This window comes from Nansenia antarctica (assembly GCF_963989245.1).
Source record: "Nansenia antarctica genome assembly, chromosome: 1".
In the NCBI taxonomy this organism is placed as follows: domain Eukaryota; kingdom Metazoa; phylum Chordata; class Actinopteri; order Argentiniformes; family Microstomatidae; genus Nansenia; species Nansenia antarctica.
In genome coordinates, this window is record NC_137674.1 from 90912319 (window position 1) to 91052141 (window position 139823).

At 42.4% G+C, this 139823-nt stretch overlaps 4 protein-coding genes across 4 annotated transcripts in view; 1 reads left to right on the top strand and 3 right to left on the bottom strand.

The window, feature by feature from the left end:
* The first annotated feature begins 57031 nt into the window (after positions 1-57031).
* Positions 57032-69339, top strand: fbxl5 (F-box and leucine-rich repeat protein 5). The gene is made up of 11 exons (XM_080539087.1): positions 57032-57165; positions 58157-58372; positions 60067-60162; positions 61055-61250; positions 61637-61819; positions 61965-62090; positions 62230-62378; positions 64669-64751; positions 64959-65675; positions 66001-66149; positions 67574-69339. The coding sequence occupies exons 1-11, from the start codon at positions 57082-57084 to the stop codon at positions 67648-67650; spliced, it is 2076 nt and encodes a 691-aa protein (XP_080395213.1). The 5' UTR covers positions 57032-57081; the 3' UTR covers positions 67651-69339.
* A 246-nt stretch (positions 69340-69585) lies between these two features.
* On the bottom strand, positions 69586-113691 carry cc2d2a (coiled-coil and C2 domain containing 2A). The gene is made up of 39 exons (XM_080540021.1): positions 113607-113691; positions 113243-113369; positions 112991-113105; positions 112505-112558; positions 111882-111959; positions 110695-110836; positions 110512-110603; positions 110121-110222; positions 109809-109907; positions 109478-109681; positions 105628-105787; positions 104732-104868; positions 104443-104574; positions 97974-98183; positions 97683-97789; positions 97411-97551; positions 93799-93955; positions 92480-92739; positions 91747-91924; positions 91430-91583; positions 88610-88757; positions 88325-88463; positions 87838-88041; positions 87667-87759; positions 87480-87571; positions 85924-86091; positions 85635-85740; positions 82762-82871; positions 82570-82666; positions 82355-82441; positions 81774-81950; positions 79521-79724; positions 76398-76487; positions 75556-75669; positions 75045-75179; positions 74835-74957; positions 74651-74709; positions 73606-73783; positions 69586-70413 (listed from the first exon to the last, which is right to left on the bottom strand). Exons 2-39 carry the CDS (start codon positions 113254-113256, stop codon positions 70225-70227), a joined length of 5049 nt encoding a protein of 1682 aa, XP_080396147.1. The 5' UTR covers positions 113257-113369; positions 113607-113691; the 3' UTR covers positions 69586-70224.
* A 2858-nt stretch (positions 113692-116549) lies between these two features.
* c1qtnf7 (C1q and TNF related 7) lies at positions 116550-119529 on the bottom strand (the record flags this gene model as incomplete). The annotated part of the gene is made up of 2 exons (XM_080550501.1): positions 116550-117178; positions 119298-119529. The coding sequence occupies 2 exons, from the start codon at positions 119527-119529 to the stop codon at positions 116550-116552; spliced, it is 861 nt and encodes a 286-aa protein (XP_080406627.1).
* Positions 119530-129974: 10445 nt separating this feature from the next.
* cpeb2 (cytoplasmic polyadenylation element binding protein 2) overlaps positions 129975-139823 on the bottom strand; it is a gene marked incomplete at both ends in the record, with an annotated part of 19745 nt that continues 9896 nt past the window's right edge. The window contains 9 exons of the mRNA XM_080548239.1: positions 129975-130202; positions 130862-131043; positions 131396-131510; positions 132014-132132; positions 132481-132570; positions 132882-133046; positions 134250-134273; positions 136651-136701; positions 139218-139308. Coding sequence (XP_080404365.1) covers positions 129975-130202; positions 130862-131043; positions 131396-131510; positions 132014-132132; positions 132481-132570; positions 132882-133046; positions 134250-134273; positions 136651-136701; positions 139218-139308 — 1065 coding nt within the window. The remainder of the gene's footprint in view (positions 130203-130861; positions 131044-131395; positions 131511-132013; positions 132133-132480; positions 132571-132881; positions 133047-134249; positions 134274-136650; positions 136702-139217; positions 139309-139823) is intronic.

Here is a 139823-nt window from a genome sequence, read left to right on the forward strand (position 1 = left end):
CGTGTGACGCTGCACACCGTTGATTGGTCAATGGAAATCGTCACAACATCGTCATCGTTTGTGTTCACTGTACACCTCTAACCGCCATTTTTAAATCTCACAACAGCGTTGAACATCAGAGACTACAAGTTCTTAACTGTTCTTACTGTTTCTACTATTCTTGTTAATTATGGAATCGTCTTCGAGTTGGGCAGTAAACGAGGTCCAGGCCCTCGTCTGTATTTGGTCTGAAGACCAAATCCAGCTAGATCTGGACTCTAGCGTTCGTAATCAGAAGATCTTCCAGGCAATCTCTCGCCGTTTGCTGGACATGGGAGTTCACAGGACACCCAAGCAGTGCAGAGAGAAACTGAAGAAACTCAAACAGGATTACAGGAAAATCAAGGACCACAACAACTGCAGTGGAGTTGATCGCCGAACCTCGCGTTGGTACGACGCTATAGATGCGGTGATCGGACTCCGACCGGCAAACTGCGGGAGCACAGGAACGACGGGGTCGGGGGGCTCGGCAGTGTCGTTGCTGGAGGCAGTGGAGGACTGGCCACCGGGCAAGCCTGGCAAATGCCAGGAGGGCCGCGAGACTCTGGGCCGCTCAGAATGTATTATATAAAATATATATATATATATTTGTAATTTTGTCTCTGGTGATTTTCATTGAAAATAACTTATTTCAGCAGACCACGGCCCAAAACATTTTATATCGGCCGGGCCATCCACGCAGTTCTGCATCGCGGATGCCCAGGGCCCTAAACCAATAGGAGCAGAGCTCCCCTATGGGGCGGAGCTCCACGATGTAGAACTGGAGTATGTAAACCAATAGGAGCAGAGCTTTAGGTAGCAGGGTAAACCAATAGGAGCAGAGCTTTAGGTAGCGGGGTAAACCAATAGGAGCAGAGCTCCCCTATGGGGCGGAGCTCCACGATGTAGAACTGGAGTATATCTCCATAACTATCGTAGTCAGTTCTATATCGCCAGTGGACACGCACCTCATGTCATCATTCTGTTTATAACAGCAGTTAACGTTACACTGCTTTCATTTTCAGAATGGGGGAATTTGATGAGAGCGATGCAGTTAATGTGCAACAACTGGATGCAGGGAGCAAGTGTAGTTGGAAGTAGGAATGCACCGAAATTCGCATGTATTGGGCCGAAAATAGCACAAAAAAGTACATTCGGTGTGAAAAGGCTATTGAAAGAGATATTGACTGATGACTGCCTACTGATAATACATATAATTACAGCAAACATGTCGGTAGTTTGGTATCTGTCCTCTGACTTTTTATGTTAACAATCCGTGTTGCGTGTTGCGTTTGGAAATAGGGCTGTTGTGTCGCAAATGCCAGGGCTGTTTTTTGATCCCAGTCCGCCCCTGGCTGGAGGCCACCATGGCCGATACTATCCAGGAGGAGCAAGGTATGATATGATACAATAGACGTATGATACCAATCTACTACTAACTAGCTACTATCCTAACTGTATTGGTTGTAGCTGCTAGCTAGCTAACAACAGCAGCCATTGTTTGTCTACGTCCTTGCTGCTAGCTAGCTAACAACAAACATTGTTTGTCTACGTTCTAGCTGCTAGCTAGAAGCGCGTTGTTGTCTAGCTCCATGTAAGTCATTGTTTGGCTAGCAGCTCGTCTTAACTCTATTTGTCCTGCTTAACGGGATGTTTTATTAATCAGTGTTGATATAATGTGCTTTTCAGAGGACATACAGATGGAGACGGACGACGAGTGCATCCCGAATACGCCGGGTACCTCCACCACTCGTATTCCGAGTACCCCCGGGCCCAGCACTCCTATCCCGAGAACCCCCAGGCCCAGCACCCCCTGCCCTGTGACCCCCAATCGCCCAGGTAGAAAACGTGTGATGTTGTCGGGGAGTTTTGTGGTTCATTCATATAAACCTTGACTGAGTTCTATTTTCTGTGGACTTGAGCTATGGACTTGAGTGTTTCGTTGTGCTGCTTCATGTATTACTTGTTAACTTGAATGTACTTCTTATTTTAGCCAAAAGGAAAAGGGACCAGGCATCTGAACACCTGGCCTTCATGAAGGAGTCGGAGCAGTGCCACAGGCAGCATCTCACTGCGCTGATGGAGGACGCAGTCCGTTCCAGGGAGAGGGAGGATGCCAAGGAGCAGGCCGCCCAGCAGAGGGACGATGCCAAGGAGCAGGCCACCCAGCGGAGGGACGATGCCAAAGAGCAGGCCACCCAGGAGAGGCAGGAGCAGGCCGCCCGGGCGAGGGAGCAGAGGCAGGATGTCATCTTGGCGAGGCAGGAAGCTGCAACTGATGCCTTCAACCGCGGTTTTTGGGCCGTCTTTGGAGAGCTTGCCAAGGCCCTGGCAGGACGCCCAAGGGAGTAGAAAGACTGTCTGCTCTTTTGCAGTTCTGTGTATATAGTGTGTGCACTTCGATTTTATGTTTGACAAATATTTGTATATAGTTTGAGAGTGACTTTGCACGTTTGCAGTGTTTTAATTGTATTTCACTACACTTTGCACCTTAATAAATACAAGCACCGTGATCTAATCTCCATTTAATTCTGTGTGCAAAATAACAGCAGTCGCATAATAATGCTAAAGTACTAGCCACCTGATATGCTGGACATAACAATGCTGCTAAAGTACTAGCCACCTGATATGCTGAACATAACAATGATGCTCAAGTACTAGCCACTTGATATGCTGAACATAACAATGATGCTCAAGTACTAGCCACTTGATATGCTGAACATAACAATGATGCTCAAGTACTAGCCACCTGCGTGAGGTGCGTGAGACAAGATGGCCGCAGCGTGATATCCTCTCTCGCAAGCCCCGAAAAATAATGATTAAAACTCAGAAATAGTAGACCAAACAAGAATGTGAAATAATAGCCTCACAAGGAATGAATCTACGCTCTGGAGAAACAACAAAACCTGACAATCTACTGCTTAAAAAGAATAAACACAGAGCGAACGCCGAATCCACCATGAACACCATGAACAAAGAGGAGATGCAGAAATTATTTACCGATCTGAAAGAATCATTATCTAAAGAGATCCAGGAGTTCAGAGACGACTCCAAAACCTTGTCTAAAGAGATCCAGGAGTTCAGAGACGACTCCAAAACCTTGTCTAAAGAGATCCAGGAGTTCAGAGACGACTCCAAAACCTTTCAACAACGCACGGAAAAAGACATTAAAACAATTATGGACCAAACAGCAGATCTGCGTGAGGACGTGGAGAAAACAGGAAAACGTGTGGATTGGACCTGGACGATGCCGAGGCAGCAGCCCAGAAGCAGCTGAAGCAGACAAAGGATCGAATTGATGAGCTTTCAGATCAGGTGGATTATTTAGAAAATAAATCCAGACAGAACAATATGTGTATATATAATGTCAAGGAAACAAACGGAGCTAGCAATATGATAGAGTTTCTAAAAAAGCTAATTGCAGAGACTCTGGAGGTGCCAGGTGATATCAATCTAATCAGAGCGCACCGCATGGGCAACCAACAAACACACTCCACTCGACCGATTATTGCAGCCTTCTTTGACACAAAGAAAAGGGTGCTTAAAGCAGCCTGGGATAAGAAGCAAGTGCTGCTTGACGGAGAGCGCATCTTTTTTGATCAGGACTACACATACAAAACAAGAAAACAGAGAGCCCTCTACAAACCGATCCGGGACTACCTGAGAAATCAAAGGAACATCAAGACGCACATCCTTGCGCCAGCAAAACTGAAAGTTTTCAACCTGGATGGAACATTTACAACCTACTCAAACCCAACAGAGGCAGCCACAGACCTGGAGAAGAGAGGATTGTTCAAAGCAGGAGTATATGGAAAGGACAAACACTCAGCTACAGGCCTGGAGAAGCCATGAGAGGAAGATTGGATCATAAACAGACATTAAACCAAGGTACCAAGACTTTCAAACACTAACATTCTAGTTGCTGTGAACACTATAGGCTATTGTTTCGTAATTAGGTATTTAATTTAAATTTAAGGTATATATATATATTTCTCTTTACTTTTCTTTTTCTTTAAACCGTTTATTTAAATTGAAATTACTTTGCCTTTTTGTTTTCCCCGAACATACGTGTGTGTGTGTTCTGATGTGTGTGTGTGTGTGGTGTCTGTGTATGTGTATGTGTATGTGTGTGTGTGTGTGTGTATGTGTATGTGTGTGTGTGTGTGGGTGTGTGTGTGCGCGTGGGTGCATGTGTGGGGGGGGTAACTGTGCGCCTGGGGATATGTATGAATGAGGGTGGGATGGGAGGAAGTGGGTGGGCAGCTGGTGTGGGAGGGATGGGGTGTAAAAGTTGTCTTCGTCCTATTGTGATGATAAATGTTATTATGATTACCATTACATTATTATTGTATGTGTGTGTGTGTGTGTGTGAGTGCGTGTGCATGTGCATGTTGAGTTGGGGTGCGCGTGCGTGGGGGTATCTGTATGTTTGAGGGTATTTTGGTGTCTGGGGCGTGTATGATTTTGTGTGTGAGGGTGGGATGGGGAGGAAGGCGAGGTGGTTACCTTATTGGGAGGGATGGAGGTGTAAAAACTGTCTTTGCGCTATTGTGGTGATAAATGCTAATATGATTATTATTGAGTAGAGATGAGGCTTGTAATATATAACACCCCCCCCCCCTCTATTATTTTGACTGTGCCCATACTTTTTTGCTAAATTAAACATTAAATTACTAATTATAGATTGGAGCTGTTTTGAATAAGGTATTACTTTATTTCGTTTATTATCATTATGATTATAATTACCAATACTGTTTTATCTTTTATTTACTTCTTCAATGTTATAAAAACGGAAAGTTTACTTTAAAGCTTGGTGCAGCAGGATTACACCCCCCCCCCCCCCCCCTATTACTTTAATTTTGTCCACACTTTTTTGATAAATGAAACCTTAAATTACAAATATGACTTGGAGCTATTTTGAATAATTAAGAGAAAATAAGTAGGGGAATAGAGAGACTGTTACGTTGATGCCAATGCAAAGTTTGCTGAGTAACTATATTTTGGCGGCCGACACAGACCGCCCCAAGGACCACTTTGGCTCCTCCAATAAAGGTCACTGATACTTACTACCTGATTAAGGTGGTACAATTGAACCTGTCAATGTACTCTTTCTTTTGTCTTTTTCTTCTCTTTTTCTTCTTTTTACTTTTCTTTTCTTCTTGTTCTTGTTCCTCTTCCTCTTTCCCTCTGTCTCCTTTCCCTACTGTCCTTCCTCCTCCTACTGTTTTCCTAGTCCCGATAATATGCCTACTCCATTAAATACTTGTAATGTTAGTTTAAAATGAAGCCCTTAAACGGAGATATGAAAAAGTTGAAAATAATATAATTAAATGTTAATGGCTTGAATAACATAATTAAGAGGAAAAAGATTATCCTCCAACTGAGGAGAGCTGGAGGAGATGTCCTCTTTTTACAAGAAACCCATTTAAAGAAAAAAGAACATGACCAATTGAGTAGGGGACAAATTTACTCCAGTTCATATGGAACACAGAAGAGGGGTGTTGCTATAATTATACAACCACACATACCATTTAAAGAAGAACAACATATATACGACAAAGAGGGCAGGTTTGTTTTAGTAATTGGTCAAATAGAGTCAATTACTGTCTCATTCTTAAATGTATACTATCCACCGGAATTAGGCCCAGAATTCATGTCAGAAATAATTGAAATGTTAATGACAAAATGTAAAGGAATCACCCTAATGGGAGGAGATATGAATCTTACAATAAATTCTAGGCTAGATTCCTCAAATAATAAACCACACAGAGCTGATAAAACATCATCAATTTTAAGAAGTGCAATGTCAGAATTTGGATTAGTAGACATATGGAGGATGCTAAATCCAACTAAAAAAACATATACATATTATTCTGGACGATTTTCAACTTCCAATAGACTGGATTATTTCTTCATGTTTAAAAAAGACGTAGAGAGGCTGGAAACATGCACAATAGGCACAAGGGACTTATCAGATCATGCTACGCTATCTATAACTATACATTTGGATATAAAGCAGGGAGAAAAAATATGGAGATTAAACAATTCACTTCTTCAAGATAAGATCTTTGTTGAAAAAATCAATAAAGCCATAAAAGAATATGTAGAGATAAATGACAATGGAGATACTAATCCAACTATTATATGGGAGGGCCTTAAAGCGGTACTACGGGGACAGATAATAGCATATTGTGCATTTAAGAAAAGACAAACACAACAAAAACAGAAAATGCTTGAACAACAAATACAACACTTGGAAGACAAATTAAAAAATACAAATGAAATAATAGTAAAAAATGAATTAAAAAAGAAGTATAAGGAGTTGGATAAAATTCGTACAGAGGAAGTGGAGAAATTAATGACATACACCAAACAGAAATATTACGATGGAGGACCTAAGTCTTTAAAACTCCTAGCATATCGACTTAAGACACAGACTAAAAAAGCACACATTTCGAAATTGAAGACTGTAGAAGGCTCTGGAAAAATAACGGAAAAGGATAAAATAGCTGAAGAATTTGTAAAATATTATGAGAACCTCTATAAAAACACAGAAAATATTGACCTGGGACTAATGAAAGATTTCTTACATAAGTTCAACTTAAAGCAGGTAACAAGATCAAAAAATGAACAGCTCATTAAGGACATCACAGTAAATGAAATACAACAACAAATAAATAACCTTAAAATGGGGAAAACACCAGGTGATGATGGATATACTAATGAATTTTATAAAACTTTTAAAAAACAATTGATACCACTACTTTTACAAGCATATAAGTATGTATTACAAACGGGAAATTGGGCAACTACTTGGAATTCATCTATAATAACGGTTATACATAAAGAAGGTAAGGACGCTACTGAATGTTCGTCTTACAGGCCAATATCGCTACTGAATACGGACCATAAAATAGTAACAGCTATTATTGCCAATAGGTTAAAGGACATCGTGCCAGATATAATAGACAGCGACCAATGTGGTTTTATACCAGGTAGGCTGCTGTCAGATAATATAAGGAGGACGTTAAATATAATGGACTATGCACAAAATAATGGTGCAAACCTTCTACTCTTGACACTGGATGCAGAAAAAGCATTTGACAGAGTGCTATGGCCATTCATGTTTGAAATTGTAAGAAGCTTTGGATTTCATGAGAATTTTAATAAATGGCTTCAAGGAATGTATAAAAATCCAGTGTCAAGAGTAAAAGTAAATGGCACAATATCCAGAAGATTTCCAATCTATAAAGGTACAAGACAAGGAGACCCACTCTCAGCAGTTATATTTGCTATATGCATGGAAGGACTAGCAGAAAGTGTAAGGAAAAATAATACCATCAAAGGCATAACGATAAAAGAGGAACAGCATAAACTGGCATTATATGCAGATGACGTGGTCGTTTATTTAACATCACCAACCCAATCCTTACCAAGCCTAATGGAAGCAATTACAGAATATAGTAAACACTCTGGTTATAAACTAAATGAAAGTAAGTGTGAATTATTAACAATTGGAGAACAGATAGATTCGGAAATTAAGGAAAAATACAAGTTGAAATGGGATGCAAAGAAAATCAAATATTTAGGAATCTACCTCACCGGAGATATAACAACATTATACACTGACAACTATCAAGCCCTTGAAAATAAAATACGAGAAGATCTTAATAGATGGAAGATAACACCTGAATCCTTAATGAGTAGAGTAGAAAGCGTCAAAATGATGATCCTCCCACAGTTTCTGTTTTTATTTCAAACATTACCAGTTCCCATTCCACATGGTAGCTTCAAAAAATGGAATACAATGCTCTCAAATTTCATTTGGAACTACAAAAGTAAACGGAAAAAACTTAGTATACTAACTCAAACCAGAGAAAAAGGAGGGTTTAATTTCCCTGATCTAAAGTCCTATTTCCATGCAACTCAAATAGATACAATAATGAAATGGATGAATAACTCGGTTCAAACCAAATGGAAAGACATAGAAAAAGTATATCAATATCAATAGGAACACTACCTTTTCTGAGTCTAAAGGATATTCAAAAATATAGTGGAAATAACAGATGCATAGAAAATACCCTCATAAATTGGAAAACTATTCGTAAAATGTATAAATGTGATGACAAATGTATTTATTTGAGAGAGATAGCCAGTGATCCAGACTTTTTACCTAATAAAACAGACAACATATTAGAAGAATGGGCTAGGAAGGGACTACAGGTGTACTCACAGATGGTTACAAATGACATGATAGACTCATTTGAAACCTTAGTTAATAAATTTCATATAAGTAATAGCCATTTCTTTAAGTACTTACAAATTAGAAGCTACCTTATAACACAACAGAGGAGACAGGAACAAAGATCACATATACTGATGGAATATCTGAGCAAAAATAGAAACAGCGAAAAGACAAAAATCTCAAAACTTTACAAAATCATGCAAGAAATCAAGATGCAAGAAGATAACACTAAAGAAAAATGGGAAAACGAATTAGCAATAACAATTACGGAAGAAGATTGGAAAGAAGCATGCAAAAGAATATTTAAGACAACACAATCAAAATTCTGGAAAGAATTTGCTTGGAAAAGAAATATGAAGATCTTCCTAACACCGAAAATGTTGTCAAAATATAGGCCAACAGGCAATGCAGAATGCTGGAGGAAATGTACGGAACAAGAAGCCAATCACACACACATTTTTTATACATGCCCTAAATTGAAAAGGTTTTGGGAGGCAGTTCAAGTAAAAATAAAAAATACATTTACCTTACAAAATCCTATACATCCAGTCAATATTATACTCGGTCTTATTCCATTAGATATACACAGGGAGGGAGATAAATATTTTTACACTATATTACGTATTGCAGCTTTAAAGCAAATTACACGTAAATGGTTGGACTTAAACCGACCATCTGTTAATAATTGGAAAAAACTGTTGAAGAGATAAAAGAAATGGAAACTGGAGTAAATGGACCGAATGAATGAGTAGGAAGAACCCCCCCCCCCCCTCACCGATCCCACCCCTCCAACCCCCTCCTTTTATCTCTTACTTTTCTCTATCCTTATAATATACTTTTATCTCTATCCTTATAATATCTCTCTTCTTTTTTATGGTTTCTCTCCTGTGTGTATTCTCTGATGAATCTTCAGACTTCCTGATTGATTGAAACTCTTCCCACACTGGGAGCAGTGGTATGGTTTCTCTCCTGTGTGTATTCTCTGATGAATCTTCAGGCTTCCTCCTTCACTAAAACTCTTCCGACACTGGGAGCAGTGGTATGGTTTCTCTCCTGTGTGTATTCTCTGATGCTTCTTCAGGTCTCCTGCTCCACTAAAACTCTTCCGACACTGGGAGCAGTGGTATGGTTTCTCTCCAGTGTGTATTCTCTGATGCTTCTTCAGGACTCCTGCTTCACTAAAACTCTTCCCACACTGGGAGCAGTGGTATGGTTTCTCTCCTGTGTGTGTTCTCTGATGCCTCTTTAGATGTCCTGCTATATTGAAACTCTTCCCACACTGGGAGCAGAGGTATGGTTTCTCTCCGGTGTGTATTCTCTGATGAAACTTTAGATTTCCTGCTGTATTGAACCTCTTCCCACACTGGGAGCAGAGGTATGGTTTCTCTCCTGTGTGTATTCTCTGGTGAATCTTTAGATGTCCTGCTGTACTGAACCTCTTATCACATTGGGAGCAGTGGTATGGTTTCTCTCCCGTATGTGTTCTCTGGTGAATCTTTAGACTTCCTGCTTCATTAAAACTCTTCCCACACTGGGAGCAGTGGTATGGTTTCTCTCCTGTGTGTATTCTCTGATGAGTCTTTAGATGTCCTGCTTTACTGAAACTCTTATCACACTGGGAGCAGTGGTATGGTTTCTCTCCGGTGTGTATTCTCTGGTGAATCTTTAGATGTCCTGCTTGACTGAAACTCTTCCCACATTGGGAGCAGCGGTATGGTTTCTCTCCTGTGTGTGTTCTCTGATGCTTCTTTAGGGATTCTGCTGTATTGAACCTCTTCCCACACTGGGAGCAGTGGTATGGTTTCTCTCCGGTGTGTATTCTCTGGTGATACTTTAGATGTCCTGCTGTACTGAAACTCTTATCACATTGGGAGCAGTGGTATGGTTTCTCCCCGGTGTGTATTCTCTGGTGAATCTTTAGATGTCCTGCTTGACTGAAACTCTTCCCACACTGGGAGCAGCGGTATGGTTTCTCTCCGGTGTGTAGTCTCTGGTGATACTTTAGATGTCCTGCTGTACTGAAACTCTTATCACATTGGGAGCAGTGGTATGGTTTCTCCCCGGTGTGTATTCTCTGATGCTTCTTTAGACTTCCTGCTTCACTAAAACTCTTCCCACACTGGGAGCAGTGGTATGGTTTCTCTCCGGTGTGTGTTCTCTGATGCCTCTTTAGATGTCCTGGTATATTGAAACTCTTCCCACACTGGGAGCAGTGGTATGGTTTCTCTCCGGTGTGTATTCTCTGGTGATACTTTAGATGTCCTGCTGTACTGAAACTCTTATCACATTGGGAGCAGTGGTATGGTTTCTCCCCGGTGTGTATTCTCTGATGCTTCTTTAGGGATTCTGCTGTATTGAACCTCTTCCCACACTGGGAGCAGTGGTATGGTTTCTCTCCGGTGTGTATTCTCTGGTGATACTTTAGATGTCCTGCTGTACTGAAACTCTTATCACACTGGGAGCAGTGGTATGGTTTCTCCCCGGTGTGTATTCTCTGATGCTTCTTTAGACTTCCTGCTTCACTAAAACTCTTCCCACACTGGGAGCAGTGGTATGGTTTCTCTCCGGTGTGTGTTCTCTGATGCCTCTTTAGATGTCCTGATATATTGAAACTCTTCCCACACTGGGAGCAGTGGTATGGTTTCTCTCCTGTGTGTATTCTCTGATGAATCTTTAGATTTCCTGCTGTATTGAACCTCTTCCCACACTGGGAGCAGTGGTATGGTTTCTCTCCTGTGTGTATTCTCTGATGAATCTTTACATTTCCTGGTGTATTGAACCTCTTCCCACACTGGGAGCAGTGGTATGGTTTCTCTCCCGTATGTGTTCTCTGGTGAATCTTTAGACTTCCTGCTTCACTAAAACACTTCCCACACTGGGAGCAGTGGTATGGTTTCTCTCCTGTGTGTATTCTCTGATGAGTCTTTAGATGTCCTGCTTTACTGAAACTCTTATCACACTGGGAGCAGTGGTATGGTTTCTCTCCGGTGTGTATTCTCTGATGCTTCTTCAGGGCTCCTGCTTCACTAAAACTCTTCCCACACAGTGGGCAGCGGTAGGTCTTCTCTCCGGTGTAAGTCTGTGGGTGTGTTTTAAGGTGATTCTTCCGCCTCGAGCTCCTGTGTTGTTGATGGTTTCCTGGTGTGGTGGAGCTGGGCTCGCTGTCTGAACCTGGGTTGGAGCTCTGCTGGTCTGTAAGAATAGGAACATATACAGGGTTACATAGGCAAGTTTATTTGTATAGCACATTTGATACAACAAGGGCAATTCAAAGTGCTTTACATACAGCATTAGGATTAGGGATGCACGATATTATCGGCACCAATATTTATCGGCCCGATAATGGGAAATTAATGTTATTAAATATTTATCGGTTTTATTAAATTTTTGCCGATATAGAGCCGATAATATGAGGCCGGAAATATTTCTGTTTCCGGTTGACGCGCTCATGCTGCTGCGCCTGCTTACAGCCATGCAGTGTAGAGGAAAGTTTGGAGAGGAGGGCAAAGGTCTACGAGTTACAACACAACGAATCTCATAAGTCACCTTAAGATTCACCATTGCAAGCACGCTGTATGGAAGGAATATCAAGCACTAATAGCAGAAGGTAGCCTAGCAACGAAAAGAAAAGCTGCTGTGCCTATTGAACACGCATTTGAAAACTGCAGGAAGTTTACTCGAGACAGCTCAAAGGCTCAAGCAATCAATGACAAAATAATGGAGTTTATGGCCCTCGACGACCAGCCTTTCTCTGTAGTAGAAGATAAAGGATTTCGCCAGCTAATTTCACATTTAGAGCCCCGGTATACACTCCCAAGCCACCGCTATTTTGCAGACGTGTGCCTGCCTGCTCTGTATAATACAGTCACCACACACATCCATAGTCTGATCGATACTAGCGTAAGCCAGATAAGTTTTACCACGGACATATGGACTTCTGACGTTAGTCCAGTCAGTATGCTTAGTTTGACGGCCCAGTGGCTGGATGAGGACTTCAATATGAAGAAGACACTGCTGCATGCGCAGGAGTTCTCCGGTTCGCATACTGCGACAGCCATCCGCGGGGCTTTTGAAACCATGTTTGGACAGTGGAAGATAACTAAGGAGCGGGTGCACGTTGTGCTGAGGGACAATGCGCGCAATATGGCCACGGCTTGTGTGGAATGTGAAGTTGCAAGCTTGGGCTGTATGGCACACAGTTTACAGCTTGCCGTTAATGAGGCTGTACTGAGCCAGAGAAGTATATCCGACTGTGTTGCGATCGGGAGGAAGATGGTAGGACATTTTAAGCACTCCCAACTCGCCTCCTCCCGTTTGAAAGATTTACAGACACAACTGGGAATGAAAACCACACGGCTCCAACAAGACGTACCAACGCGATGGAACAGCATGTTTTATATGCTTAGGAGTTTGTTGGAGCAGAAACGAGCGCTCGCAGCATATGGAGTAGATTACGCGTTACCTGCGTCTCTAAACGCATACCAATGGGCGCTAGTTGAAAACATGTTGACCATCCTCGATCCGTGCGAACAGGTGACTAGAGATATTAGTTCAGCTACGGCCACAGCAGCAGACGTGATCCCCTCCGTCGAAGGGTTAAAACGTCTGTTAAACAAGGCCGTTGCAACAGACCAGGGAGTGAAAACTTCCAAGAGCACCCTGTTACAAGCAGTAGACCAGCGATTCGGTCACATCCATGAAGAGCCCCTGTATTATCTTGCAACAATCTTGGACCCTAGATACAAGGACCGCTTCTTCAAGCTTGGAACAAAAGTGCAAGCAGCAGACATGTTGCTAGAGAAGATGATCAGCTGTGCAACAGCTGACAAGCCAGCCGAGCCGCAAGCAAAGAAGACAAGGACAGACGGTAACCATTCTTTGCTGGAAATGTACGACGAAATCTTGGAAGAAAACACTGAACCCACAGAAGAGCAGGCGAGGACTCAAACGGAAGTGCAGGTAATTTATTCAATTTAATGTTTAGCTTTCAACTTGTTAAAAAATACACCACATCACGATAATGTGACATGTGCGCTGCTATGTAGGGTGTTACGTAAGGAGGGGCGGATGTTTATGAGGAAGTGGAGAGCTTGGCTAATCTAGCGACATCTGTACTTGCAGTATATTGTGATTTTGTTGTCCTTTTAGATGTACCTCTCACAGTCAACGATTCCCAGGACTCAGAACCCAATGGAATACTGGAGAAGCAACAAATCCCGTTTCCCGACTCTGGCCCTGCTTGCAAGGAAGTACCTGTCAGCCCCTTGCACTAGCGTCGACAGCGAACGTTTATTTTCTGCAGCTGCTCATGTGATCGATGAAAAAAGAAACAGACTCGGATGCGAGAGAGCAGAGATGCTTCTTTTTATGAAGAAAAATATTCACCTGATGCCCGCAAAGTAGCCTCAGAGTGGTAGGCCAAGGCCAAATGTAGGCCTACATTGCAAAGGTTCTATGAGGTAGGAATTGTATTCAGTTTGTATATTAGGGAACACCAATGGAAAACGTGTCTATTATTTAGGTGAGAATGTGAATGTAGGCTATACAAGACAGTTGTTTACAAGGAAAACATGCACTTTTTGTTTTTCCATGTCAGTGCAATTTATTTTGAATTCTATATTTATATATATATATTCTATATATGTTCTCATATCGGTTCTCATATCGGTTATCGGCCACGAGAAGCGGGTAAACATCGGTATCGGTAGGGAAAAAATGCATATTGTGCATCCCTAATTAGGATATTAAGAAAAAAATATATATAGAGAAATTAAATATCAACATTTGTTTATCTATCTAAGTATGTCTCTCAGAGAGATAAACCTCTGCACCTCCTACAAGCATCGTACCACCATACAGGATGGTCAGAAAGGAAGGTCAGATTATCACGGGGAGTGGCTGCACGGATGATGCAGAAGAGGTTGATTATCATTATTAAAAAAAATATATATATATGCCAACATTTGAAAATGTATATACATTATATACTGTATCATAAATACACTCTATACACATTATATACTGTATCATAAATAAAATTGTATTTGTTCCATGTTGTTCCATGAAAATCCGTTGAGGATGACAGACATAATCAAATGTAGGCTACTGCAAGTACTTTGCTGCGATAGCTATAGCGAGACCTACTGTACAGTTTATCATTCATAACTGTCTGTACATAGACATATAATATCCTATCACTACTGCGTATGTAACTGGGGTAAACCCTGTTATAGAAATAGCTTTATACGAGGTAGATTTAGAACATGTCAGGATACTGGGTGGTAGAACGCACTTATCTCGGAAAAGTCATGAAAGGAGGGTCCTGAAATGTGATCGACTTCAAAGGTAGAATTTATTTTTACTCACTAGGTCAAATGACAGTTCTAGTGTTAATGACCCCACCCATGGCTGTTCTAGTGTTAATGACCCCACCCATGGCTGTTCTAGTGTTAATGACCCCACCCATGGCTGTTCTAGTGTTAATGACCCAACCCATGGCTGTTCTGGTGTTAATGACCCCACCCGTGGCTGTTCTAGTGTTAATGACCCCACCCATGGCTGTTCTAGTGTTAATGACCCCACCCATGGCTGTTCGGGTGTTAATAATCTCGTTCAAAGCTCTGAATAATTGTGTGACAGTAGAGTGCAGTAGAGTGCAGTAGAGGGCAGTAGAGGGCAGTAGAGAGCAGTAGAGGGCAGTAGGGGGCAGTAGAGAGCAGTAGAGGGCAGTAGAGGGCAGTAGAGAGCAGTAGAGGACAGCAGTGGTCAGTAGAGAGCAGTAGAAGGCAGTAGAGAGCAGTAGAGGGCAGTAGAGAGCAGTAGAGAGCAGTAGAGGGCAGTAGAGAGCAGTAGAAGGCAGTAGAGAGCAGTAGAGGGCAGTAGAGGGCAGTAGAGAGCAGTAGAGGGCAGTAGAAGGCAGTATAGAGCAGTAGAGGGCAGTAGAGAACAGCAGGGGGCAGTAGAGTGTAGTAGTGCAGTAGAGGACAGTAGAGGACAGTAGAGGGCAGTAGGGGGCAGTAGAGAGCAGTAGAGGACAGTAGAGGGCAGTAGAGAGCAGTAGAGGGCAGTAGAGGGCAGTAGAGAGCAGTAGAAGGCAGTAGAGAGCAGTAGAGGGCAGTAGAGAACAGCAGGGGGCAGTAGAGTGTAGTAGTGCAGTAGAGGACAGTAGAGGGCAGTAGGGGGCAGTAGAGAGCAGTAGAGGGCAGTAGAGAGCAGTAGAGAGCAGTAGAGAGCAGTAGAGGAGAGGAGAGAGCAGTAGAGTGCAGTAGAGGACAGTAGAGGGCAGTAGAGAGCAGTAGAGAGCAGTAGAGACAGTGTTTCCTCTATATGCATTTATTCGTGGCGGGCCGCCACAAAAGAATTTCCTCCGCCACCATTCAGATTTCTCAACAAAAAAAAAGAAGATTTAGGCCGCTTTTCAGACCTTCACAGCGCTAGACACACCCACAAGCGCGAAGCGACGCGCTTGCAAAACTGTTTTGTGACTGGTCGAATACATCTAGGCTGCGTCTAGTCTACAAGCTACTTCAAATGTTACAATCCATTACAGATTGATTAGCAACACTGCATCAGCACGACGGTGGGTTATTGCATTCTATGGTTCGTGTTCTTATACCAGTGCTCAGAATAAAAGTATTTTAAATGAACATTCGTAATGTAGTCTGATGTTCATGGTCAACTAAATCAGGCTATTTTGTGAAACAATTATGTTTCCGCTACCTTAGAACTACTTAAAGTAATTGCCAGCAATGTTAGCTAGCAATGTTAGCTAGTATTTCAAACGAAAAGTACCAGAAGATGAGGAAGATGGTCAGGTAACCACACATAGTGAAAAATATGATGATAAATACGATGTAATAATATGATGAGACGGTATGATATGGCACGTGTGTGGTGGTCTTGCGGCCTGTCTCGTTCCAGCGAGTCAACTCGTATTACGAGTGCTTACCATCACCAAGTACGCTCACCAACTAAAGCACTTGATTACGTTGATATAAACATACTAAGAACTTGGTAATAAGCATAATACGAGTTGACTACTATAATTAGACATTGTGCGCTCTGCGCTGCGGGCTAACAATCTTGTAACTTCGCAAACAATAGCAGCATTTAAAATGTTTTTTTAAAAAGTTTAGTTTATGTTCAACTGGAAAAGGTAGTGAGCACAGAATTTCGTGTTTTGAATCTGCTAAAATTGCCTTTTAAAAAAGCCTGGAGCAGGAGAGAAGAGTGGAGCAGCAGAGAAAAGAGTAGCAGGAGAGAAGAGTGGAGGAGAGAAGAGTGGAGGAGAGAAGGGTGGAGGAGAGAAGAGTGGAGGAGAGAAGAGTGGAGCAGCAGAGAAGAGTGGAGGAGAGAAGAGAGGAGGAGAGAAGAGTGGAGCAGCACAGAAGAGTGGAGGAGAGAAGAGTGGAGCAGCAGAGAAGAGTGGAGGAGAGAAGAGTGGAGCAGCAGAGAAGAGAGGAGGAGAGAAGAGTGGAGCAGCAGAGAAGCAGGGAGACAAAGGAAAACACAGACTCTCAGGCTGGGACCCTAAATGGGCAGAGAACAGGAAGTTCCCATGGCTGTACAACAGTAACCATGGTGAGTATACTATTTACACCATAGCATGCACTTCAGAATATTTCAGTGCAATATGACCAATAATGCCAATTTACTCTGTCCTTACAGGAATGTTTTGCCGCTTATGTCGGCAACATAAACAGACCCCAAAGGGAGGACAAGCAGGAGCCAATCGGCCATTTATAGAGACAGGCAGCCAACAATATAGGCTTGATCAATTGGACAGGCATGCGAGGACAGAGCACCACAAACAAAGTGTGATGTGTCATGCTTCAGTGGCACAAGGTGAACTTTCTTCTTTAGATATAGGAAGCTATTTTAATTGATAAAGGACTATCAGGTATAACCAGCTTTTGTTGCAATAACCATTTGTACCTGCTTTGTATAGGTTCTTCAGTTGTGACTGCATTCAACCCAGTCATCAATTTAGAGCATGAGGCCATCATTGGGGGGTTTAAATGCCTCTATTACCTCACCAAGCGAGAGCAGGCACACCACACCAATTATCCTGCTCTCATTGAACTTGCCGAGTTGCTGGGGTGTGACTACTTCAAAAAGCTGAAGGTAAACAATGATCATGCTTGCTATGTTGTTCTTGTTCTTGTTCGTTGTTCTTGTTCTTGTTCGCAAATTATCTTCAAAATGTAATATTCCAACTATAATCAAATGTATTTTTAGATAGGGAAACAGACCACCTACCGGTCCCATGTCATCATAGATGAAATGTTGGAGATTTTGGCTAAAGTGGTCATGGAGCCAATCCTCCAAAACATCCACTCGTCCTTGGCTATTGGGCTGGAGGTGGATGAGAGCACAGACGTCTCTGTGCAGAAGCAGCTGGATATACACATCAGGTACTATTCAAATCAAAGTACACTGATTGTGTCTGAGTAATACATATATGTTGAGGATGTCTTTTTGTGCTTTTCAGATATATGGACAATGAAGGCCAGCTCCACAGCCAGTTCCTCGATCTGGTGTCAGTGCCTGACGGAAAGGCAGCTACTATAGTGGCTGCCATAAAGGATGTGCTGCACAAAAACAAGGTTCCAACCGAAAGGTTATTTGGATTGGGAACAGATGGAGCTGCTGTAATGACCGGTATGAGACACAACATGAGCAAGTGGAATTACTGTAAATGGGTTTTTATTTTTACTGCATGTTTTAGTTGCTCAGACACTGACCATGAAATGGTATCTGCATGTCTTGATTCGATTATATTTATTTTCCTGTAACAGGGCGGGTGAATGGTGTGGCCAAGCAGCTGCAGGACGACTTCCCCTGGATGCTGCCAGTGGCGTGTGCTGCCCATCGCCTCGCCCTGGCATGTAGGGATGCCTCATCTGCGGTCCCCTACATGGCTACCTTCAGGGACCACTTGCAGCAGCTCCATCTATACTTTCATAACAGCGCCAACAGAACGGCCGTTATGAAAGCTGCAGCACAGACCTTGGGCCTCACTGACTTAAAAATGAAGGTGAGATCACAGAAAAACATAATAAAATACTTTTAACTTTTAACAGTAATGTTGGCCATGATTGTGTACTTCAGATGCACTTCCTGTGTTCTGAATGTCTTCTCTCATGACGGAAATATGTTTCAGCAAGTGAAGGACACACGCTGGCTGTCCCAGCACCTGGCAGTAATGAATTTGCAGCGGAACCTCAGTGCAGTCCTGGGTGCCTTGGCTGAAGAGACAGAGTACCATAAGTGCCCAGTAGCCAAGGGCCTGTATGGGTTCTGCTGCACCTACCGCTTCGTTGCAGCGGTCTATCTGCAGGCGGATGTTCTGCCACATCTGGCTCGGCTGTCCAAGATGTTCCAGAAAGAAAATGTCAACTTCTTGGCCATCAAAGAGCAGGTATTTCCTAAAGGCAAATCCCTTTTAACATGTTGCTCTAGAACTCAATAGAACTAATCATAGCCTTACTGGAAAAAAATTAAGCCTGGCCCTTGTGTGACTACCTTTATGAGGTCCCAGTGACGATGGCGTGCCTGAGGACCATCAGAGATGCAGGAGATGCACAGCCCCCTGGCTCATTCTTGGCCCAGCTCAATAATGAGCTTGATAACCCTGCAGGATTAGGGGGGTTTAATATCACCCATGAGGAGGAGAGGGAGAGGAGAGGCAGAGGCCAGCTGGAGCAGACTAGGGAGGCGCTCTGGTCCCGGTTCAGGACGCAGGTACATTTGTTTTGGATGTTACATGTTGATCTAGTCTAGTACTATAAGTGTTAATCTAGTAAGTACTATAATAAGTCTGAGGAAATTAAACAAAATACCAGATAGGCACTAAGGTAGCCATCCCAGTTGTGTTTTGGAGGAAACAACATGACATTCAGTTTTCATTGCAAAACCACTAAAGCTATCCAAACTCCAAAGCTATCCAAACTTGCAGTCTTCCACTAGTATTGTATGTTTATCCTCTATACAGGGCATTTCTGTAAAAGACTCCCAGCACTCAAACTAGTCTGTAATTTGTGCCATGTTTAGGTAATGGAGCCCTATCTGGATGGCCTCCAGGATAGCCTGGACAGAAGGTTCCAGAACCTGGACATCATGGGGGCATTTCATGTTCTGGGACCCCAAGCAGCCAAGGAGGATGATGCCGTCAACATTGCACATCTTACCTCCCTGTCTGCAAAATTCCTGCAGCAGTCTGGAGGAAAAGTACCGGTACTGCAAGAATGGCCTTCTTATAAGCAGCATGTGCTGATTGGAGCATTCAAGGTAAAATCTGAAAGTCACAATTAATAGTTCTGCAGAAAGATAATTGAGGACCTCAGAATAATGTTGTCTCACTGTGTTATGTGTTTCAGAACATGGACTAGCTCACTATGATGGGTAAACTGTCATCCCAGCACGATGAATGGGGACAGCTCTACCCATGTCTGAGTCAGCTGGCTGCCATTGCCCTCACAGTTCCCATCTCCAGTGTGAACTGTGAGAGGGACTTTTCCACAATGAATAGGGTAATTTACTAAGTAATCTAAATCTGATATCTGATAATCACCTTCCCACATACCACTTATTTTTGTCATTGTTTCTATTTGCAGGTGAAGACTGACCTGAGAAACAGACTGCAGGGGGACCATCTGGCCGCCTGCATGATACTGAGCATCAACGGGCCGCCAATAACCGAGTTCCCTTATGACAGAGCCTTAGAGCTCTTCTTCGAAAAGAAAAGAAAAATAAAGTGCTCTCAGCCAGGCTGCACACCTTGCCACTAAGGCCCCCCCCCCTCCAAAAAAAGCATGACCCTCCCCTGTTTTTCCACCTAAGAAAAATCCACCTCTACCAGAAAACTGCATTACTTACTTTACTCATGTACTTATTATTGTGATTATGTACCTTGCTGCAATGCTAATGTTGAAAACATTAGGACACAGGAATTGCACACTACCTGACTACTTGAGAAATACCTGAACACTTTCATTTTCATCTTGTTGAACTTTGCACAGCATGTTACACTATTGATTGCACTTTAATTCTGCTGTAGTGCGACTACCATCACTTATCACTTTATTCCTTATCATTACTTAATTTACTTATTTACTTGTGATTATTGTGATGATGGTATTGTTGTGATTATGTACCTTGCTGCAAAGCTAATGTTGAAGAACCACAGCCAAAGATTTGTATTATTGTGTACTGTAAAATAAATTCAGATTCTGATTCAAGATTTTTTTGTATCATTAAAATAATAATAGTTACAACAACCATAAAGCCTCCATAATGATAAGCTGGCTAATTAGCTTAGGGTACCACCACCACCAGCTACAACTACAACTACAGCGGGAGAGCCATCAGCATCGGCTAGCTGTGTTGGTGTATCAGCAGACATTAGCAAGTCAAAAAACGATTCTTATGTGCCGTCACTTTAGCAACGACACAGTATTGTCAAGGGGAAAAGAAGAGGAGACGATTTTTTTATTGACAACGGAATTACATGCTGGAAAAACATGCAGACACAGACAATAAGAGACACACGGGAGAAGTACGGGAAAACAGGGCTGATGTGGGTGTCATCAAAGGTAAGAGTTTGTTTTCTTTAACTCAGCTGATACTCAGCTGTTTACCGAATGCTCCATCTGACTGTGATTTTACTTCTGTAATGTGGTGGGTTGACATAATTCACGCACGGAACTATAGGTTGAGACTATTGTTCCGTCCGTAGTACCCAAGTTGTTTAGACTGTTCTATTTACTGCTTGAGTGTGTTGTTGACAATCGTTCATATCCTTCATTAAACATTTAGCTTTGTCATTTGATACGCCGCCTACGACTACCATCTCTCTGCACTACAGTAAACAGTTAATCAGTAACGTTAGCCGCTTTTGTGCTCATGTAGGCCTACTTCGTATTATATTATAGCTGATGATCTTTGTGTGTGTGTATGTGACTGTCAGTCACAAGTTTATATTCTGTATATTCATATATTTTTTTGGGGCCATCCTCGAGTTTTGGCTGAAATTACGTCGTTGTTTTGAGCGCGCGTGCGCGCGAAAAAAAAATCGGGTCAGGGCTACCCGCCACCAATGTAAAAATTCCTGGAGGAAACATTGAGAGAGCAGTAGAGAGATGTAGAGAGCGGTAGAGGAGAGAGCAGTAGAGGGCAGTAGAGAGCAGTAGAGAGCAGTAGAGAGCAGTAGAGAGCAGTAGAGAGCAGTCGAGGAGAGAGCAGTAGAGGGCAGTAGAGGGCAGTAGAGAGCAGTAGAGAGCAGTAGAGGGCAGTAGAGAGCAGTAGAGGGCAGTAGAGGGCAGTAGAGGGCAGTAGAGGGCAGTAGAGGGCAGTAGAGAGCAGTAGGGGGCAGTAGAGAGCAGTAGAGAGCAGTAGGGGGCAGTAGAGAGCAGTAGAGAGCAGTAGAGGGCAGTAGAGAGCAGTAGAGGGCAGTAGAGTGCAGTTGCTATTCCTAAAATGGATTTTCTATCATATTTCTCTCTTGTCTGTTTTTATTATGTTTTATTCCCCAATTTTCTAAACTGATTCACTTACTTTAGACAAATGTAGTAAGTCACTTTGGATAAAAGTGTTTACATGTGGCTGTCCTGTAGTCCATGACTGGTTTAGATTGGGGAACTAGCCCTGATATATCAACCCCACACAGCGGGAGAGAGCAGGACTGTCAGACGATGCAGGTACTGACTGACTCACACTGCACTGGCAGCATTGGTTTTACAACAGTGCAATGACACTCACCAATAACAAAGACTTACCATCCATCTCACTGTCTTTCATCTCCACTCTTCCTCTGTCCTCTTGATTCACCATCACTCCCTCCTCCCTCCTTTGGTCTCCTCCATCCTCTTCTTTCACCATCACACCATTCTCCTCTACATCCTCTTCCTCCAGCTTCACTGCCACCATCTCTGGACCCCACTGTGGGCTTTTCAGGGCTGGAGAGAGCAGTAGAGGACAGCAGTGGTCAGTAGAGAGCAGTAGAAAGCAGTAGAGGGCAGTAGAGGGCAGTAGAGGGCAGTAGAGGGCAGTAGAGAGCAGTAGAGGGCAGTAGAGGGCAGTAGAGAGCAGTAGAAGGCAGTATAGAGCAGTAGAGGGCAGTAGAGGGCAGTAGAGAGCAGTAGAGGGCAGTAGAGGGCAGTAGAGAGCAGTAGAAGGCAGTAGAGAGCAGTAGAGGGCAGCAGAGGGCAGTAGAGGGCAGTAGAGAGCAGTAGAGAGCAGTAGAGGGCAGTAGAGAGCAGTAGAAGGCAGTATAGAGCAGTAGAGGGCAGTAGAGAACAGCAGGGGGCAGTAGAGTGTAGTAGTGCAGTAGAGAGCAGTAGAGGACAGTAGAGGGCAGTAGGGGGCAGTAGGGGGCAGTAGAGGACAGTAGAGGGCAGTAGAGAGCAGTAGAGAGCAGTAGAGGGCAGTAGAGAGCAGTAGAAGGCAGTAGAGAGCAGTAGAGGGCAGTAGAGAACAGCAGGGGGCAGTAGAGGGCAGTAGAGGGCAGTAGAGAGCAGTAGAGAGCAGTAGAGGGCAGTAGAGGGCAGTAGAGGGCAGTAGAGAGCAGTAGAGAGCAGTAGAGGAGAGGAGAGAGCAGTAGAGTGCAGTAGAGGACAGTAGAGGGCAGTAGAGAGCAGTAGAGGGCAGTAGAGGGCAGTAGAGAGCAGTAGAGAGCAGTAGAGAGATGTAGAGAGCGGTAGAGGAGAGAGCAGTAGAGGGCAGTAGAGGGCAGTAGAGAGCAGTAGAGAGCAGTAGAGGAGAGGAGAGAGCAGTAGAGGGCAGTAGAGGGCAGTAGAGAGCAGTAGAGAGCAGTAGAGGGCAGTAGAGGGCAGTAGAGGGCAGTAGAGAGCAGTAGAGGGCAGTAGAGAGCAGTAGAGGGCAGTAGAGAGCAGTAGAGCAGTAGGGGGCAGTAGAGAGCAGTAGAGAGCAGTAGAGGGCAGTAGAGAGCAGTAGAGGGCAGTAGAGTGCAGTAGAGAGCAGTAGAGTGCAGTTGCTATTTCTAAAATTGATTTTCTATCATATTTCTCTCTTGTCTGTTTTTATTATGTTTTATTCCCCAATTTTTAAAACTGATTCACTTACTTAGACAAATGTAGTAAGTCACTTTGGATAAAAGTGTTTACATGTGGCTGTCCTGTAGTCCAGGACTGGGTTAGATTGGGGAACTAGCCCTGATATATCAACCCCACACAGCGGGAGAGAGCAGGACTGTCAGACGATGCAGGTACTGACTGACTCACACTGCACTGGCAGCATTGGTTTTACAACAGTGCAATGACACTAGTGCTGTCCCAAACGACTATTTTTCTAACGATTAATCTAGCGATTATTTTATCGATTATTCGATTAGTCTAACGACTAATTTGGCGATAAGTCTAACGATAATTTTTGTACTGTAAAAAAAAAAAAAAAAAAAAAGTATTTGTCTCCACCTCACTGCTATGTTTAGCCAACTTGAATGCCAACATGGCCATTTAGAAGTCTGTCCATCACCACAACACATAGCTAGCTAACGTTACTCTCGCTGCTATGTTATGATTAGCTAAATTGATGCTAACGTAGCATGCGAGCTACGAGCTAGATAACGTACAGTAGGTGCTCGCACCACAATGACAATAGGCTACCGTAGCTAGCCAGCTACATAGCTAACGTTACTAACACCAGAAGACAAGACATACGAACTGTGGTGAGCTACATTGCTTGTGTAACATTAGCTAGTAGCTATCCATTTTTCACTCATACACTTAATTGTCTCGCCTGGTAAAATAAAGGTAAAAAAAAAAAAAAATTGTTTATTTACGACTAACCGACGCACATTACGCTAACCGACGTATTGACGTAGTCGGTGACGTCGACGACGTCGAATAATCGTAACAGCCCTAAATGACACTCACCAATAACAAAGACTTACCATCCATCTCACTGTCTTTCATCTCCACTCTTCCTCTGTCCTCTTGATTCACCATCACTCCCTCCTCCCTCCTTTGGTCTCCTCCATCCTCTTCTTTCAACATCACACCATTCTCCTCTACATCCTCTTCCTCCAGCTTCACTGCCACCATCTCTGGACCCCACTGTGGGCTTTTCAGGGCTGGAGAACCACAGCCAGATCCAGGGGACTCGGTGCATTCTGGTCCATACATGGTTACCATGGTTACATGAGCTGAAGAGGACCTGCGGCTGGAAACACTGGAGGCAGAAACAACGCAGGTCGATTAGACATGACAGACAGTTCACTGAACTCCCATCTAGACTGACAGGACACATCCTGCAAATGCAATAATAATATTACTGATTGCATTTGCTGTAATTAAAGGGTCTGGAAAAATTGTTCCAAATGTATTTTGTGTCCAGGGAAATTTTTAACACATAATAAACTATGTAAATAATCTTCTAGTTAGGCTCTACTTCCTGGTCAGACAGTTCTGAGGCTGTGTGGGCGTGGCCTTTGCACGCTTGACTGGCAGCTCCCTTCCAAGCCAGCTTGCTGCCTTATCATACATGACATTCATCTGTTAGACGTGCTTATAGTTCTGCCCTTTAACTACCAACTGTTTAATTACTAACTGCCCTTTAATTACCTACTGTTTAATTACCAACTGTTTAATTACCTACTGCCCTTTAACTACCAACTGTTTAATTACCTACTGTTTAATTACCAACTGTTTAATTACCAACTGTTTAATTACCTACTGCCCTTTAACTACCAACTGTTTAATTACCAACTGCCCTTTAATAACTGCTAAGCTGCTGTTGAAATGTGTAAATACTGAGCTAATACAATTACAAATGGACTTATGCACCTGATAAAAATGTCTTTTTCCAGAATTGGAAAACAGTAGCCAAGCTACAGTTAGGTCCATTTGGACTCTTTGACAGAACTGTTGTTATTTTAGTTGTTTACCAAAACATATTCAAGTTATAGTCATAGAGTGAATATGGCCTTAAAGTGCAGACTGTCAAACACCCTCTTTAATTTGAGGGTATCCAGATCCAAGTTGGAGGAAGGGTTTAGATGTTACAGCTCTTTAATACGTGGCACCCTCCTTTTCAAGGGACCAAAAGCAACTGGCCCAATGATGTGACGTGATGTCCAAACCCCTTTATGAAGTGAAAATAAGGACACAAATTTTTTTTTTTATTTAATCTATTAATCTCTGTTGATATGAAAATGTTTTGAGGGTGTAGCATTGCCTTACAAAGGTCAAGAGCTATTAGACTCTTTACTCACAACATGTCATACCGGATAACTGGCATGGGGAAATGTTAGAAATGAAATAAAACCTAAAACCTCTCTAACCCTAACCCATATATTTAAATATAACAAACAACATGACGTCATAATAATATGATTGTTATGCTTTGAAGCATTCTAAACTGGCAGTCAGCCAATGTCATCCGGGATAACAAGCAGTCTGGAGCAATTTGATGACATGTTATCAGACAGGACCAGTGTTTCCTCCAGGAATTTGTTACAATGCAATTTTTTCGCGTGCACGCGCATGAAACGTAGCCAAAACTCGAGGATGGCCCAAAAAAATAAAATGTTTTCCTGTACTTCTCCCGTGTGTCTCTTATTGTCTGTGTCTGCATGTTTTTCCAGCATGTAATTCCGTTGTCAATAAAAAAATCGTCTCCCACGACTCTTTCCGGACACGTTGGAATTTTTACCGTAACCCCCGGAGAACCAAAGTTATTAAGCCGCAAAGGGTGCCTCATTTACCGCTGCTGGAGGAAAGTACCGCTTACCGCTGACAGCGGGGAGAGGAAATATTTCTACCCGGGAATTCGCTCCTTGCTGTGTCCACGGTGATAGGAGTGGAGGATCGACTCCATTCAAAAACTTTTCGATTCCATGGCTTGTCCTCTTTCCGGACACATTGGAATTTTTACCGTAACCCCCGGAGAACCAAAGTTATTAAGCCGCAAAGGGTGCCTCATTTACCGCTGCTGGAGGAAAGTACCGCTTACCGCTGACAGCGGGGAGAGGAAATATTTCTACCCGGGAATTCGCTCCTTGCTGTGTCCACGGTGATAGGAGTGGAGGATCGTAGTTTGTAGACTAGACGCAGCCTAGATGTATTCGACCAATCACAAAACAGTTTTGCAAGCGCGTCGCTTCGCGCTTGTGGGTGTGTCTAGCGCTGTGAAGGTCTGAAAAGCGGCCAAATTTTTTTTTTTTTTGGAGAAATCTGAATGGTGGCGGAGGAAATTCCATCGTGGCGGCCTGCCACGATGAAATGCATGTAGAGGAAACACTGAGGACGTTACACAATGATGACATGTTATCAGACAGGACGTTACACAATGATGACATGTTATCAGACAGGACGTTACACAATGATGACATGTTCGTCTTGCGAATCAAGACAAACCAGGTTCACTTTATTTCCTTTATGGTGTTGTTACCTTGTTAACTTGTTTGGAACAGATCACCAGTAGAACCTCTGAGTTCTCAGACTATTTATCAAACAAAGGAACAGTTACAAGAACAGCTGCTGCTGGTGGTGAGGGGCTGGCTGAGGTGAAGAGAGCCTCACCCCCTGGCTCCACTCCCCTGTTTGTAAACAATGATGTGTAAATACAGTTTCAAATAATATCCCATCACCTTTACTGTAGAAAAGCCCAAGGTGCGAAAACTAGGATGATCCACTTGATGTCATTAGGTTATAGGTCACATGATGTCATTTCAGGTTTTGGTCACATGATGTCACTTCAGGTTATAGGTCAGGGGGTAGGGCTCAGAACACAAGAAGCCATTTTGAGATGACCACATGGCTTTAACAAAGGGTCGTAAACCCTACCCTCCCCTCCCCCCCATAGTCAGGAGGGTCGTAAACCCTACCCTCCCCTCCCCTAGCCCCCATAGTCAGGAGGGTCCTTATAGCAAAAGGCAAACTATACAGTTTATACGGTTTATGTGTGCATGTGTGCCAAAATCTACTACAATGGCGCTACGCGTGGACACGGGATTTCTAGACGTTATTTGCGTTGATGGCCTTCCATAGTGGAGAAGCGCCATCAGTACCTCCGTGTGCTCGTCCAGACCAGGCGACACGGACATAAACTGATAACAAGTTCCGCCAACATTATATAGTGTTATATATATATAACAACATTATATAGTGTTATGTATATAACAACATTGTATAGTGTTATATATATAACAACATTCTATAGCAGTGGTCTTCAACCGGGGGTCCGCGAAGAGGTACTGCAGGGGGTCCGCCAAATTTTTTCAGAATAATTAACAATTTTCACCAAAATAATTTGTGACAATTAAAAAATATAACAAAAGTTATATTGAGTAAACTACAAGCATTAATAGGCAATAATAAGCTACTTTTGACAAAAAAATATTTACAATAAAAATTTACTATTTACTACCGTATTTTCCGGACTATAAGTCGCACCCGAGTATAAGTCGCAGCAGGCCAAAAATGGGTCATGAAGAGGAAAAACCCACATATAAGTCGCACTGGACTATAAGTCGCATGGTTCAAGGGAACGGGCTTGGCGGAATCAGCGGGGAAAGAAGACCCTATTGAGCTTGACTCTAGTCTGGCACTGTGAAGAGACATGAGAGGATTTGTAAGCCCAGGAAGGACATAATTCACGTTGAAACTTCTTCTGAAAGGTTAAGGAATACTTGTATTATCGAGTGTAAAGTCCGCTAGCTAGCGCGGGGCTAACAACATGGCGTCGCGGAGGAAAAATGAAACTTTGAACAGCCTCTAAAAGGTAATAAATGACTTAACATCGTGTATAACGTTCATAATAGCGTGTATAACGTTGATAATATAGTGCTTAATGTCCACATTGTCGAGTGTAACGACTATTTATCGTGTATGAGGCCATGACAAAGATAGCTTGGTGAAAACGAAAGTAGTCAGGATGCTACAAACAATGCAACATTGAACAGCCTCTAAAAGGTAATAAATGACTTTAATATCGTGTATAACATTCATAATAGGATTTGTAAACCCAGGAAGGACATAATTCACGTTAAAACTTTTTTCTGAAAGGTTAAGGAATACTTGTATTATCGAGTGTAAAGTCCGCTAGCTAGCGCGGGGCTAGCGGAGGCTAGCAACATGGCGTCGCGAGAGAAAATGAAACTTTGAACAGCCTCTAAAAGGTAATAAATGACTTTAATATCGTGTATAACGTTGATAATATAGTGCTTAATGTCCACATTGTCGAGTGTAACGACTATTTATCGTGTATAAGGCCATGACAAAGATAGCTTTGTGAAAACGAAAGTAGTCAGGATGCTACAAACAATGCAACATTGAACAGCCTCTGAAAGGTAATAAATGACTTTAATATCGTTTATAACGTCCATAACATTGTGTATAAGGTCCATAACATCATGTTTAATGTCCACATTGTCGTGTTTAATGTCCACATTGTCAAGTATAATGGCTATTCTATCGTGTATGAGGCGCTAGCGGAAGTTACTCCTTGGTTCATGTCAGTCAGAGATTACCGTATGTCAGTTCATGTCAGTCAGAGATTATGAATTATTGATATATAAGTCGCACCTGACTATAAGTCGCAGGACCAGCCAAAGTATGAAAAAAACCGCGACTTATAGTCCGGAAAATACGGTATTTGCATTATGGGTAATGACCCGAGGCACTGTTGAAGCCGAGTGTTGATTAAACTGGTTGAGTTAAACGTGCGCAAGTTGTCCGAGTCCAATAATGATATTATAACTTCACATTATTAGTTACTACTATTAATTAGTGAAGCAGGATGGATACATTTGTAACAGTAACGAGACCTCGAGCTCGAGATCCAACGGCTGGGCCTACTCCTTCCACCTCGGCCCCAGCAGCGCCTGCCCCAGGGGCAGATAAACGCAAAAGAGAAAAGTCCCGAAAATATTCAGAAGTGTACCTAAAGTTTGGATTTACTTTCATAGAAACCGAAGGAGTGGAATTGCCGGTGTGTGTTGTTTGTGCGGCGACGCTCTCAAACGAAAGCATGAAGCCATCAAAGCTGCAACGACACTTTGAGACTAATCATGGCCACTTACAAGATAAAGCACTGGACTACTTTCAGGCTCGTCTGCACTCTCTCCAAGGCCAACAGACAATGATAAGAAAATCTGCGAAAGTCGGTGAGCTTGCTTTGAAAGCCTCATATCAAGTTGCTCTTCGCGTTGCCCAGTGTAAAAAGCCATACACAATTGCAGAAGATTTGATATTGCCTGCGGCCACTGATATGTGCAAGACCATGTTTGGGAATGATGGATATGGATATGCAGAAAAGTTGAAGACTATCCCATTGTCAGACACAACAATTGCTCGGCGAATTGGTGAAATGGCATCGGATGTGAGGGTGCAGTTAATTAAGAAATTACAAACGGCGGAGGCATTTGCACTCCAATTGGATGAATCAGTGGACATGTCCAAAGACGCACAGCTCTTGGCATTTGTGCGCTTTGTTGACCAAGACGAAATGTGTGAAGAGTTCTTGTTTTGTAAGAAGCTTCCTGAACGCACAACAAGTGCTGAAATGTTCAAAGTGATTGATGACTTTTTCGGTGAAAATGACGTACGTTGGGCAAAGTGTGTCGCGGTGTGTACCGACGGTGCGCGCTATGACTGGGCAAAAGAGTGGACTGATGGCGCTCGTCAGAAAAGTCGCCCCCAAAGTGATGTGGACTCACTGCATGCTGCACAGAGATGCATGCTGCACAGAGAATCCCTCGCCGCTAAAGAAATGAGTGCTGAGTTTGCCGATGTTATGGACACTGTTGTAAAGGCTGTGACATTTTATTAAGAAGAGTGCCCTACAAACTCGCCTCTTCGCTTCTTTATGCGCCGCTACAGGAGAGGAACACACAGTGCTCCTTTACCATTCAGAAGTCAGATGGCTTTCCCGTGGATCCGTATTGGCACGAGTATTTGAATTACGCACAGCTATCCACGAATTTCTAATTGGCCAAAACCGCGCGGAGCTGGCTGCGCATTTCATCGACAATGCCTGGATCTTTAAACTGGCATATCTGGCGGACGTTTTCGCAGAGTTGAACCGGCTGAACAGTTCTATGCAGGGCCGCAATACACACGCCATTCAGCTGTATGATAAGATGGAAGGCTTCCTGAAAAAAACGAAAAGATGGAGAGCACGTCAGGGGAGATAACATCTCCATGTTTCCATCAGTGGAGGAGTTGGCGGATTCCGCGGTGATCTCGCCTGACGTGAAACGCGCAATTGGTAATCACTTGGAGGCACTTGAATGGCAATTCGAAAAATATTTTTCTGAGACGGAGTCCTGGAGAAAGGACAAGACCTGGATACAGTTTCCTTTCAAAGAGAATGCACCCGACGGCTCAAATCTGACAGCCGCTGAGGAAGATCAGCTGATCGACCTGTCCACAGATAGTACCGTATTTTCCGGACTATAAGTCGCACCCGAGTATAAGTCGCAGCAGGCCAAAAATGGGTCATGAAGAGGAAAAAACCACATATAAGTCGCACTGGACTATAAGTCGCATGGTTCAAGGGAACGGGCTTGGCGGAATCAGCGGGGAAAGAAGACCCTGTTGAGCTTGACTCTAGTCTGGCACTGTGAAGAGACATGAGAGGATTTGTAAGCCCAGGAAGGACATAATTCACGTTAAAACTTCTTCTGAAAGGTTAGAAATACTTAAATTATCGAGTGTAAAGCCAGGGCTAGCTAGCGCGTTGCTAACGAAGGTTAGCAAAATGGCGTCGCGGGAGCAAGCAAACAGGATGGAACAGCCTCTGAAAGGTAATAAATGACTTTAATATCGTGTATAACGTTCATAATAGCGTGTATAACGTTCATAATATAGTGCTTAATGTCCACATTGTCGAGTGTAACGACTATTTATCGTGTATAAGGCCATGACAAAGATAGCTTGGTGAAAAACGGAAGTAGTTAGGATGAAGGGCGGCCTACAAACAATGCAACATTGAACAGCCTCTGAAAGGTAATAAATGACTTTAATATCGTGTATAACGTTCATAATATCGTGTATAAGGTCCATAATATCATGTTTAATGTCCACATTGTCGTGTGTAATGTCCACATTGCCGAGTATAATGGCTATTCTATCGCGTATGTGGCGCTAGCGGAAGTAGCAAAATAGCCTCGCGGGGGTAACTTAGCAACATAGAACAGTCTCTGGAAGGAATAAATGACTTTAATATCGTTTATAACGTCCATAACATTGTGTATAAGGTCCATAACATCATGTTTAATGTCCACATTGTCGTGTTTAATGTCCACATTGTCAAGTATAATGGCTATTCTATCGTGTATGAGGCGCTAGCGGAAGTTACTCCTTGGTTCATGTCAGTCAGAGATTACCGTATGTCAGTTCATGTCAGTCAGAGATTATGAATTATTGATATATAAGTCGCACCTGACTATAAGTCGCAGGACCAGCCAAAGTATGAAAAAAACCGCGACTTATAGTCCGGAAAATACGGTACACACAAGCATGTGTACGAGTCAAAGCCACTGATCCAGTTCTGGATCCATTGCCAAAAATTCTTCCCACAACTGACAGCAAAGGCCATGGTGAGCCTCTTGCCTTTTGCAACCACATATCTTTGCGAAAGTGGATTCTCCTCCCTCACCCACCTGAAGAGCAAATACCGTTCAAGACTGCAGCCTGAGGATGACATGATGCTCTGCCTGACAACCTCCATCTCCCCCAGAATAGACAAGCTGTGTACCACCCAGCAGGGCCAGTTATCTCACTGAGGTAAGCATACCTGACTTCCTGAAGCTAAATGTTTAATTGTTGAATAATAATAATAATAATAATAGAAAATATAAGCCTCATCAACAATAATAATAATAATAATAACCAATAATAATTATGCATGAACGTTTTATCAATCATAAACACATATAGGTTAATAACCCAGTAATTAGCCTGTTACTTATTAATTTTCCCTTGTGACCTGACCCCCTGCCTGTCTGCCGACTACTCCTCCTGTCTGACCCCCTGCCTGTCTGCCGACTACTCCACCTGCCTGCCGACCATTCTTCCTGCTTGATTCCCCACCTGTCTGCCGACCCTTCCTCCTGCCTGACCTCCCGCCTGCCTGACGACCCACCTGCCTATTCCCATCAGCCTTGTTACTAGAAATAAACCTTTATTATTTAACTCTTACCTGTTCACCTGTGTCTGCGTTTGGGTCCTACCTCTGGTCGTGACAAAATAGGTTAATAAGGTGAATAAAGTTATTATAGGCCTTAAAATGTGACATTTAAAATTGTTTATTACATGTGGGGGTCCCTGTTCTGGTTGTCTCTCGTCCAAGGGGTCCTTGGGCTGAAAAGGTTGAAGACCCCTGTTCTATAGTGTTATATATATAACAACATTCTATAGTGTTATATATAACAACATTCTATAGTGTTATATATATATAACAACATTCTATAGTGTTATATATATATAACAACATTATATAGTGTTATATATATATAAGGGTCAATGACGTGACGCCTACTTTTTCTGTCCAACTGAATTTTTTACCTTAAAAAAAACATCAAAATACATAAAAAGATCAAATGTATGTCTAATACCTTCCCCATATACATACCCACTCTAACTTCTCCAAACATTTTAGTTATTGGTAATTTTTATTTTTTTCTGAAGTGTCAAAAAATCATCTGGGGCGACCGTCCAGCCTTGACTTATATTTGGACAACCGGTTTAAAATCACTTAAAATCAATTTAAATATATCCCTCGCCCTATTTGGCATAATTTCAAACATGTTTTACATTTATTGACAAAACTATGAAGCATTTGCACATATATTTCCATCATAATATACAAACGAATGTTGTCCGAATATGTTCATTTTATGAAATATCATCTCGGGCGACTATCAAGAAAACACAATTGTGGGACTTTTATTTTGAAACCACCTCAAGGACAGATGTTGCATCCGCCAGCCACATGTGAGGGACCCAGAGAAACAACTGGCAGGTTAGTAAGTCTCTCTCATATTTGCAAATAAATCTCTTTTTTAACTGCTGTCATGTACTTGCCACTTTTGGATATCATGTGGGACGACCCCCCCAAAACTGTGAATAATAAGTTTTATCTGCAAATCTATATTTTGATAGTGGCGATCAAATCTATAAATTTGATAGTGACATGTGGTAAGAAGTAGCTAGTTTGGTTTCTGTAGCTAACTGTTAGCCTGTAATATTTGACTGAACTTGAAAACATCATCTGGGGTGACCTAGTATCATGTGGGGCGACCACTGCTGAGTGTCTTACATGATAGATATACGTCCTGTATTTGTAGTTTCTGTATATTTATATTTTATTAATGATTTATATACATACAGTTCTTTGTTTTAGCATAACTCTTTGTATACTTTATGAATGAATGAATGAATGAATGAATGAATGAATGGTCTTTATTGTCATTGCTATAGTACAGGTACCAAACAACGACATTTGGGAGGGGTGGCTCCCCTGGTGCTAGGAAAGAAAAAAAAAGAAAAAAACCAAGAAGAGAAAGGAGCTGGTTTACATAAATAAAGGCTATGTACACTATCCACTATACTATACTGTACAGATAAAACGACTAGGGTTGTCATATTGCACATAGTGTTATTGCACATTCATTTAAAGTGTCGCAGTTTGCAGGCTTGAAATGTACACATTTGTGCCTCAGCACTACACCTGATTTTTCAATCCAGCAGCTGCCATCAATCCGTCCAGACTGTCCAGGGCCCAGAACCTAGGTCTTTGCTGTGTTCAGGGCCTGGATGGCCCTGGGGTAGAAGCTGAGCTTCAGTCTGTTTGTCCTTGCGGCCATGGTCCTGTACCGCCTTTTCGAGGGCAGCCGGGCAAAGTGTTCGTACCCAGGGTGGGATGGGTCTCTGGAGATCTTGGAGGCCTTCCTGAGGCAGCGTGTGTTGTACAGCTCTTCCAGAGAGGGGAGGGGGGCGCCAGTGATCTTCTGGGCTGTTCTCACGACTCTCTGTAGCGCATTTCTCTCTGCGGCTGTGCAGCTGGAGAACCAGTTGCAGATGCAGTAGGTGAGGATGCTCTCCACTGCGCAGCGGTAGAAGGCCACCAGTATCTCCTGCTTGTTGTGGTCCTTCCTGAGGACTCTCAGGAAGTAGAGCCGCTGTTGTGCCTTTTTGATGATGGCTGCTGTGTTGTTCTTCCAGGACAGGTCATCCTGTATGTGCACCCCCAGGAATCGGAGGGTTGAGACTCTCACCACGCTCCGTCGATGAGCAGGGGCTGGACCTCAGATTTTTTCCTCCTGAAGTCCACGATGATTTCCTGGGTCTTTGACTGGTTCAGCAGCAGGTTGTTAACCTTGCACAGCTTGCTCAGCTGCTCTACCTCATCCCTGTACGCCGCCTCGTCCCCCCCCGAGATGCAGCCCACCACGGTGGTGTCGTCTGCAAACTTTACGATGGAGTTGCTGGGGTGGACGGGGGTGAAGTCGTAGGTGTAGAGGTTGTAGAGGATGGGGCTTAGCACGCAGCCCTGGGGGGACCCAGTGCTGAGTCTGAGGGCTGTGGAGGTGTGGGAGCCCACCCGCACCCTCTGGGGGCGGTCGGACAGGAAGTCCTTGATCCATGCACATATAGAGTGTGATAGTCCCAGGTCTAGTAGTTTGGTCACTAGCCTGTCTGGAAGGACACATATTTGTCTACATTTCTGTCATTTTCCATTCCTATTTAGTTTCTTTTTGATTATTGTGCAATCTTATGAAAGAAATGTAAAAATTGTATAGCATGACATTCCATTTAGGTAATTGTAGATGTATTAGTTATGTTTAACTAGTTTAACCTATTTTCTAGATGGCACCACAAACAAGCAAACAGAAGACTGCTCGATACAGGCAGCGGGTCAACGCAGACCCTGCAGCAAGAGCCGACTATCTTGCCAGGAAAAAAGAAAGGTAAAAAACTATAGGTAACATGCAGTAGGCTATATCTTTCTCTGGTGTATTTGAAACTGTCATGTTAGTAGGATTAGGAATGACCTTTTCTGTAATATCTTGAACTTAACTCATTGACTGCCAAAGACGCCAATTGGCGTCTTATAGAATAGTAACGTTGACTGCCAAAGACGCCAATTGGCGTCTTATAGAAAAAAAAAAATTTCCGCGGGGATCGCGTTATTGACATGTTCTACACCTAGCGATTGAATTTCAGACTTGGGTGTAATGTATTTCGGTCCCAGATGGGGGCAGTAGTTCGATAAAAGCCTGGAGAAGGAAGTGGCTTGCTGTGGGTTATAGTAATGGCGAAACGGATCAGGGTATGTGCCAAACACGGCGCGGAGCATTGCGGCGCGGAGCATTGCGGAGCATCGCGGAGCATCGCGGCCATCGCGCGACTCTTCAAACAGTTCAGAGTCGGATGATACAGAAAAAGTGCAGCAAAAAAAAAAAAAAAAAAAAGTTCTGCAGAAAAAGCTCGTCTTCTCTGTTTATTGGTCAAAATCAGGTGTTTTTGCTGAAACCACCCTATGTTCTACGGCCGATTTCTAAACACTCAAAGAGGCTAGAAACAAACTTTCTTTTTCTGATGAAAGAAGAGAGTCTAAAGTTTTGGTAGATATGTTCAATGTTTATGTAGTCCGAAAAGTCAATATTTGGTGGGTCTTCAAAGTTCAGCGAAAATGCCCCAAAAGTCTGGCAGTGTGGAGCTCTCCGCTCTGAACATGGCTGGCAGTCAAAGAGTTAAGTTTGTATGTAATTTAGGCCACCAGAATGCTTCTCGCGTCTCGAAGCTGACTTGCCAAGACTGGGTAAAGTCCAGAAATGCCTGGGGGCTCATTAATACAAATTTACTTGAACGTCATCTTTAACTTGCACGTAAGCAAATTTTTCTAAATGGACGTAAGCATTATTTATAAAACGGGCTGTGCTTGTTTAAAATTGCGTACGTCTGTCGTACGTACTTCCGTCTATAAATTAGTGTTGTTCCGATACCGATACTAGTATCGGCATGGCCACCGATACGCACAAAAATGCTGGTATCGGTATCGGCGAGTACTAACAAATAATAACACCCGATACCAAACTCTTGTTCAAACGCAGCACGTTGCGCAGCACGAAGCCTGACACAGCCTTCCTAACACAGACATGCCCAGACATGCCCCTTTGCTGGAACGCTATTGGCCCAGAGCAGCTGCTCTCAACCAATGGCGTGGCAGCTTTTCACTATCGCGGAAAAACAAACACGCATGGAGATATTTCAAGGTGGATAGTCCGGTGTGTACAACGGCTAAATGCACAATTTGCGGTCTCAATGTGTCGAGGGGTGGCACTAAAGCTGCCAGTTTCAATACTAGCAACTTAATTAAGCATTTAAAGGCAAAACATATTAAAGAGCACGAAGAGTTTCTGTCATCTACTGCAGCTGCGACAGCAAGCAAGAGAACGGATGGACCAAAACAACAAACGCTGAGTAGCTCATTCCATAAAAAGGACCAGTGGGATGCGACGAGTGAAATGGCAAGAAAGATGACTGAGAAAATGTCTGAAATGATTGTGCTCTGTGACCTGCCCCTCTCCTTTGTTGACAATGTTGGATTCCGCTTTTTTATGGCTCACGCTGTACCTAAATACAAAATACCAGGTCGCAAATACATCACGGAGACGGCCGTCCCTGCCCTCAATAAGGTGACTGAGCATGTTACAGATAAGCTAGGAAAGGTGCAGGCCATCAGCTTCACTACGGATATTTGGACCAGCGACGTCTCCCCACTGTCCCTGCTTAGTTTAACTGCTCACTGGGTGGACTCCGAATCATACAACCGGGAAAGCGTTGTGCTGCATGCAAACGAGTTCAAGGGGTCCCACACTGGTGAAGCAATTGCAGAAGCAATTGAGAGTATGCTGCTTAACTGGAACATCTTCAGGTTTTGAGCAGTGCCAGACTAAGTGTTAGCAATAATTTTACATCGAGGTGAGTATGCGGCTCAAAAAACATGTTTTTTTGTTTTGTTTTTTCAAACGCCGTGGTATCGGATCGGTACTCGGTATCGGCAATTACTGCACGGTCAGGTATCGGGATCAAAAAATGGTATCGGAACAACACTACTATAAATAACAAATATACTTGAAATTGAACGCAGGTGAATGAGCTTTGTATTTACTCCCTGTGATAGCGGCTCAATTATAGAGGCTGAATTAAGCCACGTAAACCAGCACCTTTGAGGAGTTCACACGATGGTAGACAAACAAAAGAAGAGAAACTTTACTGAGGAGGAGATCGACTGTCTTATCAGAAATAGACGCACGGTCGCAAACGCACGCCCCCGAATTCCCCCGATCACATCAGGCAGGATGCGGCTGAAGGAGGGCTGGGATATACCCGACTGCCTTTATCACGCCTCAATTTAGAATGATTACACAGGGTTGCCACGCTTGCCTTGAAATAATTTTCCATACCACCTCTTGATTTTCCAGGTACCATGTTTTGTGATGATATCTAGACCGTTAAAACTTCCAGCCTAGAACACCACTGGGCTGAAAAACTTGGTTCCCTAAAACGTATAGGTGATGGTGGTGATTCCAATTCATCAGAGCAGTCATACGTCATCTCCCTGTCATCAGAACGATCACGCCCCCTTTTGGGTGGTAGAATTGAAAGAAGTTTGACTTGCGGTCAATGCAAATTTATGGTCTTTGCTACTTTTATACGTTAAAATAAGAAAACAGTATTGCTTTTTAGCTATTAGGAGCCCAAATCCGATGGCCAGTCAGGCAAACAATTTTATAGTGTCGTTTCCGATCAATGATCTAAGTCGTTATATATTTTTAAAATCATGAAATAGAGGTTGATGTGTGTCCTTTCAGTCTGCCTCCATCTATGTGGCTGAACGACCCGACGGCCTGAGATGTCATAACCCTAACCTGACATATACAATTACCTTATTGAATCTCCAGATAATGTATTTCTGACATCTATCACTTGCTGAAGTTAAGATACTTTATTTTTCTGTTTTGGTAGTCTGTCCAATGTGACACTTGCCCTCCTCCACCGGCCCTAGTTTTGGATCTAGCTTGCTGTTCATTATTTTGATAATAAATCCTAGCTAGCTAGCTATAACATCTTCATATAAATATATATACACATACATATACTATATATACCATACAGGCTAAATACTGATCACTTGGCAAATGCATCATCTATTAAAGTAGCAAAAATCACACATTTACATGGATCGCCAGTCAAACTTCTACCACTTCCTGAGTAAATCCAACGTTCCAGGCTGAGATATGACCGTTTTAACTTACGCCCTCTACTCACGGATATCAGGAAGTATTAGCGCTATAGCGCTATTCATTAGAGCAATTGCGCGTCATCGCAATGATCACGCCCCTTTTTGGGTGATAGAAGTGGAGCAGTTTGACTGGCGGTCAATGGGAATTTCTGGTCTTCGCTACTTTAATCCGATAAAATAAGAAAACTGTAGTGCTTTTTAGATATTAGGAGCCCAAATCCGATGGCCAGTTAGGCAAACTATTATATAGTGTCGTTGCCGATCAATGATCGACGTCGTTATATAGAGAAAATTTATGAAATATGGGTTGATTCATCAGAGCAGTCATACGTCATCTCCCTGTCATCGGGGATTTGTAGTTCTTCATTTGATTTGCCGTGTAAATCCCCAGACTGCCCAAATCCGATTGCCAGTCAGGCAAACAATTATATAGTGTCGTTGTCGATCAATGATCGACGTCGTTATATGGAGAACATTTATGAAATAGGCAATGAATGTGTCCTTTCAGTCTGCCTCCTTGAACCACCCGACCCAAAGGCCTGAGGTGTTGTAGGAGGCATGAATATGATTTAGGGGGTATTTAGTATAACAGGCTAATGGGTTTATTGTGAGTTTACTTTGTTTGTTTATTGCCTTGATCACCGTATTGAGAAGTCATATGGTTATGGGGGGTGATATTGCAAGGTAATTTAAGCACCTGCGCACCTTGCATGGCGGTAGTAGAGAGAGGGGAGCGATGTATTTTTGTTGACCGCATTATACGCATATTCTATACGCATAGTTTGTTATTTTTCTGGTTTTGATCGCTTATGGATTATTTTTATACGTCGCCGAGTTTGATTGTTCTATTCAATAGATGCTCTAAAACAGTGGTCACCAACCTTTTTAAGCCCAAGATCCCTGACCTCGGCCTTGGTGAAGGCAAGATCTACCTATTGAAGCGTTGAGAGAAAAAGACAGCCAAGATAGTACTTTAAACTTAATGACGTTTATTTGCCTGTATTTTAATTAGATGCAATACATGCATACATGGTACATAACTGAAATTCAATTCAAAGTTTGATTATGTCATTTCATTACAACACAAAAAAATAAAGGCATGGAATGATGGAATGGAGGAATGTATGATAAAATAATTGTGTTCATAGTAACGTTAGCTGACATTCTTGACATTTTGACACTTGACTGACTTAATTATTATTCTTACTTATTAACATTGACAAACATATTTACAATTAGCATTTTATAAAGTAGAACTGTAATGTGTACTTTCTCAGTCAGTGCTAAGTGCAGTCATCTTATGCAGCATCACTTTTCACATCAAAACAAAAGTAAAACTAATGTGTACTTTCTCATATTATTAACATTGACAAACATATTTACAAGTATAGCATTTTATAAAGTAGAACTGTAATGTGTACTTGTGTCTCAGTCAGTGCTAAGTGCAGTCATCTTATGCAGCATTACTTTTCACATCGAAACAGTCATGTTACTCACTCAAGTCAGTGTGATGGTTGTGACTGGATACTGTCTACAAGTGCTTTGTAGTTTGGCTCATAGCTACTGACTGCCAGTCTGAGACAGTCTGTGAGGTGTCTGTCAGTAAGGCGGCTCCTGTACTTTGATTTGATTATTTTCATCTGTGAAAATGACATTTCACAGAGATATGTGGATCCAAAGTAGGCACTCACTCTTAGTGCACATGCAGTGAGAAGAGGAAACTTCTCTCTGCTGACAAGTCCCCAAAAGTCACTGTCCCTTGACCTGGCTTTCAGCTCTGTCATTTTGTAAATCAACCATCTCCATGTCAACTCCACTTGGCAAAGTAAATACTTGCTGGAATTTGGCTGCTACCTGCTCTATATCAATGGGCACAAATGGGTTTGAGACAAATGCAGCAATATCTCCCATGACATCTAACTCACCAAAACGCCGATTGAACTCTGTTGCCAGTTTGTCCAGGGGAGCACAGTACTGCTCAGGGTGAAAAGCATCATTGTCTTCCAAGGCCTGTGCCATTTTCTCCAGGTTGGGAAAGTGTGTCAGCCTCCCATTCTTTAGGTGTGTGTGGTCCAAACACCGAGCTTGGCCTTGAACCCATTTACTGTGCTTATCATGTGGGGAAGGTGTCGGTCTTTTCCCTGCAGCTCGTAGTTGAGTGTGTTCAGTTTTGCGGTTATGTCTGTCAGGAACCCCAGGTCCAGTAGCCACGCATCGTCTGCCAGTTCCTTGTGCTCCTCGTTCCTTGTAAGTAAGTAGGCCTAAGTAAGTAAAGCTTTATTTATATAGCACCTTTCATACAAGAAATGCAGCTCAAAGTGCTTTACAACAGGAATAAGAACATAAAGTGAATAAAAACATATATAAAAACATATACATGCATAGAATGAATATAAAAGCAGGGGGAAACAGTAAAAAGAAAAGGTAAAGATCTGACTTTCCACACCAATTTAAGTCCTTTGCCTATGAAAATATTTACTACCACTTGCCTTGTCGACAGGAACGTCTTGATCTCGGGCAGCAAGTCGACAAATCGCTGCAGCACTTTGCCGCGACTCAACCACCGCACATCAGCATGGAGAAGCAGGTCTCCGTAAGCAGCGTCGAGCTCGTCCAATAATGCTTTGAATAAGCGGTGCTGAAGCGCTTTCGCTCGAATCGAGTTGACTAGTTTCACCACCAGTGTCATTACATGGGAAAAGTCCAACACCTTACCAGCCAAGGCCTGCTGATGGATCACACAGTGATAATTGACGAAGGAGGGAAAATCAGGGTCATTACGACACAGTCCAATAAATCCATTGCGCGCACCGCGCATTGCTGGGGCCCCGTCAGTAGTAATCGCCACTAGTTTATGAATGGGTATGTCATTTTCACCGACATATTTTTTTAACTCATTGTAAATATCCACACCCCTCGTTTTCTCCTTTAAGTGCAAAAGAGTGAAGAAATCCACCTTTGTTGTAGAATCCTGGAAAACCATTTTGACAAATGTTTTTTTTGCGAGTCACGTAGCAGTACTCTTATCTGATTGGTCACTTTCATGCAGCATTTGCGACACAACAGTTTGCTAGAGAGAGAGAGAGAGAGAGAGAGAGAGAGAGAGAGAGAGAGAGAGAGAGAGAGAGAGAGAGAGAGAGAGAGAGAGAGAGAGAGAGAGAGAGAGGCACGTGCAAAACAGTTTTGGTGACCACTACTCTAAAACATCGTTTCTCAACGGGGCGGTACCGCCCCCCAGGGGGCGTTCAGACAACACCGGGGGGCGCTGGAACAGACATTTTTAAAAAGGGGGGCGTTGAGGTGTTCTTGGGGGGTGTTCACGCATTAAGTATTTTTCTCATGAAAAACAGCTGTCAGCAGTGTTATTACGGGTACGTTCGTAAATGCACGAACGGTCATTTCGCTCGGACAAACCTTCTTTTCAGTCAGAGCCCCCATCTCTGAGCGCTCCCAGAGCGCAGTGTTCTGAACTTGGCCGGGCTCTGTGAAGTAGACACACGTAGTGTAGCGCCCAAAAAATTAAAGTGAGAGTGTCATCAAGAAGATGGAGAAGCTAAAAACTCGGCTAGCAAAGGCAGAGCTTTTGATAGTTTCCAATGTGTCTGGGTAAGCTGCATTGTAGAAGAATCTTGACAGTTCATGTACAGTGCAGAAATTGCAATACTATGCTAGTCTACGATAGAAAGAACCCCGGTTCATCCCATCTGTAACGTATTGTTGACCATGGATGCACCATAGCTAATGCTAGCACAAGCCAACTTTCAATGCCCAACTTCTATGAGTGTTTTCCTTGTAGGCTATGCTTGAGTGACATATGTTTCAGTTTGTGGGCTCATTGTAATTGTTGGCTATAAGCGAAACATTTATTATTTTAGTTTTGATACTAAAGTCCATGTCCCCGCCGGTGACGTAAGCCTGTCGTGCCAAATACTCACTCCCCGCGTATACACACTACCCTCTGCGCTTACGCATTCACTTTGTTCGCTTCCTTTCAATACAGCTTATTTAATTTAGTTACAATTAGTGCTAATACCATACCACCATACCAGAACATCACAGCAGGAACAACCTATCTCAAAAAAGCGATCGTAGTCCGGAAAGGGCTCTCTCGCTTACCAATAATCGAACCTAGAGAAATCAGCTACGAATGTCCCCTCCCCTCGCAGGTTCATCACAGTATATTACATAAATATATTACTGTTAAGTGTTGTTGTGGATGTTATCCCTAGTGCCATTCTGAGGTTAGCATTGCGATGTGTTCGTCTTAACGTTTACAAACTAAAATATACGATCGCTTTTTGTGATATGTTGCTCCTCATGTGATGTCCTGGAAACGAACACATAAGCACTCCGAACAGCTGCAGCGTCTTTTGTTGCTATAGGAAACCACTACTCTGCTTGCGATTGATCAGCTGTCAGCAGTGTTATTACGGGTACGTTCGTAAATGCACGAACGGTCAGTTCGCTCGGGCAAAACCGTGTTTTCAGTCAGAGCGCCCATCTCTGAGAGCTCCCAGAGCGCAGAGCTCTGAACTTTGGAACTTTGTTAAGTTTTGATATGTTTTGATATGAGAAATTCGAACTAAGTGGTCAGTTTATGAAAATAATACCATTATTAGAATACTAAATTAAATATTAAAATAAATAGCCCCCTAGCGTTTGCCGCCATATTGTGACACCACCGCCCCAAAGTCCAATAAAAAATGAATAAATATTAGCATCATAAAACAGCAATTTGGCGAAATGCAACACCAGCACACTTAAAAAACTAACAATGTTAGTTGTAATGTACAGTTTTGTAGCCTACTGTTTGTTCTGCACCGGACGTGTGAAATTGCTGCTGTTCCTAGCAGTCTGTTTGTATTCTCTGATCTTGTCTAAGTTTGTTCAACACTCAGAAACAGCATTTTTATTCACATTCACATTCGCTTTTCTGCTCTCTGGTAAACTAATGATAATGATATTCCAACTGCCCAGTTAAATCAAATCTATTATTTGGCATTCATTGACATGCTTTTTAAATGATATAAGACAGAATATTAGTCAACGTTAATATTCAGGGAAGAAAATAAGCCTACTTTTTTTTGATGGGGGGCGGTAAGAGACCTGGATAATGGACAGGGGGGCGCTGGCCCAAAAAAGGTTGAGAACCACTGCTCGAAAACATACTTTTCATCTCAGCGGATTGTTTGGCGCGTCATACAATTACCAGCCCAGACCCTGCTTGCGTCTGGACATGACGGGAGCCAAAGTACCCGGATGCGTTGCTCTGATGAATTGGCCGTTACCATTAGCAACACATTCCAAGCGCTAGCTAGCTAGCAAGCACATCAATGTTTGTTTGCAACAATGAACCATGTGCTTGCCAACCAACATTGATAAAGCCACATTTAGAACAGCCACAGACAGTTCCAAGCCAACTACTTACATTTGAGAATAAACTTAAATTATTAAATGTGTTAGAAAGCCTATCAAATTTTCCAGGACAACACAAGATTTCCATGTCAATTTTACATTTTGCTCAGTTTCCATGCCTTTTCCAGGTATGGAACAGGGCTCAATAATTTCCATGTTTTCCCTGTTTTCCAGGTAGCGTGGCAACCCTGTTACACCATACAATAGCCTAATGGCATATAAAGGAAGACTGAAATACAATCATAAACATCAGTTCCCTTTAAATCTTGAATTAAACTAATTTTCTCGGCTGATAACAACATTGTTAATTTTATTACGAGCCACTTTCACTTCGCATGAATTACAGTTAAGTAGGCATTAACGTGTTCGAGTGCGGCTCACATGCCTGTAATAACTTTGCATAACTAGTAGGTAATGTGCGTACGTCAAGTCAAGACCTGATCGTTTCCACTGTCAAATTGACTCACATTGAAATGTTATGATTCACTATTTTGACATGGTTTTCTACGTACGCCAAGGGTAAGATCACATTTTATCCATATTCTATAAATGAGGCCCCTGGTGTTAAAGAAATGCCTGCAGTTTACCATGAGTCTGGTCTAGGGATGCACGATATGCATTTTTTCCAACCGATACCGATACCGATATTTACCCGCTTCTCGTGGCCGATAACCGATACCGATACCGATATTATTATTATTATTATTTTATTTTTTCTTTCCTAGCACCAGGGGAGCTCCCCCTCCCAAATTTCGTTGTTTGGTACCTGTACTATATCAATGACAATAAAGACCATTCAGATATCATTTCACAGTTGATAACCTGTAGTTCATGCACACCTGAAGGTAAGAAAGGCTATGTAGTGAGCAAAGATTGATGATTTAATATTCCATAGTGATCTCACCAAATCTAACTTACATCACTATTGTTAACACAACAAAGAGAACACTTCTGAGTCTTCAAATGTTCATTTATTATTTCCTCTAACAAACAGAATCTGTTATACAGTGCACAATAGTGTTGCACGATATACCGGTACCAACGATATACCGCGGTGCCAAAATGTCACGGTGCCTACTATACCATAAGCTTTATACAACGGTACTACCGTGGAATACTATACTACCGTGTTGAACACGGTACCAGCGGGGCAACTCATAACACTTTCGGCTGCGTTCGTCAATTCGCTCCGAGAGCGCCGGAGCGCACACTGGGTGCAACGTCACAGAGCGACCGATTCGTTTGATTGGACGAGAGGCGTTCCGCGAGTGCGGGTCAGATTTCCAGAGCGAATTGACGAACGCAGCCTTTTTCGCGACTACCCATCGCGTTAGCTTCGTCGGCTAACAGGTTAGCAACCTCAAACGCTGTTCCTATGGTTCCTGCGAGCTCAGTGGGCATTAACTAGAAAATTAAAACCACTGAGTTTTCTTAAGTTGAGTTAAGTCTTGAGCTACAGTTTGGAAGTAGCCCTCTAATTTTTTGATATGCCAGTGTTTGCTTTTACTTTTCAAGTTCGTGAAAAAGACCCCACAGACGGACAGACATACAGACACAGAAAGACACAGACAGACAGACAGACAGACAGACAGACACACACACACACACACACACACACACACACACACGCACGCACGCACACACACACACACACACACACACACACACACACACACACACACACACACCTACTTTGCTATACTCTTGCAAAAGGCCAGTTGGTCTGTTTGATGTTTCAAACTACTTATTAATAAACATGTTATTCACAAAAATATCGGTTTCAGTACTTTTACTTACCTGTAGAGTTACAGTGTAATGCATTAAATGCATGTTATTCATGCACCACTCATTAAGTTATTGTAACTTGTATAAATACATTGCATGTTCATAAAAATAAAAAGTGTTACAAAAGTGCCGCGGTATCGCGATACTACTCAGTATCGTGATACTTGGGCTGGTATAGTATCGCAGGGTAAAATATTGGTATCGTGACAACACTAGTGCACAATGCTTTTTTTAGCCAAGATCTGGCCTCCTTTTATGAAAACAAAAAAGGCTCACCTAAGAGTAATTAGATCAAAAAAGTGTCAAAAATAAAGTGCACCTTGTGCATCAGTCAATACAAAAATAAAGACTTTTAAAGAACCAAAAGTTGTATAGAACTTGTACAGAAACTAGTGCCAAATGGCTGCTTAGTCTGCAGATAAACAGAATGATACAAGGCACATAGTAGGCTACACTAGTATGCTTAATGAAGCAACTGAAAAGGGCTGGGCTATGCTACTTTTAGTGCATGAGGATGAGGTAGGTTGTGATAAAGCCCATCAAACGTTTTGCATAAGAATTCAAAATAAATTGCACTGACATGGAAAAACAAAAAGTGCATGTTTTCATTGTAAACAACTTGTCTTGTATAGCCTACATTCACATTCTCACCTAAATAATAGACACGTTTTCCATTGGTGTTCCCTAATATACAAACTGAATACAATTCAAATGCGTGTTCAATAGGCACCGCGGCTAGGCTACCTTCTGCTTGATATTCCTTCCATACAGCGTGCTTGCAATGGTGAATCTTAAGGTGACTTATGAGATTCGTTGTGTTGTAACTCGTAGACCTTTGCCCTCCTCTCCGAACTTTTGTCGAACATGTGTTGCAAATTGCAAATGCACTATCTGCCTCAGAAACTCTGCAGAATGTCAGACACACCGGGGAAGCTCTCATGTTTCGCTCTCGTCTATACACTGCGTGCCTGTACGCAGGCGCAGCAGCATGCGTGCGGAAACCGGAAGCAGAAATATTTCCGGCTTCATATTATGAATGAATGAATGAATGGTCTTTATTGTCATTGCTATAGTACAGGTACCAAACAACGACATTTGGGAGGGGTGGCTCCCCTGGTGCTAGGGTAAAAAATAAATAAAATAATAATAATAATAATAATAATAGGCTCAATATCGGCTAAAATTTTATAAAACCGATAAAAACCGATACACATTAATTTCCCATTATCGGGCCGATAAATATCGGTGCCGATAATATCGTGCATCCCTAGTCTGGTCACAATGATTACATGGTCATTGGTCACAATGCAATGAGTAAGGAAAATGAAATGGCAATAACATGGGGAAATAAAGGAACGAAAAGAAAATGGAAGTGACAAATGAGAATGAAATGACAATAGCAAAGACAATGAAATTACAGTAACAATGAAATGGAAATAGCCTAGTTTGTTAAATGCTGATGTTCCTAAACATTGTTTTAATGTAACAAATGATCCACTGCTCCAACCAGCCTGTGTTGTAGGTCATATATGGGGAACTGATACAACTGTGTTGTAGTTGTTTAGCGTTGATTTCATCCATGCAACTATGTTGGTGTTTATTGTTTATTGACTCTATAGAACAGTGTTGGTGTTTCATTTTTATTCCATACATACATACAACTGTTTACTTTTTATTGACTGAAATTGTTAATCCCTGTTCAATGTGACTACCAGGGTCCACAAAAGTGATGCTACTTAACCCTCCTTCTCTCTCTCATAGATTGACAAAACCAAAGATGAGATGACAAGGACATGAAAATGGACATTTGTGAAATGTTTGTTCTTGAAGAAGTTCCTGAAGCATGTAATGTCCATTGCACTTTAACTTTTTAAATGTTTAATGTTTTTAACATTTGTGATATTTGAATGTTCCTGACGAAGCTTGTAACATACCATGCGTTTCACGTTTTAAAACTTTTTAGTTCTGTGATATTTGAATGAATTGAATAATAGTTTTGACTTGACCACTTGAAAAGATTGTAATAAAAACTTTGTTCAGTTTTCTTTCATCTGAACTGTATTGTGTACATTTCAAATAGACTTTTAACTGCCTGCAGTTTTCTCATCATTTGGGGCGACCATCTGTCATGTGGGGTAACCAACGATTGGCAATAACTGTACTAAGTTCAAAATAGAATATCCATCAGTTTTGGCTCAAATATTAATCAACTGTATACCATGCTTAAGTGGATATTATCTGTACACATTTTAAATCAGTTTTATGGGTTTTAGAGCGAAAATTGGTATTGTAACTGCATTACAAGGGAGACACTGCCATTATAGAATAAACTTGTCAAATCGTGGTTCACAAAAAATGAAAGGGCACACAAGCCTGTCTTTCTTAAACTGTTTATTTAATTACTGATACTTGTTAAAATATTAGTAATGTTGAGGAAATATATTATTTTTTAGATAAATTACGGTCGCCCCAAATGACTTTTTTTTTTAAGGCTGTGTCCTATTAATTCAACTTTAAAAACACTAAAATCTCTTAATTTTGAGTTTTTGCATAAATGTATATGTACACTACATTCCAAATGTTTGAACAATGGCCAAATATATCCTTATTTTTAGTATTTAAAAATGGGCCTGTTCAAAAGTCTTATCCGTCAATGGCCCATAACAACATTCTATAGTGTTATATATAACAACATTGTTATATATATAACAACATTGTATAGTATATATATACAAATAACAACATTGTATAGTGACAGAATAGCCTATCTCTGCAGACAGAAGTGGTCAGTAGTAACATGTTAGTCAGTGAGGCAGCGAGCTGAGACAAAGGTTTCTACTGACCTCCGACACTCAGAGTCTCCCGTTCTCCTTGTTGACTGTTGAGATGTTTCCATACGCAGTAAATGAAACCAAATACAGAGATTTAACTATCTATCGATTTAACTAGATTTTACTAATGTTTGCCCTCTGTCACAGTTGTAAACTTAATAATCACTCGTAAGGTCTTCAGCACGGTGTGTGTTTACTGACTCCGCCATCTTAGATCGACTTCTCGTTCCCTGGTATCGCGGGAATAGACCACGTCGTCGTCGTCTTCTTCTTCTTCTTCTTTTGGTTTTAACGGCAGCGTGCGTCCTTGATGCTGCATTACTGCCCTCTGCTGGAGGCAGTTACCTCCTACAATGTCCGTTCTGTCATTATGTGTCCCACCAATTTAGACATATTCACTATGGGGTGTACTCACTTTTGTTGCCAGCTGTTTAGACATTAACAGCTGTGTACTGAGTAATTTTCAATGGACAATAAATCTATACTGTTATTCAAGCAGCACACTGACTACTTAGTGTTATCCCCTGAAAAGATCCCCTGAAAAGATATGACAGAATATTTGCAAAAATCTAAAGGGTGTACTCACTTTTGAGATATACTGTACATACCTTGAGGCAGCACTGTATCCTGCTCTACTCTGGTAGGGGCAGGGTGCCTCACGTGTAATGTAGGATCTAAGGTAATAGGATGTAAAAGAAGTGTCAATGGTTAAATAGCCACAGCAATTCACTCATGACTTAAATTGATTCCTTAGAATTAGTAAATACTATTATATTGTTATGTTATAAGTTATAGTACATGTGTGCAATATAAATTAAATTAAATTACATACTATGTTCCCACACGGCAGGTTCCTGCTGTCTTGAGCTAGGCTGTAGGCCTAAGGATGGGACCAAGGCAAGCAGCTGAGGAGGTATGGGCAGCAGGACCTTCACTGGAGCTGAAGGAGCAGGTAACATGAAACTTCACACAACTGGAAATCACTTTTGACAGTGAATAAAGATGGGACACACAGTACTGTATGCACATGTATTTACCTTGCAAAGGAGACGCAGTCATATCGGATTCATCATCCTCAGCTGGTCTCGAGTGTGTAGCTGAAGCAGTCAGTTTTCTCCTCACTGTAAAGGAAAATAAAGTGTTATTCTCTCCCTCACTAACGCCTGGCTTCATTAGTAATTATTAATCATGCTTATAAATGGGTTAGACACATTCTGTCATTACCTGTTATTGTCTGTCAAGCTGATTTGAACATTAATAAGATCTATGTGTCTCAATATGTCTCATCTGATGAGAATTACTACGGTTTACACTTGTTATGAATTAATATTTAGTTCAATGTTGACTTTTAAAAAAACAGGTAACACATCAGTGACAATACCAACATGCACAACATGCACAGCATGCAAAAATTGAATTCATATTCATGATAATATAATCATAAAATTCATGATACTTACCCACATCGCTGACATGTTAATTCCTTATAATAGTGGTTAGTAGGACAGAAGAACACACACATCAAAACAGGCCAGAACACGGCCAAAATAATAAACGATATTATGGCAGAATAATAATGTGGGTCACAGAATTATCCTCCCAGACGTATGGAGAAGAAACCTCTAGCTGTGGACGGGGCTCCAATGGCTGCTGCTGCTGCTGCTGGTGGACCTAGAAGCACAGGAAATGTGTATTTTATCATTGCATGAAGTACAGTTTAATAAATTACTGATCTGGACATGTCGACATGAGTTCAAAGATGTATCAGTACACTCACTCAGCTGGGTCATGTACTTAGATGGAGACAGACTCAGCATCGCCTTTTCCAAATCCTCGTCTTCCTCCATTACTGTGAAATGAAACAAAGGTGTCATTACAAATAGCATGTTCTATTCAAGTAAACCAATAATTATGAATATGTTTGTTATTAACTGACCTGGAAGATCAGAGGCAGGGGCAGAGGTTGCTGCTGGTGTTGAAGCTGCCATGTCAGGTAATGTTGAGGGTGGAGCAGGGGCAGCTGTTACCTGGCTTTGCTGCTTCAACAGGTACTGCTGAAGTTGGTGCATTTTAGTGCCTGGCACAGGCTTCTTTGAGAGGATGAAGGCAGCATAACCATCAGCCCTACTCTCCCAAACCTCCCTCCAGGTGCTTTTGTGCCGGGTCCCAAAGCCAACACGGTTGTCCTCCTCCCGTTCCATCGCAGCCGACTTCATAGTCTGATACTGAAGGAGATCCATGATCTCCTTAAACATCCTTGAAAAGGACAGGAAGGCTGTCAATAGGCTGTCCTTACTGTTGCCCACTGGGTTAAACTGTCCCATAGTTTCCTCCTGTTCCACCTTCTTGTGGAGGTACAGGGTGTATCCCACATCACTTCCCAGCAGCCACCGGAAAGACTTGCCTTTATATTTTCCAAACTGGAGGACGTATTCACCTAACACCTCCTGCCTGTCCGACCCATCCCCCCCTCTTTGACAGACAGTTTTGTGGGCATTGGCCTTCACAACCCCCTCACTCTGAGGAGCAGATTTGTCTTGCAGGGCGGGATTGTCTTTGATCCTCTTGGCCAAGTCAGAGGGGTCCTGACGTAAATAACCAAAGTCGTTTTTACGGAAAGAAACAGGAATTCTTCCCGGGAAGAAGTTGGTCTTGTTCATGCTGATTAGATAAGTGAAACACTAATAGATGGGGAAAAAAGAAACACACAATATGGAATATAAATACATTGTAAATAAATAAACTGTATACATTTACACTTTAATTGTCCTATAATATAAATTACACTTGATTGATTTGATTTGATTTAGGCCTATTTTAAAGTTAATATCACAGTGTAACACTGGGGGATTTACTAAATGACAACATTGTGGGCACTGCTAGGCAGCAGTCATATCATTTGCACATTAGGATGTACAATACTGGTGTACATATTATGTACAGTAGCCTAATGCTGTATAGTATGGCCAGGCTATCATTGTGCAAAACTGTGTAGACTAGCATTGCAGTAGTATCTAAAACATTGCATAATAACCATGAATAATATAACACTATGAACAACTCGCAAGACGGTTCGCAAAACCCACACACTGTTATTAACATTGTTAATTTAACAACTGTTGAACAAAGTATTGAGACAGCAGACTTGTCCGATGTGTAGCCGTACAGTAGCTTGGCAAATCAATATCGAAATAGCTTTGAATATGTTACCTATATATATATAGGTAACTACTGTATATATATATTATATACATATATGTTACCGTAGACCAAGGACGTGCCGTCCATATAAGCATAGTAAGCAGTGCTTACCCAACGAAAAAATAAAAAAGGACAGTGAAAATATTAAAATAAAAGTGCATGTAAACGTTTGTTTGTTTTCATTAAAAGAGTCGTATTTTAGGTCCCGGCAGCAGGAGTCATTCATTTTGACGTTGCATTTTTAGCGCCACCTGCAGGAGTAAGCACTTCCTACTCTGCTTGCATTGCGTTGCATTATAAGCACTTCTCTCTCTGCTTTCCCTCGCGTACATTCGAATGCGTGAAAATGTCTTTTTTATTTTCCCCCGATGCCTCAGCCCGCTGTTTAATGTGGCCAGGGTAAGCATGCTTACAGCCAATCAGTAGTTATTTCATTCCGATAAGAGCTACTGATTGGCTCTTATCACTTTCAAGTTCACTTAACATTTCACCTCTCGCCCGGCAGAATAGCTTATGCTAGCTAGCTCAAACGATCTAAATAATAATAATCAATAAGGATAACTTGCTTGATTTTGTGAATATGGACATTACTGTCAGCGACCTAAAGGGATTTCGTAGACTGGACTGGACTGGAGCCACTGCTCACCGATCTTCAAACCCAGAAAGGGAGAGTCGCTAGGGGCTACAGCAAGCCTGGTATGAGCGGTTTATATGATTTATATGATTCGCGAGGCTGGTGGCGATCTGTGCTTGTTTATATGGTTTGAGTACTTTGAGAGGGAGGGTTTGTGATGTGTGATGTCAAGTGCCTGTGTGACAAAGTGTGAAAAGAAAGTGTGTTGTGAGTTTACTATGGAGGATGGAAACGGTGTGTGTCTGTGTTGTGCATGTGTGCGTTTGCGATGTTGAAACTGGACTTGTAGATTTCAGCAGGCTGGCTACTTGAAAAGATCTTGGTTCAAAAAAGATTGAACAATGAGCACCCCTGATATAGTCGAAACTGGCAACAGTTTGTTTTGTTTTTGGTAATCTGATCACAAAGTGACACTACCGTTTATTAGCGGGTTCTAGGGCATCAAAATTGCATTTCCTTGAAACTGCGTTCACTGATAGCGTGTATGTGTAATTATGTGTATTTCTATATCTTATGCTTACCCAATCTAAAAGCTCACGGCACGTGCCTGCCGTAGACACGTCCGATAACGAGTCAAGTATAGTGGTACAGTAAATGTACAGTAAACTGAAAACTGTCCGCTTTCTGCAGCCCCTCTTGTATGTCTACTTATTATAGATTATTACAGATAATGTTTGTGACTTACCTATTAACCAAACGAAGAAAGTAAACTTGTAGAACGAGAGAAATACGGTACGATGTCTTTGGGAAGATGAAGAAGATACTGCAGTCGAGTCGAAGCTGTCGGCGATTTCAGTTGTGACGTGACGTCAATGCTCAATGCGCCACAAAACCATCCGGTGGCCGAAAATATATGACACCCTCTTAGAACTACCATAGACAATGAATTGGCCCAATGCAAGTGAACGGGATCTCTAGCACTACCATAGACAATGAATGGGCCAATGCAAAGTCTATGGTAGTACTAGAGGCCTAATTCTCGATTGCCAGGCATTGGCCGAACCTAGGATGGTAGGGGAAGGCAGGGCAATACCGCTACCTGATTGGTTGGCGAAGCACTCGTGAAGAGCCCCCTCATTGGCTGGCGAGTCTACCATCTAATTAGCCAGACTCCTTGCTATAAGCTAGCAATATTGGGCTAACGTAAACGTTATAATGCACGTTTTATTCTAATATGAATTTCAGTACAGCCTATTTATCTTTCAGAGAAGTTAGAAGTCATAAGGAAACATGTTTATTGACTGGGCAACACAGTGTAAATACAGTACTAGCCTGACCTTGGTCATGTGAACCAGCTTCATAAAATAAACCAGAAACACTCATTCTGCAGTCTGCACGTTTTATTCTGATATTAACCAGCTTGTTAACATTCAATTTGTCACATTGTATACCCACAGACCATATTACTGCATAAGCAACCATACAGGGGAAATACAGTATCAAAGGAGCAGTAATGTCACAAAAATACATTTCAGAACTTTAGGAGTTGTTAGAATCTTTAAACTTGAACTCTCTTAGATTATATTCAAGCCGATCTTCAGCTACTGGCAAACAATACCTAGGTTCTAGGCCCTGGACAATCTAGACAATTTGATGGGTTCAGATATAGGAAAAAGTTAGGATATTTATAGCATAGCATAGAGTACAGCACAGTGTTTTATTGTATAGTATAGTAGTATAGTATAGTAGATAGTGTACATAGCCTTTATTTATGTAAACCAGCTCTTTTCCCTTTTTTATTTTACCCTTGGCCCTCTTGTTTTTAGTATTTTTTCCAAGCACCAGGGGAGCCCCCCCTCCTAAATTTCGTTGTATGGTACCTGTACTGTATTAATGACAATAAAGACCATTCATTCATTCATTCATTCATTCATTCATCTCCACGTTCAGCTGCGTTAGCAGGTTCTAGCAAACATCTCCACATTCAGCTGCGTTAGCAGGTTCTGGCAATCTGAGGAAAAGTAATTCAATTACTAGGACAGCTACAGTGTGTGTTGACGCAACTTCAGGGGAGTGTGTTCATTTTCTGCTGTGTTGGCCACCCAGGGACACACCATCAGACACACACTGAGATAGGGAGTGTGGTGCAGATCTTTTGGGCAGTGCACCGCTCCCCTCTTTCACTTTCCCATAGTCATGCTCCCTCTGGACTCTTTTAGGAGGCCGCCCGGTGATCAGTGCCCGTCTGCCCCCAAGTCGTGTCTTCTGACGAGCCACAGCTGTAGGCTGGACTCCAATCTGCGTGCTTGTTTGCAAGCCTTTTCTTGGTTGCATGTTGATACGCTTGGCTGCAGCACCCCTTGTCTTACCGAAAGTGGACAGTGCTGAGATCTGCCCACTGTCTGTAGTGATCTTTTCATAAGAAGAGACGAGCGATTGGATGGGGGCTTGGAACGTGTCATCCCTTCTCAGCTTGTCCATCAGTCTGTCAAACATCATTTTGAGGCGATCTCCGAGATGCTGTCTTTGATTGGCTGACGCTTCTCCAGGTGCGGGGCCTTCTCCAGGTGCGGGGCCTTCTCCAGGTGCGGGGCCTTCTCCAGGTGCGGGGCCAGTTTGCTCTCGGGTGCCTATTTCGCAAGAATACACAGTGTTAATATCCGTATGTTAATGCAAGCATGGTGTTTTATGCATTTTTCCAATAGGTACACATATGTATGACGTAAGTATATCATACTGTAAGTGGGCCCACTGTTCAGTTTAATCAGCTGGCCTGAGGTGGCCTTGAATGTGATAATGTCCTGCTGAAAAATACTCAGTTGGTGTTTTTCTTTGTCTGACTTGTGTGCCATGTGTTGTGTTGGCATCTTAAGTCCACCTTTGAACATAGAAATGATTAATTAAAGGTCTTATTATTAATCCTTATAATTTAGGACAATTATAAAAACAAGAAAAATTACTTGAATGATCTTACTCTGTAGCTGTTGCGCCATGCACAATCCTGAGTAGCAGGATACGTTTTGGCCACTCTCATGTTCATCTGTGATGACCGTTTGAAGTCCTCCAGCCATGTCTCTACCTCCTCCCTGGTGCTGAGTTGGAGCTTTAAAGAGGCCGTGAAACCTCCCTGCTCCAGTGGAGTATATGAGCAGATATTATGCCAGTACCCCTCAGGGACAAGTTGCTGTTTAAACACATTAAATGTAAGGTTAGTAAATCAACCATCACAATATCACACTTTAAAATGTGATTGTTTGGAAGGCTTGTTTTCTAAATATTCAGATTACCAAAAAACCAAAGGATAGTTTTATTTCCTAGTTTGTGTGTTAGTAGGCCCAACAAAGACAAATATGTATGTTTGTACATAACTGTAAAAGTACATTTTGCATAATAGGTCCCCTTTAAAATTTGAGTGGGGCAGGGCCCACATGCTGGCTCACTGAAATGGCTGGAACAGACATACACCGTATGTACCATAGTTCATTTGATCAGTTACACCTGTGTTTGGACTGTAAAATGGCTGTTGATATGGGTAGAGGCTAGATCCGATCAACACAACGGACACCTAACCCTAACCATTCGATACCTGTGCCTAAACTTAACCGTCCAAACTAAGCCTAACCTCAAGATGCTCCGGTATCCCCAAGTCATCCTGCTTTCCACAAATATGACACCACTTAATTTTCATGGCTGCCTCTTTTCCCTCTCTCGCTCGTCTTTTCCCTCTCTCACTTCTCCTTCAGTAGTCTACCTTAATTGATACAACATTTAAAATGTTAGACATGTTAGAAGGGTGGGGAACAATGAGCCTGTTACACGTAGAATGTGTTTTTGAGATTAGATTGCAAATGGACAGCGAGAAACATTGCTGTTTAAACTTGTATTATGCGTCTCCAAAAAAGTGTTCCACTGACCACCTCTGTCCACTTGTGTCCAGATTTCATTGACAGTTCAGCCAAGTTCTTCAGGCTTCCTTGGTAGCGAGCTTACAGCGAAGCCGCCGATTGATCCAGCTACGATGGATGCTTGCTGAGGAACTTGGCTGAACTGTCAATGAAATCTGGACACAAGTGGACAGAGGTGGTCAGTGGAACACTTTCACAACAACCACAGACCGTCCTGTGTCACTCTCTCAGGTTGTCGCTGATAAACTAGCTAGCTAACATTAAATCATTCTAAATCAATCTAAATTTTTAACTTTTAGTTCAGTCGAACTAAGTTAGCATTATAAGGTTTACGTTAGCCCAATATTGCTAGCAAGGAGTCTGGCTAATTAGATGGTAGACTCGCCAGCCAATGAGGGGGCTCTTCACGAGTGCTTCGCCAACCAATCAGGTAGCGGTATTGCCCTGCCTTCCCCTACCATCCTAGGTTTCGCAAATTCGCGCGCGGCGAAGACGCGGCCCGGTTGGAACAGTCCCCCTGACACGTGACGGTGGTGGAACAGTCCCCCTGACACATGATGGTGGTTGGAACAGTCCCCCTGACACGTGACGGTGGTGGAACAGTCCCCCTGACACGTGACGGTGGTGGAACAGTCCCCCTACTCCCCTGACACATGACGGTGGTGGAACAGTCCCCCTGACACGTGACGGTGGTGGAACAGTCCCCCTGACACGTGACGGTGGTGGTATGACGTATGCTGCATAGCCCCATCCTGGCTTCGCGCTGATGCTGTCCGACTAGCCTGGCTATCATGCAAGCTCGCTACTGAGGCTCAGGTTCTACATGGAGTGAAGATGGCCCCCTTTCCAGATGAAGTGGATGTTTTCACTGGCCCGCACTGGAGAATGAAACAGTTGGTGGGTCTGTACTGCGAAAAGGTGTGTATCAACAAACATTGATGTTAAAACAGCATCCATGGTGCAAATTGACCGGCGTCAGGTAGCTCGCTAGCAAAGCAGCTGGTACTAAGCTAGCTAGCTAGCTAGCTCAACCGCTGTCCGGTCTGACTTAAGGCACGTCAGGAGAAATATTTGTGTTTTTTTGTCACGGTATTTATGTGAGTTCTAATTAGTTTAGCTCCTAGTCAGATGGTTTATTTTGTCGATAATGTTATTGATATATCGATCATGTTCGATAGCTAGCTGCTAGAGTCAGGTATGGCATCTGGCCGTGTTGACTGTTTCACTGTCTGACCGATGTCGCGTTTCTTGCCAGCAGTAGTCGAGGTTCTTGTTGTTATACAACATGCTAATAGCTGCTTAGTTAGTACATTAGCTAGCGACAGTCGTCATTTTACAAGTCATTTCTCTATGTATCGTTGAATTTAAAATGTAGGCTAATCAATGTTGTCTGACCACACGGTGCAACACGAAACGCCACATTCATTGTACGCTGTCATTTTCCAAGCGACAACAGTCAATAATACGTGTTGACATTCACTCACATATAGCTACTGTAGCTCGGGATCTGAATGAAGATCACCAGAGCCTTCACATTGGGATTGGCACACACAATGTTCTGCCTGTCGATTATCCTCATTCATCTATGTGGAACCTCTACTACCCTGTCGCAGAACATATTCGTGAAGTTTAGTTTGCTAGCTAGAGATGCTATGGGACCACCTGTCACTTACATTTTGATTTACTTAATAACCAGAGCTCAGAGGTTTACATCGATTACCACAGCCATGCTTGTTTAGTCACATTTATTTCCATGTATGACAGTGACTATGACCATGTCATATTAGCCAATGGCATTTGTTGACAAATTAAATCAAACATTGAAGTAAAGCACATTTCTAGAACTGTTTATTACTGTTCAAGTCATGCAGTTGAGCAACATGACTTATCTTTTCCTTATGCCACACAGCTATCCAAGACCAACTTCTCCAACAACAATGACTTCCGCTCATTTCTCCAGTCGCTGTGTGCCACCTTCAAGGAGTTCAAGATGCATGAGCAGATTGAGAATGAGTACATCATCGGCCTGTTGCAGCAGCGCAGCCGCACGGTGTATAATGTCCACTCTGACAACAAACTCTCAGAGATGCTATCCCTCTTTGAGAAAGGCTTGCGGAGTGTTAAGGTGACTTCACTTCTGTATTTATTTTTGTATCATGAGCTTAAAGGCATGTAAATACTCACATATCTTATTAGCTTGTTAGTCATTTGTTTTGGTAATATTTCACTTGACCCAAACAGTTATTCTGCGTATTTGGTGTAAGGAGATCAGAAGCACTAAATAGGACACGTACTGTAGATGTGTCATAGACAACAAGTAGGTTTTTGTCTATGGACCTTGTAGTATTGTCTATTGTATGTTGGAGACTAGTACTTTTTTGTGTCAGACAAGTCGTTAGGGCTAGCTTTTTGGAGAGGTAATGGCTGATTTGAGTTGCATTTAATTAACTGAGGAAGAATGTTGCCTGTGACCTGCTTTGGCAAAGTTGAGTGTTATTGTTCTTTTAAGCAATGCACAAACCAAAAATGGCCTGCCCTGAATGGCGCAATTGTGTTAATTCTAACATCCGTTCTGTGACTCACAATTTGCGAAAACACAATGGAAAGTTCCACCATCTAGTAGAGGGAGACTTTGGAAAAACTTCACTTGATATTCAACAAGGAGGGCAAAATATGTTTATTTTCACCTCAGTTAAACAATACTTTGTTTGGATAATTGTTTGCTTAGTTAAATTCAAAGAGCTTTTGGTTTGGGCCTATGCGGAATCCCAGATGAAATGCATTAGGTAAACAAACCAAAACATGATTTAAAGAGTGGCCTGTAACAATGTTTTTTTTTGCTGTACAATTAATTGTCTCAGAAATAATTGTAATAATATATAATAACAATATAGGCCTAATTGTTGTGTAATAACACAGCAACCTATGAAGTAAACCATGCCTCTCTATTATCATAAAACAACTTTTTTTTAACATAGAAGTGAACATGTATCCTCATCAATACAAAAGGGACTGTGTGTCAGAGTTATGTGTAGTTATGTGTTTATAGCATGTTCATGGCCTGTCAGCATGTTGTGATGTGCTAAACATGCAGAGCAGCTATCTAGCTAACTCAATGGTCTTTGTTGTTAGCCAGCTAGCTAGTGTGTTGGAGCACAATCTGAAACCAGTGTGTCTGTTTGTTTAGATTCAGAGCGGTTTTCTGACTGCCCCTTCCAAATTTGCAGGTTCTTCCCTCTGGTTTGGCTTGAATCCAAAATGATCCCATAACAGTGTAGTCTGTTTTGAAAGAAGCTCCATCTTGTGTCATTTATTTTGCCCCTCTCTCTACCAAAAGTAGGCTACTGTCCGTTTGCCGAATCCGGTGAGGGTTTTTAACGTTCAAAAGCCGATTTGATTTATCAACTGTAAATCAATGCGCGCGGGGTGTCCTCTGATAGGATAGCTACTGTTCTGTCGCGCTACAGGGCGCATGTGGCCACTGGAAAAGTGTTTGATGGATGCAAACCAAAGTATGACCATGCTTTGACCCATCTCATACATAAAAAAATAAAGAAAGACCACTTTGACCGTGGTTTTCATAATTGTTAAAATGTTGTGTTTAGCTTCAAACATTTGTTCAATATCTTGTCATAGTAGGCCTATTGGCTGCCAGTTTTACTAGTCTGTTGGCTCTAATGTGTTTGACACAACACCCAGTGGTGTTGGGTGTTGTTGCAGAAGTTGTGGATTGCTAGCATGTTGAAGTGGAGTGAAGGACCGTTGGTGATGGGTGTATGTGTTGTTCATATATTGTATGTTACATTTATATGTTTGCAGAGTGAATACGAGCAGCTGAACTATGCCCGGCAGCTCAAAGAGAGGCTGGAAGCCTTTACACAGGACTTCCTACCCCACATGAAGGAGGAGGAAGAGGTATGCACTCACTGTTCTTTGCAATTGACTGTTCCCACCGATTTGACTGATCCCACTGATTTCCCACCTCTGAATGCAAGTAAACAAGTCATTTGTCACCAAGCTTTCCTGCAAGAAATATCTCATGATGGGTAGTAGAGGCAAAGAACTCTCCCAAGACCTTCGCAACAACATTTGAGCAGTAATGGCACTGGTTACCGACGAATTTCTCAACCCCTCAATGTATAAAATGTATACTATAAATACATTTCATTTAGCGTGTTCAATACTTATTTCCTGTGTCATTCCCCTTTATTGCACAGAACCTTTCTTATGGATTGGAGTGTTACCATTTCTTTAGTTGTGTAGTTAGAGTTAATACCAATGTCTGGTCTAAATGTCATGCGAGTAGCTGCAGTGGAAATATGAAGAATATTTTTTTATATATATATACATTTCCCCCACTGTGTGTGTATATATATCAGGGTTCCTGCGCTGGTCTTAAAAAGCCGTAAAGTCTCAAATCCAGCAATCCAACTAATAAGGCCTAAAAAGGTCTAAAATTCCAGTGATTCTGTATAAATGAGGTGCTGGGTCTTAAAAATGAGATCCTGCAAGGAAATCAGCCCAACCACATCTATTTATGTGGAAATTAGGCTAATCAAGCTGGAACCAAAAAAATGCCAATTCGCTTCCTTTTTTGTCTGTATGGCAATGACATCCCTAATTTCATCACCTCGAGGATGACAAAAAGCTACCATACGGTGTCGCGAGTAGGTCTAAAATCATATCCAAAGAGGTCTAAAAAAGGTCTAAAAGGACTTACATTTTACTTGTTGAAACTTGTCGGAACCCTGATATATATATATAGACATATGTATAATGTCAACTAAAATTATGGACTGCATTACAGGTGTTTCAGCCCATGTTGATGCAATATTTCACCTATGAAGAGCTGAAAGACATCAAGAAACAGGTGATAGCACAGCACTGTAGCCAGCAGCAGTGGGACTGTGCTGCTGAAGTGCTGAAGGGCCTGAGTCTATGGAGCCAGGCAGAAGAGCTACATAAGGCCTTCAAATATTCTGACCATGAAAAGACAGATGACGGTGAGTCCAGCACCCCTAAATGACCTTCCCTGGATCATACCTCTTCATATCCATCCTGATGAGACTTGTTAGTCCCTTTCACTCTCTCCAGCACACACAGGCAGCGTCTCATCCACAAACACACTCCCAATTTACCACCACAATAACACAGTTCTGTTGGAGGATGTAGGAAGCTCTCCATGTTTGCCAAATGTCCCACACCAAAATGTTTCTCAAGTAGTGCGCTCAAACACAAAGCAGAAATGTTTTTATAGACAGATTAATCTCACTAAGACGCTTTATTTCGGACAGCAAAACATTGCAGTCGTGAAACAATGCCTTTTTGACCTTGAGCAGTGGAGAAGTATGCGCTTCAGAGGGACCACTTGTGTGCTATCCTTTCTCAGAATTAGAGAAAGCACCTGGATCCACCCACATCTCTCAGCTCCCTCCAGAGGTTCTGCTGAGGCTGTTCCGTTACCTCGGACCAATGGACCTGTGTCGTTCAGCCCAGGTGTGCTCAGCCTGGTCCGACCTGGCCAAGACTGGCTCTCTGTGGAGGCACCTGTACCCTGTACGCTGGGCCAGAGGTAAACAGCTGAGCTGGCTGCTCCCGAGAACTTATCATGGTTCAATGTTGACTTTGTTTGGACACTTCTAGAATCGTTTCATAAGAAGTAAGCTGCCGAGTACTAGTGTTTTGTGATAAAGGAGTTGTGTGTGATTGTTTCTTAGGGGGTAACTACAGCGGCCCCCCAGGTGATGTTGACCAGGAGCCAGATGAGGCGTGGGTGAAGAGTTTAAAGGATGAGGGCCTGGCGTATCAGGAATGGGATGAGGACGCAGATGTGGATGAGTCTGGTAAGCTCTGTCTTCAGTTCCGGATCTGGCAGATTCCAGGTGGGGGCGGGGGGGTATTAGGCCCCCATGATTAGATCTCCCTGCATTGGACTACATTATCTATATCTGTGTATAAGACTCTGTTCTCTGCTCTGTTTAGACGAGTCTTATGAAGACTCCCTGGCCATAAACACTGCTCAAAGGGAGAAGAAACTACTGAACGGAATGATCCAGAACCTTCTGCCAGCTGTGGGTTCTTCCATCAGGTCCATCGTTCTGGCCTACAGCTCCACAGTCTCCAGTAAGATGGTGAGGACCACCTCGTGCTAGGGGTGTAACGGATCACGGAATTGTTCGGATCGCCCTCCACGGTTCGGAACGCATGTGTACCGCGGATCAATTGCAAAATGTTAACAAGTAATAATATTACTTAATATCTTACTTAATATCTCTTGTAAATCACAATGTAGAGTTGCCATGAAAAGATAGACGCGACAGTTGCGGGCTTTGTTTCACTCTAAAGCGCAATGATAGGTTGATAATGCGAAAGAAAAAGAATCCGTTGTTTGCTCGCTACACGTGAAGCTTGGAATCCACAACAACAAGGCTGCGTTCGTAAATCCGCTCTGGAATCTGATCAGCGTTCAAGGAACGCCTCTTGTCCAATCAAATTACTTGGTCCCTTTATGATGTCGGACCCAGTGTGCGCTCCGGCGCTCTCAAAGCAAATTTACGAACGCGGCCCAAGTGTATCATGTTACGTTGTTCGGCGGAGAAGAACTCAATGCCTCCCTCGTCATTTAAATCCCATGTATGGGAGCACTTTGGCTTCTCTGTCAACTATGACGGGAGGCACGAAAAAGGTAGCTCGACAACTTCTGATAATGTAGGCATTTTTTTCATACCATGTTCAAAATAAGGGTTCACTTTATTATTTAGTTAAAAGTGGCATAAAACATGTTTATTCATCTGCTTTAAAGAGCCCAGTGATTCACTGCTGCAACCAGGCGCCTCCTCCCTCTCTCCTATCATTTAAATTGAGTGTATTTCAGTATAATTATGTAATGTTTGAGTGTAGAATATGTTATATATATATGATATATATGTATATATATGTATGTATATATATATTACCAGTTTTGACATCTTGAATGTTGTTGGTTTTTGTCACATAGTAAAAGTGGTGTTTTTACAGAATTCAAGGAAAAAGCAGTTTTTATAAAAACAAAAATGTTTTGTGTTGATCCGAAAAATGATCCGTTACACCCCTACCTCGTGCTGTAGAAACCTACCTGGTTGTAAACCTACTACAGTCATGTACAAAAATATTGGCGCCCCTGCACTTCTGTTAGATAATGCACTTCTCCCAGAAAATGGTTGCCGTTACAAATGCTTTGGTATTCACATGATTATTTATTTTGTTTGCATTGGAACAACACAAAAAAGCAGTGAAAAAAGCCAAATCTGATATTGTTCGACACAGAACTCCAACTCTTCAAAATTGTAAGAAATAATTGTATTTCAAGCATGTAATGCTCCTTTAATTTGTATTTAAATTCACCTGTGGCAAGTTACAGGTGCTGGCAATATAGAAATCACACTTGCAACCAGTTAAAATGGCAAAAGGTTTACTCAACTTTTGTGTTGCGTGTCTGTGGGTACCACACTGAGTATGGAGAAAAGAAAGAAGAGCAAAGAATTGTCTGAAGATTTGAGAACCAAATTGTGGAAAAGCATGAACAATCTCAAGGCTACATGTTCCTGTATCCACTGTGCGCAACATCATAAAGAAGTTTATAGCCCATGGCACTGTAGCTAACCTCCCAGGATGTGGACAGAAGAGAAAAATGTATGAAAGATTGCAACAAAGGATTGTTTGAATGGGGATAAAAAACCTAGATAAACTTCAAGCTAACCTGCAGACACTGGTTACAACAGTGTCAGCTCGCACTATCCGTCGCCATCTGAATTAAATCGGACGCTATGGTAGGAGACCCAGGAGGACCCCACTGCTGACAGAAAAAAAAAAAAGTGAAGCCGAAATCATGAGAGCTTCTAATCAAATGTGAGCGACCCGTCAAATGTGAGCGACCTGGAGCAGTTGGCAAAAGAGGGGTCCAAAATTCCACTAGAGGTGTAAGAAACTCATTCATGGTTACAGGAAGCGATTGATTTCAGTTATTTTATGTGCTACCAAATATTATGTTTTATTAATATTATTATTATTAATAATAATAATATTGTGTCCAATCCATTTTTGGAGTTCTGTGTGGAATGATATCTGATTTGGCTTTTTTTCCTCTGTGTTTTGTGTTGTTCCAATGCAAACAACAGAAATAAACATGTGAATACCAAATCATTTGTAATTGCAACAATTCTCTAGGAGAAGTGGTGCATTTTCTGACAGAAGTGCATATATGTTATATATTTTTGTGTATGACTATATATGACGTTTCCACTTCACTAGCTAAAGACCGTTGCTGAAAACCACTGGTTTGCATATAGGACAGTTTACATATGTTTCAGATAGGGTTGGCTCTATATTGCAGTGATGTATGATTGATGATCCCTAAGTGTGTCTGGCTCTCTGCTTCCACAGGTGCGTCAGATTCTCACTCTCTGTCCGAATCTCACTCACCTGGATCTTACCCAGACTGACGTCACAGACTGCGCCTTTGACAGGTATCTCATCTATCTCCCTTTTCCCGCTCTAAGATTTAATTTCTTCAGAGTCATTTAATGTTTAAGTGAAACACCAGCCATTAATTTCATATATAAGGTACTGTGATAGACACATTGCCAGACCACTGATATATTATTCTGGTATATGAACCTAAAGTCATTATGGTAATTAATTACTGTTTTTCTACTTATTCTACTGTTCCTCAGTTGGTCATCTTTGGGGGCGTGTCTCTCTCTAGAGCACCTGGACTTATCAGGCTGTGAGAAGATCACTGACCACACCCTCAAGAAGCTGTCTTTAGGCCTCGGGGACCCGGCACCTTCTACATGCTCGGTGAAACGCACCCATCGGCCAGCCAAGCTTCTGAAAAGTCCTGCTTCTCCAATCAGCCTGTTGGCAGAGAGGAGTCTCCATCCAGCAGGACGGGGGCGGCAGGCGCTCATCTTCAAGCAGAGGGCGGGGTGGCGGGGTCGGGACGCGCCCTGCAGCCCCACCCGTGTGTGGGTCCTGGACCCCGCAGAGCTGGCCGACATCGAGGACGCAGCAGAGTGGAGCCGCCGCGGGGGCGTGTCTGTCACCGAAGGGAGGGGCTTTGTGGAGACGCAGCCAGGGGCAGGGTCATGCTGCTGCAGGAGGAGCAGGAGGCGAGGCCTCAAGACTGGCTTTAGCGCCTCCTACTGGCAGCAGCAGTACACAGCGAGCTGCGGCCACTCTACTTGCTGCTCTGGTGAGACGGCCCTGGTGACTTTCGGTGGTCCGCAGTGTGAGTCTAACACCACCAGGGGCAGTGCAGAGCTTTGGACTAAATGCTCTTCTGAGGGCCAGCAATGCTTGAAAAACAGGACTGAGCAAGCAGAGGCCAAGCGCTCGCTGAGGTTTCTCAGCCTCTCTGGATGCTACCTGGTCACAGACCTGGGCTTGAGGTAAAAATGCCCTGCCTGCTTCTCTTCTGATAGATCCATGCATATTCAGGTTTTCATGTTTCAAGCTTTGTATGTATTGTAAGTGATTGAATGCGATAATTTGTATCATTTCTGCCTATAGTTCTGAAATTAGCAATCATGAGGAAAAACTGTGTTTCTGTGTGTGCGTGTGGGGGAATCACTGAGCCTCTGTCCACTGATAATGTGAGCCAAGTGAGAAAGTTCTAGTGAAAGTAAAAACAGCTGCCTACAGCTTCATAGTGTTGGTTCTGATAAACAGGGATTCCGCTGCTGAAAGAGGTAAGACTGATTGTGTGTGTTTTAGGGTGCTGTCCCAGCGTGGAGGACTTCCTCTCGTGGAGCATCTGAACCTGTCTGGCTGCCTCCTCATCACTGAGGTTGGCCTGCAAGAGCTGGTGTCTGCCTGCCCTGCCCTCAATGACGAGCACTTCTATTACTGTGACAACATCAACGGTAAGACACACACACACACACACACACAAGTTCATGTTATTCACCTTGAATGTGCTTTTGATAAAGCTGTATATAACATACAGTATGTGCATGACGGAGTTACGTTAATGAATGTTGTTGGATTTTGGTAAATGTCGTCTTCTCGTGGATCCTCATAGATATGAGGGCAAAGCCTACTGTATGCTAGATAAACGTGTCAGTGGAACTTGTGTAAAGTCATGTGATGACAGACATACCTAACCTCACCTGTGCAGCACGATTTCCAGTGTAAATGCTTTATGTAACACCACTGCTGATCTTGTGAGGTGGAAGGTAAGTGGGCATTAAAGCCACAATCCATCATTCGTAAAGCTGTTTTAGGACAAATAAATGTATGATGTGTATATAACCATTTATTCTTGAAGACTACTTGTAATTAAGCTGACGAGGCTTGTGGGCGTATCATCATTACCTATAATATAAGGCTGTATACAAACTACAGGAATGTCAAGGAAAACTGGATGTCACAGACCAACAATGGTTGCTGCGTGTACCTACCCGTTTTCCTTTTCTGGTACCTTGTCCTCGCCCTCCCTCAGACTTTTGCTAAAGAGGTCGAGGAAAGGAGACCAGGAAAGGAAGGATTCTAGACAATCCGGATGCAGCCCTTGCTACCAGGGTTCTGTCCATTCATTTGAGAGTAGAAACATTTCTCAGCTTTATTTGGCAGGTCTGATTTCTGAATGAAGGATTGTGGCTTTAAGGTAGAGTCAGAGAAACACAGTCACTGTGTTTGCTGTTAACAACGTCATACTAAACTCTATTACAAACAGAAATATAGCCACAAGCGGCAATTAAAGGGCATACGGGTTAACCACAAATTTGCTACATATCTATGTTATGGCACTGTCTCAAAGCACACTTAACTTTGAGATTGATTAGACTAACAATGACTGACAGCCCTATTTGTATGTCATAATTTATGGTACATTTTAATTAGCATGTAGCTGTTTTAGAAGTATGAACTTGTCCTTCGCGAACGTTGCAGGGACTGGTACAAACGTACGACGTAACAATTATTGTGTAAATTGGACTGGCGGTTCATGAGAAGAAGATTTACAAATATATATATATATATATTTAAAAATGGCTGGAAATGCAGAATATTGAGAGGCATGTGGCAGCCATGTTTTTTCGTCCGATCATGTTGGATTTGTTTTTATTTTTCACAGAATTCTAAATAGTGGGAAATATATATAATATAATAAAATCTTTTCAGTCCAAATAGCGGATCTGCCAGTGTTGCTTTGGTGTCTAGGACAAACGGTTCAAAGGTTATGGCCTCTCAAAGTTGAAAAATTAAATGTGTTGCTATAGCGCCCGTTCTGGAATAAGTAGCCTATGAGTGAGTGCCTAGCTTGTCTAACAGCGCCCTCTCTCTGCAGGTCCCCATGCTGACACGGCCAGTGGCTGCCAGAACCTGCAGTGTGGCTTCAGGGCTTGCTGCCGCTCTGGAGAGTGATCTAGCCCTAGCTCCCCCCACCTTTCCCTCTCCTTCCCATCATGGTTCCTCATTTGCACTTTAATCTGGGAATACCTTTGGCTGTACGTTGAGTTTGAGTTGTCACTCAAAAATAGTTTCTAGATGAAACTGTAAAACAAAAAACTAAAAAGGTTGACTCCTGACATTTTCATTCCCATATAGCATTTCTAGGGAAATGTTATATATATATAACTCCTCAAAAAAGTTTGTAAAGTTTTGGTTGATTATTCCTCCCCTTTAGTAATAATACCAGGTATATATATATATATATAGTAATTTAGGTATTTGAACTTCAAGTTCTGGCAGGTGTATGTCAATCACAGGTGTGTACCTCGTTGTAAAGGTGACTAATCAGGCTTTCCAACAATATAAAATACAATACCAATTGGTATTATTAAAGGGGAGGAAGAATCGACTGAAATAAAGTTTCCAACTTTTTTGGAGGAGTTTATATATAAGTATCTGCGAAAGTTAATTCTGGTTATTTTGGGGAATTTTGACGTGGCTTTTGTTGACATTTTGGGTTGAGTTTTAATACCGTTTTTCCTCAATTGCAAAGTCATACATGAACACCAAGTACTTGTGGTTTTCTCTAGTGAATATTATGATCATGCTTCACACAAGTGGACACCAAGTGTTCTGTAGTCTAACTGGGTCCACCTACTCTGCTCCTACCTGCATGCTTTAGTTCACCTGCAATTAACATCCCTGGGTTGATTCCAGAAGTAACCATCTGATCACTCACCTTTTGTACGGGTATGGATATTCTGTCACGAATGATCAATCACACACACAAGTTTGTCGTCAATATAAAAAGAGAATCTGGAAAATATTGGCTGATGTACTATAGGTGATGATTCACATGGTGGAAGATGCTGTTATATTCCCATTGGATTGATGTTGAAGGGCTGCACACAGATTAAGGCTAATCCTAGACTAGATTATTATTTGTTTTTAATAGAAAATCTTGTTGAAGATGCATTTTAGTCTAGGATTAGGTTTAATCTGTGTCAGGGAAAACAGCTGTGAGTCTACTATAGGGATGCATTGTCAATGACTGAATCTGGGTACTGCACAGTGACCAAGGCACTGCCAGAGATGATCCAGACTGTTCTGGCTACCCTGGTGGTCTGATCACTGTTATACCCTCATTTCACTATGAATCTGTATTGAGCTGGCCTGGTTACACATCCTTCACAGTTGCTGAAACAGCATTTGAAAGGAAAATATTGTCTGTAGTGTGCAAAGCCCCTTTGGTTTGACACACTCACCTTTGTGTTCCTGAGCGGAGCAAACATTTCAGGTGTAAGGTGGTATCTGAGGCTGCAGGAACTAGTCTTATCCATATATCTCTAACTTACGCCTCTTGTATCATCCATAATGTTCTTAACTTAATCTTTCTCCTTTTGGGTAGATCTGTTGATACTTAATGGAGTGTTTTTCCTTCGTCACTGCCCTTCACTGAATCAAGGGGATTTGAAGTCAATTCTGTGAGTTCTCCCAGGGGACAGCGTTCATTTGCAAAAGTGGTTTTTAGAGATGCTAGAAGTAAGATAACAACCAAATAAAGCAGATTTGGAGAAATGCCACTTAGCCTGAACCCCATGTCACCGCTGGTCATACATAGCATATCAATCTTCATGAGACGTTATTTGCTTGTTCAAACTTTCTGCATGAGAAGTTCTATTGCTTATGTGAAATTCAGTCGCAGAACAATAAAACGATCTTCGGGTTTAAATTTGATTTTGAATCTTGATTGATCTTTTACATGTTAACATTTTGTGTAATTGCTTAGTGGAATGTTTGTGTACGGTATGTGAAATGTGTGTGTATACTCTTAAAAAGGCCAATCTCATTGTAATAAGGACACAATGCAAGTATAGTTACATAAAAAATCATGATATAAATGAGGTCAAACTGTTCCATCATACAGTACATATATACACTTACTGAAGATTGTATTAGGAACGCTATACTAATACTGGGTAGGGCCTCCCTTTGCTCTCAAAACAGCCCAAAGGTGTTCTATTGGATTCAGATATGGTGACTAGGAAGGCTACTGAACTCTTGTCATGTTCATGAAACCAGTTTGAGATTTTTGCTTTGTGACATGGTGCATTATCATGCTGGAAGTAGCCATGAAGGGATGCACGTGGTCAGCAACAATACTCAAATAGGCTGTGGCATTCAAGCGATGATTGATTGGTATTAATGGGTCCAAAGGTATACAGGTTTTTCTTATAAAGTGTTCAATGAGTGTATATCATATATATATATATATATATATATATATATATAGACTTATACATCACAACTGAGACTGAGCTTCAACTTTGGTACCACCAGCATTGTACTCATGATGGGAACCCCAAACCATGTATCTGCATCCAGAGCTTGCCTCACTCATGTAGAAAAAACAACAACAACAACACATGATTAATACAGTATAAATTACTTGAAAACAAAAAAAAAGGCAAAGTGGTTGTGCTCTACGGGAAGAATCTGTTCTAAAGTGCAGTAAAACAATGGTCGAGAAACAGCCCGGCCAGAGAGCTAGCGTGTGCGGATCAAAGAGGCTAGGTAAACCCACACAGACAGAACGTTGTTAGGGTAGGGGTGTACATGCACAGCCAGGGCAAACTCCATGTTTGGCGCCTCCACATTGTGAACCCCTGTGCTGTAGACTGCCTCGATGATGGGACGGATCTCTGAAAACGGTAGGTGCAGGGGGAATCCAGAAATCTGTTAAGAAGAAAGAAGAGAAATTAGGCTGGCTTCCCCGTATCTCTAAGGATCCATTCATGTTAGGGCCTGAGGAACAGTTCCTTTCCATGATGACCTCATATTTTGGTGAATTGTGCCACATCAGCTCAGATGCGATCATCATGATCTCATTCAAAGAGCTGAGTGGGTGATTTCTGGACTCAATATGTTATTTTAGTGAAAAACCCGACCTAACATCACCCGAGATTGTGAAGCTAATTAATTAACAAGCTAGTTAGTTAACTTTAAAGGGTACAATAGGTAATTTACCTATGTCAACTATGTCTATTCTCAATAATTTCAGTAATAATTGTGCCAAATTGGGGCCAGTAACACTAACTTGTGTGTGAGTACGTTATAAGCATGTTTTTGATATTGTCAATCGTCTCACTTTTACTAGGTGAGCTGGTAACACAAATATGCTTTATATTTATTATATTTTTGGTCAAATGGCAGCAGAGACAAGTACAGGGACACAGGTGAGGTCTTACAATAGTAATGATTTCTGTAATCTGTAATGTTTTGTTTCTAAGGAGATTGAACCAGGTTCACCTGCTAAGAAAGACAGCAACAGTACCATACCGTGGCGTTTGCTGAAATTATGCCACTGAATATTCAAATGCATAATCTTTGTCATAGTAATAGACGTTGCTAATCCCTATACTCTTTGATGCAGTCAATATTGACAATCAAAATTCGGACATGTTTAGAAAAACAAGACAAAACCCAAGGCTAAGTGTATCTTCACTTGCCTTGCCTATAATTGACGAGACTAGACAGATTAAGTGTTATATTAGAGAACATTTATAACACTAGTGTTTTCGCAGTGCAAACACAGACACATGTCTGTACATGGTAGGTCGTTAGATTTGCATGTGCATCTCCCTTTCACACATTTTGATATTTTGCAGGAGCAGTATACAAGCTCTAAAATTGCAACTGGGGCTGGGGGAAGTGACATCCAGGCTTCGTTCACACTGCAATGAAATGTGACCCAAATCAGATTTTTTTGCAGACATGCGACTGATGCAGTCATGCATCTGATTTATGCATGACCGGGGGAACAGCGCAAGTCACATGAAATCTGACTTTTAAAAATCCGACCTGGGTCGCGTTCAGAGGTGGTATTACATCGTATGTATTAATGCGACTTTTACGTCACTCTAGCAGGGTTGCCAGATGGTATTGACAATTTACAGCCTAACCAGTCTATAACCGATAAATCCAGTAGCCTATTCGGCAGTAACCCGCCCCATCTGGCAACCCTGCACTCCAGACGCACCTCCTCATATCTTGCTCATATCTTTGCCGGCCTCCGCTGCACAAAAACTTGAAAATGAATCCGGTTGTAACATTATCATGTTATCCTATACTGTATATGTTATCATGTTATCATATATATTATATATCATAAATCTAGATATACTTGCAGACAGTATACAGAGTAGACCTGTATGTATCCTACAAAGACACTTAGATTTAGATTTAGTAATCTACAAATTAATTAGACCCCTATACTTTCTTTTATTTCTTTTTTTGTTTCTTTTTATTTTACTACTCAATCTTTTCAGTTTGTAAAGCGTCTGTAATGTATTGTTATTATTGTAAACAGTGCGCTGTCCTTCTGCACATGCGGGTCTGTTCAGGGCCGTGGAATGTTCACACGGGAGTCAATGTAGGCCTAGGTCAAATATAGGTCACATTTTAAAAGTAATGTGAACTGCCAAACCCAAAAATCGGATCTGTGTAAAAAATTGGAATTGAGCATCAAGACATGCAGTGTGAACGTAGCCCCAGTCAATCCCAAAGACATCGCCTCTATCTTCCAGCCATGGCTCATTGGCGGAGGGATGTCTGGCCGGCTCTCCAGGGACCGCCTGTATATGGCTGCCTGGTAGTTTGCCCGCTGAGTATGTTTGTGTATTTTTCTTTATTTTCCTTTTTTTAGGCTGAGCGTAGTGGTTGTCTTTGAGCGGACAGTCTCAGTCTAGGCTTTGGTGGTGTTACATCATTTTCAGTTTGACCTTCTGCTTCTACTACATTGTAAGGGCAAACAAGATGGGGGGTTAGGGACTGGACTGCACTGCACTGCACATCTTCTGGACCTGACCTGACAGGGCTGATCCTGACCCACTGATGCCTTGTTCATATCTTGTTTTATCATATCTTGCTCATGTCATATCTAGTTTATATCTTACCTTGTTTATATCATATCTGTTAATAATCTTGTTCTTATCTTGATCGTGTTATCTTATACCATATCTTGTTCATAATATCATGTTGTTTATCAGAATCAGATTTATTCTTGGCCAGGTAGGTCTTCCACATATACTAGGAATTTGTTCTGGACTGTTGGTGCATACAATAAATACAATGTATACAAACATCAGGAACTCATGATATGCAACCAAATATGAAGCATTATTTTGTTTTGCACATAAACAATGTGTCCCAATAATTTAAAGCTGCTTAACTTATAAATAACTTATATTGCTATAAAAAAAAACTGCAGCCTCCTGTACTGAGTTTCCCCTTCTCTTGCGGGCTCTTTCAATGTTTCGTATGTTGGCATACTGCATATAGCATTCTCTATGGTAGCCAATATTAGCTGGCACATCTGGAATGTAACTGTCTACTAGGTTATATCTTTTTTACAGCCCTTTCTGCAATTTGGCTTTCTGTAGTGTGGTCGAACTTGCATCTGAAAATGCTATAATATTATCCATTTGGTTTGTTAAATGCCTACAACACTCCATAATTCATCACATCTCTTTATTTCCCTGTGGTTGCTAGGGTTAACATCCAGTCTGTTGCTAGGGTTAACATCCAGTCAGTTGCTAGGGTTAACAGCCATTACATTTCGGGGTCCTAATGAAGCCGTACTCAAATTCTGATTGGTTTATCAACTAGAGTGACCAGCGATGTCCCTGAGCAGAGAGACGATTAAAAGATACGTTTGTGAAAGTCTCCGACATAACTAGAGCTGCCAACACATTTTATTAGACTTAGTAGAATTACTTAATATCGTATGTAAAACATTGTGTACTCTATAGATGGAAATCGATAAACTTCACGAAAAACGTGTTCGGCCCACCACCTATCTATTGTGCGCCTGTTCCCAGTCCCTCCCAGAGCCAGACTCACCCTGTAGTCTCCCAGAGCCAGACTCACCCTGTAGTCTCCCAGGAGACTCTGTAACTCCAGGCGGTGCTCGTCTGCCACGTCCCTCCCCCCGCTCAGCTCCAGCTTGGGCAGGAAGTGGCGCAGGGTGGAGGTGCAGTAGCGGTTCCAGCGGGTTGGGTGGCGAGGCCGCCACTCCATCACCTTCTCCTTTAGGATCTTCTCGATCCTACCAGGATGGAATGGGGTTATGCAAATACATCATTATGGTGTGGTGTTCTCTGTATGGTTGTGATGTTTACAGAGTTACTGCAAAGCTCTATTGATCATACTGTAATTCAGGCTGCGAATATGTACATCAATTCTGAATAAACCATTTTATATGGCTGATTATCTACCAAGACAAATGAACAAGCAAGAGTAGAGTAAACATGTTGTCCCCCACTAATGATGTAGCACCCCTCTATGAAAGGAGAATGATGGAGAAGCCTGCGAATGAAGCAATACATTTATTCATAAACTTTTTACTGAGACACTTTAGTTGTCTATAATGCTGTGTCCCCATTGCTTTTCACAGGTTTGCGTGATTTGTCAAAATGTTATTTCCGATTTAGCCTATTTGCCCACTGCATTAGGCTATACTCCTAGCTCTCCACTTTGCACCATATTATGACATTTTTAATGATGAATCTGCGTCACCTCGAAACTCCCAAGCAATCTTTATGGCAAGACACATCATTATAGACACATCATTCACCAGACACATCATTCACCAGACACATCATTCACCAGTTTCGTCAAAATTGTCAATCAGTGTAATTTTGTAAAATGTGCCAATCAGTGTAGTTTTGTAAATGCCATCTGTATGGCAAGACCCATCATTTATCCAAGTTTCAAAATTGTCCCAGTGGTGTCGGAGAAAAAGTTTATGACTGACGGACAGAGACCGAATTACAGTCCCCGCCCAAATTCAGCAGTTGGGGACAGTAAAGAATGTTAAGTAGGCCTTTATGAAGTATGTAAAAGTACTGTAAGCACTGTCATTGATTGCGTCTGACATGATTTCACACGTGCCAGTCAAGGTTCCATAACTTGCCTGTCCTGGAGCTCAGCAGCGGCTGCCTTGTCTGTTCGTCTGTATGTTAGCTCCTCCGGCTACGACAAGATAGGAGACATGATGAGCACAGGTCAGCACTGAGCATACAGCTTTGAGATCAGAAGAAAGACATAAAATCGACAAATTGTGTGTGTGTGTGTGTGTGTCTCTCTCTCTCACTCACCTGCACACTGGACAACCCAGGGTTTGCAAAAGAGCGGGAGAAGAAGGGTTTCCAGAGCTTGGCTTTGGTGATGTCAAAACTCATCCTTGTTGGGGAGGCGTACACTTGAATATTAAACCACACCTGAGGGGCAGAACATCACATTACATTCTTGAATATGGAACATTTGTTTAAAGTGATCAAGGTTAATGGGACTGCCAAAGCACTCACATTGTCAGTGTTGACCAGGCAGCCTACGGTCTGTAGAGGGCAGAATGTGTCATATTGTCCGTAATACTGCCCGCTGCTGGGGTTCCAGATGACGTAGTGACTCTGCTCATAGGTCAGGACGTACGCTGTGGGGCCCTATGAAACAGACGACAAGTTGTTGCAAACAGTAGCCTTGCAATTTGAGTTGCCAACACACGTGACAGTCTCCTCAAATACCCAATGTTAACCGGCCACCTTATGAAAATGCTAGCAATTCCACAGTGGGGGTGGTGGGGGTATTTGAACTTGAGGAGTGAGTTTATCATCTCAACTCAGTTACGCCTAGTTGAGTCGGAGGCAACCAGAGGTATCACACAACAGGTCATAGAGACAGACAGTGTGTTGATAGTATATGTAAATGTTCTGTTTGCACTGTGCTGTACTTGAGATGAGGGTGAGATTATCATGAAACTCTATAGGGATTCTGACTACAGTCAAACAACTCAAATTACATCTTTGTTTTATCATTCACCTCAGGAATGGCGGTGCCGATAACCAGCCACGCCTTCTTGCCCATAGACAGGAAGTAGTTACAGAGCAGCACGGCGTGTTCTTCCTCGTCGCCTGCCAGGAGAGTGAGGAATTGCTGCAGGAAAAGGAAACTCAAAGCTTTATTATTATTATTATTATTATTATTTATTTATTTTTTATAATAATTATTAATAATGATAATGATAATTTATACTGGGGTGTCCCACTGAGACCAAGGTCTTTTTTCCAATACTTACATTAAAATACATTCAATTAAAATGACATTGCATTACACTATCCTACTATAAACAATACATAAGCCGACATTACAAACAGTTACACACAATTTACACAAATCAAGATACGTACACTCTTCAGTTGAGAGATCAAATAAAACTGTCCGGATGATTCTATTCTGCACCAGCCATGTAACATTTGTTTCAGTAGGCACATGCATTTATGACAGTATGAGGGGCCCCGTGTAGTCAATTAGGGTGGGACGTCCTATGAGTTGAGAAGGCATCAGCCAATTAGATCAACGCATGGTCTTCAATAGGTTTATCTACAGTTTGTTAATGCCTTTCAGGTGCATGACACCATCTACTGGTCCCAATAAATGACTGACCTGAGGCACTAGAGTTGAGGTGATATTACACTCTAGCACAGCAGGTGGCAGTGAATCACCAACATTTGATCTACACTCAAATCATAGAAGATGAAGAATGTTGTGGTTGTCATGGTGACACATATAATCCCAGTTCATTTAGGGGAGTGGACCCCCTAATGTTTATAACTCTATGGTTCATAGACTAGTCCAAAGTGGCAGTGAGTTTGTTTATTTACATCACAGGTGCTCCACAGGTCACAGACGCCAGCGAATGAGACGCTGTCCGGCAAAGAGGGGATGAGAGAGACATACCGAGCAACCAGCTCCTACAGAGAGAGAAAGAGAGAGAGAAATACCACATGAAGAATAAGCAACCATCAAGCTTGGACATGCTTGTAATTCAGATATTAGGCTCTATTTCTACAGCATTAGTTACTTCTAAAAAGTGATTGTCCCCATAGGGGATGACAGGACACATGTGAATGTGAGTTTGGTAAATACTAGCTGGGATGCTTGGGACGGCCAGACTCTGTCGTCACCCGTGTGAAGGTTAGGGTTAGGGTTATAGCAGCCCGCGTAGCCATACCTCCAAATCACATTGCTCTCATGTGTCTTTCGGAGGTCAGGAGAATTTTAGATTCGCTGCTCTGGTTTGGATTGAACTGGACGGTCAGAGAGCGACAGAATCTGCGACAACCTCCTGACACGAAGATGACTGACACAAAGATGAAGGAGTCTATCTGTGGAGTCCATCGAGGAAAGCCAAACTAAGTATTTTCAATGTATTTGATTATTTCTTCACCACTACACTACTAGAGTGCATTCCTGTTATTTCATCCCTCAGGAGGACACACCGACGCTACACCATGCACAACTGACCACAACCTTACACGGGAGGACATTGGACTGCCAGTCAGCGGCCCGGAAAGCAGAGGCTATCTCAACTTATGCTAGCTTCATGTCCCTCCACTCCCTTGCCCTCACAGAGACATGGATTACACCGGAAAACATAGCTACTCTGGCAGCCCTCTCTGATGACTACTCCTTTTTTAATTCCCCAAGACTCTCCCGAGGGGGAGGCACACTCATCATCTCAGCTAAGTGATCACATAATGTCCTTCCCCTGTCACACCTGTCTATACCCTCCTTATCTCAGCTAAGTGATCACATAATGTCCTTCCCCTGTCACACCTGTCTATACCCTCCTTATCTCAGCTAAGTGATCACATAATGTCCTTCCCCTGTCACACCTGTCTATACCCTCCTCATCTCAGCTAAGTGATCACATAATGTCCTTCTCTGTCACACCTGTCTATACCCTCCTCATCTCAGCTAAGTGATCACATAATGTCCTTCTCTGTCACACCTGTCTATACCCTCCTCATCTCAGCTAAGTGATCACATAATGTCCTTCCCTGTCACACCTGTCTATACCCTCCTTAGAATTCCATGATGTTTCTGTCACCTCCCTGTCAAAACATCTATTGTCCCCCAGGTCCTCAGTCAAATCCTGGAAAGAGCAACCACCGGCCAACTCCATCAGCACATCAGCGGCATGTCAGTGATGGTCTGGGGAGCTATATCCTTGAAGTGTTCCCTTCATGTCTTTGAGCAGTGTATTTGTTGTAAGTCACTTTGGATAAAGGCATCTGCTAAATGGCAATAATGTAAATGTAAAATGTGTTCATAATTTCATTGGATATTACATTCCAAGCACCCTCCCCCCACATGCCCATAGAATGGTTGTTTGTTTGCAGAACTGTTGAGTTGCGAGGGGTGCCTCTACGACAGGGGTCACCAACTACATTTGTCCAAGGGCCAGAATTTTTCGAAGCATAGAATTGTGGGGGCCGGATTTATATTTATTTATTTTTCTTTAGGCATAATTAGCATAATATTGTTTAATATTTTCACTTTCTTACAATATTTATGTTATTAATGGCTTATTATCAGTGTGAACAGACTCCTGACACCTATACTGCAGCCAGCCACCAGGGGGCGATCAAGATATTTTGGCTTCACTTCATTGTAATAATTTTCAGTTATCAATCAAGCAAAAAATGTCACTCTCAAAGAACCTGAAGCGTAAAATTGACGTGGAAAAACGCAAAAAAGTACGCATTCAGATTGCCAACATTTAGTAAAACCTGTATGCCTCATCTGCACTGAAACGGTAGCTGTTGAAAAGCAATACAATGTTCGCCATTACAATTATACAAGGCATGCAGCTTTCAGAGAATCATACCCTGAGACCCGTCTCAGAAAAATTGCAAGCTTAAAAGCTGGATATGGACATGCCAGTGGAATTATTAGCAGAACGTTATCTGAACGAGAGGGCAACTAGTGCATCTCTCCGGGCTGTCTGGGTTCTACAAGCATAATTTACCTCATGAATTTTTTTACTGAGAAGTTAGTTGCTATTTAAGTCACTATAATGTGCATGTGAAAAAATAACATGAAATGAAACAAGAGCATGTGAAAAAAACAACGAAATGTTAAATAGGCCTACGAGTATGTGAAAAAAACAACGAAACGTTAAATTAGATCTATGAGTTTGTCCCCATTCTTGCATGCGAATAGGCGCTACGTCTGCCGCATTCCATTTAAAAGACGGGAATTAGTTTCAGCTTTGCTACTGCTATTTAGAAGCAAGGTTGCAGCTTTGTGAATGAGTTGGTCTGAATCCTCCCGCATTGGAAGAACGATATGAATCTATGCTATGGCCGCGTTTGTAAATTCGCTCTGAGAGAGTCAGAGCGTCCACGTGACTGCCTCTAGTCCAATCAAATTACTTGGTTCCATGATGACGTTGAATCCAGTGTGTGCTCCGACGAATTTACGAACGCGGTCTACATGTTCTAAACGGTATTTCCCTCCTCACATTTTCTGAATTCATGAATATTTTAAAAACATAAATATTCCATGGGCCAGATGGGAAGCTTTGGCGGGCCGCATCCGGCCCGTGGGCCGCTTGGTGATCCATGCTCTACTAGCTTGCAATACTGAATAAAATTCGAGAAAACCTGAAGCCTAACCGCCCAAGCAAGGTATTTTATGGGTTTAACGTGAGGCGTCATTCATTCCAAACGGGTTTCCACCCCTTTGTAGGTACCTTTTGGAGGATTTCACCAGGTTTTCCTAACCTTTCTCAACAAGGTTAAGGTTTAGGTTAGGGTCGTCTCAGGGATCCCACTGAGCATCTACCATGTGAGTTTGTGGCAGAGAAATCGTCTTAGTCTTGCCATCTCTGTGTGGTTGTTTGACCGTGTAGCAGCCAGGAGGATCTGTGTCTGCTTGCTGTGTTAGAGGTAGCATTTGAGAGTGAGGGCATGTGTTTGAGGTGACCTTCTAGGACTGACCGTGGCCTCCTGTGGGCTGCTAGGAAAGGCGTCCAGCAGCTCCTGCGGTGGGTTGAGAGGGTGGATGTAGCGGGTAATAAACACAGACTTCCCGTTGATGTCGATGACCGTGGTGAGGCAGGGACGGTCAGGGTAGTTCAGCGCCGCATCTCTCTCGAAGCTCTCAGTGGCTAGAAGCAAGCGCTCGTTCTCCTGTGTGGCAAACTAGACATGGGGAGGGGCCCATAGAGGGGTGGGGTTACCATCTGTAGTGTACTTAGTGTCATCACAACAACTAATTAGACTGACATCAGTGAGAGGGTGTGGTAATGCTTCATTTAGATAATCCCAAATATAGTGCTCTCCATAAATGTTGTCTTCTTTTAGCACTATACTCTAATTTGGATTTGAAATCAAACAATTACTGTGAGGTTAGAGATTCTCAGTTCCATGTTTTATTTTTTTCTGATTGGTTTCACTATTTAGAAACCCTAAATACGTAGTCCCCCTATTTCAAAGTACCAATAGGCATTGAAAATTGGCTTGGGTTTATGACAGGTGTCAAACATTAGTTGTCCTCAAAAAGGATGGTCAAGTTACAGTTTGCTAAAAAGTATCTAAAAAGCCAGCAGAGGTCCGGAAAAGATCTTGTGGACAGATTGCAAGTTTGGAGAAAAAAAGGATCTGCTCAAGATTTACAGCATACCACCTAATCCCTGAAACATGGTGAAGGTGGTGCTATGGTTTGGTCAAGTGTAGCTGCCACAAGAACTGGCTAACTTAATTGATGATGTTGATGATGATGTGAAGTGTACAGAAACATCTTGTCTGCTTGAGTACAAGCAAATACCTCAAAATGAATTGGATGGTGCTTCATCTTACAGTAAGACAATGACCCCAAACATACTGCCATGGAAAATGTTGTTTTTCAAGCCCAAAAAGGTGGAAAGTTCCAAGTCAATCTTCAGATTTAAATCCAAATGAGCATGCATTTAATTTCCTGATGATAAGATTTTAGGCAAAAACAACAACTGAAGATGGCTGTACAGGCCTGACAGAGCATCGCCAGATAATATACCCAGCGTCTGATGGGGTCAATGGTTAGCAGACTTCATTGCATGCAAAAGATTGTCAAAAAAATACTTTACAGAGTACCTTATTTGGACATTATATGATTTATTCCAATACTCTGGAGCACTGAAATAGTTGAAAAAATTGTGTACTTTCTAAATGGTCAGCCCAGTAAAAAAAACAACAACAACATTGAATTAAGCTGAGAATCTCTATTTTGACGCCAGAGTAATTGTTTGTTGGAGTATAGAGCTTAAAGAACACAAACTCCTTCCTCTTTCCAATAATGAAGGGCACTGTAGATGGTTTGTAGATGTTCAGTAGAGGTTCAACCTACTGTAGCCCTGTTCAACCAACTGTAGCATTAACCCTAACCCCCCTAATCTTAGTTGCAGTTGATAGTTTCAGCACCTGTAGATTCCCTATCAGGGACTATGGAAATAAAGTGTGACCAAGGGTGTTTTAAGATCTGTTTGTGTGTGCATAACAGAGACATGAACACTGATGAGGGGAACAGAGGCTAGGACAGTGCTGCTACTTATGTACATCCTGTAGTCACTGTGTACTAATGACAGTACACACTGACTGTATAATGTACTCAATGCACTCCACATCTATTCAAAGCTAGATTAGTCTCAAGTCTTTTACTGCAGATCTGACATCTCAGTAAATAGTTACCTTCACCTCCTTCATCTAAGTGCAGCAGAGCACAGAACAAAGAAAAAAAGAAAGAAAGAAACGAGAGGAATAAAATAATAGTAAAGACATTCAAAAAAAATAAAAAATAATAATTTAAACAACCCACAACAACAAAAATCAATAACGAAATCTGAAGAAATAGTTTTGCTACAATGGTAAGATGTATATTTTAAAACATCTGAAAGGCTCAGGAAGACAGACAGAAAGAACATTGAGATAGCAAATACATTCAGACTAGGGAATACAGACCGGCAGAAAGATTGGCAGGCATTCAGGCATAAACACATTATAGAGACAGCCAGACAGGCAAACAGGGAGGGATATAAACAAACAGACAGACAGGCATATAAACAGACAGACAGACAGCTGGAGGATGACAGGACAGACAGACAGTATACAGACAGACAGAGAGGGAGGAAGGTATATAAACAGACAGACAGGCATATAAACAGACAGGCAGACAGACAGACAGCTGGAAGATGACAGACAGACAGTTGGACAGACCTTTTCCCTGACCGTCTCCCCAGGCACCAGCTGAGGCTCGATGGTGATGAAGAGTGTGATGAAGGCCCCCTCGCTCAGGCTGCGTACAGCGTCATAACCACCGTCACCCCCAAGGCTCCGCTCCTTACTGTATCCCAGCAACACCTGCGGCGTGTCAACCTTAAATGTGCCATCAATCTGCCAGATCAAATCACACCAAACCAGTCAGTCAGACTGTGGTTAGCGTTCTGGTGTCAGGTTCCAATATCCACACTAGCATAACATTTAGAATACACAGTCAATTCATTCTTCACTCGTATTGGAAGTTCACACATTTTATCTCGAGACATCGAAGGTGTTCTGTTTCAGCGACACGGTATGGGTGTCAGCCAATCTAGCAGCTAGCTTGTGTGACATTCTCTCCCCCAATTTGTATGTCAATGAAGTCGCTGTGAAAATGTGTACGAAGAAAAACAGGTGGTATGGGTTGATCTTATGGGTTCGTGGTATGGGTTAATGGTATGGGTTAGTGTTGTGGGTTAGCGGTATGGGTCAGTTGTATGATAGTGTGGATATTGAAACATAGCCATGGTTAGCCTTACTCTGGACTGGAAGTAGATGGTGCTGAAGGGAATCCTTACTGAACCCAGCCAGTGCTTTTCCACCCGAGTGTGAACACCATCCTCATCCTGACCGTCGGAAAAAGAAAATCAGTCACGTGAAACAACGAGACACAGGCGTACGGTTGGATTGACTGATTAAGTCACTGTGATTGACTGGGTCAGAGGTCAAAAGAGACTGTGATGAAGTCACTCACCCCTCCCACCTCGTAAACGACCTCGTCAAAGATGTTGATGAAGACTTCGTCTTTCACTGATTGGAGGCTGGTCGTGCTGTAGTCCCCATTCGGGGCACTATGGCAATAGAAGAAACAACCATGATCACTCAGTCAGCCATGGATCCTAATGGAGTTAGACCAAGTAAGATCATGCAGGAGACATTCAGTCACCTAAAGGGCAGCTCCAGCTCCTCGTTCCAGCAGGGGTTTGGTCCGTCTGCCGTCGTGGTCTGGAGGACCATGCGCTGGAACGATGCCTCCACAAAGGGCCGGACCTGGACCTGGAACACAAAGAATATACACATACAGTACCAGACAAAAGTTTGGACACACTTCCTCATTCAATTGACTGGTACTGTATATGTATTGCTGATATACATGTATGGCTGTCACTGAACTTCCTTCAGTTAAACCAGGAGAAAACAGAGGTGTTGATCATTGGTGAAAAAGTTGAAAGGGAGAAACTATCTATCTATCTAGGCACTCAGGGTGCGAAATAAGGGGGAGCTCGGGGATCTATAGCTCCCCTAGTGGTGACATGAGCTCCCCTGGAAACATGGTTTGTGAAATTTTGGGGGAGCTCTAAAATATTCCAAATTGCGATGGATTTATTCCAAGTTGTGACGGATTTTACCTGGTGTAATATGATTTGTAGAGGCATACAATCTATTTTGATGTTGGTATTAGGTATATAAATGATATATAATAGCCTATATAGCCTACATATAGGCCTTTATTGGCTACAACTATGCGAAGGTAACAGAGCGGGGTGCACTGACGCTGAACCCCTCATAGTGATAAGTAGGTGGACATGGTGCGTGCTGCTGAAATAGCCGACATGCGGTGTGTGGTTTGAAAAAAGTAACGCCAGCTCAGTAAATAATTCAAACTTAATGTTTACTTATAGGCTATGTGAATGTGACTGCACCACACATGTGAACAGTTACAAAGCAAATGCAGTTTAATTTTATGAAAAACATTGACGCTGAATCCGCTTAGCCTATATGCTCCTGAAACGACAGAGCAAACACGCTACATTACCAGGGATAATAATTACAATGAGCCATTCATTAAAAATAGAAAAAATAATATTAGGCTATTAAATCTCACTTAATGAGAAAACTGGCATCTCCCATCGGTCACTATTTGTTGGCTATCTGGTGATATGGACGTCTTTGAGTGTCTAGAAAATGTCTAATGTATTATTATTATTTATTATTATTATGGACGTCACTTTAATCCGGCAGTTCTCAAGGTTTTTATGCACCAATCGATTCCTCTAGTCAGTGCGTCTTTATCACATTCATTGACGAAAAGGACGACTCGCATGTATAGGTGGAAGGGAACATTCATTGTGAGCACGGAAAATGTGAGTCTCACAACGGCTTTGCATTGATGAAACCAGGTAGGATGAACGCATAGTTCACTGTCCATTCCTAAATGCCCTGTTTCCACCGTCAACTTTCCTCTTTAGACCTTTGGAGAGTGACATGATGTTTCTCTTGCTAGCAGGTTAAATGTTTAGCTAACTTCACCCGGCACGCAAACAACCAATCCAATAATAATGTGACCTTGTAAGTCTGGGAGGAGGGGGAATAATTATCACAATAAAACTATGTTAAATAATTATTAGAATAAGTTAGGCTGCGCTACATCGTCAGTCCACACATTTATTATTCAAAAATATGGAAAAGGGTGAAACTACGTTTCAACGTTGTTGAGAATCACAACACAAACTACAACACTACTTTACATTGTTAGCAGGCTCATAAAACAAGCCGTGTTAGTTGACTAGCGATGTGTCATTGATTTTCGACAACGCGGAAATGTATTCACATTTTTCGAAAGAAAAGTCAAAGCATTAGAACGTAGAACGGAACATCGCACACGCGCTTTGCGCACAGAAAGCCACCGGCCCCGATTTGGCCTGATTTTTTTTTTCCGTCAGGAGATTATTATTTTTTTTGCTTTAATCCCTGGGCTCCCCCGCACACCGTGATTTAATTCGCACACTGTAGGCACTTAAATACACTGACACTGAACACCAAATGCCAGGTCAAAAATCTTGGTGTCATGTTTGATTCAGATCTTAATTTTGAGGCGCATATTAAGAATGTGACAAGGACATCCTTTTATCACCTGAGAAACGTTGCTAAGGTGAAACCTTTTCTTTCCCAGGCTGACACTGAAAGACTAATGCATGCTTTTATTACCAGCAGACTGGATTACTGTAAAGCTATGCTGTCTGGCCTACCAGAGAAAGCTGTTAGTAAACTTCAAAAGATACAAAATGCTGCAGCACGAGTCCTCACTAAGACCAGAAGGAGGACACACATCACACCAATCTTACAATCACTACACTGGCTACCTGTCAGTTTTATAATAGATTTTAAGATTCTTCTATTAGTTTAATCACTCCATAGTCACGCACCTGAATACATGTTAGACATATTTGTAAGATATATACCAAGTTGGTCCCTGAGGTCCTCTGGCACTACATTTTTTACGGTCCCCAAGAGACATGGGGAGGCAGCCCTCAGTTTTTATGCCCCCAACCTCTGGAATACCTTGCCAGAAGAATGGCTGAAACTTTTAAGCAAGATCTTAAGACATACCGATTTAATTTGATCTTGTAGCTGTACTTGTTTCATAATTAAATCTTCTTGAACTTAAACTTTTTCACTGTCTCTCTTAAAATTGTAATTCTCTTTTTTTCATATATTATTTGTCTTGCTTTGTTGTTTTTTTTGGTTTCTGTGTACCATTTACTACGAACCATGTTTTTATTTATCTTTCCTTATTCTGTAAAGCACTGTGTGCTACATTTGCTTGTATGAACATGTGATATAATACATGTTCACATGTCATATAAATAAACTTAACTTTGACACACACATAGGGCAGGGCGGGGTAGACACTCATACACTCACGCATACACACGTACCTGGAACACAAAGAATATACACACACATAGGGCAGGGCAGGACTCTCTCACACACGCACACACACACACAATACCCGGCTGCAGGGTAGAGATTCCTTACCTGGGAGAGGAGCCAGTCGCTGCTCTGCATGGCGCTCTGTGACGACTGTCCAGCTGTAAAAGGCTCAGTGAAGGAGCGGGTCGATTTAGATGCTACCGCAGGTTTACTGGAACATCAGAGAAAAGCATTACGAGTTTCACCCCATCAATATTATGACTGTTTTCAATCTAAGAATATTCTCTCTTGAGAGCATGAGAGGATGATGTGTTTAGTGTGTTTAGTGTCTGATGATGTTTAGTGTGCATTGTGGCAATGTCTGTCGTTGTCATATCCTGTGATGATGTCATACCTGGCATGGGGCTTGCGGATGGGGATATCATAGGCCCGGAGGATGTTCAGAAGCAGCTTGATATCCCCGTCAGACAGATTCTGGGCCGTCACCTTCTTTCTCTCCTTCCTCTGAGGCTTAAGGGGTCGCTTGGGTTCCGCCAGTTTGAATAGGTTCAGTCCTAGCATCCTGGTCAATAGAACAATTGACCAATCAAGATCAACGCACATCTTCAGACTCTTTATTGACAAGCTAATTAAAGATACAATACAGAACTATTACTTACACACAGTTTTGGCTTAAATGTTGACTGTATAGTGTGCCCTTAGTGTGAACCTTTAGAAAGTGTTTATTCAATCAATCTACTAGTCAACATTGGCTGTTTGAGAGGAGGCATAGAAGAACGAGGGGAGAGAGATTGTCAAGCCTCACAAACAGCGCATCAACAGTTGGATGATTTTATAGACCTTGCACATAAATATCAATACTACGCTCACGTACAGTATTGCACCACATGCAGGACTACTAACACAGAAAAAGGAACTAACTAACATTAAAAAATGACACCTGTACAGACACAGACAGAGGATGGGGAAAAAAAGACCAGAAAAGCCTAAGAACATACCCAGCGCCAGGACCACTAAATACATAAACGCAAAAGCATAACAGAGAAAGCCAACATGAAAGAGATCAGTATGGAACAAAGTGGTATCAAGCATGCTCTACACAGACATTAAGTGCTGGGAACTGGAAATCCCATCAAAATCAAGGCTTGATAAAGTTATTGATATCTCGTACAGTGTCACATACACATATGGCATTTTTTTTTTAACCATTCATCACTAAGAAGCCAGCTGTTTTAAGTTATTCTGTTTTAATTTGTTCTGTTATTTGTTATCTTCTATGCTGTGTTGTGTCTCTTGTGTATGTAGAACTAAATGTATGCTGTATTCTTGGCCTGGCCTCACTTAAAAAACAAATGTAAATTCTAATGTGACTTGTTATCTGGTTCAATAAATGATAAACATTTTTTTTTTAAGAATATGGCGCAGAGGGCGAACTACAGAAAACAGAATTCTACAGAAGAGTGCATCTCCTCAGCCAGGGGAATGCAGTGTTTGAGATCAAACAACTTGTGAGAAACACTGGGCCAAAGTGAAACTCATAACCCTGTCATCTACTGAAGGCCAGGCATTCCCCTTGACAGGTTTATCACAGGTAAGGAAAATAAGCCTACAAAACAATAACACCTGAGAGAAACCACTGGAACAATGCCACGCAAAAAAGGTTGGAAAGTCAAGAGGTTGGAGCACAGATGGGAGAGGAATGCCAATGATCAGGAGACTGTGTTGCCCAATGGTATGCAAGCAAAAATATAATATATGATCTGTATGGAAAACAAGCATTTTGGATATCAACAAAGACTGATAAATGCATCCATTCTGATATACAGTATGAGAGGATAAATGGAATGAATTCAGTTGAGTCAATAAAAATGTTTGAGTTGTGAAACTTTTTTTGAGTCTTTAGCATTTTGAATGATACAATGAAATATGAAATCGCCAAAGTATTCTTACCCGATGCTTGGAACTTCCTCTTCTTGGATCACATCAGACAACAGAAAATGATGCTTGGCGATGAGGAAGCGATTGACGACAGATTCTCTAATCTGGAAGACGCAGTGTCACATGTATTGTCGTGTGATTGGGACGAACGGATCAATAAGAGAACAAGCCCCCAAGTAACCCTCCAGAGACCACTCACCTTCTGCAGGTATTTAGCCACCAGAGCTCGATGAGCGTCCAGATGATCCTTCGTATCCACGATCTGTCCTTCCTTCAATCTCCTCTCATATTCCTCAAATCACAAACAATATTTTTGTTTGACCTGTTGTGAGGCTTAAAATGTTGTATTCTAACATGGACTATGCCTTACCTGGAACACCTTATCAGTGACCTCCCGCTCCACAGCGGGCACCCATCTGTAGTTGCGGAACTCGGCGACCTCCAGGTTCCTCAGTCTGAGCAGACGGAACCTCCGTGACCGCTCCAGTTCATCATCAGACACGAAGTTGAACTCCTGCTGCAACTGTTCCAGACGGAAGTACTCTGGAGCAGTCACCTCCCCACTACTGGCCACCTGGAGAGAGAGAGAGAGAGAGAGAGAGAGAGAGGAGAGAGGGTGAGATAGGGAAAGAGAGAGAGAGTCACACACACACACACACACACACACACACACACACACACACACACACACACACACACACTTGTGGTAAGTAAACATCTAACTTATTTTATCTGAACTATCCTTTTAAGTCCAACATAGGGCTCTCAGACTATATAGACAGTGTAATGCAGTGTCTGGGTAATATGTGACGACCTTTGATGTCTCTGTCATGTTCAGCCGTTAGTCAGTCACTCACCTTGAGCAGCTGCATGATGGCGGCGTTGTTTGGGTCGTTGGGGTCCAGGCGAGATTCTGTCGCCCACTCCCCAAGTTTCTTCATATCATTTAGACCTGATGCCCCGATGCAGGCGATGGCGTCCACCTGTCTCAGTCCACTGCTCAGACAAAGTGTGACTCACTCACTCATGTACATAAACAGCTGATTACAATAGTACTAAAACTACAGTACCCTTGGGTAAAAGACATTTCCCTTCTTGGGTCCGGTGTTCATGTGTCGCTAGGGTGTGGGTGGTGGTCTTACCTGTGCATGCCCCCGCTGGACTGAGAGGAGGGTGGGGCCAGGGGGACGTCATCTTCCCCTAGGGCCCAGGACACACAGCAGGCCAGCTTCCCAGAGGTCAGCAGGGTCAGCCTGTTACTGCCGTCAGCCTCAAAGGAGAAGGGCACATCTGAAACAGGAAGGAGTGACATGGATGACATCTGAAACAGGAAGGAGTGACATGGATGACATCTGAAACAGGAAGGAGTGACATGGATGACATCTGAAAAAGGAAGGAGTGACATGGATGACATCTGAAACAGGAAGGAGTGACATGGATGACATCTGAAACAGGAAGGAGTGACATGGATGACATCTTTTGTGCCATTAAAACGTGCCGCTGCGATAAGTATTGAGCGTTGATAGTTTGGAACTCTGTCATATATATATACACTATATGGACAAATGTATGTGGACACAATTATCATCTGGGGCTGTTTTCATGGTTTGGCCCCTTAGTTCCAGTGAAGGGAAATCTTAATGCTACAGTATACAATGCGATTCTAGAGAATTGTATGCTTCCAACTTTGTGGCAACAGTTTGGGGAAGGCCCATACCTACGAAGTGAGGTCCATAATGACATGGTTTGCCGAGTTTGGTCTGGGAGAACTTGACTAACCTGCACACAGAGCTCTGACCTCAACCCCATCTAACATCTATGGTATGAATTGGAACGCCAGTCCTTCTCACCCAACATCAGTGCCCGACCTCATTAATGCTCTTGTGGCTGAATGGGAGCAAATCCCTGCAACCATATTCTAAAATCTAGTAGAAAGAGGAAGCTGAAGAGCAAAGGACCAACTCCATATTAATGCCCATGGTTTTGGAATGAGAAGTTCAACAAGCACATATGGGTGTGATGTTTGGGTGTCCCGATACTTATGTATACATATAATGTACCGTATTTTCCGCCCTATAAGGCGCACCGGAGTATAAGGCGCACCTTCAATGAATGGCCTATTTTAGAAATGTTTTCATATACAAGGCGCACCGGCTTATAAGGCGCACCGGCTTATAAGGCGCATAGAATAGATACTGCAGTCAAACGTTTGACTGGGGTTGCGTTACGCCCAAGCTCCACCTACTGCGTTGCGTCACCTCTCCATCGGTGTTGTGTCAACTTCCCGTTGTCCAAGCTCCACCTGAGCGTTGTCACCATCAACGTTCTACCTGCTCCACTGTCAAAAATATATATTTTTCCACCTCAAGTATCAGCCGTTCGTCATCCATTTTTGCAACAAGCGTCAAGGACCTGCGGTGATTCACAGCTGACTCGCGTGAATAGCAATTCGCAATAGCTGCAACCACGAGATATAGAGTAGTTAGCTACAAGCATTTTCAATCTGCTATTATCTCTATTAGTGGATTAACCGCTGTGGTGATTTAACAGCTGATAAAAATACATCAAGTAGACTACAAACAGAGCAAAACAACACCAGAAAACAACCAATAGGCTATACAATTATAACCAACAACCAATATGTGACAGCTCCTGGTGAAATGTGCAACGTACTTTTTCAGTTTTTACACATGCTTAAACTGCAGATTGTAAGCTTTCAAATGATGTGTCATACATTCAAATCAGAGAAAGATTGAACACGACAGGCGTATTTGAATGTTGGTTCATCTCAAACACTGAATGGGAGAAAAGTGAATCTGACCAAAACACAACAAACGCTGCTAGCGGCTAACAGCTAACAAAACACATCGCTACGAAGGTCTAAACTGTATTTTAATAACATGACAACATACTGGGAGAACATCGACATGCTAAAAACACATAACTACACATAACTAGATGAACACACAGTTCTTGCTTTTGAACACGAGCTAAAACGAAAGTATGTTTACAAATCAACCCTCCCTTACCGGTAGCCTCCGGCAAACGAGAATAATGAATCCAATACACAAATGATAAGTGTTTAGTGATCGTTAAACTGTTGTTTATTATATCGAGTGGGTACTTTAAAACTTCAAGTTGAAAGCACCAAGAATCTCACTTTGTTCCCTCGGAAACTCTGTTTAGTCTTCTTTACTTGGGGTCTTGTGGTGTGGGACTGTGAGTAAGCACAACACCGGTGTTTACTGATTACCGTAATGCTGCAAGCGGTGTGAGTGTCCGAATTGAACAGTTGGGTGAGTACGGCATCCATTCAGAGCACATGATAGAATAACAATAGCATGTAGTGCCGAGAGACGGGAGTCGGAGGCGGCGTATTAAATGTCACAGCTAGACGTTTATTGACAGACATGAACCAGTTGTTATCACACACTTAAAACAGGAACTAAAACTCAGTACCACCCACTTAACCCTCCGTACGGAACAATACTCCCAACTATTAGTTCCGGGGGTGAATTATGTTAACCCACCACAAGCATAGCATTCGCGGAGATTCCAAGATGGCGGCCGTCGTTTACTGATTACCGTAATGCTGCAAGCGGTGCGGCTTTGTAGTTTACCAGTCGTACTGAAACATTGTATTATTATAAAAAAAAAAATATTGGTCATGTAATTTTTACATTTTGATCCATATATAAGGCGCACCGGGTTATAAGGCGCACTGTCGTTTTTTGTTTTTTTTTGGGACTTTTAAGTGCGCCTTATAGGGCGGAAAATACGGTATATATATTTTTTATGATATTCTACGAGGATTCAGCACCCGGAAATCGCTTTTTGGAGTGAGGACACATTCTATTAATTGAAATATGTGTGGCCAGTAAACATGGTTTATATTAGTAATGTGTGTCACGTGTGCACAGTTTGGGTGTGTGTCGTGTGTGTCGTGTGTGTGTCGTGTTTACCACTGCCGACGCCCTCGTGGTCAAACGTGACCCGCAGGTTGCTGCTGAACTCCAGTTCCTCAGAGGCAGCACTCCCTGTCAGGACGGACGGCTCTGGCACTGGCACGAACACCTCCGCCAGCAGGGCCGGGGACGAACCCAGTGTCTCAAATACCTGCAGACAAACAGTCACAGCTGTGTTACAATATTCCTCATCTGCTGCATGTTTCATTCCATTTAAAAATGTTCAATGGTTTTGAATGTGTCATATCAAAAAGAATGAGAAACGTGGATATAAAAGTCACTTCAGAGTGCTATGCTTTTCAGAAACACCGCACCTGCAACTTGATGCTTTCTGGCCAGTTGACGATCTTCAGATTGAATATCTGTCCAAAGTGGACCCTGAAATCGGAGTTAAGGGAGCGACTGTCTGTTCTGGAAACTTCTTTGTCGTTGTATAAAACCTTGATGAAGAGGGAGCGCTTTGTAACATCGTCTCTTCTGGAAAACTCACCCCTGTAGGCAAGAAAATACAAACAAAAATTTACCTATTTGTCTTCTCATCTATGCTATCGACAGATAGGTCCCCCATTATACGCCACCATGCTGTGTAATCTCCATTATTGCTGCTATCAATAGTAGAACTGGGACTGTTCACACCTTGAAGAATGGCACTTGAAGCTGAGCTACAACTTTGCAATGCTGTCATCAGCATTGTGATCATTGTGTTTATAAACCCTTAGAGTTGTCCACCTGCTGTATGTAGGATACATAGTGTCGTTTGTTGTCATTGTTGTGGCAGTATGTGTAGTTGTTGTGGTTTTATCAATGTTGTGGTTGTATCATTGTTGTTGTTGTTGTATCATTGTTATTGTATCATTGTTGTGGTTGTTGTGACCTGGGGGGTATTCCATCAACGTCTCTAAAGGAAAATCATTTTAAATAATCAATTATTTTTGATAACTCCCACAAGGTTTATCAAAATAAGCCTGTATTTTTGTATACGTCTCACAAGACTTATCAGAATAAACCTGGATTTGCAGTTGATGGAATACCCCTCTGTGCTCTTACCTAGGACACTGTTCATTTGGAGTGATGTTTCCAGAGGCGGTGAGCTCAGGGACCAGGATGGGCTCTCCTGGTTTCCTGCGGATTCTGGAGGCTTTCTCTCTGACCTGCTCCTCCACAGCATCCAGGTCTGGTTTCTCAGGGGGGTCCGGCTTTGAGGGTCCCTCCCCCTCGGCTTCACTCTCTTCCTGATCATCATCTTCATCATCTTCGTCTTCACCCTGAGACTGGCCTTTCTTCTTCTTCTTCTTCTTTTTGGCTTTCTGGAGTCAAGTGTGTGAATAATCAAGAATGAGTGAGAGTGTATTTCTGTCAAATTTCAGACAAATATGTTGTACAGCATATCAAATCTGTTCAGTGCACATCCCTCATAATTAAGCAATATCACACGAGAGGGAGTGTGTTATACTGAATATCAGCACGGCTGTGATTCGGTCATAGGTACGAGGCCGCCAGGCCGAGTACCGAAGACAATCACAGCCGTGCTGATATTCAGTATAACACACGACCTCGAGTGTGATATTGCTTTTATACAACAGTTCTACAGCGCAATTTATTAATTAACAGTAATAAGTGACAACAGATTATTATTTGTTTGTTTATTTAATCATTTATTTTGGCTCCGTCAAGAAAAAATAGTTCCCCAACGGGACTGTTCAACTGGACTGTTGCCTAGTAACCTGAACACAAACTAGCTACTTTGTATCGTGGCTAGCTACTTTGTATCGTGTACATTTATTTGTACATTTCCATGTATTGTGCAACCAGTGAAATATGACTCGGTTGACAGTCGCTTTGGTGGCATGTGTGAATGTGATTCAGAGTCAGACCAGTTGACATCAGACAGCACGCTGCTCCATCGTTTTCTAGTGTGCACATTATAGTCAAATATCAACATGAGTCAACTCTCTAACAATGAATACGGTGAGGTATCGAGTAGTACACAGTCTATTCTAGCACAAGCAATTGAATCAGACGCGCCTCTTGAACTCACACTGACAAATGTCCGGAGGTTAGAACAGCGGTACGATGGCGCAGGTCCGCTCTACAATGTAGTCTAATTAACGGTCATTTAGAACACCTGTGCGGCGGAGTGATACATCTAGTTAAAAGTCCCAGTGCTGTTATACTGTATATCGTAACTCATGGAATGCCTCTTGTCCAATCAAATTACTTGGTCGGAACTAACTGTTGTATAAGTACTGTATAATTCACACCATGAGGATAGGTGCACGAGCCGTGAAAGGACATCCTTTCATTCTATTTCCACTGTCTTTCATTCAGATTTCCATGGCTTCCGTATTCATTTGGGTGCTCAGTACCTGCTTCCTCCTCCAGGTCTTCCACTCTTCCTGCTGTCTCCTGTACTCTGTGACCTTCCTCTGGTAGTCCCGATCCCTCTCCCCCTGCAGCTCCTCCATCTCGGCCAGGATCTGAGCCTCGTACTCCCGCTCATCACACTCCCTCTCCACCTCCTCCCTGGAGCACACAGCATGGGCAAGCAAGGGTTGGGGTTAGGGTTAGGGTTTTCCTTGCCACTGTACTCTATACTCTATTTCTCCCCTCTGGGGAGTTTTTGTCCTTGGCTTACTTTTGGAGGTCTATGGTTTGGTGTTAGATTATATTGTTTGTATTGTATTTATTGTTTATATTGTTTAGTGTTTTGTTGTGAAGCACTTAGTGACATTTGTCTATGTAGAAAAGTGCTATACAAATACATTTGATTGAGCATAGGCTTATCTCCAGCACCACACAGACAGTGTCATCTACACACTGAAACTTCATGCTTGGGAGACCAACATTAGAATCCCATCTGTCTGTCAGAACCTTTAAACCTTTAATTTTACATTGATTGTTAAATTCATTGACAAACAGTTGACAGTGACACATCTGTGATATTTGCATCGACCAAGGCCCAATCCCGTTTCCCTTTCCTACGGCTCGTTTTGGAGTGCCACTTCGGAGCCAAGGCCTCGGAACAGAGCCACAAGGCGTAGTGGTTGTTATCTTCCCCAATGAAATGGGACAACGCTTCAAGACCCTGATACGTCATCAGTAGTGTCAGAAAAGCATTGACGCACAACTTAAGTTTCATCCTATCAATTGATCAAACACGTCATCAAATAAAAAACAATAATGCTTCATTATTAGGCCAGTTCATGACAGAATAACTGTGTTCTGTAGGAACAGTAGGTTACTGTTCTGTAACCTGTGCTCATACCTTGCCAGTCTGCACTGATATATAACAGCGCAACAACTTCGCGACTGAGTTAGTTACATTTCGAGTGTCATATGCCATCAAAGAGTGGAAATAAGACATGGAAATATGTCAAAATGCAAGACTATCATGCACAAATTGGGCTTAAAACATGTAACGTTAGATAGATAACGTTAGTAGACGCGGAATGCAGTTTTGGTTTAATAAGTGCCACAGCTATAATGTCATATGCCATCAATGGGGGGAAATGCGACATGAAATGTCAAAATGCGCGACTATCATGCACAAATCAGCCTTAAAACATGTAATGTTAGATAGATAGTGATTTATTTTGTCCACGGCATTAGTGAGCTGCATGATAAAATCCATCGCTGCTATCATGAGTCTGGTGTCGCTCACTGCTCTCCCCACCCATCAATAATATTACATAATAACAACTGCTCGGATTAGATTGCGTGTTTTGGTTTATTAAGTGCCACAGCTATAGCGTCATTATGCCATCAAAGGGGGAAAATGCGCGACTATCATGCACAAATCAACCTAATGTTAGATAGATAACTTTACATTAAATATGTCTACCATCATCCGCTGTCAAACGCCACAGGTAAGAATTTATTTCTAAATAAACAGGATTGTACATCTTGTTCTTGAGTGGAAATGTGAATTGCACTCCGATGGCATGGTGTATTTCTATGGGAAGGCTATTGCCTGGACGCCTCAATTGGACTGTTGGAATGTTGGGACTTGTTGGCATAATAGCGATAATAATAACAAGATAATAATAACAAGATAATAATTTTTCTAATCTTTAATAATGAAGATTTTTTAAAGACAAAGAAAATGTTAAGAAATAATGGGAGGGATGTACAGGCTGTATTGCATTCTATAAATTAAATAAATGTAGCCTTGCTCCCTGCTTTATAGTTAGTCACGCGCCAAAACGTCTGTTAGCAACGGATGTCTGGCTAGCAACGGATGCGAGAGAGAGTGTGAAAGAGTGTGAGAGAGTAAAAAAAATAAAAATAAATGGTTTCTGACACCAGCAGTGCCACAGCCTGAGCCTTCTGGCAGCAAACCAAAATGTAGGAAATACGATGAAGCGTATATCAATTTAGGATTTACCTGGATAGGTTCAAACGTCATCCCACGCCTGCAATGTCTCATTTGCAAAGAGGTGCTGGCTAAAGCCCAATTTATACTTCTGCATCGAATTTACGCGCGGCTACGCCGTAGCCTATGCAAGGGCTCTCCCAATTTATAGTTCTGCATTGGTCGGTCTGCGTTGGTCGGTGTACTCATAGCGGCATAATATTTTTAATATTATATATTTATAATTTTTTGTTATGCTTGTTGCAAAGAAAATGTCTATAATGCATTGAAATGACATTAAACTAAGATAATAAGATGGTTATCATAATTTTTCAAATCTTTATTAATAAGTAATTACAGAAAAAGTAAATGACTGTCATTGATTTCTGTCATGGCTTCCGCATTTACGAGAGAGTCGGAATGTGACGCTACCATGCGGACCAATCACAGTTCTTATAGATAACTTTACATTAAATATGTCTATCATCATCCGCTGTCAAACACCACAGGTAATCATTTATTTCTAAATAAACAGGATTGTACATCTCGTAAATGTGAATCGCGCTCCTTATGGGAAGGCTGTGCTTGACGCTTCCATGGGGCGCTCCGTTGGAACGGTGTACTCATAGCGGCATAATAGCGATGTTTTTGTTATGCTTATTGTAAAGAAAATTTCTATAATGCATTGAAATTACATTAAACTAAGATAATAAGATGGTTATCATAATTTTTCAAATCTTTATTAATAAGTAATTACAGAAAAAGTAAATGACATTTCTGTCATGGCTTCCGCATTTTGGCTTACGAGAGAGTCGGAATCATGTGCTACCAAGCGGACCAATCACAGTGCTTATGGTCTGCGTAGGCACTGCCGTGTAGTTACATTTTTGGAGAGGTGCGCGTGAGCCTACGGCATAGCCTACAGCGTAGGCGCCGGCGTAGATTTTACGCAGAAGTATAAATTGGGCTTTATGACAGCATGAGACCCGCAAAACTTCGCTGCCATCTAGAAATTAAGCACAGACCCAATCAGACCGTGGCTCGCGTATAATTGATGCCTTTTGAAACATTTGATTTGAAACGATGGACTCCACAATGGTTGTACAATGTTTTTGATAGCTGGCACAACACTGTTGAATAGACACAAATATAATTATTTTCAATGGATTCAGTCTTGCTGTCTATTTTACTGTTTTTCTTTTCTTTTTCTTTACTGGAGGGGGGGGGGCGTGTGTATGTCACAATTCTCTCAGGGGAGGCTCACTGTCTTGGACTTTGAAAACCCCTAGCCTAGAGGGAAATCTGATTTCTGTAGATGATTCGCAAGGCATTCTGGAAATTAGTACCATGGCTCCAAATGTAGTCTGGTCGTGAAGGATCTTCAAACGGAGCCGTGGAAAGCCCTCCCCCTTCCCCTAGCCCTCCTTGAAAACAAGAATTGGGACACCCCTACCATACACGTGAACGCGCATAACGGAGCCGTAGGGGTGAATTGGGATTGGCGACTCAGGTGACACTCTGTCACCTGTATCTCACCTGTAGCTCTGTGTACTAGACTGTGGTGGTGCATGCTGAACTTGTTTGGGCAGTACTGAATGTTGAACGTGGAGTAGGTAGGGTACTGTACCTTCGAAGGTAAAGCTTGTAGGGTGTGTTGGTGAACCTCTGGAATTCTCTTAGGGCTTTGATCTCCTTCCAGACTTTAACAATGCTCTTCAGCAGGGTCCTGTCCTTCTCTTGCTCAGTGTCCCGCAGCCTACGAGTATTCCTGAAAGGGTCGAGAGGGATACAAAGCAAAGAGACCCTCTGTCATACTTCAATAAGAGACAGGATTGTGGATTGAATGCAATCAAACAGAGAGTTGTGATGGGTTACTCTGTGTCATCGAGTAGTACTAACCTGATTTCTTGTTTATACTCAGCTATCCTCTGCTGCATCACCTGACTTAGGCCCTGCCCATGGTGGACCTCCAGCATGTTCCGAATGGCGTTCCTCAATCCATTCAGCTGCATCAGCCAGAGGACACACAAAGTTCATACACTAAACAAATCAGAAAACACCCACAGACCACACACACAGAAGGTCTCAGAGAGGAACTAGAGAGAGAGGACAGGAGGAGGAGAGGGGAGAAGCTGGCTGAAGGTTAGAGGCAGAGGCTGTGCCAACACTAAGTAGCAGCTGTGATGTAACCTTGTCTGCGAGGTGGCCTGTGAGGTTCTTGTACTGTCTGTTGAGGTGTTGGTCATAGAGCTGGGCCAGCCGGGCTCCCAGGACGTGCTCGCGGCTGAAGAGGGGGTGATGGGAGAAGATGAGCCCTGAGACGTCCACATCCAACTGGTAGTCCCCTTCAGGGGCCCCAGATCCAGTGATGTAGAGGCTGGCATGCTTCGACTTATGCGCCTGGAGTCACAAAGCAACATAACCAGTTCATCAAACACTGGAGATCGAGAATCGTACAGATGTAATCAAATCAACGCTGTGTGAGTGAGTGAGTGAGTGAGTGAGTGAGTGAGTGAGTGAGAGAGAGAGAGAGAGAAATTGATTAAATGCTCCTAAAGGAACTGCTGTGAAACAAAGTAATGCGTGACCTTAAACAGTTGTGTAATCTCTTGACATCCAACTACAATGAAGTCCCTGTTGTCTCATCTGACAGCTGTTGCAACGTTCCAACCTTTCACACATCTAAGCAAATATTATTGCCAGTTCACGTTGCCAAGCAACAGCCTCTCTGTTCACACCGGGGCTGAAGAGTCTGAGATTATTCTTGCATGAATGAGAATGAAAACAGGTTAATATATGTGTATTAACATAATAGGTAGGACATGCTCATAAACATTTTCCTATTAAAATGTGTGCTGTACTAAGATATGTAAATGTATTCTTTCTTGAATTTTGAGGGAAAAAAATCACTGTATCTGTTTCAATGTAAAAATGAGGAGCTTCCAATGATAGTCTCCAGACCAAATATGGCAACCTGACCTACTATCCACTAGCTCTGTGGAATATCCCGAGGTGATGATCATTCCATTCCATTACTTGGCAACTCTCTCCTGACATAAAGTGCCTTGTCCCATGTGCTCTCTCTCATCCCCTGGGGCATTCATGTTTCCTCTACAAGCACTGTGAGTAGCACTGTGAGTAGCCCTGTCAAATGTTCTCATTACTGTATGTAGTGTCAATCACACACAAACAAAACCACATATGAGGTGCTCACAGTAAAAAAAGAGGTCTTCACAGTAAAAACACCATTACATCCAATACAACACCATTCATCCATGAGCCTGTCCTGGACACTGTTATTCCCTAGATGAACTGGCCTTTTCCTATTCCCCCAAAAATGTTTATTATAAATGTATTTGATAAACCTTTTAAATTATAAACTTTATTTGATGCACTTTAACTCATACATATCAACCCATCTAAAAAAAACTAAAATATCCTTCTATCATTTAAGAAACATTACTACGGTACAATCTATTCTCTCCCAGGCAGACACTGAAAAACGAATGCATGCGTTTGTCACTAGCAGACTAGATTACTACAATGCTCTCCTGACAGGTCTACCAAAAAATGTGATTACGGTAGTCGACTGCAAATGGTTCAGAATGCTGCTGCACGTGTCCTTATAAGGACCAAACGGAGAGCACACATCACACCAGTCCTTAAATCACTGCACTGGCACCCTGTCAGTTATAGAATAGACTTCAAGATTATTTTACTAGTCTATAAATCACTCCACTGCCATGCACCCAAATACATCATGGGCATGCTTGTAAGATACACACCAGGTAGACCCCTGAGGTCCACTGGCACTGAACTCCTGATGGTCCCAGAAGCCAGGACCAAGAGATATGGAGAGCCAGCTTTCAGTATATATGCTCCCAGACTATGGAACACCCTATCTGAGAGCCTGAGATTGTCCAAAACTATGGAAACATTCAAACATTCAAACACTCTGGAGACCTCAAAATCGACTTATTCAATCTCGCCTTTTAAATGTCCATCTTAGTTGTTGCTTTATCTTCTTTGCTCTTTGCTCTTTTTGTGAAGCGCATTGAGTCACATTTTGTGAGAAATGCGCTATACAAATAACATTTGATTTGATTTGACATGATTAAAATATTAAAATTGAAAGATTCCTTCTTACTAATATCATTGTTTAATTTCATAATAATAGCAGTTTTCTCAGGCAAGGTAAAATGTAAATGTCTCCAATGTGGAATTGCAGCAATCTTCAGAATGCAAAAAAGAAATGTCCACGATCATTTCTCTTTCTATAATTTCTAATTAGTTTGTTTGTTTTTTGCTTGGAGGGCCACTCAAAATCATCTTGCGGCCCACATTTGACATGCAGGCCATCAGTTTTAGTGAGGTACATAGTAGGTATATTCAGTTTTAGGGAGGTACATAGTAGGTATATTCAGTGTTAGTGAGGTACATAGTAGGTATATTCAGTGTTAGTGAGGTACATAGTAGGTATATTCAGTGTTAGTGAGGTACATAGTAGGTATATTCAGTGTTAGTGAGGTACATAGTAGGTATATTCAGTGTTAGTGAGGTACATAGCAGGTATATTCAGTGTTAGTGAGGTACATAGTAGGTATATTCAAGTGAAATCCCAAGTTCATGGAACAACAGGAAATGGAGGCACTCTTAATGTTTGCAAAAAGGACAGCAAGACGTCAGCTAACCCCAACCCTCATTTCAGCTGCTTTTTACTTTCGGCCAGGCAGGCCAACAAAAATAAAAAGAGCACACAGCCAATGGCAGAGCATACTTGTTTCCCACTTAGCATGCATAATGTACATATGAGGTAGGCTGCATGTATGTATATGAGGTAGGTTGTAGGTACGTGAGGTAGGTTGTAGGTGTATATGAGGTAGGTTGTAGGTGTGTATATGAGGTAGGTTGTAGGTGTGTATATGAGGTAGGTTGTAGATGTGTATATGAGGTAGGTTGTAGGTGTGTATATGAGGTAGGTTATAGGCAGGGGTGCACATAACTGTTTGGGGCCAGTGCTCAGAGGAGCACCTAGGGATGCTGCTTGGTGCTCCCCGAGCTCGCGAGTCACGACCCGTCCCACAGGATGGATGAAAAAGGGATACATGGATAACTTATATTAGCAAAACGACATTTATTCATAAATGAAGATGAACGAACAAATGATTGTGTGCAAAACAAAATAAACAAATGCAAAATCAAATGACTGCTCTTTAAGCATGAAAGTCTGTCAGACTCCTTTAAACACAATGAAATCAACTGACATCTCTTTAAGCACTGCTCTGTTCTGTAAACACTGAAATCAACTTTTCAACAAAAAGTTACAGCCTAAGCATTTACTTATGCTTAATCATCATCACTGCTCTCTTGACTGCTGTAAGTTATCACTGTCCTCAATTTCAACCATGGTAGAGGATGTTGTAGGGCAGGCCATCACTTTAAATAGCTCGTTATTTTGATTGTGCAACAAATACTTTTTTTTCTTCTTTTTTCTAATAGAATTCCCAACCATATTCCCTGGGTCAGGGGTCTAGGTGCGATAATGAAGCTGTAAAACAAACGTCTGAACGTTTGAAAGCTTCAGAGAAAAGAAACGTGAAGTCCCTTGGTGTTGTTTTTCCTTTTAGCGACGAGTCGTTCGGGACTGAATTTTCACGTGTCGGCGTGATAACCGTGCGATACGCGATACGCGGAATGAAAGTACGAGTTACGATACTTTCCGAATGTTTTCGTGAGGGGAGTCGCCGTGGTCGTCGTGATGGATTACTCGTCGGGCCTTCGGCTGAGGGGACGGCAAATAGTTACTTACTTGGTGGGGCTTGCTTCTTGGACCCAGCTGTTGGTGCGCAAAAGCGCCTTCATGCGGCTGATCTGCCGCGCAGCATGCATTTTGGCGACGCATGCGCACTGGCGCACCAGTTATGTGCACCCCTGGTTATAGGTGTGTATATGAGGTAGGTTGTAGGTGTGTATATGAGGTAGGTTGTAGGTGTGTATATGAGGTAGGTTATAGATGTATATGAGGTAGGTTATAGATGCATATGAGGTAGGTTGTAGGTATGTATATGAGGTAGGTTGTAGGTGTGTATATGAGGTAGGTTATAGATGTATATGAGGTAGGTTGTAGGTGTGTATATGAGGTAGGTTGTAGGTGTGTATATGAGGTAGGTTGTAGGTGTGTATATGAGGTAGGTTGTAGGTGTGTATATGAGGTAGGTTGTAGGTGTGTATATGAGGTAGGTTGTAGGTGTGTATATGAGGTAGGTTGTAGGTGTGTATATGAGGTAGGTTGTAGGTGTGTATATGAGGTAGGTTGTAGGTGTGTATATGAGGTAGGTTGTAGGTGTGTATATGAGGTAGGTTGTAGGTGTGTATATGAGGTAGGTTATAGATGTATATGAGGTAGGTTGTAGGTGTGTATATGAGGTAGGTTGTAGATGTGTATATGAGGTAGGTTGTAGGTATGTATATGAGGTAGGTTATAGGTGTGTATATGAGGTAGGTTGTAGGTGTGTATATGAGGTAGGTTGTAGGTGTGTATATGAGGTAGGTTGTAGGTGTGTATATTAGGTAGGTTGTAGGTGTGTATATTAGGGCTGTAACGGATCACGGATCGGATCGGGTCACGGTTTTTGAGTCACGGATCGGATCATTTTTCGGATCAACACAAAACATTTTTGTTTTTATAAAAACTGCTTTTTCCTTGAATTCTGTAAAAACACCACTTTTACTATGTGACAAAAACCAACAACATTCAAGATGTCAAAACTGGTAATATATATATACATACATATATATACATATATATATAATATATATAACATATTCTACACTCAAACATTACATAATTATACTGAAATACACTCAATTTAAATGATAGGAGAGAGGGAGGAGGCGCCTGGTTGCAGCAGTGAGTCACTGGGCTCTTTAAAGCAGATGAATAAACATGTTTTATGCCACTTTTAACTAAATAATAAAGTGAACCCTTATTTTGAACATGGTATGAAAAAAATGCCTACATTATCAGAAGTTGTCGAGCTACGTTTTTCGTGCCTCCCGTCATAATTGACAGAGAAGCCAAAGTGCTCCCATACATGGGATTTAAATGACGAGGCGAGGGAGGCATTTCGAGTTCTTCTTCGCCGAACAACGTAACGAGCACTCGCCATGATACACCTGGGCCGCGTTCGTAAATTCGCTTTGAGAGCGCCGGAGCGCACACTGGGTCCGACGTCATAAAGCGACCAAGTAATTTGATTGGACAAGAGGCGTTCCTTGAACGCTGATCAGATTCCAGTGCGGATTTACGAACGCAGCCTTGTTGTTGTGGATTCCCAGCTTCACGTGTAGTGAGCAAACAACAGATTATTTTTCTTTCGCATTATCAACCTATCATTGCGCTTTAGAGTAAAACAAAGCACGCAACTGTCGCGTCTATCTTTTCATGGCAACTCTACATTGTGATTTACAAGAGATATTAACTAATATTATTAATATTATTACATTTTGCAATTGATCCGCGGTACACATGCGTTCCGAACCGTGGAGGGCGATCCGAACGGATCACGGAATTTCTGTGATCCGTTACACCCCTAGTGTATATGAGGTAGGTTGTAGGTATGTATATGAGGTAGGTTGTAGGTATGTATATGAGGGCTGTCCCAAACGACTATTTTTCTAACGATTAATCTAGCGATTATTTTTACTGTTCGATAAAAATAAATAAAACAAATAATAATATTATCATGTGTAGGCCCCTTAATTTCCACCTCACTGCTATGTTTAGCCAACTTGAATGCCAACATGGCCATTTAGAAGTCTGTCCATCACCACAACACATAGCTAGCTAGTAGCTACATAGCTAGCTAACGTTACTCTCGCTGCTATGTTATGATTAGCTAAATTGATGCTAACGTAGCATGCGAGCTACATGCTAGATAACGTACAGTAGGTGCGAGCACCACTATGACAATAGGCTACCGTAGCTAGCCAGCTACATAGCTAACGTTACTAACACCAGAAGACAAGACATACAAACTGTGGTGAGCTACATTGCTTGTGTAACATTAGCTAGTAGCTATCCATTTTTCACTCATACACGGCCGGAAAAGTGAACAGAAATACAACGGTGACTTACAGTGGTGCTATCTTGCGGCTGTCTTCACAAAGAGCTCCAGGATGCTTTCGCTTGAGGTGCTCGTTCATTGCAGACTTACTGCTGTGATAGGCCATTTCATTTTTGCTATATTATATTAATATTAATATAAATAATAGAAGAAAAAAAAATCTAAAACAATTTTTAATTTACGACGCACCGACGCACATTACGCAAGTCGACGTATTGATGTAGTCGATTACGTCGACGACGTTGACGAATCGTAACAGCCCTAATATGAGGTAGGTTGTAGGTGTGTATATGAGGTAGGTTGTAGGTGTGTATATGAGGTAGGTTGTAGGTGTGTATATGAGGTAGGTTGTAGGTGTGTATATGAGGTAGGTTGTAGGTGTGTATATGAGGTAGGTTGTAGGTATGTATATGAGGTAGGTTGTAGGTGTGTATATGAGGTAGTTTATAGGTGTGTATATGAGGTAGGTTATAGGTGTGTATATGAGGTAGGTTGTAGGTATGTATATGAGGTATATAGTCTATAACTCTAACCTTCCTGTAGACCGTCTGCAAGACGGGGTCCAGATCCTCCTCCATGTGAAACAGAGGGGGTCTAGTAGAAGACTCTTTGATTGGGTCGGGCAGAGCCATGATCCTGCCGTCGTCTCCAAACCACTTCCTCCCCTTGACACGAGAACAATGAGTCACAAATAAAAGTTAACATCTGTGACATGGATCACTGTGTTATTCTATGGTGCATGTTGTGTTATTATATTCTATGGTGCACTAAAGCTATACTACTGTTGGAGCTGGGACTTGTTGTGTGACCATGTCTTGTTACCTGGTCCTGTTTCAAGACGCGGTTCTCCAAGATGTTCTGGTTGGTCAGCGACACGGGTGGCCTCTCCCCTACATACATTCCCTCCTCCTCCAGATAGCGTGGCTGCTTGTTCTCAGGGAGCTTACTGGAGGCTGGCACTGTAGCAGAAGTCAATACAGAAAGTGTATAGATATGCAGACATACACAGACACTAACTCAACACACATGTGCACACGCATGTTCAAGAAGGTGAGGTAAGTGAATGGCCGTGTTTGGGGTGGTACCTGACTGTCCTTGGGGTTAGGTAGTTCTTCTGGGAATCGCTACGTTGGTGTTCCTCCCTATCTTAGACTGAGGACACAGATCGTGTTCTATTCAGGCTGACTGTCCTTAAGCCTGGTACCAGGCTTTAGTTGGAGCTCAGATGGAAATCTGGGTCCTCAAGCTAAACTTCACATCTATCTATGTGAACCATGCCTGTCCTCATCCAGGTCCCGGGTCTGCAGATAAGGCTGTATTAAGCTCAATTCAGAGTAGACAACCACATAGCCACAAGTATGTGCGGCTCATTAGGACATAATGTATTTACAAGGCTATATGATGTAGTTGGCTCTTATCAAGGTGTGGACAGGTGTGGTTATGCTGTAGGTGTGGTTACCCGCACCATACTGGGTTGGCGACAATGTATTCCTTTCACATCCATCCCAGCACTGTTTTAGCAACTATGATGGATGTGTACAGCTCAGCTTGACACAGCTGGGTTTGGTTGCAGTGTTCCATAGGGTCAGTTGTGGTTGTATTAGAGTACCTGCTGTGACTGACATAACAGGTCTGGTGATGCTTTAACAGGTCTGGCTGTCTAACAAGTCTGCTTGTTGCGAATCTGGTGTGGTTGCTGTACTATATGACCATGGTACCTGTCAGGAAGCTTGGAGTGAAGAGCAGTTGGTTCTCCTGCTGGACACGCCTGCTGTATCCCATGTACTCTGCTCGCTTCACCTCCAGGAAATCCTGTGCTGATTGGTCAATAATGAACAGATCCTCCTCTGCTTCTGTCACCAGAGGAGCGTCTTCATCCTGGCAAGGAGAAGTCACAGAGGTCAAGATGGACCAATTGCATATTTGACTATAATTGTTGGACATATACGGCAGTATATTTTATACAGTATATATTTTATATATATATATATATTTCAGCAAAGATGCTGATCCAAAACTGGCAATATTTAAATGCCATTTTTAATTGACTGATTTATGGCGCTTTTCCACTACCGGGCCGACCCGGGCTTTTTTGCCAGGCTGTGTGTGACGTGCGACGCTGCAGACCGTTGATTGGTAAATGGAAATCGTCATCCCATGTTCATAGACTTCATCGCTAACCGCCATCTTTAAATACCACAACAGATTTCGCTCTCGGAAAATGTCACTTACTGTTTCTGTAATAACTTATTAATATAGATTTTAAAAATTATGATAACCATCTTATTATCTTAGTTTAATGTCATTTCAATGCATCATAGAACTTTTATTTACAACAAGCATAACTTAAAAATCGCTATTATGGCGATGTGCTGTGCGCCTATGCTGTTCCTCAGTCCAGCGCGCTTCATCATCCCCCTTCTAAAACTGCCATCTCCCCTTTTCATCCCTTATGTCATTTTATCAATGAACATGGTATTACTGTTATTTCAACATTTAAGCCTCTTTCACACATAGTTCCCTGTAACTTCAATGGAATCCCAAGCTGTGCCGTCCAGGCATTTTCGCCGTTCACCCGTTCAGAACTGAAAGCGGCAAGTAACAGGCACGTAACATCCATATGCTGTATATATAAAGAAATATATTTGACTACCAGCAAGACACAGGAGCACATTTATTCCATATAGTGGCATTAATTGTGGTTGCGCCAACTGACTTACCGGTTGCGCCACCTGACTTTTGCCACTGATTTCAAATTAAACAGGCTTCTACTTGGACACCTGCATTAGCTTTGACCTATGCTAGCAATATCATACAAATCATTTTAAAACAGAATAGTAGGTTTATGATAAAATAACATTTTCCTAGTTTTACATTGGTTGTACCACCTGACATGGAAATTATACCCTCCTACCTCTGAGGTGAAACTATCTATTTTTATCAATATTTGAGAGCGCTCTACAAATCTTTTCACTCAGCCACAGATGTCAGACAGGGTCCTCTGGATGATGAAACATTTGGCTGATGCAATAGACTCTTGATTTCAAAATGAAAGTCCTATGTTTACGGTTGTGCCACCCTGACATTTGAGAAAAAAAAATATGGGACAAAAGTTCCTCAATTATCTCAATAGCTTTAAAACTATTGTTATTTGTAAACGTGTGTTTATTTGAAAGGTTTCAAACATAAAATCATGCCACAGTATTTTATATTGAATATATTATTATTAAAATACCACTTTTAACAGTGTTCTTAATCTGTTCCTTTGTTGAGACGGTTGCGCCACCTGACATTTTGGGGGTTTGAGATGCTAAAACACAAAGTAATCCATATTATTAGAATGTACTGACAATACATTCAAACTAAACATGTTGTATAGAATAAAATCATATATGATTTGAATTGATCAATCTATTTTTAAATGGAAATAATATATGTGACACAAAAATATGCACGTCACGTCATTGACCCATCTATAACAAACGCGGAGATTGTATGAGCCCCGCGTCAGTCCAATGAGAGCGTCAAGCACAGCCTTTCCGTAGAAATACATCGCTCCCTGTCTAACGTTATATATCTAACGTTACATGTTTTAAGGCTGATCTGTGCATGATTGACAATGACAATTCCTTATTACCAGTGGAAAGGGGGAAGGCTAAAACACTTTGAATGGGCCGCCACGAATGAATTTTCTCCGCCACTAATTGATTCAGTTATTATGACCGGCGAACAGAAAAAAAGCAGGTTGAAGCTAGATTTAGGCCGCTTCCAGAACTACATTTCGTTACGATTTACAGTGTAGTAAGTTACAATATGTTACAATGTTGCAATTAACCTCGTCGTTTGTGTTCGCACTGCAATCGAGACTGAATCGCTCTCAACAGGAGTGCGAGGCGACGCGCTTGCAAAACAGTTTTGTGATTGGTCCGAATTTCGCGGGACATTTGGATTTCAGGAAATCACTCTCCTCTCTCTCTCTCTTCGCCGGTGCCTTTAATCCCGTATCCTAATCGAAAATGCAACATCATCAGCGACGACTGTGGGTTATTGCATTTACTGCTGTTCCCTGGTTATATATAGTATTTTAATGAACATTCGTAATGTAGTCTCTGATGTTCATGGTCAACTAAATCAGCCTATTTTGTGAAACAAATAATGTTCCCGCTAATGGGTTAACCGAGCAGCCTCGCACCTAACGCTAGCTTCGAACTATTCATAGCATTAACGTTGGTAAATGTCATAAACGACACAGTATTGGCAGGGAGAAATAAGGGGAGTCGAGTTTTTATTGACAACGGATTTACATGCTGGAAAAACATGCAGCTAAAATTCAGGGAACATTTGGACAATAAGGGACACAAGGTGTGGTCGCATGGTCTAATTACAGGGCAAAATGCGCGGGGCAAAAATAATCCATTGCCTCTAAAATCATCACGAACAGAACGGCGGAGGTACAGGTAAAGAGGGCTCATGTCGCTGTCATCAAAGGTAACAATTGGTTTTCTTTAACTCAGCTGATGCATTACCTTGCTGTTGGTTGTTTACCGAATCTGTCACACTGTGATTTTACTTGTGTAAACAGTTAATGAGTAACGTTAGCCGGTTTTGTGCGTGTACTCTCATGTAGGCCTACTTCGTATTGATGAGCTGATGATCTTTCATTGTGTGTGTGTGTGTGTATGTATGAATGTGACTGTCAGTCACAAGTTTATATTCTATGGATGTTGTTCAGTGCTGTATGTGCGTTCCCGGTTCCATGTGTACTCTACTCTTGTGTACTTAATATTCGATGAGCTGATTATCTCTCGTGTACTTCATATTCGATGAGCTGATGATCTTTCTGTGTGTGTCAGTGTCTTGGGTCTCTGTCAGACACATGAAGGCTATATTATACGGTAACCGATGTTCAGTGCTGTTCCGCATGTTCTGCTGCAGCTGTAGGATATCTTGATATTTGATCACCTTCTATATAAAATCACCTGCTCGGCTTTAATGACTTAACCTCTATTTTTGTTGCCACCCTCTAGTTTTTGGCGAAATTACGTCTTTGTTTTGAGCGGCAGTGTGCGTTTCATGCGCGTGCACGCGAAAAAAATGCGCGCGGCGCTATGCGCGCGAAAACTCACCACCCCGCCACTAATGTAAAAAATCCTGGAGGAAACACTGGTGTAGTTGACTAATGCCTACAATGCCAATGTTTCTGAAACATGCGGCCCGGATACAAATGCGGCCCGGGTCGGCCCAGTAGTGGAAAAGCGCCATTAGAGGAGGGGCCCATCTTATGATCATTCATATACAGTCATTCAGAAATGACATGGCAGAAACACTTATTCGATATTAATAAGTTCATACTTTACGGTATCTGTTCTTGGCTTCAATCAGGCTAGTTTTCAGGCCATTGTATAATTCAATCGATTGAATTGAAATTCAATTAATGAATTGTCCTTGTTTTTTCTGTGAGATTTTTCACATTAACCCTCGAATTGAATTTATTTGAATTCAAATATACCTGACCCCAACCCTGCTGGTCTAGTAATCTTAAAAAAGTATTTATGCCAATTATTTTACCCGCTCCTCTGCCTCTTCCTCGCCGTCCTGCTCTCTGTCAATTTCAGTGGCCTCTTCCTCGTCTCCACCCTCCTCTTTCCTCTGGACTTTTCTCCTTGACTTTCTCTTTTTCTGACCTTTGTCAGTCTCTTCCTGGAGGTCGGGATCAAAGTTGAAAGTGAAGAAATTGTAGGCCTCCTCAGCTGTAGGTAGACCTGTCTCTCCCTGTGAAACATCTGTGGGATTAGAACATTATAATTCTACATTATGGCCCATGGCCATGTATAATATGGGTCATCCATTAGATGGCAACAACAAGAATCAACCAACACAGAGCAGTTTGGATTCTCACTTTACTCTCCAGTCTCACACGTCGGAATGACTCTTGGAACTTGACCCTGGGGCTGAGGGGCTGGAGATCAATGTCCCTCCCTGCCCTGTCGGTCTCAGCCTGGAAAACAACTGCACATCATGGCAAGCATGGACAGATGACCCGTTTTACAGCACAGTACATGACTCATGAATTCCCAAGGACTAAAGCAATGGAGTGTAATGCAGAGGTGTGTAGTAGACTATGATGTCCTGCAGAGATGTGTGTTGTGGACTATGCACACAGACATTGAAGGGAATGTAGGGTGTGGCGGCCCAGGGAGTAAGCCCTTACCTCTCTGTCAAACCTGGTGAGAGTGTCTGGGTCTCGGAGGCCCTGCAGCCGACTGGCCGGCGCCTGGGAGACCTCCTGCTGCAGAAGGCTCTCAGCTTTGGACTGGTGAAAATGAGACACAATCCATTTTTAAGGGACATTTCTTAAACCTATCTTTAACCACCCATATCACGTCTTCAGTTAGGATACTTTACCTAGAAGCATAGGCATCAGATACAAGAGTATGGTACAGAAATGTTTTTGTTTTTTTAATCAAATGAGGCAAGTTCATGACATTTCATAGAGAGATTCGTCTCAACACTTTTGAGGAGGACACTTTTTTGCCAAATGAACCTTTATGCATAGGAAACACTAAAATGAAAGATGGGTAGAAGGAAGTGGGAGAGTTTACCCTGGCTGCCTTCAGCTTGTCTCTCATTCTCTGTCTCACAGAGCTTTCAGAGTGGCTGGAGCTGGGCGTGCGCTGGGGCAGGGGGGGCAGTCCTGCAAGGCAAAGTCCTTATGAGACAACAGGAACACTGGGAGGCAGAGAGGGAGAGCGTCAAGTGAAAAGAGGAGGTGAAGACAGTCTCACCTCTCTGGGAGACAGTGGATGGTCTGGACACCCCTGGTTCCTCATCATAATCATCATCATCATCATCATCTTCAGGACTGACGTGCTGAGCGGCAGAGATCTCCACTACTGTCTCGTCTGCTGCAGACACGTCCTCCAGCAGCTTAGAGAGGGCAAGGACCAAAGGAATGGAACAACAACAAACATGTCATGTCAGTGATGGAGAGAAAGACAGAAGCCTGACTAGGGAATCACATTTCTGTTCTTTTTGCTTTCAACTAACCGACCCACATTCACCAGTTGTTACACACTTAAAAGAAAAACAAGTAAAAGAGGAGCTGCTCTGCCCCAAGTATTTCGTTACATTGTATACCTGTTTGCATATATTAATAATATATAATGATATACAATACATAATATATAATGATAATTAAACTTGAAACAAAAAATGCAAATGCATGCGCTGGTAGGCGGGTGGGTAGTCAGCTGGCTTTAGGATCATGTGGAGGCACTCTGCTGTCTGGTTACCTCAGTGTTGACTACTGTCTGTTTACCTGGGTGTTGACTACTGTTTGTTTACCTCAGTGCTGAAGCTAAGATGACATCTTGCCCCACCCAGTCTTTCATAATATCTTACTGAATTCAAAGACTTTTCTGCATGTCTGGGCTAATCATTTGTTGCGAGGGGAGAGAAACATATCGGCAAACATTTTAACATTTTACCAATCCAGGAGGCTCGGCAAACATTGCAACGTTGTATCATGGGGCAGCTGGTAAGAGCTCCTCAAACTTTCCAGCTTGTAAATTATTATACACTGACAGGCCACATCCACAACAGAAAAGCTAACAAACTCGCTAGCTAAGACAGACGTATTAATGTATTTTAAGACGTTATATCTGCAAATTTGTCTCATAAAAAGGCAGACAGGCAGTACATGCAAGAAGAATGAGAGAGAGAAAGTTGAATGAGGTCGGCAAACTGTTAAAAATGATGTCGAAATTAGAATTGCACAACATGCACAGAAGGTCAAATCTTTGATCAAACCTATGTTTTCTCTAACCACAAAAATACAAATCAGCCTATGTAATTACACAAAATGTATTAACGGTTACCGGTAGTTAACATCTCAAAGTCTTGACACTAGTATTAAGGATCACACTGACAAAGGGATATGAATTTGGCTAATAATCAGCATAGAGACCAGTACCTGTTTCCTTCTACTCAGTCTGTTGGACCTCAGGGTGCGTTTCAGTCTCTCTCCTGGCTCTTCCTCACCAGTCAGCTCCTAATGCAAAACAAACACACACGTTTGAATCAAATACACAACCTTGTATATGAACAGTCAATAAAAGCCCCCCACACACACATATCGTCTTCTATTCAATTTGGTTTTGGTTGACTGTGGATGTATTCACATATTTCGGCACTTTTAAACTTAATATGGAGCTCTTTGTAGCTCTTTGCACGCTGTGGCAGGTAGAAAGTAAGTGCCAGAAGAAACAGTGCAAGGATATGAGAAGGAGATAGAACAGAAGGTGATAGGAGAGAAGGCAATAGGAGAGAAGAAGACAGGACAGAAGGCGATAGGACAGAAGAACAAGGAGAGGAGAGACGTTCATAAACTATCATACAGCACAGAGCCTAATCACTCTACAAAGGAAAGAGGAGCAGTCTGCACATGTCTCTGACTTGGTGCAGCACAGGGGACTGGAGTCAGCAACAGTACAGCTTAGAGGGAGCAGAGAGAGCGGCTATGGCACACAAGACAATGACAGGCTAGGGCTAGGCTATAGTACAGCGTAGAGGGAGGCTATGGAGAAAAACACCAACCTCCATGATTTGTCCTCTATCCTTACTCAGCTCCTTGTCTTTGGGGACCAGAGCCTACCAGGTAGATCACAGCACTTAGACACAGAGCGCAGCAGTGTATAAGTATGTTAGTATTGGGCTTGGAGTGTGTGTGTGTGTGTGTGTGTGTGTGTGTGTGTGTGTGTGTGTGTGTGTGTGTGTGTGTGTGTGTGTGTCTGCGAGTGTGTGTGTGTTAAGTGAACCTCTTTTATGTTGTTGAGTCTTGTCAAGTCTTGTCAAGGCATAGACTTCCTCTGTCTTCCTCTCCCTCTGTTGCCCCATAGTTTACATGTCCATGTGTGTGACTCTACAGTGATAGTGCATCAATCATCACTTCAGAAATGGCAACAATGGCTCTCATCAGCCTTCCGTTCCACAATGTGCAATTGTGTGAGGCACTCTAAATTCTCTCTGTAAAGAAATCAATGAAACTGCCGTTCTAAGATGAAATATGTATTTAGACTTTACCTGGGTGTCCACATCATCTGTGACTTTGGCCTGCAGGGACTCTTGCAACGCCCGTCCTTTCTTTCGCAGTTTTTCCCGAAGATCGCGTTTTATTCGCAGCTTTTCCCGAACCCCGCTACAAACAGAGGTGGTAACAATTGAAACAAACGTCTACTCTAGAAGAAAACATGAACGAAACACACCACTGACATGAATGTAAAGGCCAAGTTAACCTTTAAAACATGTAGTCGAACAATTGGACAAATACTGTACCTTGAAGAGGCCATAGTCAGTGATCAATGTGACTTCAAACGCTTTGTTGTTTGGTTGTATCAGTAAGTATCCATGATGAACACGCTCTGTCCGTCCGAGCGTTCACTCAGCAATGATACATTGTAGCCTAATAGATAATGGAACACATAATAAACACTAATGCATCCCCTTGGAAAAGGTGAACAGACAAAACCTGACGTTAGAGCAAAAGCTTTTGACATTGGACATTTTATTTATTTTTTGTGTTTTTTTTAAAACACAGTAGTTAAAGTATATCATAAAAACACAGTATTAAACCGTACACATGAAAATGTTAGGTTTGTATATTGTTCCAAACATAACAACTGCGGTGGCTATTACATACCGGAAAGCATTGGACAATTTAAAATGTGATTAATATCTCCCTGTCTGTCAGCAACGGGACCATGCAACAGATGTACCGCTATCGCTGCTGCTTAGTAACGAGATCAACTACCCCTCGGTCAACCTTGAAAAGCGCATTAGTGTATCCTAACGGTGTCATGTTCCCGCCCAGACAATGTCGGCTTTTCCATTCGGCCAAAGGTTTGTCAATCATCAGGCAATGGTGGCGTTACAACATTCTACGGTGTCCGGGATGCCTAGCCTCCGTTGTCGAATACTGTGAGCTTTATCTCAAATAGTTTTTGCCCATCCCTTTCTGGCTTTACTACGCGAGTGATTATTGGATATCCATACGATATCCAATACGGGACATGTATGGCTATCTTACATGGTTCAGACTGTTGTGTAGACTGCAATACTTAGTGAAAGTTATTTAAAAAAAAATCCTTATCAGGTCTAGGCAGGCCTTCACCAGAGACACCATGAAAGACAAATACATGTTTATTTATCAGAATCAGAATTGCTTTTGTTACATCGACATACAGATACAAGGAGTACAATTCTTGGGTACAGGTTCAAATTGGCACTGGCATTCCAGTAATGTTAATGTTTAATGTTATTATGATTGTGTACCATTATATCAGACCCTCAAGACTAGTGCACATTCTTTTTTTGGTGAGCCACAGGTTTAGCTGCCATTGGTTAACTATCACTGCACCTCACCTGTAAGTAAGTAAGTAAGTAAGTAAGTAAAGCTTTATTTATATAGCGCCTTTCGTACATGAAAGGCAACTCAAAGCGCTTGAAATACATGTGTTTTGGAATATTACATTTCTCAGTCTCTCAGACATAAATGTTAGAATATGGCCAGCTCTCACACACAGAGTGAGCCACATGTACAGATGTAACCTACCAAGCATGTCAGGAGAGTCAAACTGCAACGGTAGTCTGGTGAGTTGTCAATGGGTTAAAATATAATACTCACTCGTATTGTTTTAATAATATTCCAATCTTGTAGTGTTATGTTCGAGATTTTTGGCAAATCAATTTGGCAAGGGCTCACGTTCCCACCAGTTTCGATCCAAAAAAGGCTTTAACTCTGCATAGTTCAAAGTAACACTCTCCAGAAACAAGCAGAAACAACTCTCTTTCTCATTCTCTTTTATTATTTTATTTTCTTACATCACATTTTACTTTGTGTTTTGCAATAGTATGTCCCCAAAGCCTCACTGATTAGTATCAGCAGACACACACACACCACATTGAGGGTACCATTTCCATGTTTATATGCAAACAGCTCCATACTAATCTGTAGGTTTTGAATAGATAATAAAGTAGCAGGAATAATAAATAGCAGGAAACAAATTGGAACTGACCTCACAATGGAACTGACAGGTTGTGACAAAATAGCACCAGTCTCTTCATGAAACACAATGAATGTTTTCAAATGACTTGGAAGATAATAGGTACATTTATTTACAAAAAACTACATTTATGTACATTACAGATTGCCCACTGTGAAATACAGTGCCTTGTGTAAGTAATGGCTGTATTTATGTATACATATTGGTTTCACCATTCAGAAATCTTTTTGAATGGTGAGATAACACTATGTGATGGGACAATTGACTTGACAAGTGTTTCTGTGTTCCGTCACATCATTTGTGCAGGCATAACAGTGCTGTCAATGTCTAGTATTGACTTTGGAGTCTGCTATTGGTATCTGTCTGCTATTGGTATCTGTCAACAAGAGGACCAAAGAGACATCAACGAAAATCAGGGAAGCTATGAGGCTGAAATATCAGAAAAAAACAATCAGAGCATAGGTCTGGAAAAAGGTCTTGTGGACAGATAAGATACAGTACATATTACCATCTACCAGAGTCATTGCAAGTGGAAAGTTATCTTAACTTGTCTTAATTGATAACGTAGCTGCTGATAGCAGCAGCAGAATGTATTCTGCAGTGTACAAAAACATCTTGTCTGCTCGACTGCAAACAAATGTCTTCAAATTCATTGGATCATGCTTCATCATACAGTCAGACAAGGACCTCAAACATGCTGCTATAGCAACTACGTGGAAGTGGGAGTAGGTGGAAAGGTTTTGACTGGCCAAGTCAATGTTCTGATTTAAATCCAATTTAACATTCATTTCTGATAAGATTTTAGGCAATTAAACACCTCAAAATAAACATCTGATGGCTGCAGTACAGGGCTGGCAGAGCATCACCAGAGAAGATACCCAGCATCTGGTGGGGCCAATGGATCACAAACTTAAGACATTTATTGCATGCAAAGGATTGTCCACCAAATACTAAACATGAGTGCTTCATTTGGACTTTATATGAATCTACTTACTTCGGTGCCCTGAAATAGGGTGACTATGTATAAAAACGTTTGTGAAACTAATATTACACAAATACCATAAAATAAAAGCTGAGAACCTCTACTTCAACCTCATAGTAATTGTTTGATTTCATATCCATATGTAAATGTAAAATTGTTTTCTTACCTTGAACATATAGAATTCGATGGTTTTATCTCTTTTTTTTAAAATAAAATAATTCCTTTGCCTCTTATATTTAGTTATTATATTCTATGTTATTAGGTTAGGTTATTACTAGATTATTTATTAAATGTATTTATGCACCCTAGGTGGAGCCCCCCCAGCAAAAGTATCTCACACGATTGTGCTTGTATAACCGGAGTGACAAATAAACATCTTGAATCTTGAGAGCCAAAATAAGAAAAAATGCTTCACTGTCCCATTACATACACAGGGTTCTGTATATACATATACATATACATATACATATAAATGGTATTTAATCTTTACAAATATATATTATTGTCAAATATAAACACACACACACACACACACACACACACACACACACATACAGTATAGTGTAGAGGCTGAAGATGTCTTGAGAGTGGTAAGGAGCTATGCATAGTCCTCTGCAAGTGAGTCCAGGTAGTTTGTGTCTGCATAGAGCAGAAACCCAGAGAACAAGCTGTCCGCCCACCCTGGGTCAGCAAACAAACCATTTTGGTCTTTGAAGAAGATCTCCAGCCACACCTCGTCCTCTGGGTTCAGGGACATCACTGTGGACCCAGATGCCACATCATGGTTTCCTGTGTTTGCGTCAAAGGTTTTGATGCGATATACGCCGTTCTGCACCAACCCGATGGCCAGGTGCTTGTTGGCCAGTGTAATGTCATAGGAGAAGTAGTAGATGCCCGGGTATGCACAGACGAACTTGCCTGTCTGTGTGTTGTAATGGTCGCCCTCGTTGAAGAGGACCTTATTGAACTTGATCGGCACCTTCTCCGCGGGATAGCTACTGGTGATCCCCACGGAGAAGGCTGATTTGGGGACCAGACTGCCACACCTGCAGATGCCTGCCGTCCCCCGCAGCCCTCGCTGGCCCATGTCCCCTTTCTCCCCGTGGGGCCCGGGTCGTCCAGACGGGCCCAGGACTCCACCCTCTCCCCCAGGACCTCTCTTCCCCCTGGGGCCGCGGTCACCCCGCGCACCAGGCTTACCAGTCGGGCCAACCCTCCCCTTTAACCCTGAAACAGAGCGAGATCTCATATAAGGGTGTGTGATTACCTCCAACTCTAGTTTCACCATCGATGCAGGTAACCGTTATTACAGGGTATCACTTTTCGCCTGAATTGTTAACCTATTTGTCACAAGTACGAATTTTCCCTGTGCGCATGAAACCCTATCATTTAAGGATTAGTGAACAGGAACACAATGCCTTTAGACAGTCATGATTTCATTATGTTACCTTTGGAGCCCAGCCATAAATACTGTTTGACAGGGCTCCACTTGCTACATCACAATGTAGTGGAGCTTGTGAGGGTGGCTGTACTGTAATTATCCCCCCGAAGCAGCACAAGCCATATAGCGTTCCTGGGGTGAGGACTGAATGGAAAGAATGCCTGTGCATTCAGGTTACAACCTGACTTTAAAATAGATTTAATGAAACAAATAAATCGCTCATCGACACAAAATGCCCCAACATATTTTAAGAGTGTGAACATAGGGGGTGAATACTTATTGCATAAAGGCATTTCAGCTTTTCATTCAACATTCAACAAGTTATTATGACATTATGGGGTATTTGGTGTAATTAATTAATTAATTTTGCCATTTAGCAGACGCCTTTATCCAAAGCAACTTACAATTACGAATTACAGGGACATTCCCCCTGGAGTAACTGAGGGCTAAGTGCCTTACCCAAGGGCACACTAGTAGTGGTGTGGCTTCAGGCGGGATTTGAACTCACAACCTTCCGATCCCAAGTCCAACTCACTATCCACTAGACCACCACTACCCCCCAATGGTGTAGATGTGACCCAAACAGTGACCCAAACAAATCTATTCCATTTAAGTCAGATTTGTAACACAAGAAAAGCTATGCCATGTTTCACTTGGACGACACTAACATCGACAACGATGGCAGGCAACGATGTCCCTTTGTTCTCCCAAATATTTCACTGTTCAGGCTCGACAGCAAGTTCATATCAAACAGCGCCGGCTCTTTCATCTCAGGCAGCTGAAGAAGTTCAGCCTGGGGTCAGATCCTACTGACCTTCTACAGGGGCACAACTGAGAGCATCCTGACTAGGTGCATCACTGACTGGCATGGAAACTGTACTGCCCTCAACCACAAAGCACTGCAGAGGGTGGTGCGGACAGCCGAGAGCATTACTAGATGTGAGCTTCCCTCCATCCAAGGAATATACGACAAACGATATGTCAGCAAAGCCCAGAGGATTATCAAAGACCCCAGCTGCTGCCGCACAAGGGCCAAAACCCGGAGGCTAAACAAAAGCTATCAGGCTTATGAACAAGCCTACTAAGGACTAGTGACTATTTACCCTTAAGAACACTCCACGCACACTATAGTGTGTAATATAGGCAGTATACCTAAGTGCAATACTCATGTTATTTCTATTATTTCTTTTATTATATTGCTCAATTGTCTCCTGTCTATTGCCATCTTTTTTCTCTTGTTACTGCAATGTCAAGGAACTGAAGCCTAAGATTTTTACCCTCTTATACTTATAATGGGATAATGGGATAATGGGATGTAACAATAAACTTGATTCTGTTCGTGGATGCTTTTCCCCATATGAAATGTATCTTTCTGAATGATTCCAAAACAGGAGAGGCCAGGCCAAAGATCAATGAACCCCCCACAAAAGTACGTCTGGGTTAACTTGGATACATACTGTACTGTAGCAAAAAAACAGATACAGTTTTGATTTTAACCACACTTCACATAACTTTAGCTGTCTCATGGCCTCCTGCGTGAAATATGACTACTTATCACTGACAAACTGTTGTTTGACTATGATTGATAAACACCATTACAGAGATCACTGGAGGGGCCCATTTGTCTTATACATCAATCACTTTAGCCTCTTTATGTCTCTTTATGAACAAAACCATCTATAAGCGTAGGCTGCACGTTGAAAATACCCAAGATACAAACATCCACTCAAAGAATGGGTGCTTAATGATTCAAATCAAATTTGGTGACGTGAATATGCATGCTTGATTCTAATACAATTGTCACCAATCTGCAGTCAATGTCTGAGTGCATGTTTGTGGATGTTGGTGGACATGTTATACATTTATTGTATGAGGTGTTATAAAGTGATTATATATGGTCTGCACCTGCTTCGCCCTTCACTCCTCCCTCGCCCTTCCTGCCATCTCTCCCGTCTCTCCCCGGGACCCCTACGTGTCCGTCTGCCCCCGGGGATCCATTGGGCCCTGGCTTGCCTGGTGTCCCTGGCAACCCCGGAACACTGCAGATCAAACGAGGCGGAGCTCCTTTCACCTTGGCCTCCGTCAACTGACCAATGACACATTGGCACAGACAGACCACGCCCATCCACACCCACATCCTCAGATCTGAAGAGAAAGAGAGACAGCAAACTGATGTTGAATTTCCAAATTGGTTACATTTGGTTAGGATTAGGGTTAGGGCTAAGGTTAAGGTTAGGGTTAGGGTTAAGTGTAGTCAGGCTGTCAGTGGGAGACTGGTCAGAGAGCTCCCTTTAGTCTCTCCCCAGAGTGATAGATCTGTCAGATCACACTCTGAAGATTATTTTTTTAAATGTTTTATTTTATTTTATTTATTGAAGATGTCCTCCATGATGTGTGTGAAACCCCCGCCCCCCTAAAAAAATATGTTTTACAACTAGAACGTTTTATAATAATAATAATAATAATAATAATAACTTGAATTTATATAGCGCCTTTCAGGGGACCCAAGGTTGCTTTACAGAGATACAGGAAAATAACAAAAACAGTCAGACAAACAGTCAGACAAACAAGAACAACAACAGAACTAGGGGCCGAAGGCCTTGGCGAACAGGTGGACTTGAGGGCCGTTTTAAAGGCGTCCAGGGTGGGGATGTTGCGGATCACCGCAGGGAGAGAGTTCCAGAGGGTGGGGCTGCCACACTAAAAGGTTCGCAGGGGGTGGAAAGCAGGCCTGAGTCTGAAAACTGCAGGTTCCGAGGAGGAGCATGTGGGCGGAGGAGGTCGGATAAGTACTGGGGGGCACAGGCATGAAGGGACTTGTAACTGAGGAGAAGGATATTGTAGGAGGTGCGGGACTTGATTGGAAGCCAGTGGAGGTGGATGAGGGTGGGGGTGATCTGCTGCCACGGCTTTGTTTGTGTGAGAACCCTGAGAACAGGACACCATTGCAGTAGTCCAGGCGGGAGGTGGCAAATGCATGCACCAGGGTTTCAGCAATAGACTCTGAGAGTGACGGTCAGAGTCCTGCAATGTTCCTTAGGTGGAAGAAGGCGGATTTGGTGATGGACTTGGGATTGGAAGGAGAGGGTGGAGTCAAGGATGACACAGCCGTCAACCTCGAGTATGAAGTCACCAACCTTCCGGAGCAGCACCTTGGGTGCCACAACCATGAGTTCTGTTTTCTTACTGTTAAGTTTGAGAAAATGTTATGACATCCAAGTTTTTATTTCGTGCAGGCAGTTGACATGGGACTGAGGGGGGAGCTGGGAGGATGTAGTAGTGCTGAGATAGATTTGGGTATCATCAGCTTAGCAGTGGAAGTTGAGGCCGTGAAGACGGATGATCTGGCCGAGGGGGAGCATAGATGGTGAACAGGAGGGGTCCAAGCACAGAGCCTTGAGGCACACCATGATTTACTGGGGCTGGGGGGGAACTCGAGCCATTTATGGTAACAAACTGTTCACTGTTGGAGAGGTAGGATTGGAACCAGGAGAGGGCTGTGCCGGTGACACCTAGGAGGTCAGATAGGCGGTTGAGGAGGATGGTGTGGGAGACAGTGTCAAAAGCTGCAGAGAGGTCCAGGAGGACGAGGATGCTGATGCGGCCAGAGTCAGCAGCGATGAGGAGATTGTTGATTATCTTGATGAGGGCGGTCTCCGTGCTGTGGTGTAATCTGAAGCTGGATTGGAGGGGCTCATAGAGCTCATGATTGGACATGTGTTGATGGAGTTGGCCGGCGGCTACTTTTTCCAGAGTTTTACTGAGGAAAGGAAGGTTGGAGATCGGCCGGAGGTTGTGAAGGTCATCAGGGTCCAGACTAGGCTTTTTGAGAATGGGGGTAAATGAGGCAGTTATGAAACTTGTGGGGACTATATCAGATACCAGAGAGGCGTTAATAATGTCGGGTAATGTAGGGTATGGTGGAATAATATGCCTGATAAGACATTTTATTTATTGATAAGAATATTATTTATCTGACTGAATTCACAAGAGTCAATAGACAGTCTGAGTGAAATCAACACACTAACGACCCCAGGCAATAGGAACTGATTTCCTTTATATCCTATACAATGAAATTGTATTTGGCTGTGGCCAGACAATAGACACATCTAAATGATTACAAAGACCTAATTGCTATCTTTTCTCTTAAACCTGCATCTAGAGAGACTGAGCAATCTAGAGCATTTCTCGTTTTTTGTGTTTCCCCAGGCCCAGTGCTCTAGGACCAGACTAAACCAGTTTGTGGCCTTTGTGTCCCTTTTCCACCTTTTGTGTCTCTAGTGTCTCTAGGAGAAAGTGGGGGTCGATTCCCCCCTAACCTCTTCTCAATCTGCATCACAGCCAGCCCTCCTCATACAGGAAATGCCTGTGATTGGCCTGTACCTTACCTGAGGGCATGACTGTTACCTATGTATAAATATCCCTGCCTTCCCTGTGTCTTGACTTTTCGTGAGAACCTTTTCACTGTTAGGCTTGTTCTGACATGCTTGTAAAACTGTTCTCCTCTTGCAAGAGTATATATTAAATACCTTTTCCTATGCAATTTGAAATGAAGCAGGCTGCCTTTTGATTTTATATTTAGATACTTAATTAATTCTATAACAAGGGGCATAGGGTGGGTAGGCAGTCCTTGACCAGGGCTGTGGGCATGGGGTCCAGGGAGCAGGTGTAGTTCTTTGCCATGGTGACCGACGTGGCGACTTGAGGTGGCTGAGGTGCGGGTGGAGGGGGAGGGGCTAGCGCCAGGATGGAGTCAACGTAAGTCCAGGATTCAATAATAGAAGCATGACTCACTGCTCAGAAAAACAATACTGTATGCCATAATAAGCAGGAAGACACAAGATCACTGAAAGATTAATCAACTACACACACTGCACCTCACACGCACGCAGGCATGCACACACACACACACACACACACACACACACACACACACACACACACACACACACACACACACACACTTTCTCTTTCTCTGTTGTCAGCCAACAGAGTTGCATGTCATGTTTCAGCGGCTGCAGTTTAAAAATTCCTTCTGCCAAAGAATTCCTGTGTCATGATATCACAACTACAACTATTGTGTCGGATAAACCCTGTATGTGAAATGAGCCATGCAGACCGAGAGACACACACACACCTGGTAGGGAGCCACACACAGAACACACATTTAGTCATGTTCCAGGCTGTATGATGCAATAACCCCCACCATCAGTTGAGTTCATGATAACAGGAAATGTTTGACTAAACACTGAGTTTAATGATGATTTAGAAAGAGAGAGAGAAAGGGAGGGAACTACAGAGAAAGAGAAGGAACTGGTGGACAGAATAGTACAAAATAAAAATAAAAAACTTCCATTGAGGAACTGCATGACCTGGCACGCTTACATGACATACAGTAAGATTGTAGTAAGACAGTAATGTTACCGGCAACTGCGGACTCCATTTGCACACCAAGGACAAGCAAAAATATACTCCACAAATGTGGTCAGACATTCCTAAAACATCTGTATTAATTACACTCAATTTACTGTGGTAATCGCTGTGAAACATCTATCAGGATCCGGGTGTCATGGTCAGCAGCTGCGCGGATTCCCAGTTGATGATGAACATTGCCACCTTGAATGTCCTATCTAGAGAAATGCTACCGCAAGCAATTCCATAAGTTCTGATATTTACAGCACAGATTAGTTGAGTGTTATTCTGCTCTTTGTTTGTGTGTGTATGTGTTTGCATGTGTGTGGGCATTAGCATGCTAGCTGTCTGTGTTTATTCACCTGCTCTGTGGTCTGTGTGTCTCTGACCATAGTGTGGGGTTAGGGATGAGAGATTAGGGATTGTGTGTATGTTAGTATATGAAAATGTTTGCAGCAAAGTATTTAATCAGATGTCAGACCCAGCATGCACCCTGTCCTGAAGAGGAGGTTACAATCCCACTGCATTACCCTCACACACGTACCCATGTTCACATACACACACAAGCAGATAGACAGTCAGTCAGTCAGTCAGTCAGTCAGTCAGACAGTCAATCAGTCGACAGTCAGACAAACAGACAGACAGACAGACAGACAGACACACACACACACACACACACACACACACACACACACACACACACACACACACACACACACAAAAGACCTCTTCAACCCCACTACCCCCGGTACAGTTTCTCCACTGTAAATAAATTCATAATAATAATTTAAAAAGAAGTAACTCTTCCTTTTTCTCTAGCATTGTGACTGCCAATGGCCAATTGTGTTATGTCTCCTTCGATTATTAATAAGGCTATTGAAGCAAAAGGCCGCTCTCAGTGGAATGTGTTTTCCATGGGAGATTATTGAGCGCACCAATGAGCCAATGTCAGGCCTGAGTGAACATCTACACCCATCATTTCCAAGGAATGATGTCATTATTGGAACCTGCCTATCATCAGAGCACTGACCCTGCTCTACTGCACACACACACACACACACACACACACACACACACACACACACACACACACACACACATGAAAGTGAAGATGTTAGCCAAGACGTATCATCAGTCGGAGTTAATTCATAACAAAGCAGAGAGTATTACTTTGATATGATGAGAGTAACCGTATGGCATCTCTGGGTGTGTCTTCATGACTTCAATAGTGAAAACGTGTGTCCTGTATCCATTTCACCCCAAGTGAAAAGTAAAGAACATGCATGGTGATATCAAGGTGAAAGTGACAGCAGATTGATCATTATTTCAGTGACCATTGCAATGACATAAATTTATGACATGCAGAAAAGTGTGTAGAATAAATGAGGGATTTGATGATTGAACGTTCTCAGCTTCTTACCTCTCAGACGAATGTCGTCCTTCCTTCCTGTTGACTCTTTTGAAGATGTTTGGTGTTTAAGTGTGTTGATTATTGTCTCTCTCTCCTCAGACCTCCTGGCTGGTCAGACTCCAGTGTCGTTGGAGAACATGCTCAGGTTCTCAACCCTCTGTGTGTGTCTCTCTCCTTCTCCGACATCTGCTCAGCGTCTCTGCTCCCTCTCAGCTTTGTGTATTGTAATAGCTGCCTCCCCGGTGTCATTCAGCCTCCCCCCTCCGCCCCCTTCCCCTCCCTATCCAACCCCTCCCTGCTTGCCTCTTCCCCCCTCTCCTCCCCGGCCCGCTTGCCTCACTGCAAGCATAACAACTACATTCTTAGAAAAAGAAAAAAAAAGTCTGATCCAAAAAAAGGTTCTTCATTCATCGCTGTAGGGGAACCCTTTGGGGAACAATTGTGGGGTTCCATGTAGAACCCTTTTGGTTTTCAGTTGCATTGCACACTGTCTCTCTCTCTCTCTCTCTCTCTCTCTCTCTCTCTCTCTCTCTCTCTCTCTCTCTCTCTCTCTCTCACACACACACACACACACACACACACACACACACACACACACACACACACACACACACACACACACACACACACACACACACAACTACTAATACTACTACTGCTACTACTCTCCCCACTATTGTTGTTGTGTTTCTGCTGCTAAATACTTATGCTACCATATGCTATTGTTTTTTGGTTTATATATATTATATATATACAGTATATTAATAAAATGATTATTACTTTGTTGCACTGTTGAGGAGCTAGCTAGCCTTAAGCATTTCATTGCACTGTCTTCGACTGTATTCTGTGTCAAATAAACGTATTTGATTTGAAGTTGAACTCTTTCCACAAAGGATTCTCAAGGATTCCACTACAAGGACACTACTGTTTTCTAACAGTGTACAGTATTACCCACACAGTAATACTCAGAGACCAGAGACACTGAACATTTATTATTGTCAGTCACAGCAGGTCAGTTCATTCAGAATCAGAATGAGTTGATATCAACAATCACAACTGACTGCAGAACTGTGCCTTATAATTCAGTGTGTGTGTGTGTGTGTGTGTGTGTGTGTGTGTGTGTGAGACACAAGCTCAAGAAAACCAATCAGAAGTTTCAATTGTAACAATTAGCCTCTAGATGGCGCTATATGTGCAGTAAAAGAAGGTGCAACAGTGGGAGTTGTGTTTAAGTTTGGCAGAGGGGGTTTAGTTGTCAGATGGGTTCCTGTCTATTCGTGTGAAAGCACAGGTGTGCCAAAAGGAGCAGAACAATGGACACACTACCACTTTTACTGTGGTCATGGTCACACTTGCCCATGTGTTAAACCTGATTTCAAAAGCCATTTATTCTGAACCGACCACAAGCTCTTCATGATGCCTCCTATGCTGGGCAGCAGGCCATGTTGGATGACCAGGACCATTCATTCATTCATTCATTCATTCATTCCATGGATGTGTTCAGTGGCCAAGTCAAGCCTGCTCTGGTTCATCATGCCATGATGTGTAGTAACAAAAGTGACTTACTGTACAGTGTAAGACTAGTAGTTCTATGAACTCAGACAATGCACATAGATCAGTAACATCACTATCTGTTCCGATGGGAGCACCCACATTCCCCTGAAGCTAGGCAAGCATGCAGAGACTAGCATGTCCTATAGTTGTAGGAATATAGAAGCAGAACAACAGATCACAGATAAGACAAAGACAGTGGCCATGTTGTGTCTGAACAGAATGGGTCTTTATTGAGGAAATGAAAAAAAAAGATTGTAATCAACACCCATTTAAATACAAAACAAACAAAAATAAAAATCAACATGATATTCATTTTGCATATCAAAGAACCATTCAGTAATATAGTTACAATCCCAACACCCCATCAATCACTTTTGTGAATCTATACACACACACTCCGATTTAGAAATTAGTTACTTTAACAATATTACAAAGATTTAGCTTCAAAAATAATTCAACGTAAAATAATATCTTAGCAATTAGCATCTTAAAATTATATATATTTTCACATAAAAATACAAAATAATATGAATGACAATATGAAAAGTATTCTGCTATTATTAAATGAAATAAAAAGGAATAAAACAAAACGAAATGAAATAGAAATATGAATGAAAAAGTCTCTCCTTTTGTTAGCAAAACACTATCCAAAATAACTACAATCATTTACATCAGTACAAAGATATCTGGATTTAAAAATAGTTGCAATGAAAAAAAGGGGGTTTATTTTCTGACAGTAAAAAATGACACTGTGGATCAGAAATCTGCAAAATATGCAATGAAAAAAATAAATCTGCATTTAAAAAGGTTTACACTGTAATTCTTACTTTTTATACAAACATTAGAAACAGTATTGCACGTCACAACACAGATTCGAGGTTAGTCAGCCTTTCAAAATGTGTTATATTCAAGTTTCAGAGCATCTATGAGGAGAGGCAGCGAAGGCCTGGATGCAACAGGGGGAGAATCTCAAGTGTCTTCCATGAATATAATATAACCTCAATGTTTCCTTCCTTCAAATAACATGTATCATGTGTACTTGTATATGAACCCAATAATATATTAAAACATGTATATATTAATAGATATATCAATATATACATCATGACATGATTCTTTGTGTCTTTAAACAGAACCCTGTTACTGGACAGAATTAGAATATGAGGGGAAATAAAATGTGTTTAACAATAACCCTATTGAAATAGAAAAATACAATCAAAATCAAATAGTTATTTGTCTACAAAAATAGTGAAATAAATATGATTCTTACAAAAAGAAAAAACGCACATACAAAGTAACAGTGTTCAACATGTAAAATATGACATAACACTTACAAACACCACAAGGAGTCGGGTGTTACAGGACAATGGTGACAATGTCCCAACAAGCTTCTGCTCTAAGAATAACACCATGAGAGCTGGGGCCACAGGGACAAACATGGGGGGCGGAATCATTCATTTGCTTTGGGATTATTCATTTGCTGGGCCATCGCTCATCATTTTTGGGGCCGCCATTTTGGAAACCCAGTCGTAGTACTAGTACTGTCCCTGCGGCACACACTTCTGTCAAATCAAAACACAGGCACACATTCCCTGTAACACCTGGACTCCCTCACAATATATTAGAAAATATTAGATCACGGCTTCATTCACATAGAAAACCTAAGACCACCGGTTCACACAATTTCTTTAAATAAGTCATTATGAAAAAATAAAAATTCAATAAATCATCTGGTAGAATCATAAATAGGTAGAGAAGTTCTGCTGAACTACATTTTCTTTTGTATGGGTGATGAAATGGGAGCAAAATAGATAATTTCCCAAGTCTGCATTCAAATCAATGATCTGCAAGGGTGAACATACGCAATAATTCAATTATTTAAGGGAAATGAGAGGGAAATATAGAAAAATTAGTGCATAATATATATTATAAAAAGTTATCAGTGATACTTGGGGATTGAGTGGAGGATGGGTAACACGAAGACATTAAACAAATAAATTATCAAAACATTAATAAATAAACATAAAATGTCATCTCCATAAAGTAGTAGTAATAACAGTACACATTTTGATGCCTGAACCACGCAATACCAAGGACTTACACACCAGGGTATGAAACACAGGAACACCATGACACAGGGATATACTGCAGTAGAGATACAGAACATGTACAGTACCAGACGGCTAGCTAGGGCGCCAGCATCCATCGCTCACAGGAGGGATTGTCCCTAAAGAGAGTATTCAAGAGTGACTGTGACCTCAGAGTCACAGTCCCAAAAACAACAAGTCAGAACACAGCTATTTATATTCAGCTGACCAGAAAAAAATAACCTTACTACTGTATATAGTCATTATCCTCATCGATGACAATGAGTGAGGGGATATTTCTTTCTTTGCCATCTTCCACTAGCAGGACATAACTAGGACAGGTTTCCCCCCAATGTCTGGAGCCTCATATCAACAGTATGAGAGCTTGATTGTTTTGACCAATTATCAAAAAGGAGAACAGTCTTATTCAACTGTTGAAGATATAGCAAATACATAGAACGGGAACAAATGTTGGACAGATGCTCCCTTATGGAACCTTCTCCATGACAACATCTGAATGGTGGTGTTGTTTGGTCAACTCGCCCTACTGCATGGCACACACACTACATTGCATAAACACGCACGCGCACACGCACACGCACACACACACACACACACACACACACACACACACACACACACACACACACACACACACACACACATACACACACACACACACACACACACACACACCTCCCTCTCTTATGTTGTCCATAGCTGATCAGGCCTAGCTACTGTGTATGGTTTTGGTCTGCTAAGGGCTACGCTACATTACCTTTGTAACCATAACAAGGTGTGTGTGGGGTGGGTGGGGGAGGGGGGTCAGGAAGGGTGAATGGTTCTCCTCTGAATCTACATTGTAACTAAACTAGAACCTCAGTCCACACAAACAAGACCCACACAGCACAGAGACGACACAGACACACACCACTGAACACACACCACTCGACTTCTCAACAGGCTTTTGTTTCTCCCCGTAAACCACCCCTTCACACAAAATGGTGGCATCCACTAATCTACAGTAGGACCAATATCGCATTTTTTTGTTATAATAGGTATGTAAACGGATCAAACGACGGTTAAACATCAATGCATGCAATATTTTTTGAGTAAGTAGTTTTCACTTTTTTCTTGGTATCTCTTTTCTGACATCTAGGCTTCTGTCATTTTTGTTCATGCTACTCACTGTAGGATTTTCAAACATGCACTTTAATTTTCACATTCTATTCTTCCATGGCGATTGGGGGCCATGAGTGTTTTGAGTGCGGACTGCATTTAATTTTTCAAGATTTCGATTTATAGATGGCATTAAATATAACACTTATACATCTATTCATATATTATATACAGCAGCAAAGCTTCTAACATAGCTTGTGATTCAAAAGTTTAAATAGTGTTATTACAAACCAGATTCATATTTTGAGGTAATATTTTTCAGGTCAAAATGAGAGCAGAAATAACCCTATCATTTGTTTTTTTTAAAAGTCTATTCCCCCGGTAAGGAAAAAGAGCACATAGCAACAATAGAAAATAAGAATTTAGTTTTGTGGCAGAAATGTATCACTTTTTATGCTTCCTATGGTTTTGCTACCTTTGGTAATGACCTGGGGCAGGCGTCTAGATTAGATAATCAAGGTTTTCCCAGAAACAAGTGCGCGCTACACCCACAAGAGGGTGGCTAGCAGCAGACAGACAAACTGACAGACAGGCTGCCCACATGCAAAAACATTCTCATATCTACTTTAAATCTTACATATAAAAATAATTTGAAAAAACTACAAAAAATCAATCTCTTTTCTCTTCTTTTCTCTTCTTTCTTTTCTTTTTTTTTTTCTTTTTTAAATCTCCTCTTAAAAAACATGAAAGTACCACAAAAAAGTTGTCAGAGCCTGAGATGTGAGGGGGGTTTTGGTGAAAAAACTGAGGCTTATAGTGTTTTGGCTGCTACAAAAGATATATTGACTTGTATACTGTTATGTACTCTATACTGATAGCTTTAGGGTAAGAGAGACAGAGCGATGCACGTTAATCCTGCCTTGCGGTGTCTCGCTTCTTCCTTGCTCCTTTTCCTTCTGACCGTGTTGTTGCCGGGGGGTTAGCGCTGGTTGTGTCCCACTAGTTCCAGCGGAAGTGGATTTGGCGGGGGCGGTCAGCCCCCTCTTTGACCAGCGGCTTGTGAAACTCTCGGCCAGCACGGGAGTGGATGTTGGCCCAGCAGAACTCGCAGTAGTACTGGAGACAGGTGACGTTGGCGCAGAAGAAAGGGGCAAACTTGCCCCCACAGCGTGCCCCCTGGCACTCATCACACAGCTGGTCGTCCAGGACGTACGGCTTCACCTCCACCTGCACAGAAGGACAGAGTAACAGTTACAGAGAAGACACAGGTCCATGTTCTGAGACAGGGCTACATTCATACATTCACACAGAAAATGTACTACAGTATATGGACAGATTAGGGAATAACACTAAACTACAGAAAGATCAGAGTTAGAAATACTACAATAGAATACATAAAACAAATGTAATAACTCAAGTAATATACAGAAAGAGTACATGGTACAATGGAGCAGGTAAATGTATGTACAAGGCTGGGAAGCTGTGAGAAGCTGAGTGAGACTCAGAGACAAAGAGAGGAGAGATGGAGCTAATTCAATCAGCGCTAACAAGCTTTTGCCTCGCCATAGCAACCGACCACTGACACAATCTGTGTGTGTGATGGTGATGGCAAATGTGCACTCCTCTTTCTTTGAACCGCAAATCCTCATGAGAACACACACACACTCACACTCACACTCACACTCACACTCACACTCACACTCACACTCACATTCACATTCACACACTCTCACACACACACACACACACACACACACACACACACACACGCGCACACACACACACACACACACACACACACACAAAATCCCTTGAAAAACATGAGGAGAGTTTCTCAAAAAGGATTGTGTTGCTACTGAGAGAGGGTGGGGGAGGGGGGACTGTACCCGCTTGTCAATGTCTCCATGCTGCAGCTGGACGAATCGGGCGCTGATGGCGGCAATGTAACTCTGCTGATTGGAGAAGGCCACACGTCCCGCCCCTTTGGGGTACTTGAGTTCTGGGTCAGTGTCAATCCCGGCATAGCATACCCCTCCGTAGAGGCGGTCCATAATCATAGCCAACTCCACTAGAGAGAGACAGAACCATGCAGCGAGGAGGGGGAGAGAACAAAACAAAGAGTTAATTAAATTAATAAACTGAAGAGGGAGTGAGAAAAAGAAGAATAGAGGGGGGGAGGAGATGAGGAAGTCACACAGGAGTAGGTGGGATGGGGGAAGGGGGTTAAGAGAGAGTGGAGGGGGGGGCTGTCCAATATGGATTATTCTAGGTGTGATGATAACATTGGGCAAACGATGATAAAAGACACAGCATCTGTTTATCTATTTCAACATCACATAAAACAAACACAATGACTGATTAGGTGCAGCAGAGACTGGATCTGACAGCCCTTCTTGTAGATTGTGTCTGTGTGTGTTTACCTGCTCTGAGTGGGCGAGGAACCCCTCCCACAAAGATGGTCTTGCGAGGATCGAGGGGCTGGGAGCCGTCCATCACAAAGTCACTGTCGCTCAGGTTCCACGGGCGAATCTGGACCTGGAGGTCACACACACACACACACACACACACACACACACACACACACACACACACACACACAGTTAGCGGGATATAATCTGGACAACAAGCATTGGACAACCCATACATTGAATCATATGTATTCCATGACTAAACAGTATAATCCAATATCCATACTAGCATACTACGTAGCATGCCCAACACATTGCTTTATTCTTTGTGGTCCACCTAGTGGGTATTGTCCACTTGTGGGTATTTGGAACACAAATAATAGTGGTGGTGGTGCCTTCAATCTCATGGTTCTCTATCTAGATGGGGATCAGACAGGGTTTCAAAGAGTATTTGACTCTTTAAAATATTTGATTGTGTTTTTCTAGAGAGATTGAACCAATGGTTACGTCCCAAAAATACCTCACCCTATCCATCTGGTATGGACAAGACAGGCTCAAGCAAACACTCAATGTATTTGAAATTATTTTAAATCCTATTTGGGCCGGGTCAGTAGGGAGAGAGTGACTCACTGGTTTGTCCTTGATGGTGGGGCTGGACACACACAGGTACAGTTTCCCATCCTCTTCCAGACACGCTTCAATCAGAGCCTGCACCGAGGTCTCCTCCTGGAACAGCAGGAAGGCATATCCTACACACACACACACACACACACACAGACACAGACACACACGCGCAACACACACACACACAAACACACACACACACACACACACACACACACACACACAGTTAGCGGGTTACAATCTGGACAACATGCAGAGCAGCTACACAAACACTGTAACCGTGTCCTGGTAGATCCACCATGTCTGTGCTCCAAAAGCACTGCAGCAGCATCTAGGTTCACCCCTATGATGCCCATGATGGGAGGGTATACAGGTCATAAAGACACAGGATTCTGACACACACTCATTTCCATGTTGGGGAACCCAAAAGCCATTGATAGAATGGTGTTGTTTTGGCAGAGTTTGGGCTGTACCTTTAGGGGGGAAGTAGGATTTGCTCTCTGCCTTGTGGGGCCAATCCACCACCAGATGGCCAAAACGACGGAAGCTGGTCGTGATCTCATCTGTCGCAATGAACGATAGTGGAGGAGAGAGAGAAAAAGAGGGAGAGAGGGAAAGAGAGCAGTATTGAAGTGAGTAAGAACACCCTTCCATGCCGGGACGTAGACATAGCCTCACAGAGAGACAACGGCCCAAACTCAAATGTCTTTCCTCTATCGCCACCTCCATCTCTAAACTAATTGGAGGAGAAGGTCTGAGGATCCTCCCCTTGGACCTTCTCCTCCAATGTGAAGAGAGAGGAAGGAAAGACGTTTCAAGGAAAGATGTTTCAAGGAAAGACGTTTTGACAGTATCCTGCTCTTTCTCCTCTCACCTTCATCAATGTCTGGGGGCAGGCCGCCCACAAACACCTTACGGGAGAAGCGCTCGATGCGTTCGCCGTTCTGGTGGGGGTAACAGTTGGGGGACCCCAGGACGGCCTGGTTACCGTGCCCGTCGTCCAGGAGACTGTCCTCGATGGGGAACAGGGAGGAGCGGCCTGGAGGAGAGGAGGGGACATGTTGAGACCACAGACATAAACACTGACAGAGTCACGTGACACGCAAGCACACATATGTGACTGCAGCTGGTGAGAGGGGGAACAAGTCAGCAATTGACCAAATGTTCAGACTTTTATTCAGAAAAATGTATTTGATTTGCATTGATTTTCAACAATGTTTCAGTAAAACAATGTGTTTTGAATCAATGCTCTTTTAAAGGTGATTTTAAATAAATTAAGTCACCACCCACAAATGATCTTACATTTTTCAGTCCAATTTTTATTAACATTTCCCAGAATAAAAGTCTGAACATTTGGTCGCTTGCCGACTAGTTCCCCCTTTCACCAGCTGCCGTCACATAATGTTGTGCATACGCAATGAGGGGTATGTGTGTGTGTGCCAAACAGTGCTACCTAAAGATGCTGTTAGAACTCAGCTAGAACATTGAAGAATGTAATCTTACAAATGTTCTATAATAGAACTCATACACACAAGGTCTACAAATGCGGTCCCATTTACACCTCTCTTTGGGCCGCTGTACTGTTGCCAGATAACAGTGTGACCGTACAGACATAAACACTGACAGAGTCACGTGACACGCAAGCACACATACAGGATGGAGGATTATGTCCAATCAAGTATTTATAGGTGTGTAAGACAAGACCAGGACACCCAATCATGATTGCTCGACCCATAGCTAAGGGACAGACAGACAGCAGGGAGGGCAGGGCAGGTCTGGAAGGGATGGGAAGCTAGGGATATTAGTGTCTTGAAACCCATTGTCAAAATGCTGTGTCTGGATATGAACACATGCAGTGCAGCATTCAAATTGATTGATAACCAGATCTGGTCTCAAGCTATCTGTGAGCACGTTAGCCTGCCTGGAGTGCCAGATGAGCGGAGTTTGCACTTTTAGGACTAATGCATTGGTTGAATTGTGTCAGACAAACTCACTCGAGCACAGCTAAGCATTTGGAATTACAATATTAAAAAGGATGTTTACTCTGCAGCAGTTATTGATACAGCCATGTTTGCTTTACATGTGGTAAGGCTAGCTGTGGAAGCATTAAACCATACTGTGAATGTGCGCGCGCGCGCGCACACACACACACACACACACACACACACACACACACACACACACAGACAGCAAGAGCCACTGTGACACAGACTGCACAGACGTGGTAGGAAGGTAGGTTTACCTCGACGTCTTCCATAGCTTCTGGCTGCGTGTAAACAAAGTAGAAACAAAGTTGTGTTTTAGCTGTGAAGACATTCCTCACAGTACTGTAAAACATCCACTATTCTCCTAATCACACTACATCGACAAACCAAGATGAGCTGCACTATTGTAATGCATTGTTATATTGTGTTACATTTGAGTAGATGTAACTGCAACTTGGACTTGGAGCTGCTTTTTGTCCAGGTCTCCCTTGAAGAAACATTACATACAATTTAAATAGAATTGAATCCGCATCCACTATTGTGCTGGAAAGGCCGGGGAATGGGAGAAGTGAAAATACGTCAGCATAACGTGGTTCAGGTCGGCCCTGCGGTGTGAAAAGGCCTGTAGAAAGTAATTTCACACCTCTGAGTAGCTTTATTTACCCTACTCCCTTCATCTCCTTACTGACTTGTTGAAGTGAAACATGATAATTGTCACAGATTTGAAGTATGTTTATCTTAATATGGAAGGCAGAACTTGCTTCAGAATTGTGACACCGAAGGGGCAAGTTGTGTAAGCAGAGAGCCACCTCATGAAAATGACACTAGGCTTCTAACCACATCTCATTACCATGTGACCCATATAAACAATCCTTCCCTTTAAACATGTGACCAACACCACCCAGCGTTTCACCTGGTCATGTGACGTTTACTTTTTCGACTGAGTGTCATGTGAGGGAGACACACTGCCCCACACACATTCCCCTTCAATATACCTTTTTTTTAAATCTCAAAACACAGTGTCTATAGATTATATTATATTGGATTTCAATCAGAAGATTGACATGGCCAGTCAAGAACACTTTTTAGCTCTGAAAAACTCATTAATTTGCTATGGCAGTATGTTTTATTGTCTTACTGTGTGTGTGGACATGAACTGGAGTGTGATAAAACAACAACGGACATATCTCTGACTAGAATATTCATACAAGACCAATATCACTGCTATGGTGCCCAGGAAACACTTTTGCACTCGGGGGAGTGGGGGGGGCTGGTTAGGGTATTGACATTTCAACTGACACACAGTATAGCACAGCAGGATACAACACAAGACAGAGGAGCTTAGCATACTTAGCATTAACATGAGTACTGATAATGCTGAGTAGCAAATAAAACAACACCAACATAGGACAATTATGTAAAGAATAGAAATGAATGACACAAATTCCCCTCACATAGTGTATGTAGCCCACATCCTATTGAACCCACCACTCTATATAGCTTTTCTAAATGTGTATGTGTATGCTTTCTAAATCTGTGTATGTTAACCAAACCCTAATTCACACTACAGAGCCAAACTGAGCCAAGATCCAAGCCTAGCTGTACTGGGCTAGCCTGGTTACGCATCCACCATAGAGGCTGAAACAGTGCTTGAAAAGACAATGTGAAAGGAAAATACCTGAACCAGCACAGTATGGCGTTGTAGTGTGTAAAGCCCCAAAGATTCTCGAAGCAAAACATGTGACTGCTGCCAACAAAAGCTCAAATTAGGTCAAAAAGCTACAATGAAATCGTGAATGCTGGGCCTTTTTTGATACCTAGTTAGCCATACCGTCCGATGAGGGCCTTGATGTGCCCCATTGGTACTGAGTCATGTGATATTAACAAGTGAACACAACAGACATGGATGAAGCAGCGACAGACAGTACAGACAGACAGTACAGACAGACAGTACAGACAGTACAGTACAGGTCTACTGTACAGACAGTACAAACAGTACAGACAGACAGTACAGACAGTACAGACACACAGTACAGACAGTACAGACTAGGGGTGGGCATCAATGATCGACGATCGATAATTGATTGATAAGGATCTTGGTCGATCACAAAATATTTTGCTCGATAATCATTAATAAATTGAGTGGAAATTAGTTTGTCCACGTTATGTGTGAGAAATGAACTTTGCATTTGCCTTCGCATTGAATTTCGCAACGCAGTACGGCATGATGCAACAAGTTACGCCGCTCATTGCAAACACTGCGCAGTGACATAATAAATATTCCCCAAAAAATCAAAACAGATATTCTGCCACTCAGTTTTGTCGAGGGTTGAGGATTTTGTGCGCTCATGCAAATAGTCGAGCCAGCATATCCTATTCCATCGCGACGTTCCATAACCAGGCGCATAGAAATCAAGAATAACGTTTTTTCCCCAAGGAAAACATGCTTGTTATTTCTGCCCTAGGCGTTGTTTTAATGAAAAAAAAGCTTATCAATTAATCAATAATTGATCGTTAATTCTTGTGATTATCGAAAAAGAAATGTTTATCGTTTGCCCAGCCCTAGTACAGACAGTACAGACAGTACAGACAGTACAGACAGTACAGACAGTACAGGTTTACTGGTGCTACTGGCTAGAGAGCCGGAGAGATAATTACCATTGAGCATGAGCAGGCTGTCTGCCCCGGGGTAAGGACATCCCACGCGGCCTGACATGAGAGACACACATGCACCACACGCACACACACACATAGAGACACACACATAGGCGCACACGCGCGCGCACACACACACACACACACACACACACACACACACACACACACACACACACACAGATGAGACACACAGATGGAGAGGACAGGGCAAGGCCCTCACAGGCAATGCCATGATGGTGTGTGTGTGTATAAGGAGCAGCATCCTGGACACATGACTAGACTGAGCTCTACTGAACAGAACACTCTTTATCATATAAAACACCACACACCAACCAGCATTCCTCCTTGAATTCTGTACGCAGCCTCAGGTCAAAACCTCAATCACTTCCTGTTCTAACCCTAACTTACAAGTTGATCAACATGAGTGAATGTTCCCCAGGGTTTTTTTTTCCAGTAAAGGAACACCCCACCCAAAATGGAAACTGGGTTCATATTGTCAGAATATGTTCATGGTACATTCAGAGGGCATGTGTGAACTGAGAAAGAGAGGGGGGGCAGATTGGTCAGATTTGGGCCAGCGGACAAGGTGGCCACCATGGCTATTTCCACGACTGTATTAGCATAGCGCATTTCCTGTGCTGGGTTAGAGAAGCACATCTCTCTAAAGCCCTGCTAGGCTAGAGTTTGCCTTCTGCACTGTTAACCCAGTGCTATAAATGGCTGAGCACCGCCCACCCCCCTCCTCACACTTCTCTGGCTGTGAACGTGTGATCATGTCTAAATTTAGTCTCTCTCTCTCTCTCTCTCTCTCTCTCTCTCTCCCTTTCTCTCCCTCTCCCTCCCCTATCTGCTCCTGCAAGCAAAACAAGCCACTAAACCTCGACAGGACTGACAGGTCAACACGCCCCTATTCAACTGAGGAGGAACACTAGAGAGCAGACACCCAGAGAGCAGACACCCAGAGAACAGGCTGCTGTTCTTGTTAGAGAGGTTCCTGAACAATCCTTTGTCAGGATGCATCATCCCATGTAAGGGAATGAACATACAGCAAAATAAAAGTGACTCTCAACCCTAAAGTCACCTTTAGGCTGGTTCACCGGACACAGAATCCTAGACTAAAAAGTATCTTCAATGGAGATTCATATTAAAAATGTGTTATCTAGGTGGTCTGGGGTGGTCGAGGGGGTCAAGCACCATGGCCTACAGTGTACAGGGTTTGAATCCGCCCCCTGCCCTGCTTCCTGTCTTTCTCCACTAACTCTATCCAATAAAAACACTCAAAGAAATAACCTTTAACCAAAATAAATAATTAAAGATGTTATCTACTGTAGTCCAGGAGGGTATTCCACGTACGTTGATACATCAGCGATTAGTTGAAAAAGCCCGGTTAGAGTAAATCTTGACTGTGATTTAAGACTCAAGTCATTCCAATAACTCAAACCGGTCTTGTCTCGTCAACGCTAACTCTGTTCAGGCTTGGAAATGCTGTGCTTTGGGCGAGCGCACAGAGTAATAAGCAGCCCAGAACAGCCGATTGTCGAAAAGAAGATACTATGACTGATACTATGAAGATACTATGACTGGAAAATGAGAGCTCACCACTCAGCTGATGGAGCTTTATGAAGCCGAAAAATAAGAAGTAAAAAAGGGCAATACTACCGCAATTAACGACATTGCTGACAGAGTAAATGCGTACGTCATACTAGCCCCTACTTATTGTTTTATTTTTATTTTTTGATAAATTAACATTCACTACTATGGTTATATTATAAGCAGGCTAGCCAATATCAGATTAAACAACTCACTTACTTAAACAAATGTATTTATCGTAAATCGATTTGGATGATGGCTTCTAAAAGTATCATTTGATAATTATTATCAAAACAAGCCTGGATTTTCCTTTATCTGTGTTCATGGAATACCCCCCAGGACTAGACTTAATCTGTGTCCAGGAAGATGGTCCTTTAGGCCAGACATACACATGTATGGGCTGTCATATCCATGGGTTTGGTGAGTAGTGAAGGCAGTGAAAAAAAAAAAGGGGTAATTTTTTTTCTCTATGGGGAAGTCACTCAGGAGTCGGTCTCTAACCTCACACATGTCCAGCAGCTGAGCCCAGAGGCCTGTCACCCTACTCCCTCCCTGTGTCCTAACCTGTCAGAACAGACACTCTCTCTCTCTCTCTCTCTCTCTCTCGTTAAGAAGCAGGAGTAGGATCAGAGCTGTAAGGTCATTTAAAGGCACAGCCGGTGGTGGTGGTGGCAGTAATACTCTCTCAGCGGGGAATGAAAATAAGCCTCTCTCTCTCTCTCTCTCTCTCTCTGGAAAACAACATACCTCCTGAGAGCAATAAGCCTGTCACTCCCCTGTGTCAGAGAGCCTATACTATACTATAGTAGCAATAGAGTATAACACTATACTTTAGTGTACTAGAGTGGAGGCTAATCCTGAAGTGAATTGAATTCCAATTAGGTCAACCAGAATGCCCTCCCCTAACATCATCCTCATTGTCCTGCCCACTTCCCTTATAGTGAGACATGACTGGCTAGTGGGAGGGACAGGCTCACCCTTCATTGGATCCTGCTCCGCCCGCATGATGTCAATCAGAGAGCTTTCCAGAGAGTGCATGTTCAGGCTGTCATACATTCTAGGGCGGTCCTGAGAGAGAAAGAGAGGTAGGGAAAGAGGATGGGAGAAAAGAGATTCAAGGTTCAAGGCTCATCATTCAAACAAGGCATATGTAATTGCAAAAACACACACAACTACACACCCCCACCCACCCACCCACCCACCCACACACCCACACCCACACCCACACCCACACCCACACCCACACCCACACCCACACCCACACCCACACACACACACACACACACACACACACACACACACACACACACACACACACACACAGGTGATGAAGCCAGAGCCAGTGTGTATGTGGCTTTATAATAAGAGTGTGAGCACACACTCACGCACAGATTAAAATTCTTTCCGTATTTATTCACTTCAGAAGGACTGAGGTATGTTTGTGAGCAGGCAGCCTCAACAACGGATTCCCCAGGAACTCTGGACTCGTTCCCAGAGATGGGGAGCGGAAACCAAATCCAGGAATGGCATTTACCCAGAGTGCCTGCTAGCCTAGGACGGAGATTATGAGCTCATCAGAGGGG

Bases quoted from the DNA above. Each gene is read 5' to 3' on its own strand.
- cc2d2a (XM_080540021.1), bottom strand. The intron at 110,837-111,881 runs GTACTGGTCTCT...GCCCTCTCTAAG, and splicing joins GACTGAGTAGAAGGAAACAG to CTGCTGGAGGACGTGTCTGC. The intron at 104,869-105,627 runs GTACCATGGTCA...CTTCTGCTACAG, and splicing joins CACTCCAAGCTTCCTGACAG to TGCCAGCCTCCAGTAAGCTC.
- fbxl5 (XM_080539087.1), top strand. From the start codon at position 57,082: ATGGCCCCCTTTCCAGATGAAGTGGATGTTTTCACTGGCCCGCACTGG. The intron at 57,166-58,156 runs GTGTGTATCAAC...TATGCCACACAG, and splicing joins TGGGTCTGTACTGCGAAAAG to CTATCCAAGACCAACTTCTC. The intron at 64,752-64,958 runs GTATCTCATCTA...ACTGTTCCTCAG, and splicing joins ACAGACTGCGCCTTTGACAG to TTGGTCATCTTTGGGGGCGT.